Below are 144,179 nucleotides of genomic sequence, written 5' to 3'. Positions count from 1 at the left end.
TGCTTCTTTGACATTCTACATAATGCTGGATTGAGTGCAATTTGTAATCCTTTTAGGATTTCTCTTAGCTTTGTGATACTCTATTATTAGCTTTGAAATCTTTGCTATTTCTCTCTCTTTAACAAATGTTCTAATTAACAATTCTTCAACTCGAATATTTGTTACCCTTTTAATAAATATGTACTATTTTAAGAAGTACTTAAACATTCAGATATTTGTTAACCTTAACCTTGTTAACCTTGTAAGAAACCTTGTCAGAAATACTAATTATTTAAACAATTTTAAAAGTATTTTAATACATTTTCCGTTTGACAATCCATTAACTGGAATATTTGTTATTAAGTAATAAATGAGAGACTTCACACAACAAGATTATTACAGTGCCACACATGAAAGAGAATTCTGAGAGTACATGATGGACATATGAACTAACTACACACCAAGCACATCAGATTGAGGGCTGTTGTAAAAACATAATGGAAACTACGTCTGTAGTAGTAACACCATAGCAGCATATCTCAGCTGTATTGACATATCTCCTGGTTTGAAACCACAAGAGTGAGGACAAACCGCAGTATTTTCTTTGTAGTGTGAAATGCCAAGGAGTTTATGCTGGGATGATGTGATCTGACAGTGATCTTTCTCCCATGGCACATCACATCTGCACACTTCCAGAACATAAAGCACCCCACTGGCAATTTCTCTGACTTCCCACATCTCCCTCCTTCCTCCTGGCTCTGTTACCATATCTGAATTGCTTTGATTGGGGATTATGGTAGGAAAGGATCCTGACTTTTCTGTAGAGTTCCTGATTGTTGATAAGGCATTCTGTTTTGCTGGCAGCTTGAATATAGATATGAATGTACTACAGGCAATGATTTGTATGATATCTTAAAACAAAAAGGACTTATAAACAACTCACTAAGAAATAGCTTGATAAATGTTAAAATGTAATTAAATATTCACTAAAATGGCAGGAACACAAGCAGGCTCCTCAACATCAGGCACTATAAAAGAGGGTTTTTGCATTGGGAGGACGGTGCATGATGCCATCAGAGGTGTTGTATTTTTTTCATTATGCAGGGTCCTCCCCAATCTTTTTGCCTCCTGCCTCCTATTGTTTTTGATCTGTTGTCATTGGCTTTTGAACTCTGAGCACTTAACCACTGCTAACCAGTACTAAAGTGCATATGCTCTCTGTGTAAATTGTAATGTTAATTGGATTTCCGTGATTGGCACATTTGAATCACTGGTAAGTCCCTAATACAGTGCACTGGAGGTGCCCAGGGCCTGTAAATCAAATGCTACTAATGGGCCTGCAGCACTGGTTTTGACACCCACATTAGTAGCCCTGTAAACATGGCTCAGACCTGCCACTGCAGTGTCTGTGTGTGCAGTTTTAAACTGCCAATTCGACTTGGCAAGTGTACCCACTTGCCAGGCCTAAACCTTCACTTTTCATACATGTAAGACACTCCTAAGGTAGGCCCTAGGTAGCCCCATGGGCAGGGTGCAATGTATGTTTAAGGTACGACATATACTAATGTGTTTTATATGTCCTAACAGTGAAATACTTCTAAATTTGGTTTTCACTGTTCCTCTCATAGGTTAACATGGGGGCTGCCTTCAAATATGATTAAAGCGTAAATTCCCTTTGGGAGTGAATAGACATATGGACTTAGGGTCTCTGAGCTCACAATTTAAAAATACATCTTTTAGTAAAGTTGATTTTAAGATTGTGTGTTTGAAATGCCACTTTTAGAAAGTGGGCATTTTCTTGCTTAAACCATTCTGTGACTCTGCCTGTTTGTGGCTTCCCTGTCTGGGTCAGTTTGACAGTTGGGCTGTTTGCACCTCTCTCTAGACAGTGACACAAAGGGAGCTAGGGTGTAGCCTGCATATCCTGATGAGCCATCTGTGCTAGGAGGGAGGGGAGGAGTGGCCACTTACACCTGGGCCTGCCCTCACCCAATGCAGTCTCCAACCCCCTGGTGTTTGTCTGGGGCCTGGCCTGGGCAAGGCAGAATTTCACAAACAAGAGAGACTTTCATTTGAAGTAAGCCTACTTCAAAGGGCAAAATGGGTATAAGAAGGGCACCCAAAACCACAGACTTTAGATCACTTCTGTACATCAAGAGGGACCTCTGCCTGGAGAAGAGCTGAAGAGCTGAGGAGGATTGCTGCCCTGCCTGTGACTGTGCTTTGTAGAGCTATCCTGCAGTTGCTGCTTCTGCCTTGTGGAAGGGGACAAAGACTGGACTTTGTTGTGCATTCCTGCTTGTGAAGAAATCTCCAAGGGCTTGTCCTGAGCTTGCCTCCTATTGTTGAAGTCTCAGGGCCATCAAAGACTTCCCCTGCCAGCACCTGGACTCTTTGCTGAGACTCCTATCCTGCCAAGTGGTGCCCTGTCCAGTTCCTGGGGCCTTGACAGGTGAAGCTGGCACACCAAGCTTGAAAATCCACTCACAGACCGCCATGCAGGGAAATTTCCGATGCAACCTCCGAGATGCGGCTAAAGAAACGGCGTGCCTCCGGCTCTGCAGCTGAAATCGACGCAGCGCTTGCAACGCGGCTGGGAGATCGACGCTTGCGGCTGAAGAGACGATGCACCACATCGCTAACGGAGGCTGGTAACATCGCAACCCACACAGCGCGGTTTTGCTAACGCAGTGCAGCAGGATTTTGAACGCAAACCCTGCTGGGTGCGGAGAAACCACGCAACACCTGCCTGGACCTGAGTGCTGCCCGGATCGATGCATCGCTCCCTTGCAGGGAGGAAAAACGATGCACGACGATCTGACCGGAGAAGGAGTAACGACGCATGGTCTCACTTGCGGGTGAGAAATTGATGCACTGCTTACCTTTTTCAACGCACACTAGCCTGTGTGTGTTATTTTGACGCTTCCCAGGTACTCTTCAAAGCTAACAGTGTTTGATCTGTTTACAAAAGGATTTAAGACTCTTTTGATTTTAAAATTAATATCTTGACTTTTGTATGTTGGATTTTTGTCGTTTTGGTCTTGTTTTGTTTAGATAAATATTTCCTACGTTGAGTCATTTTGTAGTGTTTTCATTAAGTTACTGAGTGTGTTGGTACAAATACTTTACACCTAGAACTCTGAAATTAAGCCTGCTTGCTTGTGCCAATCTACCAAGGGGGTGAGCGGGGGTGAGCTGAGGGCGTTTCTCCTTTACCCGGACTAGAGTGAGGGTCCTTGCTTTGATAGGGGGTAACCTGACTGCCAACCAAATACCCCGTTTCTAGCAAGGGGCAACACTGAGGATCCAACTTCTGCTGTCTTTAAGGTCCCAGGGATGTCACTGACCCTTATCAGTACAGTGAGCCCCACCTAAAATGTTTGGCAGCAATCCCCACTTCTTGTAGTCTTTTCGGCTCACTGCTGAAAGCACTCATTAGCAAACCAAGTTCAGGAGGCTATGAGGTGAGCCCTCCCACTTATTCATGATCAAATTCTTTGATTGTCAATTTGTGAAGGTTCATAACTCAATTTCAGTTTATGTCTGGTTTTTAATCACACACTGTCTTTCTAGCTTTGATTGTTCAAGCCCTGTAGATTGAAACACAACAGAGGATCTGAAAAAGAATGAGTTCTCCCTACGTCGAGTGTTCTGACATCATCCAAACCACTGTCTGCTCCTTCTGGAACAGAGGAACGCATGCAGATAGGAAGTATTGTCACAGACCTTGTGTAGAAGAAGCAAGAGAGACGAAAAAAGCCACACATTCTTTGTGCTACAGTTAGACTTACAATTAGCCAGCTGTACTAAACATTATTACAGTCGCAAACAGTCTGTACTAAACATTTTTATGTTCGCAAACTGCTGTTTGTGCCTGAAAAAACACTTTTTTCAATGTACTAAAGTCATTTTAGGAGTCTGTAAAATATTACTGGCTTTGCAACTCCATACTGAATCGCTATTTGTGTCTTATACATATCCCTTCTAAGTAGGAATTCGTTATGAGATGTATCAATGTTTTGCAACGAAAATCTGGTTGCAAAAAAATGAAAAATTATTGACTCCCAAGTTGAGGTGCTAAAGAAAGCACAAAAGGGAATGGGTCCTTTTAGGACCCCTTTCCCTTTGTGAATGTAAAAAAGTGTGTTCTGGAGTAAACAGTGATCCAGGGGACCACAGCCAACTCAACTCTCAATTAAACTTAAAAAGAGTAAACATCTGTTTAAAAGCAGCACTTTATTCTTTAAGAGCAATGGTTGCACAAAAAAAGGTTTATTTAGAGGCAATCATTACAGAAATGGTGGTCTGGTGACCCTAGTGCTGCCACAATCCCTGAGATGGCCACAAATCAGAGTGAGTTGCAGTTTATGACTTAAGGCATTAATATTCACAAGGTAGGCCAGATTGTGACCCCCTTGAATCAGAATTTTACAAACTGACTTACTAGTACATAAGTTGGTTTCTAAAATACTTTCCTGGTAGCAAATATAATGATCTGAAGTTTAACCAGGCTTTTGCGACCAGTTTTTAGTACATAAGTCCTAATATGTCTTGGAGAAAGCACATTAACCTCTAAAAGTAGTTGTATCAACAAACAAAGGACCCACCCTTTTTTTAATCCTTAATCAATTCCAGGGCATCTTGATTTTTTCTGAATCAGGCTTTTCAAAAGTCCATTGACTTTCTGATCCAAAGAAAGACTAAGGGGATGATTTAAAGTTTGGAGGGTGGTCTTAAGCCCGTCGGTATAGTGGTGTACTTAACTCCTGCCAAACCAAGGGTCCTCTACCAACCAAATGTAGAGCTGTCTACCACTGCTACAGCTTCGCCAACACTAACACTGGCAGGAACCACTGTCATGGTGGTTGCTGTAACTGTTATAAAACTTTGACAGACAGCTCCATCAAACATGGCATCTGCCAGTCTAACTTTTGCATTGCTTTACTTTTTCAAAACCAAACTCCCAAAGTTTGAGTTTTTATTTTTTGGAAAAAGCTAAATTAATGGCCCCCACACATAGGAGTTGTTATATTTCCCTTTTGAGCTTAACATGGGGGATAATAATATGGGTGTCTCTCTGGAGTAATGAAATGACACCTTCATAATCAAAAAGGTGGCAGGAATAGAAGTTAGGTGAGGTCTAGTGAAACTACTTTTCCCAATTATCTACTTCAGCATGATGGCACTGGCCGACATTTTGCTTTGCTGGAACCTATCAAAAAGAATCGAATAGGATAATAAAATTTCTCTATTAGCATCTTCCCGCATACATGTCACACATCCAGTGACTCGTACACTAACGTCACTCATCTGGTAACACAATGCAAATAAAAGTTATACATAGAGGAAGAATACATCAAAAAAGGACACCATATGAGGTCTTTCTCCTCATCACAGAGGAGTGCAGGGAAGCAGTGCTATCTGATCACAGGCATGTCTCTTGACCGCTTACTTTTAGAGGGACTTTTTAACACAGTTAATACATAGATTCAGAGTATATTATTCAGTAGGTAGCTAATCTGAATGGAGACCAACACAAAATAATCATCTGCCCCTGACCTGTAAAGACTGATGACATTAAGAAATTAGAGAAGTAACGCACAATATAGACATGACACGGGCAGTTGCATGTGACAACTCACGTGAGGCATTGAAGTGCATTCATCTGTTTGCTATGTAATGAGTAACTCACTAGGATGGAACAATATATCTGAATGTCTGTTGCTGAGAGTTGGAAAGACGTTCCAAGGAGAATAAAGTCCCATGTCACTAGAGCTTTAAAGGAGGTGTGCCTGCTGGATTTATGGGACTAACACACTGTTATGTTTTTCACTAGTTCAGGAGCATAATCAGTATATGTTAAAAACCTGCAGATAAGTCTTACCATTTTACCTTTTACACTATCACCACACTACATGACACTCAATAGACAGGGATAGTGATAGGTAGATTAGCTAGACCACTTAGGTCCTGAAGAATGCCTCAGGATCAGTAGACTGGGAAGATGTGGGCAGTAACATGTTGCCCAGTATAACCGATGAGGACGGTTTCATAATTCACCTCACACTGAACACACATGTTTTTAATCTTGTAAATGTGAATTATAATAGCAATAAAATTGGAAGATAGGCTCACCATATATATTTCTATTTGAAAGTTGGTAACAGAAGGATACACAGACTTAAAAAATAATTGAAAGACTTCTGGATGAGCCCGCCAGGCAATGTGGTTGCTATTAAAAAGTGAGCTCTGTGAAGTAGTATATCATCTAGTGTGGGTGTGGGGCCTGTGCCCTTTAAAAAAATTCTTGCAGATGATAATATGGTCCTACAATTCAGCATGTAGTGCATGATGCCAGTCTTGTAGAGGAGTAGTACAGATAATAATTTAGTTATTTTGAAGTAAGGTAGTGGCAGTCAATATGAATATGCTACAATTCACATTGTTATGCACAAGTGACTGGCAAACACAATGTAGGTAATTCACTCTAAAATTTACATCTAAGCATTATGACTATACCCTACTGCAAATTTAAATGCAGCGGGATCATTGAAAAAAGGGATTGCAATATAGGATGTTAAATACTCATTAATATATTTAAGGAAAATGTAGACTAGAAATTTGAGTCCAGCACCTTGATATCCTTGGGGGTGACAAGAAGCCCTCTACATATCTACTGATTGATTGGAAGGGGTGCATAAATCTGAACAATGTGAATCAAATTACTATATGGGTCAGGGATTAACCTAAATATGAGTCTAAATCTATTCAAAGGCTAAATGATAAAGGTACATTTTGGGCATCAAAATCTGAGTAAATAACAATTTAGTAGTATAACTATTAAGAAGATGTTGTTTAATTGCGGCATATAATATAAAGCTAAAGCATGAGTTAATATAATTCCTGTAGGCATATCACCTACCGGTAGAAGAAAATTGTATATATACCATATTGTGCTGCTGTATGTGGAATGCATGCAAATAAATATGTAGCACTATTGTGGAACCACATACTACAGTGCTAAAAATATTTTGGGCTCAATCTAAATGTTGATGGATACGGAGCTCTGGTGCAATGTGGTCCACCTGCCTGATTTAGATTCTGACAGACTATAAGTTTGACGGCAGAGGAGACCAATTTGTCTCCACTGTGGTCAAACCCCTCTGATGGCCCAAACGACTGCCACTAGAGGTATGTCTGTGGGTCCGTCTACCTAATTTAGATGGACAGACATGCAGTCTATTGTCAATGACTGTTACTGCCAGGAAAAACCTGGTGGTAAGGGGCATTTAAAAGTGCCCAATGCTCCCCTTGCCATGGAAGGAATCTCCTGTGATGAAGGGGGCATTGTTTCTTTTATTTTTCCGCTTTGGCATTTTCTTTTGAGAATGAAAAAACATTGTAAGTTTGCCATATGGCTCTGTCATGTTGGTGGAGCTGTCCATCAAGCCATGACAGCAGTTCTGATTAATGCCAGAAAAGTTAGCTGGTCCAGCAGACATTTATAACTTTGGCAGGTGGCACCTTCGTCAGGGTGATGGATTAACTTACTCAGCCGCAATGGCAGAGAAATGGACTGCCCACCAACATATGAATTGGGTCCTTTGTTCTAATCACCCCCAATCCATTAGGACCAACAGTGAGTTGGTGTATTTTTCTGAAGGAGATTTTTTAAACAATTTTGTTTCATTTGTATTGACAGTGTACGCATTTAATCACACAAAGTTTGTTATCCTTTAGATGGGTATTTGAACATTGAGTCGATTACTTGTCACATACTTGTTGTGAACACCGAGGAAAATTTTGAAGAAACTAACAAGCATTGCTGGGCAGAGCAAATGTACTGTTGGAAGATAGATTGAATAATACATCCTAGCATTGCAAAGATTAATGAAGCAGGCTATGCATGGAGGGGATAATGGTTTCAGAATACTGTTTCAGTTACAGGATTCATCCTGTTCAGGAGGTATAGAAACCAAATAGTATTTTTGTAGGATAATGACATGGCTGCAGTTTTCAAGTTAACAAAATTGCATGGCATTCCCTTGAAATTATGGGTGGCCATATGATTTCCCAGTAAAACAATATCAGTGACAGATCTAAAGAATATTAAAGAAGTCACATGCGCGGAACAAAGACACAAAAATTCTTATACTTTGACAAATTGGATTTCCCTTCCCTTGTAAATTTACATTGAACATCTGAGCAGATATTGTCCATTTCTTTTGAGGTACAAAGTCAGGCAAGATGACAGTTGTTGGAAAATGGGTTATTGGTAAGGGCAGGTAAGTACCTACACTTAGCAATAGGCCACTAACCTCCACTTAGGTCCAGTTAGGTCTCAGTAAATTAAACCCAGCTCAACTCTTGATAGCTTGGCAATGAGCGACAAGGATTAACTTAGGAGACAGAGTGTAAAGCATTCAAATATCACAAAACAGTAATTAAATAAAACACAGGAAACAGTTTAAAAATCCAAAACCAATTTATAAAAATAGAGTATATTTTTATATTTAAAATGACACAAAAACGAATAAACTCAGATAAGGGGAACCGGAGATATGATTTTTTAAATAATTATTGTTTTTTTAGCGCCTAGAAACAAAAAGCGCTAATCGGGTCATCTGGTTGCACCTCGACCGGGGCAAAGTCAAAGTTTAAGGCCGACCGCGATGGAGCACGGCTCGGCTACAGCCCGCGGGAGGACTCGGTTAAAAGTTTACCTTCGCACTTAGTAGTTTTTCTGAAGATTTTCTTCAGCGGGACGAACCTGCCAGTCCAATCTGACCTCCTGGAAACCTTCTCCGGATACGCGTCACGGGAGCCCTCGGTGGAGATTTTTACCTTCGTACTTAGTCGTTTTTTCGAGGTGAAAATCCTTCGATCAGGGCAAACCTGGATCTTGATCCGACGTCCTTGGAGCCCTCCACGGATACGCTGGCTGGGAGGTCCCGGTCAACTTCCTACGTTCGGACTTAGAGGGTCATTCTGAACCGCCAAATGGCCACTCCGCGGTCAGAAGACCGCGGATGCCATTCTGGCTTTCCCGCTGGGCCGGCAGGCGACCGCCAAAAGAGCGCCCGCCGGCCCAGCGGGAAAGGCCCTGCAACAAGGAAGCTGGCTCCGAATGGAGCCGGCGGGGTTGCAGGGGTGCGACGGGTGCAGTTGAAAGTGCAGTGCAGTGAAAATCTTTATGGGGCCCTGTTAGGGGGCCCCTGCACTGCCCATGCCAGTGGCATGGGCAGTGCAGGGGCCCCCAGGGGCCCCACGACACCCGTTCCCGCCATCCTGTTCCTGGCGGTAAAAAACCGCCAGAAACAGGATGGCGGGAAGGGGGTCGGAATCTCCATGGCGACGCTCAGCCCATGCAGGGGAAATCCGGCGGGAAACCGCCGGATCCCCTTTTCTGACCGCAGCTTTACCGCCACGGTCAGAAGGGGCTGGGAAGCACCGCCAGCCTGTTGGCGGTGCTTCCGTGGTCCCCGGCCCTGGTGGTCTTGGACCGCCAGGGTCGGAATGACCCCCTTAGTCTCTTTTTTGGGAGATTTTCGTCACCGGGATGAACCTGCAAGTCAGGCCGGGTTGCGGTTGAGGCAAGCCGGCTAGAGTTGCCGCGGCGGGTCAGTCCCTATATGGAGCTTTTTTTAAAAAGTTCTCCAAACTTCTCCAAACTTTTAGATCTTCTCCCAGATGTTCCTTTAAGGTTCTTTTGGGGTCCACAGCTCACCCCAAGGATCCAGAATCTCTGAGATGATCCTTGGGGGTATGTACTACAACTCCCAGAATGCACCTGGCGCAAACTCCTTTTTGGCCACTGGACAGTGGTCAGCTGGTTGATTTCTTCAGGACCTGGTGCAGGGGACTCTGGTTAGCAATTTTTCACCTGTAGCAAACAGGGAGTCCCTCCTTGAAGCAGTTGAAGCCAGGCAAAGTCCTTCTTATGGTGAAGCCCAAGTGTGCAGCTGGTGCAGTCCTTCAGAGTGCAGGGTCCAGGTGCAGGCCAGGGGTCCAGCAGAGCAGTCCTTCTTCTCCTTTGGTTCTTCCTTGTTGGAATCTGATGGGGATCTGATCTGTGGGTGCAGGTCTGCCAGTTTTATCCTTGCTCCTGGGTGAAAAGCAGGGGGGTCCTGGTTATCCAGTCAGGTGCAGGGTCCTTCCCCCTGTGATGACCACTTCCTGGGAAGTGTGGCAAAAATCAATCCCAGGAGGCAACATTCCTCAAAGATCCATCATGGCTGAAAATTATTTTTGGAGGTTACATCTGGCTGAGCCCACCCACTGGTGTGGCTAAAAATCATAAACACATCCCTCTCCTGCCCTCCCCTAATCTAATCAAGGGGGCACCTAGTTGTCTTGGGTTGCAGGATGTGGGGGTGTTGCTGGGTTGCTCCAAATGTCCTTCTCTGCCTTTGAAGACCAGTTTGGCAGCCCTCCCCTTCCTGCCTCACCATCTGCTGAGGGGAGTTCTCCTCCCACAGGCACATCTCTTTGTGTGAAGCCAGGCCACTTCACATCTCATCAAGGCAGCCTGGCCAGGCTGCCAGAGGCTGTCCAATCAGAGCACAGCAGCAAACACACTGCAGGGCTGAAGTTGGCAACTTTTTAGGTAAAGTTTAAAACTTTTTACCTGAACAAGTTATAATAAATCCAACAACTGGAAATTGTGGGATTTATTATAACAATTAATTTGATACCAAACTCTTCGTATCTGTCACTTAAGGGGGCCTATAAAAATTAAAATAAAGTCTCCCCATTCTAGCCTATGAAGGCCATTCACTACAATGAGGGAAAAACGAATTTGGCTGTTTTTACCTCACCAGGGCTTATAAAACTATGTTTAAAAGGTCCCTGCTTATAGTTACATGGCACCCAGACCCAGGGGCACTTAGGAAACACCTTAGGGGTGACTTATATGTAAAAGTAAGGTAGTTTAAGACTTTGGAACTACTTTTAATTCCAAAGTCGAATTTGCAAATAACTTTAATTTAAAAGCAGCCAGCAAGGCAGGCCTGCCTTTAAAATGACACTGGGCACCTCAGCAGTGCACCTATGGGTGCACTACCTATGCTGTGGTCCCTAAACCTACATGCCCTACCATATACTAGGGACTTATAGGTAGGTTAACTTAGCCAATTATAATTAGCCTAATTTGCATATCCACTTTACACAGAGCACTGGCCCTGGGACTGGTAAGCAGTACCCAGGGCACAGCCAAGAGTCAGTAACCACCAGTACCTGTCCAAAAAGTGTGGGGGTGACCAGGGCAAAAAGAAGGACTTTCCTACAACAGTCAGCCAGGGAAACCTACAATGAAAGTTCCAATGTCCAAACCACAACCACAGAATTACTAGTTCTATGGAGTAGGGTGGCTATTATTTTTCTGACTTAACTTTACTGACATGAGGATTAAATCTGACTAACCTTATAGAGGTCAATGTATTGAACATGCCATGTCAGTGGAGTTGCCTGTTTTTTCTAACTGGAAAGATGATAAGAATTGGACCAGAGTGCATTGAATAAGAGTCAACCAAGCTTGGAAAATAAATAATAACACCACAAATGTTGCAACAGGCATGGCTTGCAGATGTAGCTTCATCCTTGGGTTAGTATGCATACCTTGTCAATACTGGTATCTGAGTATATCCTTTGCTAAATGAGCACACTGTCAAAACTATTCTTATCCCCCAAGCAATCCAAAATGATCCAGCATACTATGTTCTCAGTCAAGGATTTGTAAGACTTAGCAAGATGAGGGGTACTTTAGTGCTGAAGAACTACTGCACACCTACCAGGCTCTTATATTCTCCATAGATACATTTCCCTGCCATGATATAATTCTGGGGGCAATATGACGTTTTAGGACAGGCTGCTGCTTTAATTGGCTTTCACAGTGTTTTAACTCTCCTTGTTGAATATAGGCAAATTCCTGCTAATCCAGATCAGGGCTTCAGAAACCTGTTGCTGCAGAGAGCCAATGCCATCAAAAGTTCTTGCTAGATCCATTTTAGCCAGACTGATTGCATCAACAGAATTACAACTAGGTGCTCCTCATGTCATCAAGAAATATGAACCATGTGTTAAATGAATAGTATGATATGATATCATTCAAGCAATGATCTCTTCAAAGGCTGTATATGATCTTGGAGACACTGTGGATGGTCAGGAGAAAGTTCTAGATAATAGCAGCCCCATTCATGAGGCTGCAGGACTGCATTCAGGTAATTATTAAGTAAAATACTAAAACCTGGCTTTGCTCACATATCCTGTCTTACACTTATTTATAACTAATTTAGTGCCTGAGTTCTCCACGTTTGGACACCTATTTTGTATTTACTAAGCAAAGTTCGTACAATACGACCATTTATTTGGTGTGCCCAACAAGGGAAAGTCCTCCTGTTTTGGTAGATCCCTCTTTGTTAGAAAGATGTAGGCATCCTGAGTGAATTATTTTAGATTGAAACCAGAACTCCTCTCCTAAGGTTTACTGAAGGAGACTGTGATGCTGCAAATGCTATATGAGAAAGTATTTGGAAAAAGACAATAAAATCAGCAAGATGTTAGGATGGGCAGTTAAATCTCTGGGGTGCTGATTGGAAAACCAAGTTATTAAAATTGTTGTCCTGGATATCAGCATAGTGGTGAAGGAATCAAGGTGACGTATGCTTTTCGTTTTCTGAATAAGTGCCTCCCTTGCATTTCATTTGTTCATGTATTCATGTACAGAGTTTTCATTTATTGTACATGTTCACCATATTATGTTCTGCTTTACTATAGGTTGATAGCACCAAAATCACTCACATACATGTATACTGTGATTCATAATGTGTAATATATTTTAGAGAATGTACAACAGAATTTGCATGATAAGTCTTGCATTTTAAATCTTTCATCACAAGTTTTAGTATTTTCATATTAAACAGAAACAGGTATTTAAGTCTAGTACAGACACATATTTGGGGAGAGCCATCTCTAGCTTTTTTGGGAGCTTCATTCGAGCTGTGTACTACAAACATTTCCTGTGTAGGCAATGGACTCTCAAAGCTAGGCTATATCCCCATATTTCTCAGCACTGCAACACAATAATAGAGACAAAGATCTACCTTCTCAAAACACAGTAGCTGATTGAAAATAGCGCTGTTGTTCAGTGAAAGTATTCTAGTTAAAGGCCACCTAAGAAACTGAGATGGGCACTTTGGTGCTAAGAAGGTTAACTAGGGGGTGGCAAAGGAGGGTGTATTTTAACTAAAGATAGGTTTACTCATTCACTGATTTACATAATACTTTTAAAATGTTGCAATTCTTTTTAATATATTGATTCATAACTTGTTCTATTGCCATGTTATGTTTATTTTCATGATGACATCTATTCATATCTTAGGCACTAGGCCTTGACATTTATTTTTAATAAAGCCTTTAAAATATATAGTACACATTTCTTGTTTGTGTCCAGCCATTGTAAAAGAAGATTTGGAACTCACAATACAAATAGACAATAAAATCAGAAAGATGCGAGGATGGACAGATAAAAAACAGGGGTGATTAATGGAAGACCAGATTATAAAAATCACTGTCCCAGATATCAGCATAGTGGTGGTGGAACCAAAGTGACACATACTTTGCATTTTCTGCATCACTGCCCCCATTACATTTAATTTGTTCATGTCTGAAATCTTGGGTTTCACTTTAAAAGCTGGAAGAGGCAGTCCCTTCTCTGGGGTACTTTGTTACAGATCCTCAGGACTATCAGGCTCTGTCCTTAACCCCTGATCGAGATATTTTCCAAAATGGCTTTGGCGTATGCTGCAGAAAGGCTCTTGTACAAGCCCCGGCATTATATCACAATCATGTAGATTATGCAATTTTGTTGGTGTACAATGTATCCTAGTGTCCATTTTGTAGGCGTGAAGTCCTGTCAGTACATTATGCTTAATTTTGCATAATCTTTCAAGGAATTTTGCCACATTCCCTAACAAAATATGTGAATTGTGCATACCTCTAATTCATAAATCTTTAGCAACATGCAGGTCACTGGGATGAATTATGATCATGGCAAACTATTCCTTTAAGATTGATAAGAGATTGGAATTTAGGTGGCTATTACAAACATTTACTATTCACAGTGTTTCACAGTAGTGGTGGATGCTACAAGACCCCAAAATATTTGTAAGCCCCTAATTTATAGAGATTTTCCATGCATGAGTCTGATTTACACGTTTACACATTATGATGATTTATTGTTGCATGTGATGATGTTATATTGCATGTGAATAAATCACACTCCAGGGTCCAGAGTGAGCTTTCCAAAAAGACATGCCCTAGAAAGATTGTGGACATGGGTGTTACTATTCACACAGCAGTTGCAGTGGTACAGAGGCACAGAGGGGCCAATTGAGTCCCGACAATGCTGTATTTTACTACCAAGTCAGTGAGGCATTTTCTTCCCTTGCACCAGGACACCTGGCATCTCTGCTACACTACTGATTGTTCTAAGCAAAACATTGCTACAAAAATGTCTGAATTACATTTTAGAAGCCTTGATAGTCGTATCATCAGCAGCTATTTTGTGCCCACTTATATTGTCACATATATAAAATTAAGCATTAGGTAAAGGATTAGGACTACAATTAGGGTTACTGTTACTCTTCAGACAGGGCTAAATTTATGGCTTAGGTGAGGGTTGAGGTTAGGGGTAGGGCTAGGGCTAGGTTTATGGCTAGGGTTAGGGCTCAGTGTTAGAGTTAAGGTTAAGAGTAGGACGATGGCTAGGTTTATGGCTAGGGTCAGTGTTAGATTTGGGTTAGACCTATATTTAGGGCTAGTGCCGGGTGTGTACTTTTTATTGTATGCACTTACATTATCTACATTTGTATGGTTCATAAGTGCATTACAAAATATATAACGTATTCCTATGTAGATGTAGAGTGGTGAAATACATAGTACACACTAAAAAAACATGTAACTGATTGCAGTGTTTGTGATGTCATATAATACAGTACTAGTATTTACTGTCCTAAAACCTTCCCACAGACTCAGGACTCTATTGTTAGCCAAAACTCCTTTCTGATCCTTTCTCACCCTGAAAATTGGTGGAGATTTACTCCTGAAAATGGTAAAAAGTAAAGAAAGTAAATTATGTTCAATACTGATAAGGGGAGTGGGGTTTCTCTAATTACCGAAATTCCTAAAGTACACATTTTTGGGGTTTAAACCATAGTCCTTGTGGAGTCAGAATTGTTTTGGTGGTAGTCAAATTCATTTATGGGGATTAATGATTTCCTTTGGTCAGGGTTAATTGCAATTTTCATAGATGGCACAAAAACAATCTTGCTTTTAGGAAATACAAGGAGCTAAATATCTCATGCCCTACTTGGAATACAATAAGTCCACATTAAAAATATATCTCTTTTTAACTCCATCTTAATGGGAGATTTGTGTGTAAATAGTAATGTGTGTAGCATCTTTCAGTATTTGACTTATACATAGCAACTTTGACATTGCTGTACATTTATGTAACTTGTCTACATGGTCTGGTAAACCTTCTCTCTGCCATACAGAAAGACGCCCCCAGAGCTGAGAAAGGATGTTAGACAATTAAATGGACTATTGCACTTTATAGAGGTTATTGGGAAGGAGTTCAGAAACCAGGTCTGTTACTGACTTCAGCTAATTTATGGTTCAACATTATTCAACAGCACACACAAAAGAGGAGCTTAAGACTTTCTATCATAACTATCGGAAACACAAATAAATTAGTTTTTTCTGCAAACCTTACATCATTATGAATACAGTATGATCCAATTCTTTTTACCACAATTGACTAGAAAAATGTATATTGCAGTTTTCTAATATTAGAATATCGCCGCATAGTATGCAGTTTGTCAATCATTTGTTATGTTATGTAGTGTGGATTTTGTATTATGCACTATCACCCATAAGGGTTTCCTGGTCCTTTGCAGGTTAGTGAAGGTTGCCTTCCTAGGGACTTACTCGAAGATCCTTTCATTTCTTGCAGCACTGAAGAAGAGATGAGGAGGCTCTCATGTAGTCTGAGAAGTTGTCCCATGCTTTAGGAGCAAAGCATGAGAAGGCTCGGTCTCCTGATCTGTTTTTGTGTAAATTTGGTGACCTGGAGTTTGGCTGATAGAGGTGCCTAGATCGTTGGTGTAGATGTATGTATCTGTTCCGGTGCACTTGTCCTGTGTTGTGTAATGTTGATGTGTGGATGAGAAGCATGATCTGTGTACACATGGCAATCTGGAGTCAGTGGAGGCCCCTCAGGTGTTGTGTATAATAAGACCAGCGTGGGCAGTTGTAGATCAGTCTGACTGTTGTGTTCTGTATGGTCTGAAGCCTTTTTGTGATAATGGCTGTATGGTCTGTGCCCCATATGCAATAATTACCCCTAGAATGCTAGTACCAGGATTTTACCATCGCATTATGCCAAGAATTACTTCAAGTGCCAGTACTTTGTCACAGATGTCTGCAATGTTAAGAATTGCCTCCAGTATACCAGTACCAATATTTTGTCATGGGTGTTTCTATAAGACTAAAATTACTTTCAGTATGCCAGGGCCAATGACAGACTCAGAAGCATGACACCACAACCTCACGCACTCACATTCACTCACTCATACTCTCTAACACTCTCACAGTCCTTCTTGTTCTTTCTCACACATTCTCGCTCACTACCTCTCATTGACTCGCACTCAAGTACATACACTCTCTATCATATAACTACACTCTCACCTGGAAGCACATACACAACGTTCTTTTAAAAGTTACCTACCTTCACCTTTCACCAAAGGTCCTGTTCCAGCTAACTGCACTTCATTTTTTATTACATCAATAGTGAATGATATAATATTATTCACTATTTGTATAGTAGAAAATTAACAGAAAACAAGGAGTGCAGAGCTACAGTGTTTTGGCACTAATTTGGCCACCTGTGAGGCCAGGGGGCGCAAAGGCATTGCTAGGGATTGCAAGGGACAGGCCAGGGTCTCAGCTATGACTACTGGAGACCCCTAAATGACACCCAAGGGAACTCCACAAATGCATTTCTGAGCTTCTGAGGAGTACAACAGCATGTCCATTGATTATGTTCTTTTAGTGAGTAAGGTGAAGATCCATTGGACAGTAGGTCCTGGATGCAAGACTCTTGATGTCGTCTATTCAGGATGGGATGGGAGGCTGGGTGTCAAAGGCTACAGAGAGATCTAGTAGGATGAGGTCTGCAGTTTCTCCAAAGTCAAGGATCATTCCATATCTCATCTGTAGCTGTGATAAGGGGAATCTCTGTACTTTGATTTGGTCTGAATCCTATTTGTGTGGAGTTGAAGAGATGGTGGTTGGTTAGATGATTGGTGAGGTGTCTGTTAATGGCTTTTTCAGGATCTTGGCTGGATTTGGTAGGAGGGAGATCAGTCAGTAGTTTTCAAGCATGGCCGGGTCTTCTGGGGTTTTGCTTAGGAACGTTTTGATGACTGCATGCTGCCAAGCTCGTATTTTCAGGGCACAAAATAGTATATCAATCCCTAAACCATTCTTTTAATGCAGTTAAAAGAGCCACCAAGGGCAAGATAGTGTAAACCATTTTATCATAGGCAACATTATTGTCTGAATACAACTCTTCATTTAGATTAGGTATTTTACAGCTGACTTGTGAATCTAATCAATTTATCAATCAAAGCTGCCTATTAAAGTTCACGTCCCCCTTATGTACTGCTCTTCTGAAAACAAAACCTTTCTGTCAACTCTTCAGGACGTTTCTCCCATTTGCCTGTTATACATATGTGCACATACCTATGTTTTCTCAAGTGTAATCCTGTTTCATCTGGGTGCACATATCTTTGTACTGCTACCCTTCAATCAATGTCCACCTCTTCTCTTTTACGTGATCTGCCCATTACTTAATATGCTAATGTACTGTACTAATTGCTATGTAATGCCTTTCTTGTAGCTTAACTCTTCTATAGTCGCTCAGTGACACCAAGACTGGTAGAAAAAAATGATCTGCGCAAAAATGTGTGAATAATCTACCCTAGAACAGCAATAGATTCTGATAAAAAAAGCCACATGAACAGAATAGAAGGAAGGCTATATATGACTAAGCAGCACAACAGATGACATTTTAATGATTTGCATTTCTATTAAAAAAAATTCAAATGTTATTTTAAGTATTTACACAGCATTAGGCTTCAATGAAAACAAAACAAATAAATCGTATAAATTATTAAATGTAAGATCACCATTTTTCTCTTTTATAGCATTGACTTTTCAGTCTTGGCTACAGACAGTATTAGATGTCTGGTGGCAAGACCTCTTGTCTCCTATACATTACATATGCTGAGAGTGGGCTTTGGGTCAATCAGCCTTGTACATGATCGGATGACTTTGTTGTCTATATCACTTTCCTGCTTCTGATTCAATGGTCTTCCTCCTTCTTCTTCTGCTTGTCCCTCCAAAAGCATTTCAAACTTGCACTGCACTGCCCTGACTTGATATTATTTCCTTCCACTGCCTAAGTCAAACCTCACCCTGGTCCCCATCTTCTGCTTTTCCTCCCATCTCCCCCCTTGGTTCCCCAATGGCTTTATTTATTATTAACATATTTGCATCCATTGCATTATTGGTGGGTGACCATCTTAAAATGTTTTTACATTGCAAGATGGCTGTCTACAAGGGTGGATGTGCCTGCAATGAGTTTATTTTAACAAATCCCATTCAAATATGACCACAGCGAATGCTTGCACATCTGTGGTAGATGCGTTCAGCTAATTAAAGGTAGACGGACAATGGACAGAAGATGCACCATAACTTTTTTACCTGCCGTTGTGAACCATGTAAGCAATGCCATCACAGCTTTCTCATACCACGTTAACACACTCAGGTGTTGCGAGAGCACATAAATCAGTCTTCTGACCACAACAAAGTTCAGTAACTGGTAGAAGCATTACAATAGAAAGGCATCTTACATGCACCATGACAACTCCACATCAGGCTACTTCCCAAATGAAAATAACTGAGATTTTGAGAAGTTCCAATTACAGGGTTTACATGGAACTTCTGAGGATGAAACACCCCCTTCAGTGGGCAGGGCCACTAGAGTTATGTCAGTATGAGACTGCTCTGTTTTTGCATACCTTTAGATTTTAGCAAACACAAAATGTGCTTCTCGCTGGAACGGTTCACGTGGTGCCACCCAGTGGAAGGCCTCAAAAGTTTCTGTTGCTTATTGTTATATCTAGGTGTTAGATTTCTACCAATGGGGTGCAACTAATGACTAGACAATGTTAACAAATGCAAAAGTGATGAAAAAATGAAGTAATACTATCAGAAAATGTACTGCTTTACACAACGTAATTTGCCTTTTCTTGCTGCATACTTTTCTGCAGCATAATCTGTCTCTCCCCTGCCTTATTATTCCAGTAGTCCTGGATAAGGGAGACTATCCCTGTCCTGAGACCCCAATAAATCGGATGGATTGAAAAGCATAAACACCATCTTTACAAGGATTAGGACCCCAAAAGATTACCTACCACAGGCCCTCTAAACGTCCCAAGTGAACAGTGGTGGCCTGAAGGACCCACTGCTCACTTTTTCTTTCAATTGGAGAGACGTCAAGAAAGAAACAAGATAAGAGGTTGTTTGAGGTAGTGGCAAGTTGGTTTCTTGTGAAGATCTTGAACTCCTGAATACTGGATATTTAATTTGGACTGATAGGTTGACTCGTCCAGAAGGACCCTTGAGTAAAAAGACATTAAGGGGGTCATTACAACATTGGCAGTGAAAGCCGCTTCCCGCCGTGCAGAAGACCGCCAACACACCGCCGTGGAATTCCGCCACGTTCATTATGACCCACAGCTCGGAATCCGCCAAAATTTAGACACCCACACAAGTCCGCCACACCAAAGGTCAGTGATAAACTGACGAAAACAAAACCTCCACCATCACGCCAACAGGAATACGCCCACACTATCACGACCCATGAATCCACACACAGCCGCGCACAAAATACACACACATTTACAGAACACTACCACATTGGACAAATCGAAATACACACACCTGATACACACACCACTCCCACACACCCAATACAATATAAAACACACACCCACATCACCCACAAACCCCTACTACCAAAAATTTGAAAGAAGGCCAGAGACAGACACCACAATTTACAAACAAGCATCCACAGGCACTCAACACCATCACTCACACAACATCCACGCACCTCACACAACACACCACTAAATATCACCCCACACATCACAACACACACCAACCCACACATCACCCACACCACCCCATGGTACGGCAAAGACACCCCAGGTTCTCTGAGGCGGAGCTCAGGGTCATTGTAGAGGAAATCATCCGGGTAGAGCCACAGCTATTCGGATCACAGGTGCAGCACACCTCAATAGCTAGGAAGATGGAGCTATGGCGAAGAGTAATGGACAGGTCAACGCAGTGGGACAACACCCAAGAAATAGGGATGACATCAGGAAGAGGTGGAACGACCTACGGAGGAAGGTGCGTTCCGTGGTCTCAAGAAACCACCTTGCAGTTCAGAGGACTGGCGGTGGACCCCCACCTCCTCCCCCACAACTAACAACATGGGAGGAGCAAGTCTTGGCTATTCTGCATTCTGAGGGCCTCACAGGAGTAGCTGGAGGAATGGACTCTCGTAAGTCAAATCTTAACTATTACATCCCCCACCCTACCTGCATGCTATCACATATCCCCACCCTCGCCCTCACCCCCATCACTCCAACTCCTCACAAATATCCCAATATCACAAACCACCCATCCCAACACCAAGCCCTGCATGCAACACCAAAGCATGGACACCCATCACCAAAGCATGGCCACTGCACATACCCATACACCCCCTAAACCATCATCACACAAGGTCCCACACAAGAATGCAAGCACTGGGGTACACGGTCACCCACCCATTGCACACCATGGCACACACAGATGCAATAATCATGCTTTGACACCCCTGCAGTACCCCTACCCAACGTCACCAGACAGGAGGGTCCAAACATGTCCACACCACCAAACAGAAGAGGCCCACAGTGATGACAGCAGCTCTGTCCAACTGGATCTAGACGACCAGCCCGGCCCAACTGGGACCTCGGGACAGTCGGTTCCCCTCACACTGGCACAGGCCACCACAGAGCTTGCCCCCTCTGGAAACACCAGCACAGCACCCACCCAGCGGGCCCTTACCTCTGTCCCCAGGACACGTCAATCAGCTGTGTGTCCACCACTACAGGGAACCCAGGCGAACCCACCACCCCAACAACAACAGGGACCTGGGGGCAGTGGCAGTGGGCACACAGTTCAGGGGACAGAGGCCCAGGGAAACAGGGGAACTGGGAGTGCTGCTGTGCGACAGGGGGAGGACAGGCCCAGGGAACTCACTCTCCACGAGGCTCTCTCCAGCATCATGGGAGCCTACCATCATTCCCAGGAGACGATGGCAACGGTACTGGCCAAGTTTCAGGAGACCCAGTGGCTGCAGGAGGAACAGTATTTGGGGTTCAGGGAGGAACTCAAATCCATTAATTCCACCCTGGGCACCATCGTAGGGGTGCTGAAGGAAGTCCTCAACACCAGGAGGGACACTGTGGAACAACAAGGGGCCCCTGACACTAGCCTGGATGATGAACTTCCCACCACCTCCGCTGGCGCTAGTGGACAGGAGGCACCACCACACCAGCACCCCACCCCCTGCAGATGGAGAACCACCCTGCAAATGGTCCCTGAGATCCAGGACAAAGACGGAGAATGATGCCAAGACCCCGCCAAGAAATGAGACCACCCTGATTGTCATCCTTTTGTCCCACCTTGTCACCCTGTCCATCCTCAAACTGCCCCAGCTCCACTTCCTATGCCGCACCTGTGAGACTAATACACTGGACTCTGCCATGGACATTCCTCCACCATCACCCCTCACCATTTTACAACCCCCTCCAATATTGAGCACTAAAATAAACACCCTTAAAGCACAAAACTCTCTGGAGTCTGTCTGTGATTTCGAATTAGTGTATTAGCAATTACAGTGGCAAAATGCTCTTTCAAATGTAATGTCAACATACCTGTGTCACACAGCTCTAGTCCATGAGGAAACAAAGCAGATGTCACACAGTGGGACCCACATCTGTGAAATGGTAAGGGAAAGTACAACTCAGTGACCATACACTGGGTGAAAAGGACAGACAATAGAGAGGTAGTAGTAGTGTTAAAGTACATGTAGCAGGCAGGTTTGTCTTCTTACCTGTGTCTCACTGGAAGTATTGCAGGATCACCGAGTTCCTGTTGTCGATGTCCTCTTCTTCTGCTTCCTCGTCTTCACTGTCCACAGGCTCCACAGCTGCCACAACACCTCCATCTGGATCATCCTCCTGCAGAAAAGGCACCTGTCCTCGCAAAGTCAAGTTGTGAAGCATACAGCAGGCCACGATGATCTGGCACACCTTTGGTGAGTAGAATAGCGAACCACCTGTCATATGTAGGCACCGGAACCTGGCCTTCTGGAGGCCGAAGGTACACTCTATAATCCTCCTAGTTCGCCCATGGGCCTCATTGTAGCATTCCTCTGCCCTTGTCCGGGGATTCCTCACTGGGGTCAGTAGCCATGACAGGGTGGGGTAACCAGAATCACCTGCAAATGGCGAGGGACAACTGTTAGACACACACTAACTCTTAGGGATATCCCCAGACCCAGACAACTATTCCCACTGATTTGGTTCCAGGTGCTCACCTGATAGCCACACACGGTGCCTCTGGAGTTGCCCCATCACATAAGGGATTCTGCTATTCCTCAGAATGTAAGCGTCATGCACTGAGCCAGGGAATTTGGCATTAACATGGGAGATGTACTGGTCTGCCAAACACACCATCTGCACATTCATTGAATGGTAACTCTTCCGGTTTCTGTACACCTGTTCACTCCTGCGGGGGGGACCAAGACCACATGGGTCCCATCAATGGCACCTATAATGTTGGGGATATGTCCCACGGCATAGAAGTCACCTTTCACTGTAGGCAAATCCTCCACCTGAGGGAAAACGATGTAGCTCCGCATGTGTTTCAGCAGGGCAGACAGCACTCTGGACAACACGTTAGAAAACATAGGCTGGGACATCCCTGATGCTATGGCCACTGTTGTTTGAAATGACCCACTTGCAAGGAAATGGAGTACTGACAGCACCTGCACTTGAGGGTGGATTCCTGTGGGATGGCAGATGGCTGACATCAGGTCTGGCTCCAACTGGGCACACAGTTCCAGGATTGTGGCACGATCAAGCCTGTAGGTGATGATCACATGTCTTCCCTCCATTGTCGACAGGTCCACCAGCGATCTGTACACTGGAGGATGCCGCCATCTCCTCACATGTCCCAGCGGACGGTGCCTATGGAGGAGAACACCCAGCACAGAGTCAACCAACTCTGAGGTACGTACACACAGCTCACTCAGAAAACTATACATAACCCAAAATTTGCCTGTATGAGTGTTGAGCCAAGGCCTAGGTATCTGTGACGCAGTAAAAAATAAAGCCATGTGGGCCCCTGAAATGGCGGCTGCCTGACCTGTAAAGTGGGACAATGGGATATAAGGTAACTGCGCTGGCGTTGTACACCGTCGCGGTAGGCGGTCGAAGACCGCAGCGCATTTCTGCATTGGTTAACATTGGACCCTATGGGTCCCAGGAGCCAGTGACGATGTACACCGGCGGTGAAGGTACGCACCGCCGCAGACCTGACCGCCATTTTCTATCTGTTCAATCACTCGATACCTGATCTTCGACAGGAGAGGACCTACACTACAAGTGGTGCTGTGACTTCAGTCTGGAAGAGACAATGGCTCGTGCGTCTGGGGAAAGGGCCCCTGCCTTTACTTCGGAGGAGTTGGAGAAGTTAGTGGATGGGGTCCTCCTCAGTACACGCTACTCTACGGTCCTCCAGACAAGCAGGTAAGTACACTGAGAGCATGCTGTATGGGCAATGCCTGTGTGGAGTGGGGTGGATGAAAGATGGGGGGGGGGAGAAGGAGGCGTGCATGAAACAACGGTGAGTGCATGTGCCACATGGCAAGGGTAGGGATGCGGGCCAATGACTATGACGGTGCAGTTGGTAATAACTTCTCTTTTTCCCCTGTGCAATTCCTGTAGGTCAGCGCCCACCAGAAGAAGGATATTTGGCGTGCCATCGCCAAGGACGTCCGAACCCTGGGGTTCTACCACAGACGGAGCACCCACTGCCGGAAAAGATGGGAGGACATTCGCCGCTGGAGCAAGAAGACAGCAGAGGCCCAGCTGGGGATGGACTCCCAACGTGGTAGGGGTGCCCGTTGCACCATGATCCCCCTGATGTTCAGGATCCTCGCGGTGGCGTACCCAGAGTTGGATGGGCGCTTGAGGGCAGCACAGCAGCAACAAGGGGGTGAGTATAGTCTCATTCAGCTGATTCAGTGCGCATTATAGGTGTCTGGGATGGGGAGGTGGGCTGTGGGTTCCCCCAGGCCACAGCGAGTTTGCTAATGAAGTCCCCTTTTTCAGGCAGACCCTGTATCACCCCACCTGGGTACAGTGCCAACTACACCTAGTCAGGCTCCTGTGACATCCATGTGTGCAGAAATCGGCCATAGCCTTGTAAGCCATGTACCAGGGATTGAGTAGTGGACCCCAAGTGCACGGTGTAGTGCAGGGGGCTTCTGTGTCTGGCGTGTCTGCCAATGGTAGCGGTATTGCATGCACTCAACATGTCTTTCTTCTGTCTCCCCCCCTTTTTGTGGTCTCCCTGTACTTGTGTGCATTAGCATCATCAGGCGGAGGAGCAGTGGCACCGGAGCAGGAGGGAGCTGCATCCCACATGGCCCTGGAGGGCGAGACTACGGACTCCGAATTCACCAGTGGGACGGAGGGCGAGGGGAGCTCCACGGCAGGGACAGGAGCTGACACCAGCGATACGGACTCCTCCTCTGATGGGAGCTCCCTTGCGGTGGCGGGCCCATCTGTGCCCCCACACCTACAGGTACAGCCGCCACCCCCTCTCCAGCACCGCCCTCCCAGCAGCCCCTCAGCCTTTGCCCCGTGCCTGCTCACCCAGGAGGGTGGGCATCACCTTCGCCCCAGGCACCACAGGCCCTGCCCCTGTCACCCCTGCTGCCCTCAGAGAGGAGACCATTGACCTCCTCAGGTCCCTCACTGTTGGGCAGTCTACCATTTTGAATGCCAGCCAGGATGTAGAGAGGCAGTTGCAACAAACCAATGCATTCCTGGAGGGCATTCATTCTGGTCAAACAGCCCTTCAGCAAGCTTTTCAGACTCTGGCTTCAGCACTGATGGCAGCCATTGTCCCTGTCTCTAGCCTCCCCCTCCAACTTCCTCCACCCAGACCCACACCCCTGTACCTCAGCCTATCCCAAGCACACCATCAGACCATCATGTACACACCTCAACACACAAAGGAAGCTCAGGCAAACATAAGCACCACACATGCCACAGGCACTCACGCAAGCATCAGACACATGCAGACATTCCAACATCCACTGCCTCCACTGTGTCCCCCTCCTCCTCGTCTCCCTCCTCCCTCCCAGTCTTGTCTCCACTCACACCTGCATGCACTACATCTTCAGCCACTACGTCCATCACCAGCACACCCACCACCACACCCCGCTCACGTGCGGTCACCACCCCCACTACCATTAACACATCCCGTGTCCTGTACTAGTGGGGCTGTGAGCCCACCGCCCAAGGTACACAAACGCAGCCACACACCCACCCAACAGCCATCCACCTCATGGCAGCCTCCAGCCCATGCACCTTCACCCAAAGTCATCAAACGTACACCTCCTACGACCACTATCTCTTCCTCCACTCCCAAACCCCCTCCATCTACCCGTCCCAGTGTTCCTAAGAAACTTTTCCTGTCCACCCTTGACCTCTTTTCCTCACCTCCCCCACCCTGTCAGTCTCCTAGGGCCCGACTCTCCAGGTCCCAACCTAGCACCTCAGCCACAACATCGGCGGGACCAGTGGTGCCAGTAGTCACCGGATTCTGGAGTGCAGCAGGGCAGCCAGTGTGGCAAGGAGCCACAATATGGACAGTCCTCCACCTGTCAAGCATCAAAAGTTGGCCAGTGCCCAGCGGGAGAGGGGGAAGACACCAGCCACCAAAGCCGCTCCCAGGGGTACAGTTGGGATTGTGGAGTCAGCTGCGACACCTTCCAAGGTGGGGAAGGGGCACAAGAAAACCGGCAAGTCAGGGAAGATCGGCACGGCGGAGAAGACCACCATCAGCCCCGCTTCCCAGGAGGCGACCGCCAGCAGCCCGAGGCCCCAGACAGGACCACCAGCAGCAGCCCCGCTGCCCAGGAGGCAACCGCCAGCAGCCCCGCTGCCCCAGACAAGACCGCCAGCAGCAGCCCCGCTGCCCAGGAGGCGACCGCCAGAAGCTCCGCTGCCCCAGACAGGACCACCAGCAGCAACCCCGCTGCCCAGGAGGCGACCGCCAGCAGCCCTGCTGCCCCAGACAGGACCGCCAGCAGCAACCCCGCTGCTTAGGAGGCGACCGCCAGCAGCCCCACTGCCACAGACAGGACCGCCAGCAGCTGAACCGCTGCCATAGACACTGCCGCCACAAGCACCGCTGCCAAGGACACCGCCGCCACAAGCACCGCTGCCAAGGACACCGCTGCCACAAGCACCGCAGGACCATGAGCGCCAAAAGCTCTGACTCTACTGAGGCCGGCACGAGCAGGATGAAGCACTCTGGGCACAAAGCCCCCTCCAGAACCAGTGGAGACTGTTATCCACTACCTCAGTCCTTGGCAGGATGAAGCACTCTGGGCACAAAGCCCCCTCCAGAACCAGTGGAGTATCACTCAGTCCTTGGCAGGATGAAGCACTCTGGGCACAAAGCCCCCTCCAGAACCAGTGGAGACTGTTATCCACTACCTCAGTCCTTGGCAGGATGAAGCACTCTGGGCACAAAGCCCCCTCCAGAACCAGTGGAGAAAAGCATCCACTACCTCAGTCCTTGGCAGGATGAAGCACTCTGGGCACAAAGCCCCCTCCAGAACCAGTGGAGACCGTTATCCACTACCTCAGTCATTGGCAGGATGAAGCACTCTGGGCACAAAGCCCCCTCCAGAACCAGTGGAGTATCACATCCACTACCTCAGTCCTTGGCAGGATGAAGCACTCTGGGCACAAAGCCCCCTCCAGAACCAGTGGAGACTGTTATCCACTTGAGAGACTGTGGCTTTGCACTCCCCAGGATTGAACAGTGGGCAAACCACCCACTGTAGAGACTTGTGAGACTGTGGCTTTGCACTCCCCAGGATTGAACAGTGGGCAAACCACCCACTGTAGAGACTTGAGAGACTGTGGCTTTGCACTCCCCAGGATATAGCAGTGGGCAAACCACCCACTGTAGAGACTTAAGAGACTGTGGCTTTGCACTCCCCAGGATTGAACAGTGGGGATGGGGACCCCTCGTGGATTTTGCATCGTCCACTCAACCGGTTGAGGTGCCCCCCTTCCCTTCCCCCTGAGGTGCCTGTTTTGTTTCTATCTGATGCCCCTGCAGTGTTCTCTCCGTCTTGTTCGGGTATCTTGTGTGGGCCTTGCCAATGCCTTTTGGGCCAAGTAATCCACGGACTACGATGGTGGAATACCTTGGACTTGTGTTCTTGGTGTATTTAATTGTATATAGTATAAATGTATATATTTATAAATATTTTTGAATCATGTTTTTGAATTTACCACAATAATTCGACTCATTTCCTTTTGTCCTTGCATTCTTCCAGGAGGGGTTGGGGGGTGTAACTGTGATGTATCATGATGTATTGGTGTGTGTGTTGTCGTGGGTGAGGGTGGGGTGGGGGTGTTGCGTATTGCGTGTGTGTATGTCACTGTTTTTTCCCTTCCCCCTCCCTTGTGTCGTAGGTGCAGTACTCACTGTGGTCTTCGCCGCCGGCGTTCGTGCTCCTGGTAGAGGAGCAGGAAGATAAAGGCTGGGAAAATCTGTAGCTCTGGTTCCATGGCATCCTGGTTCCTCGGGGGTGTGTAGAGGTGAGCGTTTTCCCTTCGAAGTCCTGTTTCCGCCGTGTTTTTGTTTGCGGTGAATCTGCCCAGGAAAAGGTGGTGGATTGGTGGGTTCTAATTCTGTGGGTGGTACATTGTCCTCCGCCTGTCTGTTGGCGGTGACCGCCAAGCTGTTTGTTTGTACCGACGTGGCGATCGGAATGTTAAAGTGGCTGTCTGTGTTGGTGGTTTCTGCCATGGTCGTAATTTCATTATTTTTACCGCCGGCCTGTTGGCGGTCTAACCGCCGCTTTAACACCGACCGCCAGGGTTGTAATGACCACCTAAGTGCTTCATTTGAGGGCCAATTCTGATTTTAAAATGAAGAGTTCTAATAAACCTGGAATGTGCTACTTTCTAATGGAACTGTGATTTGAACATTCTGTCAAATTGTTTTTAAATATAATGAAGTATTAGGAGCTTTACTGCCCTTGGGATATCACCATTTGATGTTTCATGAGCATTTGTGGGAAATAACAATATTTGTGTTATCCTGAAGAAGAATGTATTTCATCTACATAGCCACCAAAACATGTTGACGTATTTTTATGCAGAATTTGCAATACACTGGGAGACATCATGGCCCTCATTTCAACCCTGGGGGTAAATGCCGCCAACCGCCGTGCTGACGGCCGCCAACATACCGTGTCCGCAGCGGTATACTGTTACTGGTATTATGACCCACACATAGGAATCCACCACTATACAGACACCCACACAAGTCTGCCAGACCAAAGGTCAGTGATAAACTAGCAGTACCAAACCCCACACAGTTACGCCAACAGAAATACTCCCACAGCATCAGGACCCACCAATCACCGCAGCGGTCATTCAACCGCGGTAAACCACTGGCGGTACAGACCGCTGCGCTCAAAATACAAACACACTAACAAAACTACACCACATTGGACAATTCAAACTACACACACCTGGCACACATACACCCACCACACTGACACACCCAATCCAATATAAAACACACACCCACATTACCCACAACCCTTCATGACGAAAACAATATATTGCCACCTGAGAGAGAGACAAGCCAGAAGCACCCACTTAATCTGAGCCACATAACACCAGTACCCATACACCATCCACGCACCTCACAGCACACACCCCAACGCATCACCCCACACACCCTCACACATAACACTCACACTACACCCATGGCACCAGAAAGACACCCCAGGTTCTCAGAGGAGGAGCTAAGGGTAATGGTGGAGGAAATTATCCGGGTAGAGCCACAGCTATTTGGATCACAGGTGCAGCAGACGTCCATTGCAAGGAAGATGGAGCTATGGCAGAGAGTCGTAGACAGGGTCAACGCTGTGGGACAGCACCCAAGAACAAGGGATGACATCAGGAAGAGGTGGAACGACCTACGGGGAAATTACGTTCCATGGTTGCAAGACACCAGGTAGCCGTACAGAGGACTGGCGGTGGACCCCTACCTCCTCCCCCACAACTAACAACATGGGAGTAGCAAGTCTTGGCGATCATGCATCCTGAGGGCCTCGCAGGAGTAGCAGGAGGACTGGACTCTGGTAAGTCAAATCTTTACTACTATATCCCCAACTCTACCTGCATGCCATCACAAACTCCTACCCCTACCCTCACCCCTATCACTCCACCACCTCACACATACCCCCCTATCACAACCCACCAATCCCAATACCAAGTCCTGTATGCAACAACAATGCATGGACACCCATCACAGACCTGCATGGACACCCATCACCACAGAATGCACACTAGTGACCATCACTTAGCCAACCGAATCACAACTCACATAAGCCAATGCTGCCTTGCTAATAACAACCATAGAGGGAAGCATACCCATGCACAAGATGGCACACGCAGATACAATAACACTGCATTTCATCCCCAGAGGACTCCCACTCAACATCCCCGGAGAGGAGGTGCCACCAACATCCAGTCCCCCCACAGAAAAGGCCAACAGTGATGACAGTAGCTCTGCACGCCTGAATCACGATAACCAACCTTGCCCATCAGGGACCTCTGGACAGTCGGTTACCTGGGGATCAGGGAGGACCTCAAACACATCCACACCACCCTGGTCACCACTGCAGGGGTGTTGGCAGACATGGCCAACACCATGAGAGAGGCAGTGGCACACCAACAGGCTCCTGACACTAGCCAAACCGAAGAACAGCCCTCCACTGGTGCTAGTGGACAGATGGCCCCGCCACAGGACCAACAGACCACCAGCACCCCACCCCCTGCAGAAGGAGAACCACCACGCAAATGGTCCCAGAGATCCAGGCAGAAGCCAGACATTATTGCCAAGACCCCCACCAGGAAATAAGACTCTCCTGATTGTCACCCTTCTGTTCTACTCTGTTACCCTGTCCACCTTGAACTGCTAATGCTCCACTTCCTATGCCCCCTTGGACAATGCACCTGTGATAGCAATAGACTGGACTCTACCCTGGACATTCCTCCATCAGCAACCCAGCCCATTGCAATACCCCTTCCACTTATTAGCACACAAATAAATACCCTTGGAACAAATACAAGTATGGAGTCTGTCAATTGATTCAAATATGTATCCATTTAACAAGCTGTAAACATTGCGATCAAATGACAGTCATGTATACGTAGGTATGACCTGTAGTGGGCAGCAGTAAACACAGCAGGAGCCAGAGTGGGGCACAGAGATCTGAAAACAGAGATGCCAAAGGGTACAGTAAGTGGCCATTAATTATGGAAAATCAGGCTGCCATGTACAATGTACAACATAAAACTGCAATGGAAAGTGAAGTTCCAGTGTCTTACCTGTGTGTCACTGGAAGTACTGTTGAATGAGTGAACTTCTGTTGTCCACATCTTCTTCCTCTGCCTTCTCTTCCTCACTGTCCACAAGCTCCACCGCTGCCACAAGACCATCTCCAGGCTCATCTTCCTGCAGAAAAGGCACCTGGCATCTCAAGGCCAGGTTGTGCAACATGCAAAATGCAAGGATGATCTGGCACACCTTCTTGGGTGAGTAGTACAGGGATCCACCTGTCAGATGGAGGCACTGGAATATGGCCTTCAGGAGGCCAAAGGTTCTTTCAATTATCCTCCTTTTTCACCCATGCGCCTCATTGTAATGTTCCTCTGCCCTTGTCCTGGCATTCCTCACTGGGGTCAGTAGCCATCAGAGCTTGGGGTAACCAGAGTCACCTGCAAATATTCAAGGGATACCTGTTAGACAGACACTGACCCTTAGGGACATCCCCACACCCATATACCTACATCAACTGTGTGGGGACCATGGGCTCACCTATTAGCCACACCCGGTGTCTCTGGAGTTGAGTCATCACATATGGAATGCTGCTATTCCTCAAGATAAAGGCATCATGCATAGAGCCAGGATACTTGGGATTCACATGGGAGATCTATGGTCCGCCAAACACACCATATTCACATTCAGAGAGTGAAAGCTTTTCCTATTCCTGAACACTTGTTCATTCCTCTGGGTGGGGGTGGGGCAAATGCTATATGTGTACCATCAATAGCACAAATGATGTTGGGGATATGTCCCAGGGCATAGAAGTCAGCTTTCACTGTGGCCAAATCCTCCACCTGGGGAAATACGATGTAGCTGCACATGTGTTTCAGCAGGGCAGACAACACTCTGGTCAACACGTTTGAGAACATAGACTGTGACATCCCTGATGACATGGCCACTGTTGCTTGGAAGGAACCACTTGCCAGGAAATGGAGCACTGACAGGACCTGCACAAGATGGGGGATACCTATGAGCTGGCGGATAGCTGAAATCAGGTCTGGCTCCAATTGGGCACACAGTTCTTGGATTGTGGCCCTATCAAGTCTGTAGGTCAGGATAATGTGTCTGTCCTCCATTGTCGCCAGGTCCACAATGGGTCTGTACACGGGGGGATGTCTCCATCTCCTATTCATTCTCAGCGGTTGAAATCTAGGGAGAAAAACAGTGAGCAGAGGATCATATTCACACATATGTTGTAATAGAAATGCATTTCTTCCTCTACAGAAACAGTATGTGAATTCGAGAGTCAGTTGATGTGCCAATGTCTGCTGTGACGCAGTTAGGTGCCTTGGCCTGTGCCCCCCTGAAATGGCGGCCGCCTGACCTCTGAGGAGAGACAAGTGGAAATGAGGTAATTCCGCTGGCGTTGTGCGCCGTAGCCGTCGGCGGTTGATGACCGCAGCACAACTTCACATTGGTTATCATTGGGCCTTATGGGTTCCAGGAGCCAATGGCGATGTACGCCGGCGGTGACGGTACGCACAGCAGCGGACGTGACCACAATTTTCTATCTGTTCACTCACTTGCTACCTAACCTTCAACAGGAGAGGACATACACTGCAAGTGCTGCTGTGACCTGTGTCTGGAAGCGACAATGGCTCAAGTGTCTGGGGAAAGGGCCCCTGCCTTCACTTTGGGGGAGTTGGAGAGACTGGTGGATGGGGTCCTACCCCAGTACACTTTACTCTATGGTCCTCCAGACAAACAGGTGAGTACAATGTGAGCATGATGAGTGGGGCATGAATGTATGGAGTGCTGTGTGTGTAAGCCTGTGTAAGTGTGTGGGGGGGCTGAGGGGTCCTGGGCAGAGTGCTGCATGTATGGTGGTCAATGTATGTGCGTAAGGGGATGGGAGGGATATGGTGGGCCATGAGTATGACAGTCTGGACGGTATGATTAATCCCTTTTCTGCTGTATTTTTCCTGCAGGTCCGCGCCCATCAGAAAAAGGGTATTGGGTGTGCCATCACCAAGGAGGTGCGGACCATGGGGGTCTTTGACAGGCGGAGCACCCACTGCCGCAAACGGTGGGAGGACCTGCGCTGCTGGGCAAGGAAGACAGCGGAGGACCAGATGGGGCTGGCCTCCCAACGAGGAAGGGGTGCCCATCGTATCCTGACCCCTCTGATGTTCCACATCCTGGCGGTGGCCTATCCGGAGTTGGATGGCCGCTTGAAGGCATCACAGCAGCCACAAGGGGGTGAGTACAGATTCTGTTAAGGTATTACCTGGGTGGGGGATGTGGGCTGTGGGTGCCCCTAGGCCAGGTAAAACATGGCAGGGTAGGTCCCTTGTTGGGCAGGCTCTGAAGCACTCCAACCCCAATAGTGTTAGTGGGCATCTACTACTGGGCAGGGTCCTGTTGGTTTCAGGTGTGCAGCTGATGGCGTTAGGCAATGTACCCCATGGGCTGGTTACTAGCTGTGTGACTGGTAGTGCATGGCCTAGTGCATAGGGCTGATCTCTGTGTGTTGTGTACGCCAATGGTAGGGTTGTTGCTGGCATTGACCAAGTGTATCCTCTGTCTCTCCCCCCCTTCTTGTTTTGTCACCCTGTCTTTGTGTGTATTAGCATCATCTGGTGGAGGAGTAGAGGCACCGGTGATGGAGGGAGCTGCATCTCACATGGGCCTGGAAGCCGAATCCACCGACGGTGAGGGCACCAGTGGGACGGAGGGAGAGGGGAGCACCACGACGGAGACAGGAGGGGACACTACCGACAGCGACGCCTCGTCCGATGGAAGCTCACTGGCTGTGGCGGACCCTTCTGTGCCCACCCCAACTACAGGTACAGCCACCACCCCCGTACCAGCACCGCCCTCCCAGCAGCTCCTCAGCATGTTTCCTGTGCCCGCTCACCCAGGAGGGTGGGCATCTCTTTCACCCCAGGCACCTCAGGCCCTGCCCCAGTGAGCCCTGCTGCCCTCAGTAAGGAAGCTATTGACCTCCTGAGATCCCTCACTGTTGGGCAGTTAACCATACTGAATGCCATCCAGGGTGTCGAAAGGCATTTGCAACAAACAAATGCATACCTGGAGGGGATTCACTCTGGTGTGGCAGCCCAACAGAGAGCATTTCAGGCTCTGGCCTCCGCACTGACGGCAGCCATTGTCCCTGTCTCCAGCCTCCCCCCTCCAACTTCCTCTACCCAGTCCCAACCCCCTCAACCCCAAACTATCCCAAACACACGTCAGACCAGCATTCACCCAAATCAACACACAGAAGAGGCACTGGCAAACACAAGCACCACACTTCATCTCAAAGGCACTCACACAAGCCCCATCCACATGCAGACACACCACCATCCACTGCCTCAACTGTGTCACCCTCCTCCTCCTCACCCACCCCCCTCCCAGTTGCATCTCCAATCACACCTGCATGCACTACATCCTCAGCCACTACCTCCATCACCAGCACGCTTATCACCACACGCCCCAAACTGGCAGTCACCACCCCCACATCCATGCACACATCCCCTGTGTCCTCTCCCACTGTGTCTGTGACCCCTCCTCCCAAAGTACACAAACGCAAGCACACACCCACCCAACAGCCATCCACCTCACAACAGCATCCAGCTCATGCACCTGCACCCAAACACAGCAGACTGACTCCTCCTACAACCTCTTCCTCTTCCTCCACTCCCTAACCTTCACCCTCTTCCCTCCCCAATGTCCCTAAGAAGCTTTTCCTAGCCAAAATTGACTTCTTCCCTGCCCCTCCTCCCCGTCCTTCACCTCGGGCCAGGGTGCCCAGAACCCAGCCCTGCACCTCTGCCACCAAGTCCACGTCCGCTGTGGTTTCTGCAGCTGTCAGAGGCGCTAAGGAGGCACCCGTCACCCCAGCCAGTATGCCACCAACACCTGCCAAGGCAAAGAAGGTTCCGCCACCTGGCAAGGGCAAGAAGGGGACAGAATCCAGCAAAGAGGAAGACCCACAACCACTCAGCAAGGCCATGTCAAAGACTCCAGCTGGCAGACCCAAGGAGGCACCACCATCTGCCAAGGGCAGGAAGGGGCACAGAACACCAGCCAGGGCACTTCAGCCTTCCGAGGCTGCAGGTAAAGGTCTGGTGGCTACCAGCACAACAGCCAGCACCGGCACCTGCACCGCGGGCAGCACCGCCGCACGCACCGCATCCTGCACCGCTGCAAGGAGCACCACCACCAGCAGCAGCCCCAGTGGGCAGCCGTTTGAGGCTTTAGGGGAAGGGCTGGAGCCTCCCCCCACCACTGCAGCACTGGCACCTGCACCACCGCAAGCACTGCAGCAAGTACCGCCACCTGCATCGCCGCAAGTAGCACCACTGCCAGCAGCAGCAGCCCCAGTGGACAGCCATCCAAGGCTGCAGGGGAAGGGCTGGAGCCTCCCCCACCACTGGCAGCACCGGCACCAACACCGGCACTACCACCACTGTGCAGCCGTAGCAGCAGGCGGATGGACTGCAAATCTAGTGGGTCTAACCCCCAGGTGAGGGACTGTGAACTGGCACTCCCCAAGTGCTGCATCACTGGGCACAAAGCCCCCTCCAGAACCAGTGTAAGAAGGCATCCACTCACCCTATCCTTGGCAGGATGAAGCACACTGGGCACAAAGCCCCCTCTAGAACCAGTGTAAGAAGGCATCCACTCATCCTATCCTTGGCAGGATAAAGCACACTGGGCACAAAGCCCCTTCCAGAACCAGTGTAAGAAGGCATCCACTCACCCTATCCTTGGCAAGATGAAGCACACTGGGCACAAAGCCCCCTCCAGAACCAGTTGAAGAAGGCATCCACTCACCCTATCCTTGGCAGGATGAAGCACACTGGGCACAAAGCCCCCTCCAGAACCAGTTGTAGAAGGCATCCACTCACCCTATCCTTGGCAGGATGAAGCACACTGGGCACAAAGCCCCCTCCAGAACCAGTGGAAGAAGGCATCCACTCAGACCCTCCTTGGCAGGATGAAGCACACTGGGCACAAAGCTACCTCCAGAACCAGTAGAAGAAGGCATCAACTCACCCTATCCTTGGCAGGATGAAGCACACTGGGCACAAAGCCCTCTCTAGAACCAGTTGAAGAAGGCATCCACTCAGCCCCTCTTTGCCAGGATGAAGCACACTGGGCACAAAGCCCCCTCCAGGACCAGTGGAAGAAGGCATCCACTTAAGAGACTGTGGCTTTGCATTGCCCAGGAGCAAGCAGTGGGCAAACCACCCACTTCAGAGACTTTGGCTTTGCACTCCCCAGGACCAAGCAGTGGGCAAACCACCCACTTGAGAAACTGTGGCTTTGCACTCCCCAGGACCAAGCAGTGGGCAAACCACCCACTTGAAAGACTGTGGCTTTGCACTCCCCAGGACCAAGCAATGGGCATGTAGCCCCCTCCAGGAGCAGTGGCATTGTCCTATCTTCCGGCTGAGGTGCCCCCCCTTCCCTGTCCCTCTGTGGTGCCTGTGTGTTTTTGACCGTATGACCATGCAGTGTTCTCTCCGTATTGAGGCAGGAGTCAAGTGTGGGCTTGGCCAATGTGTTTTGGCCCAGTGGGCCATGGACAATTTTTGTGTGGACAGTGTCCCGCCTTCTGTATATATTGTATATATTGTACAGCCTGTTTTTGCTTTCTACACGTATTTCTAAGTATTTGTAATATTACACTCATTTGACTCCATTCCTTTTGTCCTTGCGTTATTCCTGAGGGGAAGTGGGTGAATATGTAATGTTGCATGTGTTTGTGTGTATGGTGTTGGGGGTGAGGGTGGGGGTGTTGCGTGGGGGTGTCACTCTCTTTTTCCTCCCCCCTCCCTTGTGTGCTAGGTGCAGTACTCACTGTGGTCGTCGGCGGCGGCGTTGGTGCTCCTGGTATATGAGCAGATACACCAGCATAGGGAAGACCTGCAGCTCGGGTTCCATGGCGTCGTGGTTCTTTCTTGAGTGTCGAGAGGTGAGTGGTTTCCCTTCAGAGTGCTGTTTCCGCCGTGCTTTTTCTGGCGTTGGTACCGCCACGGAAAAGCTGGCGTATGGGCGGGTTGTAATGGGATGGGTGGTACATTGTCTTCCGCCTGGCTGTTGGCGGTTACCGCTGCGGTGTTTGTTGCTACCGCCGTGGCAGTCGGAGTGTTAAAGTGGCTGTCTGTGTTGGCGGTTTCCGCCATGGTCATGATTCAATTTTTCTTACCGCCGGCCTGTTGGCGGTGTTACCGCCGCTTCAACGCCGACCGCCAGGGTTGTAATGAGGGCCTATATGAGAAATTGATACAATCATGGATCCTTGCTGATACCGTTAACAGGCCTGCAGATCTTTAATCGACCAACTGTTGTGTCTTAATTGCTCTCCCTTGAGGTGTTGTTTTGTTTGAAAAGAAGGCGGTCAAACTTTTATGTCTTTGAGTATTGTTTTTTATCATTCTTTGTGGGGTATTTATTTTCATCTTATCAATGACGTTTGGATGCTGAGCACATGGAAAAAGAAAATATATATTTTTATACTGTTTATATATTTATTTTTCTCAATCCTTGGGGTACTAATTAAGGTGAGTAAGTGGCTTTGAATGTAGCTTGGATGTGTGGTAAGATTTCAGTTTTGAGTGTTCACCCTCAGGGGAATCTTGTTAAAATTACCACAGTCCAGGAACCACATCCAATTTGGGGACATTTTAGAGAGCACTGTTTAGTAACAAGCTAGTCCCCACTACTAAAGTTTTGGACTGGTGTTACAACCTGTGCTTTGGTCACCAAGTATTCTAAAAAAGATGCAATCACTCTTGTGGCCCTCAAGAGAAACAAATGAACTTCCCTCAATATTGTATTGTTTTGCTTCTCTGACTTTCTTTGGTATTCTGTCCTTCACACTGGTAATGGTTTCTCACATTCTCTCCTTGGTTTAACAGTTTTTATAAAATGTACATTTTCCCTAACATGCTCATCAAAAACTGAAAAGGTGATAACAGAAGAAATGTACTGTAAAAAATATGATGATTGTAAATATGGTACTTGCACATTTGTATGCACCTAATTGGACAAAAGCATTTGCGCACCAACTGTACAGTTAACTGTTTTCAGTACTTCCATTCATACAAAGCATACAATGCAGTACCATAATAATTTCTGAGATACTGCCCTTTATGTGTAGTGCTGCATTGCTCTTCAGGTTATGCCATGACTTGCAGCTGTAGATTACTACTTGATAAGCATTTGAGAAGGAAAGCCTATGCGGGATGTTGATGAGACAGTGTTCGGATGTGTTGTACTGTCTATGAAATGAGACATAGCTCACACCTGGCCAAGTGTGTTTCAGCGAATGAGGGTCGAGAAGCTGTTTGAGTAGACAAATTATGCCATATCAAACAAAAGGTAACCAAAATGGAAACTTGTTCATGATCACAACGGGACAATATTAAAACTTTCAGTGGAAGAAGGGGATGATCTGATCAAATTCCTTATTGAATGGATACAGAAACTTCTTTTGATTGACTTCCAACCACCATTAGAATTCCAGACGGTCCACAATGCCAGCACTGCCAGCTCCATCATAATACCCCTACCCAATTAACACCTGTCTGTTGAGGCACCACCATACTTTCACAATACTTCAAATGTTGCAGAAACACAGACTGTAACTTAACAATGGGCATAAAATGTCCTTTGCTGCAATCCTCTCCAGTCTATTGGTAGTTGAAGGAAGTTCCTGTCTCTCCGCCCTTCCTTAAGGACAGAAGACTCTGCATCTGTGAGTATAACTGTAGACGATATCAGTAAAGACTTTTCTGACCCAGACAAGTTAGAGAAATACCTAGACAACTGCTCGGATAACAGGATGGAGACATGACCATCCTGGGCTGAAGATATATATACTTCTCATAAAGCATCCAGTGACACAATGCTCATGCCCATTGATAACACATCCAGATCCCAGGGTCGACACACAGATTTAGATAGATTCCACAATCTTGAAGACCCCTATCCCCCTCAAACCAGGGAATGAGACAAATCAAGGTCCAGTCATAAGGTCACAGACTGAAACCACTTTCAATGGCATATATGACACAGGGCCTCTGTACTCTGGCTCACAAGCACCCCATCACAACCACAAACATTTATATCTCTTCAGATAGACCAGTTGGATTTTTTCACGTAGGGAGACTTTCATGGTGAACACTACCTGAATCTCCAGTGTAAAGTTCTTTTTTCCCAAGTCTGCCCTGAAAAAGACCCAGTCCATTTAGCACATTACACCCGTTGCTTCATTTATTGTACCAGACAAAACTAGGCGTAATGATGTCTTCAGGATTAGAAAAGGAATATCAGATTCTCTTAAACATTTCCACTGATGGTGACTACTTGTGAAACTGCCTCTTCATGGTGACTGTCTGAAGTACAGGCTCACAACATTTGGCTTAATAATAACAACGCAGTTTGAATTTGAAGACTGGTAATGAAGTGAAAAATAAAATGTGATCCAAAAATTGAAGCCAGTAAATTAGCTCCATTGTGATTTGGAACGACTTCAGGCTCATGTGACAGATAGCACCATGAGCTGAGGGGAAAAGGGGAATGTCTGACGTTTCTTAAACATTCTAGCAAACAGTATAAACATGCCAACAAGGTGAGGTTCTTATCACCACATCTTGGGAAGGTTAGCAACTGAACTCTGAGCTGGTTGCCATCAGGGACTGCAAGGAGAAGAAACAAGAGGTGACCTAACCAATGAAAAGTGAGTCACTGGACAGAAGTTATTGTCTCATTTCTTTTTGATGCGGAAGTAAATTTATACTTTTAAATAGGACAAAGGTCAATAGAAAGCCTTGATCATGGTGAAGGGAACTATTTATACTTCTTGGTTGCAGTAGGCATGAGAAGCTTCTAATAATCACTAAAACAACTTCATTTACAAGAGGATGGCAAACTGATGAAGTGCAATTTCACTCCGATAGCAGAAAGCGGAGTTTCCAGTAGATTTTCAATTATTAGACAGAAACCTGTACCACCCTAGCTTTCTGTCTATCCCTTTTCAGATGTGTAATAAACCTGGCCTTTATTACGGCCTTACTTAATAGTAAGTCATGCCTGATCCACCTGTCAGTTGGAGGGTTAATACGTTTGCATGAATTTTCGCAAAACATTCTTCAAAATGTTGTTTTCTAACTCAATTATTGTTCTATTAGACAACATTGATATGAATTTTGTATGATTAACAATCACTGAGTGGGATGCTTGTGTAGTCCAATTCTTCAGGCTGCTATGTTTGAAATACCTACAGCAGCAAAACTGTCAAAAGTAAAACACTTTTAGTCCCCTTTAATATCAGGTCTTGTAGCAAACGTTAAATTTCACATATAACTAAAGTATTTGTTGCCATTAGACTCCAAAAGAGTCTTGCCATTTCCCAATTTTGCCCATACAAATTTTGGGCCTTAAAAGCATTACTGTGTTATGTTTTTATTGACATTTACTCATGACATGAGGTCATAGTGGCTATAATGTTATGGGGTTCTAGGAGGAATGATGGGATAGGGGAAAATTACAGTTGAGGGTGGATGAAGTTTTAGAAGGTGTTTGGTGTTATTCCTGTAATATGCCATCAAAAAACAAGTTACTTACCTTTGGTAGCGAATTATCTGGAAGAGACTCTATCTAGCTTCAGATTCCTTACCTTAGAATTCCCTGGTGTCAGCTTCGAATCCGGACTTTTTCTGCTGAGCAGTACCCTGCGTGCGCCGTCGGGTGGCGTCTTTCAGATCCGCGTGCGTCGCACCGGCTCCACGTGGCGTTGTCAGCGTCGTTGGAGCCATCTGTGACGTCACGGCCTTCTATATAGGCACGTCAGTTCTTTTCCACAACTTTCCATGCCAGAAGCGCAGAGTCAAGGAAGAACCAACAATTATTTACTTTTCTTTCTTGATTGCTTGAGTGCAAAGACATGCCATTTAGAAAGGGAAAAATCATGAAACACATAATGTATATATCTGCAAAGTGGGGAGGCCTGGGTGAGTGTAAGGAATCTGCAGCTAGATAGAGTCTTTACCAACTAATTTGTTACTGAAGGTAAGTAACTTGTTCATCTGATAGATACTTCTAGCTGCAGATTCCTTACCTTAGAATAGATACCCAAGCTATAACTCCTGGTGGTGGGTTGCGAGAATATACTTTACACCAGGAAGTCCTGTATGACTGAGCAGGCAAAATGCCCCTCTCTCCTCACCTGGCTATCCAGGCAGTAGTGTCTTGCAAACGTGTGCAAGGAAGCCCACTTTGCCGCTTGGCAGATATCAAGTACCAACACACCTCGAGCCAACGCAGTGGTAGCAGCTCTCCCTCTGGTAGAGTGAGCCCTCAAGGCCTCTGGAGGCTGCTTCTTAGCCAAAGCGTAGCAGATTTTTATACATAGAATGACCCCGCGCAAAATGGATCGTTTCTGGACTGCCCGACCCTTCTTTGCACCAACGTACCCCACAAAGAGTTGGTCGTCCACCTGGAACTCTTTTGTGCGGTCAAGGTAGAACGATAACACTCTTTTTGGGTCCAGCCAATGGAGGCTCTCCTCTTCCTTAGAGGGATGCAGTGGTGCAAAGAAGGTGGGCAGGGTGATATTTTGACCAAGATGGAAAGGGGTCACCTCCTTGGGGAGGAACTGTGATCCACACCAAGAAGGCTGTTTTGATAGTCAGCAGCCGGAGAGGACAGTTCTATAAAGGCTCAAAAGGAGTACACTTTAGAAAAGTGAGTACTAGATTAAGGTCCCACTGGTGCATAACAAAAGGCATAGGAGAAAACGAATGTACAAGCCCTTTTAAGAATCTCAGTAGAATGGAAGACTTAAACAAAGATGGTTGATCGGGCAATCGAAGAAAAGCCGATAAGGCAGAAAGATAGACTCAAGAGTCCCTAAGGAGGAACCCTGTTGAGCGAGTTATAGAATGAACAAAAGAACATTAGATAGAGAAGAAGAAGGAGGATCAATAGATCTTTCTGTACAATATGAAACAAAATGTTTCCACCGGCAGGCGTGAATTGACTTAGTAGAGAGACGCCTGGCTGCCAGAATGACATCATAGACTTTGGGAGGGAGGTCATAAACCATCAACTGTCTCCGCTCAACCTCCGCGCATGAAGCCGCAAAGTTGCCAGGTTCGGGGGGGGGGGGGGGGGAGGAAAGGGGGAGAACCTTCCCCTGCTGCTGCGGCAAAAGATCCTCCCGAAGAGGCAACCTGATTGGAGGACTGATGCTCGTTTTGAGAAGCTCTGGACACCAGACTCTTCGTATCCAATCCAGAGCCCGCTCGTTTTTGATTTTCTTGAGAACTCTGGGCAGAAGCGGTATGGGCGAAAAGGCGTACAGGAGGCCTGAGCTCCACTTGCAATAAAAAGAATTGCCTAGCAATAGCCCCCTTGGAAGCCCTAATGCGTAAAACTGCTGACATTGCGCGTTCTCTGCGGAGGCGAACAGATCTAACCAAGGCTCTCCCCACTGCTGAAAAAGTCCTTGCGCCACCTCCGGATGGAGATACCATTCATGATCCGCTAAGCATCGCCAGCTGAGTTTGTCCGCCCTGGCGTTCAGAGACCCTGCCAGGTGTTGAACCACCAGCATTCTGCCCTGCTGTTCCAGCCATGTCCAGATACGAAGAGCCTCTTGACAAAGGGCCCACGACCCCACGCCGCCATGCTTGTTGCAGTACCACATCACGGTAGTGTTATCCGTGAACACCTGCACTACCTTCCCTTTCACAACAAGAAGAAATGCTTTAATGCTAGTCGGATCGCCCGAATCTCCAACAAGTTGATATGGAGCCCGAATTCCGCCGGAGACCAGAGACCCCCGATCTGCACCTTTCCCAGATGGCCGCCCCATGCCAGAAGTGATGCGTCTGTCACTACTGTAAGATCTGGTTGGGGAAGAGAGAGGAGTCTGCCTTTGACCCAATCGCAGTTCACTAACTACCACTGCAGATCCTTCGCAGTTTCCTCCGAGATCTGAACCACATCGATAAGATTTCCTTGATACTGTGCCCATTGGAACTTCAGGCCCCACTGCAGAGCCCTCATATGCTATCTGGCATGTTTGACTAACAAGATGCAGGAAGCCATGAGTCCCAACAGCCTCAGAGTCTATCTCACCGAAATCCAGGACAGAGGCCGAAACATCGGTATCATAACCTGAATATCCTGAGCTCGCTGCTCGGGAGGATAGGCCCAATACTGCACTGTGTCCAGAACAGCTCCGATGAAAGTGAGCTTCTGAGAGGGAGTCAGGTGTGACTTCGGCACATTTATAGTGAATCCCAGCGAATGCAGGAAGATTGTTTTGTCTGGAGGTGGGTGACCAGAGCCTGGGGCGTCGGAGCCTTCAACTGCCAATCGTCTAGGTAGGGGAAGACTGAAATCCCCTGACCTGCACAGATGAGCTGCCACCACCGCCATCACCTCCGTGAACACCCGAGGGGCATTGGTGAGACTAAAAGGGAGCACGATAAACTGAAAATGCTTGTGGCTCACCTTGAACCGCAAGTAACGCCTGTGGGCGGGCAGGATGGGGATATGAAAATACGCATCCTGCAAGTCCAAAGCTACCATCCAGTCTCCTTGGTCTAGGGCAGACAAGACTTGAGCAAGAATGAGCATCTTGAATTTCTTCTTCTTGAGAAAGAGATTGACGTCCCTTAAATCCAAGATAGGGTGAAGGCCCTTGTTCTTTTTGGGAATCAGAAAGTAGCAGGAATAACAACCACTGCCTACTTCTGACATCTGGACACTTTCTATTGCTCCCTTGGCCAACAGAGACGTAACTTCCTCGCGGCGCAAAACCAAATGATCCTCCATTAGCCGTTCCTTTATCGGAGGGATAAAAGGAGGGAAAGACTGGAAGGGGAGGGAATAGCCCTTCCATATGATCTTCAAGACCCATTTGTCCGAAGTGATGGATTGCCAGTGAGGGAGATGACAATGAATCCTCCCTCCAACTGGATGGACATGGTCTTGCAAAACCACACTAGGAGGGCTTGGGCACAGTGGAGGGGGGCTGTGTGGTGGCCGACCTCTGGCCAGACCCTCTGGGTCTGACGGTACCAAGACCACGTCCTCGCAAGGGATGTTGTGAAGCCGGAGGACGGTGGCTAAGCGTCTGGCGTGGTACCGCACCCCTTACGAAGCCTCGAAAGGGACGGAGGACAGAATGCTGGCGAGCTGCCGTTGAGAGGCCCAAGGATCTGGCCATAGCTCGAGAATCCTTGAACCTCTCAAGCGCTGAGTCTGCCTTCTCAACAGAAAGGCGAGAGCAATCAAAAGGCATGTCCATCAAACTTGACTGGACATCCCCTGAAAAGCCAGTAGAAAGTAGCCAGGCATGGCGACGTAGGGCCACTGTGGACGCAATCGATCTACCCAGTGAGTCGGTCGTATCCAATCCACACCTGATTGTAAACTTGGCTGCATCACTCCCATCCTTGACAGCCTGGGTGAGAGTGTCCCGTACGCCCTCCGGGATCTGGGGCAGCACCTGTGCCACCGTATCCCATAAAGTATGGGAAAAATGGCCCAATAGGCAAGAGGTGTTTACTGACCTCAATGCCAGGCTGGGGGAAGAAGACAACCTCTTTCCAAGTTGGGCCAGTCTCTTGGATTCCCTATCCTGAGGAGCATAAGGGAAGGCACCACGGGAAGTGGATGCTTGGACCACCAAGCTCTCTGGGTGGGGTGCTGTGTGAGGAAACTAGGGACATTTGGAGCAGTTCTATTGCGGCGGCCGACTGTCCTATTCACAGGAGCCCCTGTGAAAGGTTTGGACCATGTTCCCAAAAGGACGTCCGTAAGGGCCTCATTGAAGGGAAACATTGGCTCCAATGTAGTTACTCCCGGCTGAAGCACCTCTGTCAGGAGATTCATCCAGACTGGCACCATGGGAAACTCTAGGTCCAAGACCTCAGCTGCCTTACGCACCACCATACCATAAGAAGCCCCCTCCTACGTAGCCATATTGGGAGGAGAGAGCATGCCAGTATCTGGAGAAGTATCCAGTCGACTGGCTTCTCCTAGATCCTCTAAAGGGTCCTCTGACCCCTCCCACTCCTCTCCTGTGCCTGGCTGTCCAAAATAAGGCTCAGGTAATGTTCTGGGCCTAATCGGCGCCATCGGAGTCGTAGTCAGCGTCAATCGACGTCACTCCGGATCATCTGGGATGAGGATGGTGCTACCACCTGTGGGCGCCAGTGGTGGAGGAAGCGTCGACATTGGATCTGACACTGGAAGAGGTCGACTGTGTGGGACCGGCGCCGATGTCGAATCCGATGGGGCCCCTGCTGACCATGTGGGGCCCAAAGACCCACCGAGGGTGCAGCCCGCTCAAAAACAAGGCGCATAGTCTTGTAAACTTCTTTAATTTGAGCGGGGGTCGCTCCGATCCCCGAAAAGGGGGGAAGACGCAGAGTTGGCCCTGTCGATGGCTCCGCAGAACCGCACTCGGAACGTCTACGTTCTCTGGACACCAAGTTCGCTGACGGGCATGGCGAAGTCAAAGTCCGCTTGGACTTCTTATTCTTTTTGTGCCTCTTATCTGAGTGCCCCGATGACCTCGAATACGAGGAAGAGGACTTGGGGCTCCGGGAGCGGTGCCGCAACCTCCTCCTACTGCGGGACCGTGACCTCCTTGGAGTCTCGATGACCAAAGACGGCTGTTGGGCCGCCAGATGTTTGAGGGATCTCTCCCTCAAGGCCTTCAGAGCCATGGCCTGACAGTCGGAACACAATGTGGAATCGTGGTCCTTTCCGAGACACCAGAGACACACTCTGTGCGGATCCGTGACCGACATGGTGCAATGACATGCACCACACAGCTTGAATCACGTCTTTCTCGAAGACATCTCAAGCAATCAAGGAAAAAAGCCTTGATGAACGTAAAAGAAAAAGTGCAGCTCTTTCCAGATCTGCTCTTAACCACCGCAGAAGGAAGAGAACTGACGTACGCACGCAGGCGTGGTGCCTATATAGAAGACCGTGACGTCCCAGATAGCCCCAACGATGCTGACGACGCCACATGGAGCCGGACAACGCATGCGGATCTGAACGACGCCACCCGACAGCCGCCCAGGGTACTGCTCAATAGAAAAATTCCTGATTCGAAGCTGACGACAGGGAATTCTATGGTAAGGAATCTGCAGCTAGAAGTCTCTATCAGATCACATTTTAGCCAATGGATTGAGCCCTGGTGCATCCGTTGTAGAATGTAGCATAAGAAAATTGGTGACGACTTGGGGAGCCTGTGGAGGGGACAGGGTTTTACAACACCAACCTCTCTGATGTTTTAAAGACGGTTGCTGCTTCTTCAGCCACAAGAAATTACATGCTCAAAGGTATAAAGCATAAACCGGATTTGGCTAAGTCAGTGGTTGATGCTCTGGAGCCCACCAACAAGGGCGAGGTGCGTTTGTTTCTCGGATTAGCAGAATACTACCATAGGCTTATTCATAACTTTGCGAGTGTAGTACAGCCTATAAGGTTACTTTTGAAAAAGAGAGAGGAATTTGTGTGGTAGGATGACTGCAGTAAGGTGTTTGGAACTGTCAACAAACATATTCGTGACTTGCCCACGCTTGGGCATTTTGATGTATTAAAGAAAAGCATTCTGACCACAGATGCCAGTTTAAAACACCTGTGCGCAGTTCTATCTCAGGTCATTGGCGGAGAAGAGAAAGTGGTGGTTTTTGCCTCTAGATCTTTGAAGGGTGCAGAAATGTACTATTGAGTAGTTGAAAGGAAAGCTCTAGAGTGTACATGGGGCATTTTGCAATTTAAATTCTATTTGTGGGATTTACCATTTGTAGTGAGGTCGGACCATTAACTCCTAGTGATTCTGTTCACTTGTAAAGGTAGCGAGAAAGCTACATCTTATATCAACAGGTGAATTGAAGAAGTGAGACATAATTTTCAGGTGGAATATTTTTGTGGGTCTCGCAACAAGACAGCTGACTGCCTATCATGATTACATTTGGTTGGAAGTAGTGATTAATGTGAAGAAGTCAGCATTTCATGGCTACAAGAAAAAGCTTTATCAAAGTCAGAGTGGAGTAAGGCAGCTAAAAAGATGAAGTGATGGTCTGGATTAAAGAATATGTTGTGAGAAGTAGCTATTTTGTGTGTCAATATAGAGGATTATTGGATGGTGCGAGATGAATAGACGATTGTAGAAGATTTCTTGCTTAGAGGTGAAAGATTGGTGCCACCAGAAGGCTTGCGGGACAAAATTGTGAACTTGCACATGAGGGTCATCAGGGTAGGAACAAGACCAAACTAAGGTAAAAGAAACTAATTTGTGGCCGCGTATGGATCACATGGTGGAAATAATGGTTAAGAACTGTGTTCAGTGTGCATATTGATACAAGGGTATAGTAACCAGAATCATCCCTCTATCACCAGTTGAAGTGCCCTAGAAACCGTGGAGCAAAGTGGCTGTGGACATTGTAGGGCTTTTAATTCACTTATTCAAGCAGAAACAATTGTGATAGTCTTGGTAGACTACACTTCAAAGTGGGTTTCTGCAGGGTGTGTAAGAGAGGTCAACACTCTAATTGTGATTTAATTTTTGAAGAATGAATTTGTGAGGGAGGGTGTGCCTGAGTGATTAGTCACTGATAATGGAGTGCAATTTGTCTATACCCAGATGGTGGCATTCTTCAAAGATATGGTCATTAAACATTAAAGGACTGCACTTTACTCACCCCAGGCTAGTGGACTAGAACAGAGTATGAACCAATTGATAAAGGCATGCAGTCAACAAGCGGTGAGTGGTGGTTTATCACTGAATAATGTACTGAGAGAGACGTTGTGGGGACACAGAACCACACCGAATGCTATTACTAATTTGACTCCATTCAGTGTATTGAGAGGAAGAAGAACCGCCACTAAGATGAATTCTTAATAATTTAAGGGGGAGAGGTAGAAGGTAGAGTGTGGAATGAGAAAGTAAAAGAAAACATTGTTGAGTACGAAGAGAAGTATAAAGAGCGTTTTGATCAAAGTCACAGAGTGAAGAAAATAGTATGGGGTGTAGGAGATGAAGTGTGGATCAAAAAAATCACTTTTCCATGCCGAAGAGAAAAGTGGATTTTTTGGACCTTCCCGAATTACTGAAGTGAAACACAATGTTGTCCGAATGGATAAAGGGGAATGGTGGAGCATGTCAAGTTTAGTTAGGAAGGAAGAAAGAGAATGTTGGAGGGGAGTATGAGAAGGGCATGGTTGAGAACAATTGGTGGAAGTTTACAAACAAGTTGTTAGAAGCCACACATATTTTGGAAGAGACAGTCATCCAAAAAGGAGGGTGGGAGCTCCAGCGTGGATGGAAGATTACTGCAAAAAATAAAAGAATCATTTGTCCCATAAAGGAAAGAAAAATGTGTGTTTGGCATATGGTTTTACAAGTGGATGCTATGACAGGTTCTGGAAAGTGAATGGCATTTAATTAATTATTCTTTATAGAATGTTTTGTTCTCTGTGTTCATGAGGGGGGGATGTGTTATGTTTTGATTGACATTTAATCCTGCTGTGAGTTCATAGTGGCTATCATATCATGGGTTCTGGGTGGAATGTTGGGAGAGGGGAAACGGCAATTGAGGGTGGTTGAGGTTTTGGCAGGATCTGTTTGGTGTTGTTCCTGTATTATGTCATTAAATGCATTTTCGGCCATATGGAAGGAGTCCTGGTGCATCTGTTGTAGAACTTAGCATACTGCTAGGTTCAAAGCTGGATGCTGAGTGAGCTTTTGAAGCTGGAACCTGGATTGTCTGCGGTATGGGTGACTACTTCCTGAAGTCACAATGAGATCACACAAGTTGAACGTGTGATAAACAGGTACCCAAGGAAAGCTTGTAACAGTCTCAGGAGCGAAAAAGCCATAGGCACAGAAACATCTTCTTAAACGATGAGGAACTTCGATGCACAAATAAAGGATTCCAGAGAGCAGGAAAGATTTCCAGAAGAATCACCTCCTTACACAAGAAACAGGAATCAGCGGTTGGTAATAATGAAAAACTGCAGAAGGAACAAGATTGCTTTGTGACACTCTCCAACCAAACTGTAACCCTTACATATGGAGAAAACAGAAACAGGAAATTATGGAAGACCCATATGACAATCCCTATGATGGACTGGGAAACCCAATAGAAACTACAGAAAGAATTGAAAAGTAAAGAAACATGAAAAGAAACCCCAGGGCCAGACCACTAGCAAAGCCCCTTAACCAGTTCTGTGACGCGGACGTAATGGTTACGTCCTGCGGCACAGTGCTGCTGTGCCCAGGACTTAAACATTACGTCCTGGGCACCTAGCCCAGAGGGAGCGCTAGCGCTCCCTCTGAGGGGTTCCCCCCCAACCCCCCAAGTCAGGGATGGAAGGGGAAGCCCTTCCCCTTCCACCCCGACCCCCCCACCCCCCCTGTGACGTCAGCGTGCGAGCGCGCGCTGACAATCACAGAGCCTCCCCCATCGCGCTGGAAGCTTGTGGGGGAGGCCGAGAGAGGCTTCAAAGGGAAGGAAATGTATTTCCTTCCCTTTGAAGTCTCTCTCTGCGTTTTGGCAGCCGGATTGAAAGCAATCCGGCTGTCAAAACGCCCACTAGACACCAGGGATGTCTTTTTGGAAACTGAAATTGTCATAAGGGAGCGACCCCTGCAAGGGTTGCTCCGGGGGGGGGGGCATTTTTTTTAAGGCCTTTTCTGCCCCCCCTGGGGGCAGATCGGCCTATTATTAGGCCGATCTGCCCCCGGGGAGGGGGGCAGAAACCTCGAGGCACCAGGGCTAATTATTTTTTTCTTTTGTTTTTGTTTATTTTTTTGTTAGGCAAGGGTCGCTCCTATAGGGGGCAAATTATGTTTAGGCCATTTCTGCCACCCTTGGGGGCAGATTGGCCTATTTTTATGAGGCCAATCTGCCCCCAAGGGGGGCAGAAACCACTAGACACCAGGGAGGTTTTTTTTTTGTTTGTGAATTTCACGTAAGGCACTTAGGCAAGGGTCGTTCCCCTGGGGGGGAAATTTATTTTAGGTCATTTCTGCCCCCCAGGGGGGCAGATCAGCCTATTTTAATTAGGCCGATCTGCCCCCAAGGGGGGCAGAAACCACTAGGCACCGGGGATTTTTGTTGTTGTTTTACAGATGGGGAGCGACCCCTTAGGGAAGGGTCGCTCCCATGGAGGGGCAAATTGTATTTAGGCCATTTCTGCCCGCTTTGGCGGCAGATTGGCCGATTTTAGGTCAATCTGCCCCAAAGGGGGGCAGAAACCACTAGGCACCAGGGATCTTTTTTTTTGCGCCGTCAGGCAAGGGGAGCGACCCCGTAGGCAAGGGTCGTTCCCTGGGGGGGGGGGTGGGGGGGGGCACATATATTTTAGGCCATTTCTGCCCTCCTTGGGGGCAGATTGGCCTCTTGTTATTAGGCCGATCTGCCCCCGGGGGCAGAACCTCTAGGCGCCAGGGCAAATTATTATTATTATTTTATTTATTTTTTGTTCGTTTTTTTAGAGATGGGGAGCGACCCCTTAGGCAAGGGTCGCTCCCCTGGAGGGGCAAATTGTATTTAGGCCATTTCTGCCCGCTTTGGGGGCAGATCGGCCGATTTTAGGTTAATCTGCCCCCAAGGGGGGCAGAAAACACTAGGCACCAGGGATCTTTTTTTTTGCGCCGTCACGCAAGGGGAGCGACCCCGTAGGCAAGGGTCGCTCCCCAAGGGGGGTGGGGGGAGCACATTTATTTTAGACCATTTCTGCCCCCCCTGGGGGCAGATCAGCCTATTGTTATTATTGTTATTAGGCGATCTGCCCCTGGCTGGGCAGAAACCTCTAGGCGCCAGGGCTAACTTTTTTTGTGTGTTTTTTTTGTTTGTTTGTTTTTTTAGAGATGGGGAGCGACCCCTTAGGCAAGGGTCGCTCCCCTGGATGGGCAAATTGTATTTAGACCATTTCTGCCCCCCTTGGGGGCAAATCGGACGCTTTAGGTGAATCTGCCCCCAAGGGGGGCAGAAACCACTAGGCACTGGGGATCTTTTTTTTTTGCGCCATCACGCAAGGGGAGCGACCCCGTAGGTAAGGGTCGCTCCCCGGGGGGTGGAGGTGTGGGGGGTCAAATTTATTTTAGGCCATTTATGCCCCCCTGGGGCCGGCTGAGCTAGAGGCCAAAATCCACAGGTAGGCACTTTGCAAAAAACACCTCTGTTTTCTGTGAAAAAATGTGATGTGTCCACGTTGTGTTTTGGGCCATTTCCTTTCGTGGGCGCTAGGCCCACCCACACAAGTGAGGTAACATTTTTATCGGGAGACTTGGGGAAACACTGGGTGGAAGGACATTTGTGGCTCCTCTCAGATTCCAGAAATTTCTGTCACCGAAATGAGAGGAAAACGTGTTTTTTTGGCCAGATTTTGAGGTTTGCAAAGGATTCTGGGTAACAGAACCTGGTCAGAGCCCCACAAGTCACCCCATCTTGGATTCCCCTAGGTGTCTAGTTTTCAGAAATGTGCTGGTTTGCTAGGTTTCCCCAGGTGCCGGCTGAGCTAGAGGCCAGAATCCACAGGTAGGCACTGTTTTCTGTGAAAAAATGTGATGTGTCCACGTTGTGTTTTGCGCCATTTCCTTTCGTGGGCGCTAGGCCTACCCACACAAGTGAGGTACCATTTTTATCAGGAGACTTGGGAGATGCCCGTAGAGCACGCACTGTCCTGGTGTTGACATAAAAAAACACATTTTCCTCACATTTCTGTGACAGAAAGTTTTGGAATCTGAGAGGAGCCACAAATTTCCTTCCACCCAGCATTCTCCCAAGTCTCCCGATAAAAATGGTACCTCACATCTCAGACAAATGGACAATCACCTGGGGTTAATATATGGTTCTGAATATGATAAATCTATATGTAGACAATGTGGCCGTGTATAGCTTGTTGGGATGGCTCTCAGTGATTCTCTGACCCCTCCGATTTGCGATTCCCCCACTTCATTTAGAAGTGTGGCACTGCTGATTAACAACTGGTGGAGCTTCAGCCAGCCTCACCAACAATCAATCACAGGTGATATCACATCCACCATAGGGTTGACAACTTTCATTCATCAGGAGGACCACCCTATTTAAGGTAATCCTTCTAATGCATATATTCACTTCACTAGTGCCATGTTAGGCAGAAAAAGGGCCAAAGGCTCAACTGTAGAAAATGTTCTGCTTGTCAGTGCCATTACTGCTTTAGTTTTCACAAACATTTGGGTGTTTGTTTTTGAAAAACAAAATAGAATGACGAGAGATCCAAAAAACATATCACCCATGTTTGTTGGAGCACTTTTATCAGAAATAGACCATTGCTGATTGTTAGATACTGGAATGTGGTGACATGTTTGTTGCCTAGTGATATGGGGAAGAAGCTGGAATGTTAAAGCTGCGTGTTGGCAGTTGGGACTAAGAACCTGCCAGGGTTGGTTGTATCTTCGAAGCTGAAATAAACTAAGGCGATGTTACCCAGAAAACGACGTTGGAGTATCTTTTCAGTGGCGACGAGGATGGGATGCCATGGTGTATACAGTGTACCAACCCTGGCAGTGTAAAGAACAGTGTGGAAGGTTATTGAAATCAAGCACAGCAGTGCTGAAGTATCGAAGAGGTCTGTGGCACGTTTTTGGAGGCGTGTAGAATCGAGCGCTAACTGGGACTGACACGAGTTATCGCGGATACATTCAGAAAATCAAGCACGGCAGCACTGAAGTGCCGAAGAAGTCTGTGGCACATTCTTGGAGGCGTGTAGGATCGAGCGCGGGAGCACAGAAGAGCCGAAGAGGAGTGCAGGCATATTTGTGCATACAAAGTCGTACCCGGTGTGCGAGGAAGAAACATATTAGGTAAATATTGTTTATTTACCTTCAGCGGCCGTTGAGTCGCGCGGATAAGCTGCGTGTGAGCGAGCGGATGATGTCCTGTCTATAACGTGCACTGACGTAGGCACGTGGACATTTGGCGTCAAGCGTCTCCCTGGCCACGTGTAAACTGAACTGGGAGCGCGTAGCGCAGAAGATCGGATCCATGCACAGCGGATCCATGTGTCAACGCGCACATGTCTAAAGGAGGTGAAAATACAATATAAAATCCACGCGTCTGAGGATTGCCTGGTTCAAAGCCATTGTGAATGAGTGAGTGCCTTTGGACAATATTTCAATTTTATTTTGGACAATATTTCGATATTCACTTTGGAAAATTTTCACTTTGGACAAAGTTTTGTTTTGTTGGATACAACGTTGTCAACAGGATGTCAACAGGATTAAAATAAAAAGGGAAAATTGTACATTTGAAGCAAAGGGGGTAGCAACAAGAAAAGAAAAAAAGAAACACAAGAATACTGTAAGTTAATTGTTGAAAGAACTAGGAAACATGCAATCAATAGTACCACCTCCGGTATTTTTAGGTATGCCAGGTGAACCATGCATGCCTTGGGAGGATTGGCGTGAGGCATTCGAGACATATCTGGAGGCTTTAGGTGGGGCTATATTTACGGAAAAAGGAAATTGACCTTGCTCAAACATAATTTAGGTGTTGAAGGGAGGAAAGTATTGAAAGCATTACCCAGTAATGAGGAATCAGTAGCTAATAGGGATGTTTCGGACGAAGAAGATGAGAATAACGATGTGTATGCAAGAACTATGACAGCTCTTGAAGAACACTATTGTAGGAAATTTAGTATTGTTGTGGAACAACATAAGTTTTTTTCAAGAATCCAATTCCCAAACGAATCGGTGGATCAGTATGTGTGTGCATTACGAGCGTTAGCCAACACATGTAAATTTAAAGATTTACATGAAGAAATAATACAGGATCAATTAATATGCCATACCAAGGACAGGAAAATTCAAGAAAAATTGTTATCTCTTAGGGGCCCATCGCTAGATGAAGCATTGTCAGCAGCGAGGCGCATAGAAGCGACATCCAAATATATCAAGGAATTAGAAAAAAATGGCGTGGATGAAAATGGTATGAATGTTCAAGAGGTAGATAAGATTAAGTGTGGAAGTGATAAATTGAAGGATGGAAAAAAATGTTACAGGTGTGGCAGTGGAAAACATTTGGCGTTCTCGATGAATTGTCCAGCCAAGAACAGCAAGTGTTTCAAATGTAATAGAATAGGACATTTTTCTAAAGTTTGTACCCAGAAGAAAGTAGGTAACAAGAAAAATGTGAACTATTTATGTGATGAAAGTTCTTCAGATGTTGGTGAGTGTTGTGAACAAGTTGATGTGCTGATGCTTCCAGATGTAGTATCGGAAGACACATCTGAATTTAGTGATGTGTGGATGATTGGAAACGACGATTATAAACCTCCAAAATGTGTGGTGGGATTGAATGGAATACCCGTGAAGATGTGGGCGGATTCATGTTCCCCACATACCTTGGTTGATAAAGAAGCGTGGACAAGAATGGGTGAGGTGGAGTTGTCTAAATCCAAAGTAAGTCTGATAGGTTATGGAGGAAACAGAATACCGGTATTAGGTTGTTTCAGAGGAGAAATTAAGTTCAAGCAAAAAAAGATCTCTAGCGACATTTATGTGGTGGAAAGTGGAAGATGTTTGTTGGGCTGGAGTGAACAGAGAACTCTAGGGGTTATACTGAATCCAAACACAGAAGAACAGGTGTTGCTGGTGGAGGGTGAAGATAAGAAGTCAGTTAGATGGAAGTCAGAATTTCCTAAGTTATTCAGCGAGAAACTGGGGTGTTTGAAAAGATTCCAACATAAAATCATATTGAAGGAAGGGGCTGTACCTAAGGTGCACAAGGTGAGAAGTGTTCCGGTAGTATTAAAGGAAGCTTTGAAAAGTGAGCTGAAAAGATTGTTGGAGATGGAGGTGATAGAGGAGGTGGAGTCCTCAGAATGGCTGAGTCCAGTGGTTTTGGCGCGCAAACCTAATGGTAAAATCCGTATGTATGTGGATTTGAGAGACCTAAATGAAAATATCTGGATAGATAGACACCCGATACCAAACATAAACGAGCTGTTGGCAAGTATTCAGGGTGGTGAGGTTTTTTCTACTATTGATTTGTCCAATGCGTACCATCAGATCATGTTACATCCTGATTCGAAACATCTAACGTCTTTCATAACTCCGGAAGGGGTGTTTAGGTATTTACGCATGCCTTTTGGTTTGGCATCCGCTTCAGCGGTATTCCAAAGAGTCATGCAAGGTTTGTTGGGTGAAATTAAAAATGTAAAATTCTTCCAAGATGATGTGTTGGTATGGGCAAATAATGTAGAGGAACATGATATGTTAATGAGGAAGGTATGTTCTATATTAGAGGAAGCTGGACTAACGGTGGAAATGAAGAAGTGTAAATTTGAATGTAAAACTGTCGAATATTTGGGTCACACGGTATCGGGAGGAGGTATAAAGCCGAAAATGAATTTACTGGAAGCAATTGAAAAAGCACCAATTCCTTCAAATAAGGACCAACTGAGATCTTTTTTGGGTCTAGCGGAATATTACGCTAAATTTGTGAAATATTTTGCTGATGTGGCCCAACCATTGCTTTCTATAATGAAAAATAATCAGAAATTTGAATGGTCGAAGGAATGCCAACAAGCGTTTTCTACTTTAAAACAGTGCATTATTAGCGCGGTGGAACTAAAACCTTTTGTAGCAGAAGATCATACCATTGTGTCTACCGATGCGAGTATGCATGGACTTGGAGCAGTATTAATGCAATCACACAAAGGAAAAGAACATGTGATAGCGTTTGCTTCTAGAACACTGAAGGGAGCTGAAGTAACATACTCTGCCATCGAAAAGGAGGCTCTTGCTTGTTGGTGGGGTGTCAAGTACTTTAAAAACTATGTGTGGGGGAGGAAGTTTGAACTGCGGACGGATCATAAACCACTAACTGGTGTTTTTACAACAAAGGATGCAAATCGAGCATCTTCCAGAATAGCAAGACGGATATACAGTTTACAGGAATACCATTTTGTTATTAGATATGTACCAAGGGTGAAGAACGTGAATGCGGATTGCTTATCCAGATTGCCTATTGAGAGTCAAGTTGATGAGGAGGAAGAAGAGTGGATGGTTGCAAATGTCCAAGATGTAGGGACCGATACAATTAGTGAGGAACTTTGGCGTAAGTCAGTGAATGGAGATAGGGAGTTACAATTGCTGAAGGAATATTTGGGAATGCATTGGTCCAAATTAGGAGACCGTGCTAATCAGGTGATAAATTTTAAGAGTGTATGGTCGGAATTATCTAATCAAGATGGTTTGTTGAGACGGGGTGACAGGTTAATTGTTCCATGTAAATTGAGGGGAAGGATATTGGAAGTATTACATGAAGGTCATGGAGGTATGTCGGGAATGAAGAGGAAAGCAAGGGAAGACTTTTGGTGGCCGGGGATGGACCGCGATGTGGAGAGGTTTGTAAGGAACTGTGTGGAGTGTGCATGTAGCGATAAATCCCATGTGGGAGTGAAGACACCCCCATTTCCGGATAAACCTTGGCAGAAGGTAGGAATGGACATATGTGGTCCTTTTTTACTGGACGCTAATGACAAGGTTTTTATTATGGTAATGATAGATTATCATTCCAAGTGGCCTGAAGTGAGTGTAGTAAAGGATGTTAGGTCAAGCGCAGTGATAGAATTTTGCGAAGAGGTATGGAGGAGAGAAGGTTATCCAGAAGCGGTGGTGACGGACAATGGTCCACAATTTACATCTGAAGAGTTTGGTGATTATATGAAAAGATGTGGGGTAAAACACATTAGGACTGCTGTAGCCCATCCTAGGAAAAATGGTCTAGTGGAGAGGTTCAACAGGGTAATAAGTGAAAATATACAATTGTCTGTGCAAAATGGTCTGAACTGGAAAAAGGAAATAAAGAATCTGTTGTGGAATTATCGAACTACACCACATTCTCTCACGTTGGAGACCCCGTTTGTATTGTTAAAAGGTAGAAAGCCATGAACTAAGGCTGTACCAGGGTGGATGGGCAAGGCAGGAAGGGAGAAGGTAAACGAGGAGGATGTGTTGAAGCGAGTAAGGGAGAGGCAAGAAGCGTATGATGGAAGGAATAAGGAGGGTTGGAGGATGGGAAGGTTGGAAATTGGTGATTGGGTAAGAACTAGGGTATGGAATAAAAAAAAAGTGTGTCTAAATGGTCTATACCTAAACGAGTGGTGAAAGTAAATGAACATAGTGTGGAGTTGGAGGATGGTAAGAGGTGGAATGTGAGCAAAACAACAAAGTGTAATGAAGCAGAGTTGCGAAAGTGGAAGGTGATGAGGGATGATGGCAAGGGGAGAGAGGTGAGCAAAGAGGTATGCAAGGGAAGGAGACTGGTGAATAGACCTCTGTATTTGAAAGATTACATAACATAAAAATGTTTTTTTTGTATACATGTTAGATAGTGAAGTTATTTTGTTAGGGATGAATTTTGCATGTTAGTTATTTAGTGTAAAGTAGGCTATATATGTATATATATGTATGTTGACTATAATTGTTTTCTTTTGTAGAGTAAAAGGGGGAGATGTGTTAGATACTGGAATGTGGTGACATGTTTGTTGCCTAGTGATGTGGGGAAGAAGCTGGAATGTTAAAGCTGCTTGTTGGCAGTTGGGACTTAAGAACCTGCCAGGGTTGGTTGTATCTTTGAAGCTGAAATAAACTAAGGGGATGTTACCCAGAAAACGACGTTGGAGTATCTTTTTACTGATAAACACCTAGCAATAGTGCAGGTTGTTTGCCATCGGGTGGACATACAAAAAGGATTCCACCACCTGAAAACAACAGCTGACAGTCCTGGGTGATTTTCAGAATACAAAACTAAAGTCCATGCAACTCATCTATACAAAACATAGATAACATAGCAGAGACAATGAGCAGATAGCATGAGTGACAGACCTTTCACTGGCAAGGTGCAGCTCCTATGTTAGAGTGGGCAGTAGAATATAAGGCTAGCAAGGTGAGGACACCAGATGTGTTGTCAGCTTTCATCAGAGCCACTATTGTTACAAATGACTACATGGACTTGTCATTGGTGTATTATCATAGAGGGGTCAACACAATAATGTAGTCTTAAAAGAGGAAAATAAATACAAAAATACATCTTATGCAATGCCATTGTCTAAGAAAACAAGTGACCTAAGGTATTTAAATGAAGAATGTAAAATGAAGTGTTAAAAAAATGCTATTTAATGTAATTAATCAGCTAACAGGACTGCCATCTCTGCCTGAACAGGGCGAAGTATGAAATCCTCAAAGTTTAACAACACTCCAAAAGTAATATAAGCAGAAGAATTAGGCGTAAGCCCCAAGCCCATCTTAACAAGTAAAGGACCTTGGAGCGTAGTTCAGCATGAAACTATTATTTATTAACCATCAAATCACAAGAGTGCTTACAAATACGAGTTTCTCCCTCATGTTGCTGAGAAGAATCTTTCCGTTGCTCCAAGTACTTCATCACAGGACCATGGTGGTGTTTAGAATGAATTATGGCAACACTGCCTGCACCAGAGCAACACCAGGTCAACTTCTTTTGTCTCAGTCCACAGAAACCCCTGTGCACGGGGCACGTCGACTGACGTCCGGTGGTGCAAATAATGTTAAGACGTCTCAAAAAATGAGGCTGGTGTGCACAGCCTAAAGCACGTTATCTTTATGAAGTGTAGACCAAGTCGTTTCCTGAAATCCAGCAATTCCAAAACCGGTCACCCCAGTGCAATTCAATCACAAACCACATGGAGTCAAATTGATGTGGGCGAACGGAGAGCAGCTCAGGGAGGGAGCGGTCCCAGATGTTAGGAGCCAACCAAAGGCGACGGCTTTCAAGAAACATCTGAAAAGAAGAGTCCTAAAAGAGACCTATCGTTATACCTGGTTATGACAGGGGCTACTGCCTGCATCTCCCAGGATAACAGGAGCCCACTGAATGCAGCACAAACCCCACGGGTTCTGGGCACTGAATATCCTGGCTACCTTGTGACACATTTTCTTAGCTTGTGCTAGGGATTTCCTCAAATGTGTTCTTGTGCAGACTTGCCTAGAGCGTTATAAAGTAGTCATTTCACCAGCTAGTGCTTTGCAAAAAATAAACAAAGAAATTGATAGTAAAATAAAATGGAAAATGTAATATAAGGTATTTCTAATTCTAGTGTGGTAGATATTCATGCACTCTCTTAAGTTAGCCATTGCACTGCATTTTACAATGTACCTATTTTGTGTAAAAAAATACAAAAAACTCAACATTTCACAGTGAAACTTCCAATTATTGTAATGAAGTGCTGTGTAAGCAATCGGGAATTCAAGCCCTTTTTGCCTTCAGCTTCTTGCCAGGATATATGGTTTCAACAAACCAACAAATTATCTTTCCTTTTCAAACTGATTTAATAACAATTACGTTGCTGTTGCTCCTGAGGAGGGTGGGCCATTCATTGTCACAAGGTCACTTTGCAAGTTTTAATTGCCGCGTGCTGCTCTGTCCTTTCATGGCTCTCCAAGTGATAAATGACTCATCGGTTCAAAAGCTAGTCTATATAAACAAGCTTATCTCTGCCCATAGTCTTTAATGAAAAATGAGTTGTGAGTATCATTGTTAATCATGGTAATTGTTAATGTTTAGAAGGCTGGTATTATGAGTTTTCCTATTAGGCTTTGCATTCGTTATATGAAACGAGCAATCTAGCAGCCATCTGTAGCATTCCCAATTTTAATTATCAGTCACATTTTAGGGCATCTCCCCTTCAGGAAGATGAACAAAGCCTCTTAACACAGTAACCAGTGTCTCCTGATAAGGCCAGGTTAATTACTGGAGCTGCGTGATACCCTGATTCCACGCAGGATCCAATGCATGAAAGTCAAATGTGTGTGTGAGCATCTTTTCAGTGTATTAGACCAGTGACCTCCATGGAGTGAAAAAGTTGAATATACAAACAATCAGAGACAAGTCAGATAGGGGCGTGTGGACTCGGCAGACAAGAGTTACTGTATTCATCAGATCCTGCACGTCAACACTAAGGTCTAGAAACAGATTCCTACCATAACAAACACGAACCTTGGTGTACTTATCAAGGTTTGCTCAGTTTAGTGCTAGACACAAAATGCAAGTTTCTCTTTATTTGTCAAGCAGAAATGCATTCTTGTAATGCAGTCCCAGTATGACACTATTTTGTAGCATGCAATAAAACGATAATCTAGTCAAAGTCAATAGGTGTTGCCTTTTTAGGATTCGCCTACAGACACATACCTTATGTTACCAGTGCACATACACATACGTGCATGCATACATACAGCACAGAGGAGAGGGCTTTTGATCATGCCCTTTTGGCCATTGGTTGTTGGCATTTTGTGGAAGTTGCCAGTGGGCGAGTGGACTGCTTTAAAGCAATGTCATACATGAGATTTTAATTATTCCTGTGTGTTTCTGCTACCCCAGCATGCTGCCTCTTCGCCCCTCTGCTTGCCTGTAGTGCAGGATATACCCTCGCCACCATTTGCTGGCTCTTTCTGTCTTGCAGAGGCTTGCTCGTACTTTAGGCTTTACCAATGCTTGCTGAACTGCTTCAGAAGGTATGGCTTAGCTAAACCATTCCAAAATGGCCGCAATGTACACTTCACTTGTGTTGTGTTCCGTTCTCTGCTCTCTCACATATAAAGCTTCTCACGACGTCTTGGTTGCAGACTCTTTATTTATACTTCAAAGGTAAAAGGAAACAGGCACCAACGGTAACCCACAGTTCTCTCTCCGTCCTCCTCCCACTCCGCTCGCTCACACTTCCCCACATCACAGAACTATTCCGTTACCTCATTCTACATTCCATTACAGCACAACACATCCTCCCTTTCACATCCCTGAATAACATAGCCTAGACTTAACAACCAAATATTATCTTCCTACTTGAATATATCTACACCTAAACCTAACAAAAAAAAAACTTATGTAACATAGGCCCTCATTACAACCCTGGTGGTCGGTGATAAAGCGGCAGTAACACCGCCAACAGTAAAAAAAATCGGAATCATGACCACGGCGGAAACCACCAACACAAACAGCCACTTTAACACATCAACCACCACGGCGGTAGCAACAAACACCGCGGCAGTAACCGCCAACAGCCAGGTGGAAGACAATGTACCGCCCACTGCATCACAACACGCCTATGCGCCAGCTTTTCCGGGGCTGTACCAACGCCATCAAAAGCACAGCAGAAACACTACTCACGACTCACCTCTCGACACTCAAGGAAGAACCACGACGCCATGGAGCCCAAGCTGCATGTATTCCCAATGCTGGTGTACCTTCTCATACACCAGGAACATGAGCGCCGGCAAAGACAACCACGGTGAGTACTGCACCTAGCACACAAGAGAGGGGTGAAGGTAAAAGAGAGTGACAAACACACGCAACATGCAACACCCCCAACACCATACACACAAACAGATGCAACAACATGACATATACACCCTGTAACCCTCAGGAATAACGCAAGGACAAAAGGAATGGAGTAAAATGAGTGTAATAGTAAAGTCTTAGAAAAATATGTACTTAAATCAAGAAACAGTATGCATAATATATACAATATATACAAAAGGAGGGACAATGCCCACTCTAAAATGTCCATGGCCCACTGGCCCAAAACACATAGGCCAAGGCCACACTTGACTCTTGCCTCAATACAGAGAGAACACTGCAGGGGCATCAGGTCAAAAACACACAGGCACCTCAGGGGGACGGGCAATGGGGGGGCACCTCAGCCGGAAGATGGTACAATGCCACTGGCCTGGAAGGGACTCCATGCCCACTGCTTGGTCCTGGGGAGTGCAAGGCCACAGTCTCTCAAGTGGGTGGTTTGCCCACTGCTTGGTCCTGGGAGTGCAAGGCCACAGTCTCTCAAGTGGGTGGCTTACCCACTGCTTGGTCCTGAGGAGTGCAAAGCCACAGTCTCTCAAGTGGTTGGTTTGCCCACTGCTTGGTTCTGGGGAGTGCAAGGCCACAGTCTCTCAAGTGGGTGGTTTGCCCACTGCTTGGTTCTGGGGAGTGCAAGGCCACAGTCTCTCAAGTGGGTGGTTTGCCCACTGCTTGGTCCTGGGGAGTGGCTTCTCCACTGGTTCTGGAGGGGGCCTTGTGCCCAGTGTGCTTCATCCTGGCAAAATGGGGCTAAGTGGATGCCTTCTTCCACTGGTTCTGGAAGGGGCCTTGTGCCTAGTGTGCTTCATCCTGGCGAGGAGGGGCTGAGTGGATGCCTTCTTGAACTGGTTCTGGAGGGGGCCTTGTGCCCAGTTTGCTTCATCCTGCCAAGGAGGGGCTGAGTGGATGCCTTCTTTCACTGGTTCTGGAGGGGGCCTTGTGCCCAGTGTGCTTCATCCTGGCAAAGAGGGGCTGAGTGGATGCCTTCTTCCACTGGTTCTGGAGGGGGCCCTGTGCCCAGGCTCTGGAGGGGGCTTTGGGCCCAGTGTGCTTCATCCTGGCAAGGAGTGGATGACTTCTTCCACTGGTTCTGGAGGGGGCCTTGTGCGCAGTGTGCTTCATTCTGGATGGAGCAAGGTCACAGTCTCTTACCTGTGTGTCACACCGACAGGTGTTGCAGGTGCCAGGATGCACTGCAGCCCATGTAGTCACCACTACACACTGCTCGCTGGCGGTGATGGCTGCTCAGTGGATGCCAGTTGCGCTGCAGGTGGCGGTGTGTTCAGTGGTAGTGGTTGCCTCCAGGCCTTCACCTGCAGCCTCGGACGGCTGCCCACTGGGGCTGCTGGCAGTGGTGCTGCTGGTGGCGGTGCATGTGGCGGTGCTGGTGGCGGTGCTGGCCACAGTGCAGGTGGCAGTGCTGGCAGTGGTGGTGGTAACCACCAGGCATTCACCTGCAGCCTTGGAGGGCTGCCCACTGGGGCTGCCACTGCTGGCAGTGGTGCTGCTGGTGGTGCATGTGGCAGTGCTGGCCGCGGTGCAGGTGGCGGTGCTGGCCACGGTGCAAGTGGCTGTGCTGGCAGTGGTGGTAGCCTCCAGGCCTTCACCTGCAGCCTCGGACGGCTGAAGTGCCATGGCTGGTGTTGTGTGCCCCTTCCTGCCCCTGGCATATGGTGGTGCCTCCTTGCTTCTGCCAGCAGATGTCTTTTTCTTGCTGGCTGGTGGTGCCTCCTTCTCCTTGCTGGCTGGTGTCCCCTTCATGCCCTTGCTAGGTGGCGGACCCTTCTTGGCCTTGGCAGGTGGTGCTGGCACACTGGCTGGGCTGACGGGTGCCTCCTTGGAGCCTCTCACACCTGCAGTAGCTGCAGAAACCACAGTGGCTGAGGACTGGGTGGCTGAGGTGCTGGGCTGGGTTCTGGCCACCCTGGCCCGAGGTGAAGGATGGGGCAGGGGGAGGGGTAGGGAATAGGTCAATGTTGGTGAGGAAAAACTTCTTAGGGACACGGGGGAAGAGAATGAAGGTTTGGTAGTGGAGGAAGAGGGAGTCGTTGTAGGACGTGTCTGTCTGCTGTGTTTGGGTGCAGGTGCATGGGCTGGATGCTGTTGTGAGATGGATGGCTGTCGGGTGTCTGTGTGCTTGCGTTTGTGTACTTTGGGAGGAGGGGGCACAGAAACAGTGGGAGAGGACACAGGGGACGTGTGCATGGATGTACGGGTGGTGACTGTCAGTGAGGGGTGTGTAGTCATAGGTGTGCTGGTGATGGAGGTAGTGGATGAGGATGTAGTGCATGCAGGCATGAGTGGAGATGCTACTGGGAGGGAGGTGGACGACAAGGAGGAGGGTGACACAGTGGAGGCAGTGGATGTTGGTGTATCTGCATGTGGATGGTGCTTGTATGAGTTCTTGTGAGATGAAGTGTGGTGCTTGTGTTTGCCTGAAACACTTCTGTTTGTTGATTTGGGTGATTGCTGGTCTGAATGTGTGCTTGAGATGAGCTGGGATTGAGGGGATTGGGACTGGGTAGAGGAAGTTGGAGGGGGGAGGCTGGAGACAGGGACAATGGCTGCAATCAGTGCGTTGGCCAGAGCCAGTAATGCTCTCTGTTGGGCCACCACGCCAGAGTGAATACCCTCCATGTATGCATTTGTTTGTTGCAAATGCCCTGCTACACCGTGGATGGCATTCAGTATGGTTGACTGCCCAACAGAGAGGGATCTCAGGAGGTCAATAGCCTCCTCACTGAGGTCAGCCGCGCTCACTGGGGCAGGGCCTGAGGTGCCTGGGACAAAGGAGATGCCCACCCTCCTGGGTGAGCGGGCATGTGAAACTTGCTGAGGGGCTGCTGGGACGGCGGTGCTGGTATGGGGTGGCGGCTATACCTGTAGTTGGGGTGGTCACAGAGGTGTCCGCCACCACCAGGGAGCATCCATCGGAGGAGGTATCACTTTCAGAACTGTCCCCTCCTGTCTCCGTCGTGGTGCTCCCCTCGCCCTCTGTCCCACTGGTGCCCTCACCGTCGGTGGATTCGGCCTCCAGGCCCATGTGGGATGCAGCTCCCTCCATTGCCGGTGCCTCTGCTCCTCCAACAGATGATGCTAATGCACACAAGGACAGGATGACAAAACAAAAAGGGGGGGAGAGACAGAGGATACACTTGGTCAATGCCAGCAACAACATTACCGTTGGCGTACACAACTCACAGGGAACAGCCCTATGCACTAGGCCATGCACTACCAGTTACAATGCAAGTCACCAGCCAATGGGGTACAGTGCCTAACGCCATTAGCTGCACGCCTGAAACCCACAGGACCTTGCCCAGTAGTAGATGCCCACTATCATTATTGGGGTTGGAGTGCATCTGAGCTTGCCCATCATTGAACATACCCTGCCATGTTTGCCCTGGCCTAGGGGCACCCACAACCCACATCCCCCACCCAGGTAACACCTTAACGCATCTAAATATGTACTCACCCACATGTGGCTGCTGTGATGCCTTCAAGCGCTCATCCAACTCCAGATAGGCCACCGCCAGGATGCAGAACATCAGTGGGGTCAGAGTACGACAGGCACCCCTTCCTCGTTGGGAGGCCTCCGCCGTCTTCCTTGCCAAGCGGCGCAGGTCCTCCCACTGTTTGCAGCAGTGGGTTCTCCACCTGTCAAAGACAGGTGATGGCACGCCAAATACCCTTTTTCTGATGGGTGCTGACCTGCAGAAAAAAGACAGCAGAAAAGGTATTAGTCATACTGTCTGGACTGTTATACTCATGGTCCACCATATCGCTCCCAACCCCTTTACGCACATACATTGACCACCATACTTGCAACACTCTGCCCAGGACCCCTCAGACCCCTCCTACACGAGGCTTACACACACAGCAATCCATACATTCATGGCCCATGCATCATGCTCACAGTGTTCTCACCTGTTTGTCTGTAGGACCATAGAGTAAAGTGTACTGGGGTATGACCTCATCCAACAGGCTCTCCAACTCCTCTGAAGTGAAGGCAGGGGCCCTTTCCCCAGACACTCGAGCCATTGTCACTTCCAGACACAGATCACAGCAGCACTTGCAGTGTAGGTCCTCTCCTGTTGAAGGTCAGGTAGCAAGTGAGTGCACAGATTGAAAATGGTGGTCACGTCCGCGGCGGTGCGTACCGTCACCACCGGCGTACATCGCCATTGGCTCCTGGAACCCATAGGGCCCAATGATAACCAATGCTGTGTTGAGCGGCAGTCATTGACTGCTGAACGCAATGGAGCACAATGCCAGTGGAATTACCTCATTTCCACTTGTCCCTCTTCACAGGTCAGGCAGACGCCATTTCAGGGGGGCACAGGCCATGGCACGTAACTGTGTCACAGCAAACATTGGCATATCAACTGACTTTAGGGTTCACATACTTTTTCTGTGAAGGAAAAAAAGCATATTACGGTTGAAATATGTTTGAATATGACCATCTGCTCACCATTTTTCACCCTAGAGTTCAACCACTGAGGATGAATAGGAAATGGCGACATCCCCCGTGTACAGTCCCCTGGTGGACCTTGAGACAATGGAGGACAGGCACATTATCCTGACCTACAGACTTGATAGGGCACAATCCAAGAACTGTGTGCCCAATTGGAGCCAGACCTGATCTCAGCTATCTGCCACCCCACAGGTATACCCCCTCTAGTGCAGGTCCTGTTTGTGCTCCATTTCTTGGCAAGTGGTTCCTTCCAAGAGACAGTGGCCATCAGGGATGTCACAGCCTATGTACTCCAACGTGCTGACCAGAGTGTTGACTGCCCTGCTGAAACACATGCGCAACTACATCGTATTCCCCCAGGTGGGGTATTTGGCCACAGTGAAGGCTGACTTCTATGCACTGGGACATATCCCCAACATCATTGGTGCCATTGATGGTACACATATTGCATTTGTCCCCCCCCCGGCGAAATGAACAAGTGTTCAGAAATAGAAAAAGCTTTCACTTTCTGAATGTGCAGATGGTGTGTATGGCGGACCAGTACATCTCCCATGTCAATGCCAAGTATCCTGGCTCTGTGCATGATGCCTTTATCTTGAGGAATAGCAGCATCCCATATGTGATGGCTCAACTCCAGAGGCACCGTGTGGCTAATAGGTGAGCCCATGATCCCCAGTTGATGTAGGTATATGGGTGTGGGGTTGGCCCTAAGGGTGAGTGTGCAGCTAACAGTTATCCCTCAATTTTGCAGGTGAATCTGGTTACCCCAACCACTCATGGCTACTGACCCCAGGGCAGAGGAATGTTACAACGTGGCACATGGGCAAACAAGGAGGATCATTGAGCGCACCTTTGGCCTCCTCAAGGCCAGATCCCGGTGCCTAAATCTGACTGGTGGATCCCTGTACCTCTCACCCAAGAAGGTGTGCCAGATCATTGTTGCATGTTGCATGTTGCAAAACCTGGCCTTGAGACCCCAAGTGCCTTTTCTGCAGGAGGATGAGCCTGGGGATGGTCATGTGGCAGCGATAGAGCGAGTGGACAGTGATGAAGAGAAGGCAGAGGAAGAAGATGTGGACAACAGAACCACACTAATTTAGCAGTACTTCCAATGACACACAGGTAAGACACAGTAACTTCACCTTCCATTGCAGTTTTGTGTTGGACATTGAACACAGCAGCCCGAATTCCCTATTTCTATGGCCACTTACTGTACCCTTTGGCATCTGTATTTTCAGATCTCTGTGCCCCACTCTGGCTCCTGGTGTGTTTGCTGCTGGCCACTATGGGTCATGCCTATGTAAATATTACAGTACATTTGAATGGCAATGTTTACAGTTTGTGAAACTAATACATTTGTGACACAATTGACAGACTTTGATTTTGTTCCAAGGGTGTTTATTTAGGTGCTGATAAGTGGAGGGGGCATTGCAATGGGCTGGGTTGATGATGGAAGAAAGTCCAGGGTAGAGTCCAGTCTATTTGTATCACAGGTGCATTGTCCAAGGGGGCATAAGAAGGGGAGCAATGGCAGTTCAAGGTGGACAGGGTGACAGAGTGGGACACAAGGGTGACAAACAGGAGAGTCTTATTTCCCAGCGTGGGTCTTGGCAATGTTCTCTGGCTTCTGCCTGGATTGCAGAGACCATTTGCGTGGTGGTTCTCCATCTGCAGGGGGTGGGGTGCTGGTGGCCTGATGTTCCAGTGGCGGGGCCTCCTGTCCACTAGCATTGGCGGAGGATGAGGGCTGTTTTTCGGTGTGGCTAGTGTCCGGGGCCCGTTGGTGTACCACTGCCTCCCTCATGGTGTTGACCATGTCTGCCAGCACCCCTGCAATGGTGACCAGGATGGTGTGGATGTCCCTCAGGTCCTCTCTGATCTCCAGGTACTGTCCCTCCTGCAGCCACTGGGTCTCCTGCAACTTGGCCAGTATCTGGCCCATGGTCTCCTGGGAATGGTGGTATGCTCCCAGGATGTTGGTGAGTGCCTTGTGGAGAGTCGGTTCCCTGGGCCTGTCCTCACCCTGTTGCACAGCAGTCCAGGGGACAGAGGGATGGGCCTGCTGGATGGGTGCTGGTGTTTTCTGAGAGGGGAGGCTCTGTGGTGGTTTGTGACTGTGGCTCGGTCACCAACTGTCCAGCGGTCCCTGATGGGCCACGTTAATCATCGTGATCCAGGCGTGCAGAGCTGCTGTCATCACTGTGGGCCTCTTCTGGAGGGGGGGGGCTGGATGTGGCTGGCACCTCCTCTCCGGTGACGTTGAGTGGGGGTCCTGTGGAGATGTAAATGCAGTGTTATTGTTTCTGCATGTGCCATCTTTTGCATGGATATGTTTCCATCTATGGTTGGTATTAGCAAGGTACCTTTGGGTTGTGTGAGATGTTATTGGTTTGGCTAAGTGATTGTCACTAGTGTACATGCTGTGTTGATGGGTGTCCATGCAGGTCTGTGATGGAGGTCCATGCATTGTTGTTGCATGCAGGGCTTGGTATTGGGATGGGTGGGTTGTGATGGTGGGGTATATGTGAGGTGGTGGAGTGATGGGGTCATGGTAGGGGTAGGATGATGTTTGGATTGGTATTGGGATGGGTTTGTGATGGCATGCAGGTGGGGGGTGTTAGTAATAAATATTTGATTTACCAGAGTCAAGTCCTCCTGCTACTCCTGCGAGGCCCTCGGGATGCATGATCACTAAGACTTGCTCCTCTCATGTTGTTAGTTGTAGGGGAGGAGGTGGAGGTCCACCACCAGTCCTCTGTACAGCTATTATATATATATATATATATATATATATATATATATATATATATATATATATATATATAGGCGGCAGTCAGCATGGCAGTAAGCGGCACTTACCACGAATGTCGTAATGAGGGCCATAATCTTTTAACCATGCTGGAAGGACTCTTTTCCTCTTAAAATCCACCTCAACACTCCACCACTCATTATTTCCTCACCTTCCATTCTTTCTTCACATTCCCCCACCCTCTCCTCTTCAACACCCTGTCTGACATCATTCCCATACCCATTATCTAGTTCCACCTCTTGCACCATTCCACTACCCGTACCATCCAAGCTGTCTTTCATCCACATATAAGTCTTCCGTTCCATTCCACATCCTTTATTCTCTTCCATACTGTCCCCCAACAAAACCACCCTTTTCAGATTCCATACTTTGCCATCCTTAAGTCGGACGGCATTTCTTAAAACTTCAATCACTTCTTGTGCTTCAAAAAAATGACTTTCTCCCTTAGTTACCCATCATGGTTTTTTGATCCTCACCCAATCCCCAACTTTTACATCATAAGCACCCCTACTTCTATTGTAGTATAGCTTACCCTGTTCATGTCCACTCTGCAACCTCTCATGTACAAACTTTGAGGACCAAGTTCCACCTTAATATCACTTAACCAGGCAGGATTGAATTTGCATCTGTCAAAATGGGGAGCACCCTGTCTTCCATTCCAGCATTTGTGACCCCAAGGCATCATGGTAAATGCAGTCATTAGCACGAATTTGAATAGAGTTTTGAATGTTTTTCACCATAAGTTGGTGCGGCGAGTGCCGTATCTTCGGACACGTGTTTCTGGCTATTTGGCCGTCATCAGCGAAGAGCAACGTGTAGCTGGCGGGGTTGCTTGAAATGCCGCCTTGAAAGTATTCACAGGTTTAAGTACCACTCAAGAAGGCGCACAGGTGCTTCACCCGAGCTCGTCAGCTCAGAGGCTCACGGGAGCCTTAATTACAACAGTCAAAATGGGGAGCACCCTGTCTTCCATTCCAGCATTTGTGACCCCAAGGCATCATGGTAAATGCAGTCATTAGCACGAATTTGAATAGAGTTTTTAATGTTTTTCACCATAAGTTGGTGCGCCGAGTGCCGTATCTTCGGACACGTGTTTCTGGCTATTTGGCCGTCATCAGCGAAGAGCAACGTGTAGCTGGCGGGGTTGCTTGAAATGCCGCCTTGAATTTGCATCTGTCCTTTCTTCCCCTCATCATTACGAACGGAGATAAACCAGTAATAACACTATTTGTGATCCTGTAAGCCCATATTGATTTATGTAATTCCAAATGCCAATCACACTGTTTATGCACTGCCGCTTGAATCATGCCTTTCCTACCCAGTTAAACCTTTCCACAGTTCCATTTCCACTCGGATTATAAAGTGAAGTGGTTTTATGTCGCACCCCAACTCACTCAAAATAACTCTTCACCATATTTGAAGTAAATTACACCCCATTATCACTCAAAATTAAAGCCGGAATGCCTTCTGAAAAAAAATTTCATCCAAAAATGTTAATACCATTGCCGCGTCTATTTTGTTCTACAATTTCTATCACCAGCCACTTAGTAAATAAATCTATCAACACAATAACATACTCTTGCAACTCACAGACCGGACCCAGAATATTTATTGCCACACATTCCCATGGTTGTTCCGGAATCAAACCCTTGCTCATAGTAGGTTGCAAAGTATGTAGGGATTTATCAGCTCTAGAACACAGTTCACACGACTCCACAAATCTCTCCACTGCCTTGTCCATCCCTGGCCACCAAAACACACCTTTAACCCCTTCGCTGCCAGGCCTTTTCCCCCTCAGGTGCCAAGCCTTTTTTTTTAGCTGTTTGGGGCATTTCGCTCTTAGGCCCTCATAACATTTTGTCCACATAAGCTACCCACGCCAAATTTGCGCCCTTTTTTTCCAACATCCTAGGGATTCTAGAGGTACCCAGACTCTGCGGGTTCCCCTGAAGGAGACCAAGATGTTAGCCAAAATACAGCAAAAATTTCGTTTAAAAAAAAAAATGAAATGGGGAAAAAGGGCTGCAGGAGAAGGCTTGTGTTTTTTCCCCTGAAAATGGCATCAACAAAGGGTTTGCAATGCTAAAATCAACATCATCTCAGCTTTCAGGATCAGTCAGACTTGAATCAGAAAACCCCATTTTTCAACACAATTTTGGCATTATACTGGGGCATATCCCATTTTTTAAAAATTTTTGTGCTTCCAGCCTCCTTTCAGTTAGTGACAGAAATGGTTGTGAAACCAATGCTGGATCCCAGAAAGTTGTGTAGATCTTACAGGGTTTTCCTACCGAAAATAACAGCTGAAATAAAAAAAATACTGAAATTGAGGTGAAAAAAACAGCCATTTTCTCTACATTTTACTCTGTAACTTGTTCCTGCGATGTCAGGTTTTTGAAAACAATATACCGTTACATCTACTGGACTCTTCTGGATGCGGGGATATATAGGGTTTGTAGGTTCATCAAGAACCCTAGGTACCCAGAGCCAATAAATGAGCTGCACCTTGCAATGGATTTTCATTCTATACCGGGTATACAGCAATTTTTTTGCTGAAATATAAAGAGTGAAAATAGGTATCAAGAAAGCCTTTGTATTTTTAAAATGGGCACAAGACAAGATGTTGAGAAGCAGTTGTTATTAGCACATCTCTGAATTCCATGGTGCCCATACAAGCAAGTGAATGACACTGTCTTACATTTGGAAGGAAAAAATGTAGAGAAAGACAAGGGGCAATAACGTTTGATTTACTATTCTGTGATCACCCAAGTCTCCTGATAAAAATGGTACCTCACTTGCGTGGGTAGGCCTAATGCTCGCGACTGGAAATGCAACATGGACACATCCCAATTTTACATTGAAATCTGACGTGTTTTTCTCAAAGTCCCAAGCTGTAGATTTTGGCCTCTATCTCAGCCGGCACCTAGGGAAACCAACCAAACCTGTGCATTTCTGAAAACTAGACCCCTAGGGAAATCCAAGATGGGGTGACTTTTTGGACTCTCACCAGGTTCTGTTACCCAGAATCCTTTGCAAACCTCAAAATTTGGCCAAAAAACACTTTTTCCTCACATTTTGGTGACAGAAAGTTCTGGAATCTGAAAAGAGACACAAATTTCCTTCCACCCAACGTTCCCCCCAAGTCTCCCGATAAAATGGTACCTCACTTGTGTGGGTAGGCCTCGTGCCCGCGAACGGAAATGCCCCAAAACACTATCTGGACACATCAAAATTATCAAATACAAAACTACCTGTTTTTGCGGGGGGCATCTGCATTTTTGACCCTGGGCTCAGCAGCTATACAGGGAAACCTACCAAACCCGGATATTTCTGAAAACTAGACACCTGAGGGAGTCCAGGGAGGTGTGACTTGCGTCGATACCCCAGTCTTTTCTTACCCAGAATCCTCAGCAAAGCTCAAATTTAGCTAAAAAATCAAATTTTTCCACATTTCTGTGTGGGATCACCGCACTGGGACAAATTTCCTACCACCCAACATTCCCATAAAAATGATACCTCACTTGTGTAGGTGGGCCAAGTGCCTGTGACAGGGAAGAGCCAAAAACATGTTGAAACTGAGAGGGAACCAAAGCGGGTCCAAAAGGACAGTTGGAAAAAAAACATTTTAGGCTGACAAGTGGGGCAGAATTTTTATCGGTATAGATGAGACAATGCTGAGTGGTAGGACTTTTGTGGATTCCTGCAGTTTCCAGAAGGTTCCATCACAAAAATGGGCAAAGCTGGAGGTGTGCAGGGCATTCACCCAGATGTTTAGTTTTCAGATGTGTCTAGGTCTTCTGGATTTTTTTACATGGAAGCGTCCCAAAGTCCAAAAAGTGCAACCCTCACCATTCCAAGTGGGACGATTATGAGAGTTAGCCAAGCTCTCATGGCCCAAATGTAAAACCAAAACCCAAAATAATCAAATGTCCTCTTGTTTGCCGTGGGATAAGATGTTTTAGTGTGCGGGGGAGAGCTGAAAGACTGTTACCCCCTTCAGTTGGGGTGGGGGCATAACCAGGCCCACACTGGTTGGTAGCCACCACCCCACTATTTTTTTTTTGTTCTATGGCATCTAGTAGACTTTCTGACCCCCCCCCCCCAGGGTGTGGATCGGGGTAATTGCCCTATTTGCCTACTGGTGGGCAGAACAACTTTGGCAACATTTATTTGGGGTGGGGGTATGGCCAAACCTCCACCCTCTTATTTTGGAAAAAAATCTTCCCTGGTCTCTGGTGGGCTTTCTGTCCCCCTTGGGGGCAGATAGGCCTTCTAAAAATAGGCTGATCTGCCCCAAGGGGGGCAGATCGGCTTATTTTTATTAGGCCGATCTTCCAAGGGGGGCAGATATGGCCAAAGAGTAATGTGCCACCATGGGGAGCGACCCTTGCCCAAGGGGCCGCCCCCCCAAACCAAACACACACACACCAATCCCTGGTGCCTAAGTGGTTTCTGCCCCCCCTCCAGCTCCCCAGGGGCAGATAGGCCTAATAGAAATAGGCTGATCTGCCCCAAGGGGCAGCAGAAATGACCTAAAATAAATTTGACCCCCCCCCCGGAGAGTGACCCTTGTCTAAGGGGTTGCTCCCCTTGCGTGAAATTGGCGCAAAAAAATATCCCTGGAGCCTAGTGGTTTCTGCCCCCCTTTGGGAAGATCGGCCTAATAAAAATAAGCCGATCTGCCCCCAAGGGTAGCAGAAATGGCCTAAAATAAATTTGTCCCTCATAGGAACGACCCTTGCCTAAGGGGTCGCTCCTCTTGCGTGAAATTGACACAAAAAAATAAAAATCCCTGCTGTCTAGTGGTTTCTGCCCCCATGGGGGCAGATTGGCCTAATAAAGATAGGTCGATCTGCCCCCAAGGGGGGCAGAAATGGCCTAAATACAATTTGCCCCTCCAGGGGATTGACCTTTGCCCAAGGGGCCGTTCCCCATATATAAAAAAATAAAGTAAACAAAAATAAATATCCCTGGAGTCTAGGGGTTTCTGCCCCCCTGGGGGCAGATCAGCCTAATTATAATAGGCCGATCTGCCCCTGGGGGGGCAGAAAAGGCCCAAAAATATTTTGCCCCCCTGGGAGCGGCCCTTGGTCAAGGGGCCGCATCCCTCATTCGATAATATAAAAAAAAAATCCCTGGTGTCTAGTGGTTTCTGCCCCCCTTGGGGGCAGATTGGCCTAAGAAAAATAGGCCGATCTGACCCTAAGGGGGGCAGAAATTGGCTAAAAGTAATTTTACCCCCTGTGGGAGCGACCCTTGCCTTTAGGGGTCGCTCCCTACACATATTAAAAAAAAAAAAAAAAAATTATCCCTGGGGACTAGCAGTTTCAGATCGGCCTAATTCTAATAGGCCGATCTGTCTCCAGGGGGGCAGAAATGGACAAAAAATAATTTCCCCCCTGGGGAGTGGCCCTTGCCCAGGGGGCCGCTCCCCTTATGACAGTAACATTAAAAAAAAAAAACTCCCTGGTGTCTAGTGGGCATTTCTGCTGCTCGATCGCATCGCAATCGGGCAGCAGACATGCTGAGAAAGACATCAAAGGAAAGGAAAGGCCTTTCCTTTCCTTTGATGCCTCTCTCGGCCCCTCCACATGATTGGAGGAGAAATGCAAAAGCATTTCTCCTCCGATTGGCGCTGGAAGCTGAGCTTCCAGCGCAGAGGGGCAGTCCTCTGATGAGGTCAGCGTGCGATTGCGCGCTGAGGTCAGCGTGCGATTGCGCGCTGAGGTCAGCGTGCGATTGCGCGCTGATGTCATGATGCCACGAGAAGGGCAGAGGGGGGATGGGGGTGGAAGGGGAAGCGATTCCTCTTCCATCCCTCCACTGGGGCACCGAGGCGAGGCTCATGGGGGGAGCGCTAATGGTTACATCCTTGGCGCCTAAGGGCTGCAGCCAAGGACGTAACTGTTACGTCCTTGGCTGCGAAGGGGTTAACTATTGCTCTAGTCCTTAGAATGCCAAAATGTCCCTCATGACACAAACACAAAATCTTACTCTTTAGTCCCTGTGACGGAACTACCCTACCGCTTCTTAACACTACTCCATTATCACTGGACAACTCTGATCTAACTTCCCAAATGGTATTAATTTTCCGAAATGTTTTCTCTTTTGGGCCAGCCTTTAAACAAATACCTTATTAGTCCTTGTAACACACCATCCTTTTCTTGTTCCATTCCCCACTCCTTAATATTAATCGCTGGCTCCCCAGAATCATGAATTAAAGCAACCTTAAAATCATTCCATGGGTCATCCTCATACACTTCTAATGGCATAGGAAAACGGGATAAGCAATCTGCCAAAACATTCCGGCTTATACACCATGTTGTATGTATAGTCTTTCATTCTTATGGACAAATGCACTAACCTTGGTGAGGCATTCACACATCCTTCTGTAGTCAATAATTTAACTAATGGCTTGTGGTCACATATCACAGTAACAGATTTTCCCCAAATAAACGCACGGAAATGATCCAATGCCTATGCACATGCCAACGCTTCCTTTTCAATAATGGAATATTTAGTCTCAGTCGGTGTCAAAGTACGTGATGCAAAAAGGACAATCCTCTAATCTCCCCATGGCTCTTCCTGCGACAGTACTGCACCTAAACCCTTATTACTTGTGTCTGTTGTAACTGTACATTTCCTATTGGGATCAAACCCACCCAAGTCAGGTACTTTGGTCAGCAAATCTTTAACATGTTTGAATTCTGTTTCACATTTCATGTCCCATTCAAATCTCACATTCTTCTTTAACAATTGACGAATATTACATGTCCTGTCTGAAAATTAAGGAATATATTTTGCACAATACTCCACCATCCCCAAAAATTGTCTCACCTCATCTTTATCCACATGTGTTGAGGTGCCCATAATCGTTTTCACAAAAGAAGGTTTAGGTCTAATTCCTTCTTCGCTAGTTACGTGACCCAAATAACACACACTTCTCTCAGCAAATTTACATTTGCTCAATTCAATGGTCAACCCTGCACTCTCCAACATGCTCAACATCGTTCTCAACCTTCCATCATGCACCTCTTTGTCACTGCCAAACACGAGTATATCATCTTGGGAAAATCTCACACCAATTTGTTTTCCAAATAAATTGTTCATCAATCATTGAAACACCGCGGCTGCGGTTGCCAGTCCAAACGGCGTTCGTTTGGATTGATAGCAACCAAATGGTGTATTAAACGCTGTGAGACTTCTAGATTCTGGCATAAGAACTATTTGGTAATTTGCCACTGATAGATCCAAAGTTGAAAACCACTTAGCTCCTTTAAGTGACGCCACCATCTCCGTGATGTTTAGAAGAGGAAATTGATCTATGACGATGTTATTGTTCACATGGAATAAGTCAACACAAAGGCGAATGTTCCCATTACTCTTATGCGCAATCACTATAGGTGAAATCCATTCTGATCTTTCAATTGGTTCAATCACATCATGTTCCACCAGTTTCTCCAACTCCTTTATCACATCTTCCCTGATTGTCATAGGAATCATCCTCGCTTTATGTATCTTAGGTAGTGCATCACCCTTTAGTGCAATACGGTGCTCATAATTTTTAAGAAGACCCAAAGTTTTCGCAAATACTTTCGGAAACTCAGTCATCACATCCTTGGCTAGCATATGCGCATCGTCAAGTATCAAAACCTTTTCTGAACTGTTAGGATCTAAGATGATATGTAAGTTGCCTTGATCCACCCATCCAAGAAGGGACGGTCCATCTTTTGCTACATATAGTTTCCCCTTAGTCTTCCTGTCCTTGAAAGAGAAATCTAACCATCTGTACCCTAAGATATCAATCAGTTTCCCAGTAAACCTTTCTGGAGATATAGCTGACTGTGTCAAATATGATCCGATTTTCCCTTCGAAAACTTTGTTCCAAACATCCTCGCACACAATCGTGAATGGCGATCCAGAATCAGCATACAACTTAATAGCCACTCCTCCAATTGACATATCACACAATGGCTTATTTGTGGATTTTTCATCCCTTATGTTCAATACAAATGTACTCTGCACACTGTTGACGTAATCTCCTTTCAAACTTCCTGCTTCAGTTTCACTTATATCCGGACTGCTACCCTCCAAAATGCTACTAACTTTGTTCTTTTTTCCTCCTACATACTTTAGTGAAATACCCGATGATTCCACAATTACTACATCTTTGCTTTATTGCAGGACAACCTTTACTGTATGCCAGATGCTCCTTGCTGTCACACCTATAACATCTCTTGTCTTCTCCTGTTCTCTTTTCCTTTAATACGAATTGTTGCTCCTCTTTTTGTACCCTGTATTTTCCACTTTGTACTTTACAAACACTTTCTGGCTCTTTATCCACATGTTTGTATTCTGACTATTTCAACTCCGAGGCACACCTTCCTAATATTTTTGCCTTACAAATGATCGCTAAAACCTCCTCCAATGAAGCATCCCCATTGATTCATAACTTTTCTTGGATAGTGACATTACTTGTGTGAATGACTAATTGGTCTCTCAGCAGTTCCTCACGTAAATTCCAAATTCGCAATCAATGGCCAACTTTTTAAATTCTGCTACATAGTCATCCACAGCTTCATCCTTATTTTGCTTGCGTTGGAAAAATGTATATCTTGAAATACCCATGTACACCTTGGGTGTAAAGTAATTGTCTAAATCTTTCAAAGCAGCTTCAAATACATTCACATCTCAAACTATTGCTACTTTGGACATCCTATTAAAAGTTTTAAGTCCTAACGGCCCGAGAGAATGCAGTGATATCCTTTTCTTCTTTTCGGCTTTCATGTCACCACTTTCATCCACTGCTTCAATATAGTAAATGATAGAGCGTTCCGTCCTAATAAATTACCTGTATTCGGACGCTCTTGGGTCGATGAATCTTTTGACCAAGTGGGGCTCTCTTCACCCGAGATTAGTCAATTTAATCAAATCAATAATCAATAACGAACATAAGCAATGCCCTGATCAACATAACACTTCACAATTAATCCAGAAAACATTTCGGCGAACCATGACCTTTCGGCCATGAATAACCACACCAGTTCATTCAAAGTTAATGAATTTATTTCCCTATATTAACAAAGCTAGCACGATATAAATGTGTCTCAACACCAAATGATATATGTAAATGAACATTAATAGCTGTCCATAACGGCGAAAAAGATGCAATCTATGCAGCATTTGAATAACAATGCATTCGATAATAGCAACGCAAACCACTAAAACTATAATCTGTAATGGGCTAATTGCATACATTAGTCAGCATAACAAGGTCTCAAATTGCATCGTGCAACAAATGAATCCTCATCTAACCTCAAATTAGCATCTGCATGTGGGACTTCATGCAAAAAACAATTTAGCAACATTGATTTGGAAAACTCCTAACTAGGGCTCTTATCAAAAATCAGCAGTTGGTTACCTAAAAAGAAACACAATGCAATTGTACATTTTCCTTTCATATTTACCAAATTCAATCAGCATTCAAGGAAGTCTTCGTCTCACAGGTACCGGTTTCGATCAGCATGGGACGGGGGCAAAGGGGCAGGGTGGACGGGGCAATTGCCTCACAGCGGCAAGATAAAAGGACAAAACTACTACTTCATGCAAAGGGACGAATCAAAGTTAAAGTCTCTAGGGCGAGAATTTCTTAAAGTCTCTTTCTCTCGATTAGAGAAAGCATCAAAGTCTCATTCAAAATGGCGTCGAACATCAATTGGCATTGTAGAAGATGGCAAAATGACGAAGTCGGCAAGATGGGCCATAATGTCTGCAATGGGCAATGTCTAATGTCCTCAATGGGTGCAATGGGTAATGGCGCCGCTTTCTTCTTGTGCACCAGGTTTAAATAAACAACAGTTCAAATCCAGTAGGGTCTTCCATTGGAGGGTTCATAGGTTGGCTTCAAATTGTCCAATCAAAAACAACAATTTACAAGCTTCTACCTAGGCATACATTATCCTTGGAGTCGGGAACGTAAGTTGCAACATATTTTACCAATTAACTCACTTTCAGAGCTTCCATTGTCTGCACCTGCAGATTGACCCTTGGAGCAAAGAAGAAGATGCCAGGCTGGCACGAAACCTTAAAGATAAGCATGTGAACCGATCTCACTGGAAAAGTACAGCTTCAAGCAAGAATACACGTTTTATTAGCACATTAGAAAAACATGAGCATCTAAACCGTGAGACAAGGCAACTAGGCCGAAGCCTCCACTAAAGTTATGCTAAGGTAAAACATTTCAAACAAGCAAATGATGGCACACGTTTACGGTTATGTCAGATTAGTACAATTCTAATACATCACGTTATATAAAGCACGCTTATAAATGTTGGCGAACTACTCTGAGGGCACATTTGTCCCCGTACAATCTTTATTAATTCGGTTAAAGTCACACTTGATTATTGTGGCACTACGTTTATGCACTAATAAATGTAAAACCTTCGTTTCTGCGTCATCAATCCCTCCTCTGATGACTATTTGTCATCACACAAAACTATTCCCACAAATTTTATTCCATTAAAATTCTGTCAGTTCTCTTTGCCTTTTAGTTCCCCTTGTTCTTGCCTTGTATTCTTCTGCCATTCTTTTCATCATTTTCTCTTCCTTCCTTCTCTTAATTCTTGCCATCATCATTAGTATTCCCCTCTTTATTCCCCAAATCCCAAAGATGCAAATTAGTACTATTAGTATTCCCTGTATTATTTTTAGTAATATTCCATTCCAAATGCCACCAAGCCAATTTCCCACTGAAGCAACTCCCTTTCCAACCTTCTCCCAAACTCCTGGTTCTTTCAATTCCTTCAAGTCTGCACTCTCTTTTGTTAGATTTGCAAGCATTGTTTTAATCTTCACACTGTTGTCTGGTATATACGTGCAACAGTGACGCGCACCAAGCATTTTGCAAACGCCGCCATCCTTTGCTAAAAGAATGTCTAGGGCAAGCCTGTTTTGAAGAGTCATAGCTCTTTCTGCTGCAAGTTCAGCATCCATCAGGATTATAGCACCTGAAAACTTTGTCAACATGTTATCCACTATAGTAGACAACTTTCTTATTTTGATGGAATTCAACACAACTCCCAATGAAGGAATCATGGCTCCAAATATATCTCCTACCACAGCAGCTGCGGTCTCTCTTTTCTGGATACGATGAGATCCAGACGTCTTTGGAATCACCGATAGGTCATCCAGTTGATAAACCTTTGGGAACACTATACCCAAATAACATCTCCCCCACCATCCCTTTGGAAGACGATAATAGGCATTATGCCCACAAATGTAATATACACCAGGTATGACAGGGTCAAGTCCGTTCAGCATTAATGTCCATTTGGCCTTAAAGATAAACGTATGTTTACATTCACTCGCTCCCACAAAAATGTTATCATAATAAGATTCACCACGATATATACAAAATTTCCCTACATGCCAAGCGTCTAAAGCTATTTTCCCTTGTGTTTTTATTGCGGCAAAAGCATAATTATCTACTGAAGTCCTCTTACTTAGCTCTTTTTCTAATTTCGCATTCATTTGTGCCCTTCTATCATCTGTGCGATCTAAAAAGCTTATTTCTACTGCTGAGAGCGAGCAGGTAAGGTTTTCCCTATGAGCGTGAGCTGTTTCAAAAGGTTGCATTGGCTCGAAAAATTCCCTCATTATTTTAGCATCCCAATCTTTAGCAATCTGGCTTAGTTGCGTTATTATAGGAACATATGCAAAGGTAACATCATAATTTGAATAAAAATACTGTATGTTAGTTTGACCATAAAATCTAGAAGTTACTAAACTACATGTAATCCCATATGTAAGGGGCATGTGGTGATAAGTCACCCCTTCCGTTACCGATGTCGGTATCTGTGTACACACATAACAATCTTTCGCATCCATAGTCTCAACATATTCTGTTAGTAGGCGATAGAAAACATTATACGAAAGTTCCTTCTTATCATGCAAGTGTCTCTCATCTAATTCTAGTCTTTTCAATGCGGTTAGTTCAGTGACAGTAACAGGAGCAGAAGTAGAAGCATCAATTTTCTCATTCTCACCCTTACCACGCGTTGCAAGCAGTATTGCCATTATTATTAGTACACATGCAGTTATCAAGCCTACACACGCATATTTACAATATTTCACTCTACTGTTTTGTGTAGCGTACTTAGTCATGATCTGTATAGAATCAGAGAGCTAGAAGCACCTATAAAGAAACAATTTAGCAATTGGTTACAAAGCTGAACGAGCGCAATGTTCACACAGTTTTCTTCAGGAGCCCAGTCACTTATCGGTTAGCAGCATTTGTCTCAATTCGGCAATAACTCAGTCTTTTATCAGTTAGCAACGTTGTCTCAAATCGGGTTTAAGAGTCAATCAGGTTATCAAAGTCTTATCAAGTTAGCAAATGTCTCATCCGGTTTAGCAATGTCTCAGCTGGTTGTATCACGTTAGATTATAGCAAGCAATGTCATTTATCACCCTTTCAATCAATAGTGTCCATAAAACTTTTCTTTTCTATTGGTATCTCTTCTTCTTCGTTCTCGAGGCTAAGAGATACAAATTCGTCGGTCCAATCGTCATTGACTACATATGCCCATTCTGGACCGGAATATCTCCTGTTTGGTATCCTTTTCCTTTTCAATTTTGCATCTCTCTTCGATTCTGCCTCACTGGTACTTTCCTCTTTGGCCAAGTCTTTTTCTTCACCTGATGTTGGTACCACGACAGACACTTCCTTTCTTTTCTCTTTCACTCTTGGCCCTTCACTGTCGTTCAACGTTTCTCTAGTTCTTAGTTTTACTGGTGATATACTTGGTCTTCTCTTTGCACTGTGTCCACTTGATGGACCTGCGATCTCTTCTGAGGAAGTTTGAACAGTTTCGTTCTGTTCTGCCTTGTCCCCTCCTTCTGGGGAGTCAATCAGGTTTTCCTTTTCTTTTTCTGTACCGTCTACTTCTGGGAAAGCCCTCCTCTGATCAGGCTCTCCTGCTTCTTCACCTCTTTCGAGCCCTTTGTCACCGTTACTTTCTTCAGGCTCTTTGTCACTTTCAGCTGCTTCAGGCTCTTTGTTACCTTCAGCTGCTTCAGGCTCTTTTTTACCTTCAGCTGCTTCAGGCTCTTTGTTACCTTCAGCTGCTTCGTCGCTGTCTGAGGTTTCTCCTTGGTCTTCCCCAAGTGAATCGGTTGTTTCGTCCTCAGAGAATATTTCTCTCTCTTCTATTTCTGCCTGTTCGCTCTTAGTTCTGTTTTGCTCTGTCTCAGCGCTCGGCACTTTGTTATCAGGTACTGGCAGTTTCAGCGCTTCAACTTCCTCATCTGTGGGACACAACACTTTCTTTGTATGACTGGCGTGAATCCAGTTGGGAACTCCCGCACACTTCACAGCGGTAGTGGTCGTCAGGATCACTTGGAAAGGGCCTTTCCAACGGGGTTCCAGACACGACTTCCTCACGTGCTTCTTTATCACGACCCAGTCACCTGCTTTCAGTGTGTGTCCTGGACCTTGGATCGGTGACAAGGTGGTTGCTTCCACCTGGTGAGAGAAAGAGCGAACCACGTCAGCCAGACCTTTGCAGTAGTCTAACACCATATCATCTGTAATATTCAAAAGCGCGTTTGCGGAAACTGCAGGAAGTCTCATGGCCCTGCCCATGAGAATTTCGTGCGGGGACAATCCAGTCTTTCTGTCAGGGGTGTTTCTCATTGACATTAACACCAAAGGCAATGCGTCAGGCCATTTCAAATTTGTCGATGCACATATTTTCGCCATTCTTGATTTCAGTGTACCATTCATCTGTTCCACCAGTCCTGAGGCTTCAGGGCGATAGCTACAATGCAGTTTTTGCTCAATGTTCAGCGCTGCGCAAAGTAACTTTATCACCTCGTTATTGAAGTGACTTCCTCTATCTGATTCTAAAGAGATCAGGAATCCGAAACGTGGTATCAACTCCCTCAACAATAGTTTTGCAACTGTAAGGCTGTCATTTCTACGTGTGGGGTATGCTTCAATCCAGTGACTAAAAATGCACACAATCACCAACACATACTTCAGACCTCCATCTCAATAAAGTCCATCTGCATTCTGCTGAACGGGCCACCCGCCCTACCAATGTGGCTCACGTTCACAACCGTTCCCTTTCCTGGGTTCATCTGCTGACAAATGACACAACGATGGCAAACTGCTTCTGCAACTTGACGGAATCTGGGGTTAAACCAATCAGTTTTGAACAATCCTATCATGGCATCTCTCCCTAGGTGAGCCTGCCCATGATAGAACCGCGCTAGCTGCGATAAGAGACTATTTGGTAAAACAAATTTTCCCTCATTTGAAACCCATAACACATCTGGTCTCCTTGTACATTGTGACTTAATCCAGGAAACTCTTTCATCCTCCCTGACGCTATTCTGTAATGCTTTTAGTTCATCCATTGTATCCACGACCTTCAAGGCAAATGCTTCAGCTGGTTCGAGTTCTGGTTCACTTATCAAATTCCATTCATCCCTGAGCAATATACAGTTCAAGGCACAAAATCTTGCGACTTGATCCGCATATGCATTTCCCAGGGAAACATAGTCCTGTCCTTTTGTATGAGCACTACACTTTACCACTGCAATTTCGGCTGGCATCTGAATGGCGTGTAACAATTCCCTTATTCTCTCCCCGTTTTTCACTGGGGACCCTGAAGAGGTCAGGAAACCTCTCTGTGACCATAATTGCCCAAAGTCGTGCACAATTCCAAACCCGTACTGACTGTCAGTGTAAATGGTAACCTTCATCAATGTAGACAGTTGGCATGCTCTTGTAAGGGCTACAAGCTCTGCTACTTGTGCAGAATAGACTCCTTGGAGCCAGGATGCTTCCAAGATACCTGTTACAGTACATACAGCATATCCTGCTTTCAAAATTCCCAATGCATCTCTTAAACATGACCCATCAACAAAAACAATTTGGTCATTTTCATCAAGCTTAGTATCCTTAATGTCAGGTCGGGGTTTTGTGCAAAATTCAGTCACCTGAAGGCAGTCGTGCTCGACGTCTTCAGCGTTCTCAATTTCAGCATTTTCACCGGGAAGCAAGGTTGCTGGATTCAACGTAGTGCACCTTTTCAGCTGCACATTCGGTGAGCCCAGAATTATTGTTTCATACCTTGTGAGTCTTGCTCCAGTCATGTGTTGCGTTCGGGAGCGGGTCAAAAGTATCTCAACTGAGTGAGGGACCATGACTGTTAATGGGTGTCCCATCACTATTCCGTCACTCTGAGTGAGGCTGATACCAACTGCTGCTACGGCGCGCAAACACCCTGGCAGTGCTGCTGCAACCGGATCCAAAGTAGCTGAAAAATACGCTACTGGTCTGTTTATGCCACCATGGGCTTGGGTCAAGACAGACAAAGAACATGCATCACGTTCATGACAAAACAATGTGAAAGGCTTTGTGTAATCAGGCATACCTAAAGCTGGAGCCCTGCACATGCATTCTTTCAATTCAATATAAGCATCCATCTCATCTCCTTTCAGCTCAATTTCATCCAAGGCATCCTTCTGGGTCAGTTTCAGTAAAGGCTTTGCTAGAGTTGAGAAGTTGGGAATCCACTGGCGACAGTAGCTCACCATCCCCAAAAACTTCCTCACCTCCCTCCTCGTCTTTGGTGGACTCATTTGAAGTACACTTGTTATTCTTTCCTTCATTATTCTCCGTGACCCTTTCTCTATTTGATGACCCAAGTATTTTACTTTCTTCTGACAGAACTGCAACTTTGAAGGAGACACCTTGTGTCCATTCCTTCCCAAATGGTTCAGTAGAGCAATGGTGTCGGCTGTGCAGCCACTTTCTGTCTTAGATGCAATCAGTAAGTCATCGATGTACTGTACTAGGGTTGACTCGAATGGCAATTCTAACGCTTCCAAGTTTTTCTTTAGAATCTGATTGAAAATTGACGGTGACTCCCAAAACCCTTGAGGAATTCGACACCAACTGTAAACTCTGTCTAAGAATTTGAAACAAAAGAGAAATTGGCTGTCCTCATGAAGAGGCACCGAAAAGAATGCTTGTGACAAGTCAATGACTGAGAACCACTCGGCATCGCAAGGGACTTGAAACATTATCACAGCTGGATTCGGTACTACAGGGCAGCATTTAATTATGATGTCATTTATTTTCCTCAAGTCCTGCACAATTCGGACCTTTCCACTCGGCTTTATTAGTCCCATGATTGGTGAATTACATGGACTGCTTAACACTTCTTTCAGTACTCCCTGTTTTACAAACTCGTCAATGAGTTGGGCGACTTTCATGAGGGTGTCTTGTGCCATGTGGTATTGTGGGGTCTGGGGGAAGGTTACATTGGGTTTTACGGTCACTTTCACTGGTTCCACTCCTTTCACCAATCCCACCTCTTTTCCTGTCATATCCCACACTTCCTTTCCGACTGTTTCCCGTAATTCAGCTGGAATATCTTCTTCAGTTATCATCGGAAAAAGGTTAATCAGAGGATATTCTTCATCGACAGTTTCCATCTCATCACCTTCTACACTGTCCTCTTCTTCCCCATCACTGCTCGTCTGAATTCTAATTCCATTGTGCGAACACATAATCGAACATCCCAATTTGCACAATAGGTCTCTCCCTAACAGTGCTATCGGGCTTGAGTCACATACCACAAAATTATGTGACCCTTGATAGTTACCAATTCTGACTTGTACTGGATCTGTGATTGGGTTCGTCAGGTGCCTGTTTGCTACTCCCACTACTTGAACTGTTCTCCCTGAGAGTGGCAAATTTGGTACTTCAATGCTCCTAACAGTTGAACGTGTGGCTCCTGTGTCAACCAAGAATGAAACACGATGACCCATAACTCTTCCCTCCACATATGGACCCTTTTGATCAACTTCCAAGGATGCTGCAAGCACACAATTTCCCTCCTCATCTGAACTTTCACTCTCCCATACATTGTTTATTCCATTCTCACTGTGTAATGGGAACTGTTGTACGGTGCCATTTGTATTCATCACCTGACCCGAGACCTGTGGAGGAACCATCACTTGCTGCTGACTCACTGGTGCCAAAGGTATTTGCATTTGCTGATTAGGTACCATGGGAAACTGCTGTTGCATTGGCTGCATTTGCGTCATCTGCATACGGGGCATCTGCATCTGCTGCGGCTGCATGGGCTGTAATCCCTGCAGCTGATTTATGGTCTGAAAATTTGGGTTTGGACCTCTCATTTTTGGTCCCCTCATTGTCTGGAATGCATTGACATCATTGTTTTGCTGACCAACACCTGCACCTTTCTGCATCACCATCGGGCACTCGCGTTTCCAATGTCCGACGATTCCGCACACGTGACACGGCATCACCCTTTTCATTGCCTGCACACCATTCGGAATCGCAACAGTGTTCAATTCCGGACCATTACTCCCAAAGCCTCCTCTGCCTCTGCCTCTCGCCTGTGGCTGAAACACCATATTTCCCTGTGGCTGCGGCTGCGGTATCTGCTGTTGGAACCCTTGCAACCCTTGCAGACCTGTCTGAGCTGCTTTAAGTTGCATCACCATCACTTTCTCTTTCAACCTTTTCTGTCTCACTTCAATTTCGTCGCTACAGTATTTCGCATAATTCAACACCTCATCAATAGGTTTCGACTGCCAACAAATCAAATGCGTCTTTATCATCTGACTTATCTCTGGTCTCAGCCCTTCCACAAATCTAAACACAAAATGAAGCATGTCCTTCGCCTCTATTGTTTCCGTGCCACTGTAGTTCTTGAACGCCTTCAACAACCTCTCATAGTAACCATGAATCGACTCTTTAGCCTCTTGGGCAGTTCGATCAATCTTCTGCCAATCCACATTTTTCGCGGCAACCTTCGTCTTCAAATGCTCAATCACCTTATAGTACAAGCTCATTACCATAGGTGATGGTGCACCCGTATCCCTGTCTCTCTCTGGTTCACTTGTCGGCCAACCTACAGCCCTTTTGCAGTCTTCCCACAAATCTGCCGGAACCACAATCTCAAAGAGGGTGTTCAGGTCTTCCCAAAGACATTTTGCAAGCTTCACAAACCTATCAGTCTGTTGATACCATTCAATCGGTTTCTCTCTCAGTTTGGGAAAATCATCCGTAAAAGACTGAATGTCGCTTCTGTGCCACGGTACATGTATTAATTTTCCTCCTGCTGTCTCCCTCATTGGTAACATGGTTATTGCATCACTACTCTGTGATCTTTTCTCGTTGTGCTCTGGGACATTGTCTTTCCACTTTTCCTTTTTCTTTGCCCATCTGCTTTCCCATTTGTCTAAGCACCTCCACACTTGTGCACTCTGCAGCAATTCTCTAAGGTGCGTTTTCATGCCTGCTGACCTCATGTGTTCAAAGTCTGTGGTCCCGAAATCCAATCTATAGCTCCTGCTCAAGTGTTTTGTCTTGTCTATCTCAACCCCGTTTTTGTCAGCTATTTCTTGCAACCTTCTATGTACCTTGTTCACTTCTCTCGTAATCCTAGGACATAGATACCTCAGCTCTTCTTCCGAGTAGGACTCTAACCTATTCAAACCCATAGTCCCTTCCACCAATTCTTCTGCTTCCATGTTCAACCTGACCCTATTCAGATAGTCTTCTCCCTTCCCACTGGCTGAGCTTTGTGTGGAATTCAGACTGTTGAACCACTGTGTCAGCTGTTGCGCATTCAACCCCATCAGTGTAGCATTCACATCGACTGCCATTGATGGTTGCGGCAACTTTTCAGTGTTCGATGATAGCGGTATCATCAGTGGGGGACTCGACCTCACCACTGTTGACTGAGCACATATGGGACTAAACTCCATCAAGGACCCAGATCCAGTTGGCAGAGCCGCTATCGGAGTTGTCTCTGGAGTGTTTTCTATGCACCTCCTTTCCGTCCCACTTTGCACCATTGATCCTTGACCGCTCATACCTGAGTTAGGCTGAATGTACAAAGGTACCGGTGGACCTACAGTAATGGGTAGGGATATCGCATCTGGGTTCTGTCCATTCCCCAGGTTCTGAGGCATGTTCATTCCCACACTATGGGTCATCATTGCCGGCATGCCCGTCTGACTCCCCGTCATCTGAGCACGTGCGGTTCCCCCCTGCATCTGCTTTTGAGGCATCAAAAACTGGGTTGATTCAGCTTGTGCCAATGTTGGGTTGCGACCATTCTGTACTCCCATTACGGTTGGATCTAGAATCATTCCCGTACTGTTGTCACTGCTGTAGTACCTTGGGACCTGCGGCTGATAATTTTCTGCTGTTTTCAATATAGGCACATCTGGATATATCCTCCTAACCTGCGGTATCTGCGGGGTGAACAGTAAACTCGGGTCCTTAGATCCCGATGGCGTTTCTGAACTCGGAGTTTCATTATTCTGTACCGGTGCCGGAGGGGCAGAACTGGTACTTGGACCTTGTTCACTCTCTGCATAAGGTGGTGGACGGTCGTTCAGCAATTGCATGATGAACTCCTCATCCTCTGACTCGTCTTCTCTCCTTAACTTTTCCTCGTCCTCTCTATCTTTGGAACACCTCCTGTTTGTCTTACAGGTAGCTTTCTTGCCTGTCGCCTCTTCTTCCTTAGCAATTGCGGGAAACAATTTTATCCCCTGCAATACATCTGACCACCACACCTTCTGTGCATTATCCCACCTAGCGTCCGCTAGTGTCTTTTCTACCTTTCTTATCCTGGCCTCGAACTTCTTTTGCTGTTGCTGTCTAGCCATTAGTTCCCAAATCGCTAGAGCCTCAAACTGTGCTGGCCTTGGAGGTACCTTCATGTCGTACATCGCGAATCTCAAATTCTCTAGGATCCTTATATTGAATGTCCCATGGATCGGGAACGCTACGCTCCCATGTCTCTCTGTCAGCTTGTGCCATTGCTTTAGCCAAAGGCACGGAGCTACCCCCTTTTCCTCCATTACAATGTAAGCTGGTGTACCTTCGGGTGGCGTCTCCTCTCCTACGCTCGCTTTAATGTAAGACTCCCCCTTCATCGCACTCTTTAATGCTTTAAAAAATTTCATTTTCTCGTCTTTTATTTCACAAAGTTTGTAATCAATAAGTTACTTTAATTCCCGGAATACTCTTCGCTTGCCTTTCCCCTTCCAATCGAGCCCCACGGACTGCGTCCAATCCGTGCGCGGCCCTTCTTTGCAACCAACCTATCCCAGCGCGGCTCCTAGTGACGTCACACTCACACACACTGCGGCTGACAAAGCCTCGCGGCTTGTCCTCCTTCACTCAGCTCCTCTCGTAACAACTTCTGGCATGTATCGCGAGCAACCAAATAATAATAAAACAGATCTGTCGGTTTACTACAGGAAGGGTAACACAATCGCTTCAGGACCTTAGGGATTTTTCACTAGCCTCGGCAGTTATTCCATCTTTCTCGGTCCCCACTTTCGCAAGCAAATCCTGACCCGCAGACTCTGCTCTCAACTTGTCAATGATCTATTCTAGTGCACTTAGAATTTGTCATAGCCCGAAGTCGAAGTTTTCTTTCACTCCCTTCACACACGTACCGACTCGTTGACCACGCCCGGTCAACCTATTAAACCGACCAGACCACAACATAAAACAAGTGTCTCATACACTTTTCAACATACTCCGGAGTCTCTTGACCTCGCAGGGCCCGTCTCAACAACAACAACCACGTGGACCTTTTTCTGCACAAAGCGCCACATGCACATGAAGTTCGACGACTTCCCTACTCTCACACTCGGAGTCGCACCTCCGCTATTCTCTAAAATCCTCGCAACCTTTTCAAACAATCTGCGGCAATAAGCTGTGCAAGCGCAAAACCCTGACTTCACTCATATCGTCACTAGTACCGCCAACGCCGATTTCACACCTCCATTCTCTCCATTCGCAAGCTCCGAGATCCCGGGAAAGTCGCGGGGGACTTAGGGCATCATCATTCTCTCAATCTGTTTTACCCAAGAAAAATCTAATTCAACACCATATACCTCTCGAGTGGGGTCTCAAAGGGCGTAATCCGTTACCTCTCGAGTGGGGTCCCAAAGGGCGAAACCGTTACCTCTCGAGTGGGGTCCCAAAGGGCGAAACCATCTCGAGTGGGGTCCCAAAGGGCGAAACGGTTCTCTCGAGTGGAGTCCCAAAGGGCGAAACCGTTACCTCTCGAGTGGGGTCCCAAAGGGCGAAACCATTCCCTCGAGTGGGGTCCCAAAGGGCGTAACCGTCCTCTGCTACCATCTACTGATAGAGCGTTCCGTCCTAATAAATTACCTGTATTCGGACGCTCTTGGGTCGATGAATCTTTTGACCAAGTGGGGCTCTCTTCACCCGAGATTAGTCAATTTAATCAAATCAATAATCAATAACGAACATAAGCAATGCCCTGATCAACATAACACTTCACAATTAATCCAGAAAACATTTCGGCGAACCATGACCTTTCGGCCATGAATAACCACACCAGTTCATTCAAAGTTAATGAATTTATTTCCCTATATTAACAAAGCTAGCACAATATAAATGTGTCTCAACACCAAATGATATATGTAAATGAACATTAATAGCTGTCCATAACGGCGAAAAAGATGCAATCTATGCAGCATTTGAATAACAATGCATTCGATAATAGCAACGCAAACCACTAAAACTATAATCTGTAATGGGCTAATTGCATACATTAGTCAGCATAACAAGGTCTCAAATTGCATTGTGCAACAAATGAATCCTCATCCAACCTCAAATTAGCATCTGCATGTGGGACTTCATGCAAAAAACCATTTAGCAACATTGATTTGGAAAACTCTTAACTAGGGCTCTTATCAAAAATCAGCAGTTGGTTACCTAAAAAGAAACACAATGCAATTGTACATTTTCCTTTCATATTTACCAAATTCAATCAGCATTCAAGGAAGTCTTCGTCTCACAGGTACCGGTTTCGATCAGCATGGGACGGGGGCAAAGGGGCAGGGTGGACGGGGCAATTGCCTCACAGCGGCAAGATAAAAGGACAAAACTACTACTTCATGCAAAGGGACGAATCAAAGTTAAAGTCTCTAGGGCGAGAATTTCTTAAAGTCTCTTTCTCTCGATTAGAGAAAGCATCAAAGTCTCATTCAAAATGGCGTTGAACATCAATTGGCATCGTAGAAGATGGCAAAATGACGAAGTCGGCAAGATGGGCCATAATGTCTGCAATGGGCAATGTCTAATGTCCTCAATGGGTGCAATGGGTAATGGCGCCGCTTTCTTCTTGTGCACCAGGTTTAAATAAACAACAGTTCAAATCCAGTAGGGTCTTCCATTGGAGGGTTCATAGGTTGGCTTCAAATTGTCCAATCAAAAACAACAATTTACAAGCTTCTACCTAGGCATACATTATCCTTGGAGTCGGGAACGTAAGTTGCAACATATTTTACCAATTAACTCAGTTTCAGAGCTTCCATTGTCTGCACCTGCAGATTGACCTTGGAGCAAAGAAGAAGATGCCAGGCTGGCACGAAACCTTAAAGATAAGCATGTGAACCGATCTCACTGGAAAAGTACAGCTTCAAGCAAGAATACACGTTTTATTAGCACATTAGAAAAACACGAGCATCTAAACCGTGAGACAAGGCAACTAGGCCGAAGCCTCCACTAAAGTTATGCTAAGTTAAAACATTTCAAACAAGCAAATCATGGCACACGTTTACGGTTATGTCAGATTAGTACAATTCTAATACATCACGTTATATAAAGCACGCTTATAAATGTTGGCGAACTACTCTGAGGGCACATTTGTCCCCGTACAATCTTTATTAATTCGGTTAAAGTCACACTTGATTATTGCGGCACTACGTTTATGCGCTAATAAATGTAAAACCTTCGTTTCTGCGTCATCATAAATGAAATACTCTTTCCATTCTGCCCAAATAATTTGTGGTTCCGATCCTGCCACCCAAAATGGCTGTGGAGGATTAATTGAAAAATTTTGTTGTGCCACGCCGTCCTCCTTTTTTCAATACAATTGCTCCTTTAACATATGTGAAAATGTTTTTTTTCCCAATGAAGTACCTGTTTCCTGTTACAAATTCTGAATTTCCATTAAATTGCCTTTCCACTGTTATAGGCCGAGTACACTCAACATGGCCTCCAAATAACCACCAGAATACCTCCCACAATGTCGTATAGTCTCCAAGTGTTAAAAACGCTGTGCGCGCGTGTGGGCGAAATGACGTTTTTCTCCAATTGAAAAGTGCGTGCTGTGGAAGGCAACAGTGCACGTTTGTTGTTTCTCGCTCACATGACTGTTGCTTTTCCTTTTAAAGCTGCCAGAAAGTAAATGTCCTTTACACAATTACACAAGGATAATATCAGAAGTGAGATAACTTGAGAGCTGCTTACCCTGCTTCAAAACACAACACATTGTGACCGCTTGCTCCGAAATAGTTTGCTTCTGCGGTTCTTTACCGCTCATCGCCAAATTGTTGTACTCTGTTCTCTACTCTCTCACATATAAAGCTTCTCACGACGTCTTGGTTACAGACTCTTTATTTATACTTCAAAAGTAAAAGGAAACTTGCACCAGCAGTAACCGGCAGTTCTCTCTCCGTCCTCTCTCCGTCCTCCTCGCACTCCGCTCGCTCACTTACCCCCACATCACAGAACTATTCCCTGTCACCTCATTCCACATTCCATTACAACACAACAACATGTATGTGGCAGCCACTTCAAAATGGATTTTCTTACATTTTTGGAAATCCGTTAAAAGATGCATAAGCATCCATTGTGGTCATCTTGTAATTGTTTATAAGATGGCAGCAGTGCATGTGTGCATTTGCATAATTGCTATCTTATAAAAGTTTTCTTATGTTTTTCAGACCCATTACAAGATGATTGCTGGTGGCCGCCGGATGGAAAAAAATAAGTGTAATAGCACTGTCAAAGCCAATAGATCATTGCCCATCAGGAAAAGCAAGATCTATCACCTTTGCAGTACCGTTTTGTAAGTGGAAGTGTTTCTTCATTGACAGGCAGGTTTGTATGGATTTCTGTGGGTGGGTGAACTGGTGAATATGAGAAGTATTCATTCACTTAATAAAAAGGCCAGACCTGTTGAATTTGTCACTACTTGAAAGCTGGGTATTTACTTGTGGGCGTGTTCTGTTTCTGGGTCTCTGAGCTGGTGCTTCCTGTTGGCGGCCACTACATGAAGCAGCCACGTAGATGAGTACAAATTGTCTGCCTCTGTTTAGAGGTCTTCAGCAGCTTTGGTGGTTGCTGTGCACCGCTGTACAGCCACTTCTTCAATTGTCCTGAGACTGACGGAACCCGAGAGAAGTATTCCCCTTCGATTGCCCAGCCTCCTTTAACTATTGCTTTACGGGACTGTGAGGGTGACGGAAGATGGATTTTTCCATTCTCTCTGACACCAGTTGCTTCTGTGACCCTTTATATTACCTGGGAGTCTTTGTGTATGTCTGTGTTCTGGCTCGGTCTATTCTGTCAAAGAGCCCCTATTGAAGTTACAGGAGCTCCTCCTTTCTGACTTTTCTTTCTTGCTGAGGTGTCTTGTTCTTTGCCTGAAAATTGTGTTTTTCTGTTCAGGCATCTAGTTGCCTATTTCCTTAGGACCCCTAGGGTATTTAGAGCTGCCTCTTGCTGATTTGCAAACTCTGCTTTGAGTTGTGCTACTTTACCATGGGCAAGCACTCTCAGAAGTCTCAGCATCTCTTTGCTGATAAGCACCTCCATGGGTTACTGGAGATAATATTGGTCATCTTTCTCCTTTCTTTTGTGCATCTTCATGATATGGTAATGAAATTGCCAGATGCTTTCAACAGACAGCATGATAAAGCCACCTGTCCTTTTTCTCACCATGCCTCTGAGGACTCCCATTGGTCAGTCTCCTCTCCTTCATCTTTTTTGTCTTGGGCTTCTCCTAATTATGATGAAGATTATGTTGTTTTACCCTCAGATTCCTCTTTGAAAGGGAAATTTATTCGGAAAAAGGATTTGCAACCTGAAAATTCTTACCAATATTTATGTGGCTCCTTTGACCAGACTGATCTGTTCTTTTGACTTTGCCCCAGTGACCTATGCGGATGTTATGTAATACATTTTAGTGAAGTGCTACTAATACCCAAGGGTGTCTAGGAGCTAGGCTGAAAGACTACATAGTACTACCAAGCAGGGTGTCTAGGGGCAGATAAATCCAGGGTCTCCTTGACAAGCCAGGTTTTGATGGCTTTGCTGAAGGCTAGTAGGGTGGGAGCTGATTTAATAGTAATGGGCAAAGCATTTAATGCCTTGGAAGCTCCGCAAAAGAAACTTCTGCCTTCCCAAGTAGGTCTCTTGTATCTAGGTACTGAAGAGAACATACAAGATGCAGACCTGAGAGATCTGCCCAGTTTATACCAATTAATGTCTGATTGTTCAGTGCTTCATATGTAACACATAGAGCCTTAAAAACAATTTTCTGACTTGCAGAAAGCCAATGCAATTTTCTGATATGATCAGAGCCCAGAAAATATTTGGGAATGTTGAGGAATAAACGAGCTGTGGTGTTTTGCAGAGATTGAAGTTTGTTTAAGACTGACTGTTTAGCACAGAGTAATAGACCATTGTAATAGTTTAACTTAGTCATTGCCAAGGAGATAACGGCTAGTTTCTGTAGGTGACCTGGGATAAATGGCAGATTTGTTAGGATCCTGAGCATAAAGAAAGCGTGGTTACTGATTTTACATGGTCGGCAAAAGACAGTTTATTGTCGAGCAAGATTCCTAGATTGCATGTCTTAGAAACTGGGACTGGCAGGGAGCCTAGTTCCTGTGGCCAGCAGGAGCCTTTCCAGAATGAAGGATCTGTGCCAAAAAGTAGCACTTCTGTTTTGTTGGAGTTTAGTCTCAAGCTATTTTTTGAAATCCATGTGTCGATGGCACGCATACAGTTGCAAAATCTGGTTCCAGTAGTACGGTCTGTGCTGAAATAGAGTTGACAATTTGTGTGTCGTTGGCATAGGAAGCAAGTGAGAAGCAATAGGATCTGATTAAAGAAGTCGGAAACCTAACATATACGTTAAAAAGGGTGAGACTCAGGGAAGAACCCTGCAGAACCCTCCAGGGGATAGAAAATGATGGAGAAAAACATTTGCCGAGACACACCTCTTATTGGACGATTGGGGAGGAACGACTGTAGCACGATCCAGGCTGCCCTCGTAATCCCAATGTCAGCAAGGCATTCCAACAACAGTCCATGGTTTATATGTCGAAGGCAGCTGACAAATCAAGCAGGATAAGAGCAGCCCAAGAGACCTTCTGATTTCCTCTGTAGCCTTCATAAGGGCTGTCTCTGTGCTGTGATTACTTCGAAACCAAAACTGGGTTTCATCAAGGATATTATTGGTATTAATGTACTCCATCAGCTACCTATTTACAATCTGTTACACAATTTTAGCTGGAAATGGGAGGTGGGAAATCGGATGATAATTGGATCAGTCATTTGGGTCCAGGTTGGGTTTCTTTATCAGAGGAAGCAGAGAGGATTTTTTCCAAGAATCTGGATAAGTGCCAAGTTTGAAAATGGCCTGATATATGTTAAGAAGGGTGGGGGCAATAATCTTGGCTGCTAACTTTGTCACTTTAGAGGGGGTAGGGTCAAGTGGCAATCCAGAATTGGTGAAAAGAATAACATCTTTCACTTCCTCTTTTGTAGGGGGCCTAAATCCCACAAGACGAGGTCCATTGGCTAGGGAAGATGATGTATCTGGGGATGAATTTAGTGAGTTTATGGTGACAGAGTTACTGTATACATCAGCCACTTTCTTTTGGAAGAAGTTAACCAGCCTGTTACAAAAAGATTGTCTGGAACTGATTGTCACATCAGTGGGAACTGTGGTCGGTTCGGTGCTCGTGTTGAATAGTGCCTTGGTGAAATTGGCAGAGACTTCAATTTTATTAGTATAAGATGCCATCTTTTCCATGGCAATCAAGGCTTTGTATTTTGCCGAGCAGTTTTTGTACTTGGTCTTCTCCGTCTCACTATAACTTTTGCTTTGGAGGTTGAGATGAAAGGCCTGTTAAAGATCGGTCTTTTGATGTCAGTGTCTCATTCCCCACAGCTTTCCAGGAGGCCTTCCATCCATAAAGCGTACAAACACTATTGGAAATCTTTTGACCACTGATGTAGTAAAACATATCTTTACCCCTGTTTCCACTCTGAATGAGATTATTTTTCAGTTTCTCCAAGTGGGTTTTGACAGGGGAATTTCAGCCTCTACACTCAAGCTCCAATGATTTTCAATTAAGACTTTCAGGTCCCTTTGGGAAAATGTATCCTCTATTGAAATCCTGCTCTCTGAACTGCTTGCAGGTTTTCAAGTTTTGTGACCTAGGGTTTGTTCTATTTTTTTCTTCCTGGGACCTACCTTTTGTTCTTTTTCATTTCCAGGGCCTTATGAGGCTGTGCAGTAGGTGTTCCTCAGGTTTCTCACTTTTAACGTGTTCTTCTTGGTGACCAGCACCTCCGCAAGAAGACTGAGGGAACTCAGTCATATGGTCTGCTGTTCCCCTTAATTGAGAGTTTTTTGATGACAGGATTGTGTTATCTCTTGATCCGAGGTTTGTTCACAGGGTCATTTCTGCTTTCCATTGTGACCAGGTAATTTTGTTGCCAACTCTCCCATAGAAGAATCCACCTTCAGATTCTTTGTTCTTACTCCTTGGTGTGTCTAGGGTCCTTATGATTCATTGTTCCCGCTCAGCAGAATTCTGCCATTCTGAGAGTTTGTGTGTCAACTTTGGTCCTATAAAAAAGGGCGAGAAACCATCTTCCTCTACTTTGGCCAGATGGGTCAAGAATGTTATTTTTTCGGCATATGCCTATGGAGATATGCCGGGAGGGATCAAGGCTCACTCTTCCCAGGATATGGCGGCCTCTTGGGCTGAGTGGTCTGGAGTCTAAAATTAAGGATTTTTGTAGAGATGCTACATAGTTTTCCCTCAACCCCTTTATTTCTTATTATAGACTGAATGTTGCTCAGGGATCTGACCTCTCATTTGCTTCACATGTTTTACAGGTTCCTATGAATGAAAAGTGTGATGTTAGTTTACACATTCATATCCCGTGTTTTCTTCTATGTCTCTGCATTGTCACAAAATAGTTGGATTTAATAACAATAAAACCTCTTCCTACTGTTTCTCTGTATACTGCTGTTCTGTTGCTCTGCTGTTTATAGATGATGCTGAAAGGTTGACTGCTTGGACATCACTCCATCAGTAAGGAATGGAATGAGGGTAGGAAGATTAGGAGGTAATGCCTGGATTACTTACGAGTGATCTTCATTACTCCAATTCTTCCTTGCTTGTCTTGTTCCTTACACCCCTTTCCACCATTTTCCTTTCAGCAGCCCACCTGGGCTTTTTATTGCACAAGAATTTGTGGGAAACGGAGAGGTTTATGCTGCCTGAGTCTCTCTTTTCATAAAATAGAGAAGCAGCTTTGTAAGAGTCATAGAGAGGAGTGAATGGGCACAATTACTCTATTCGTAAGGAATGTGACGAGTAAGGAAGAATCAGGGTAATGAAGACTACCTGTAAGTAATCTACGCATTTCTTTCTTTCTAACTAATTGAGGATAAAGTACACAAAATAGCAACACTGCTTTTAATAGGAAAGACACAAAATAGCACCAAAAATGCCATTCTATAATGTACATTACAAAAAATACCTACGGGTGGATGTATGTTTAAATCAACAATGTTTATGGAGGTCCAATAGAACAAGGTATAAAAATGTTGAGTAGTGGCTGACAGTGGGATCGAGAGGTGCCTTGAGGGCATGGTGCAGCAATCTGGAAAAAGGCCAAAGGCGGGCAGGTATTATCAACAGGCTTTGAATGGCATATAACTTGCATGTCGCATATGGGGACAGTGAGTTAACTGTAATGTTAGGGTTCCGGAAAGGCAGCCATGCAGGACAGAAGTTGACAGCCCATAGCTTGTCAGGGTGAAATGTGGCATAGCAACTGATAGGACTCACTGATAAGCACATCAGATAAGCCCATAGATGCCTTACATTCTCTGGAGACATCCCAAGCTACATTACTGAATCCTGTAACCAGGGACTGGGTAGTGTAATGCTAAGCTTTAAGCAGAAAATTATGATGCACCATCAACTGTAAGGTCCCCTTGTGAGTCATTTTGTAATAAGAGCTACTGTGTCACTTTCACCATATACGTCACCTTAACGGAAAACCTCACCTTCACACAGAGAACAAAATGTAATAAACTGTCAGTTTTTTAAGCACAGCAAAGTTTTTAAGCACTGACAAGCAACGTTATCTCTCAGTGCATGTACACTGTGAGCGCACAGGTGTGTGATTTACAATCTGGTCTCTGATGTATCTTTTTAAGTTTATTGAGATGCTGAGGGAGCTAGAAATAATAAAACAGTTCAATTTTCATGAAGCCCATTTGGCCACACAATACGGACTGAGAATCGATGATTGAGGTTAAGTAATTTTATTTCCAATTAATAATTAGTCCAATTTATATGCATATCAGGAGAATAATAAAAAGATACAAGATTACAGTCGGCAATCTGAAATATCACAATTGATTCAGTCTCAATAAAATCAGGTACAACGCAATAGCAGTCATTGCAATACAGAAACTTAGAATTAGAAATAGGTGTCCCATAAAGAAACTTCTGTTCTCCCTCCTAAACATGAAATGATTCTAAAGTCAACTAATCAGATTGCTAATTAAGGAAAGAAAATATCTTGAATGAAGTCTTAGGGACATTTGGAAATGTGAGAAGGAGTCAGCACAGCGAAAGCTTCAATAGAAGTCTTTAAAAAAAGGAATAAGGCCCATATTTATACTTTTTTTAGCATCACATTTGCGCTCAAAATATGGCGCAAATGCAGCGCTAAAAAAGTATAAATATGGCTATAATTGTTTAGCATGAAGCTTCACACTTGGAAGAATAAAGGAAGCAGAGGTCAATTTCCCTGAGAGGCAAAGAGAACCTGCTCTAACTTCTGACAGCATAAAAATTAATTAAAAAAAACAGAACCTTCAGTAACAGTTGTACCACTTCCTGCCTCACTAGGATCCAATCATTTCTCCTCTCATGGTGTGCATTTGCAACATTATCTGAATTTCCATCCCACAGACTTGGACAGTTACTGCAACCTTGGGCATCCCCCGTTCCTGATTCAAGATGAATAGAAGGCTTCGTCTGCTCATTAGTTCTTCATGTTTCTTGCCAAGATTTTTCTTCTCTGGCCTTGCTATATGTACACTAATATATACGACAATACTCCTTTCTCTAGCTAATACAAACTGGAGAATGCATCTGAAAAAGAAAAAAACATGCTAACCAAGCGAAATACATTTCAAAATTAGGGCCTTTAGTCAGGCTAATTATAATTAAACATGCAATGTGTATTTTGAAATATGATTATACATGCACACAAAACTTTCAAAATAAATTCGAAACATGAACAAGTAAATTCATGTTATTTCTACAAATACAACACAAAGGATAAATATGAACATGAATAATAAGAACATGAGAGCATTAGTGTTCACATTTATAAAGCTTCAGTTAATCTGTGGTTACATTTTATTAATGCATTTAAATGTTCATGTTAATAATATTTAAGGCACACAGTAAATATGATGTAAAATATAAATGCGTATTTGCGCAGTGATGGTGTGTAGCAATGGAGTATGCATGACACAGCTCTAATCCCCACCGATGGCTATGTTAGCCATCACAATAACACACATGTATGAATGCTTAACCATGAAGTTCTCAACAACTTTTGTCTAGCAATCCCCAGGTGTTTCATGTCATCATAAAATCTACACTGATACTTCTCCATTTCCATTTGCCTTCTAGTTCTTTTCAATCACTTCCCCTGTTATCCTTCCTTCCTTGCTTTTATACTGCTGTATCATTTAAAGATAATGAACAGACATATTGCACAGATGCCAACAACAATAAAAGGTTAGAAGATAGAACCTGCTATCCCACTAGGTTTCCAAACCATTTGCTAATCCTAGAAAACACATCTCAATTCCTTTTCAAACAACTGTAGCTTCTAATTCCCTCAAGTCTACTTTTAAATCAGTAATGTTCTGAATGTATTTTCTTAAGTCATCATATTTGTCAATGATATAGGTACAGCACTGCTGGACCTTTAACATTTTGCAGACTCTACCCTCTTTTGCATGGAGGATGTCTAACTCAAGACGATGCTGTAAAACCATGGATCTTTAGCAATCATTTCAGTGTCTACAGCCAATAAGGAACTTATTACAGTTTATCCACTTTAATGGGCAAGCTTCTAATCTTGAGAACATTCAAGATTACACCTACAGATGGAACCACTGCGCCAAAAATGTCTCCCACAATTTCAGCACCCTACTACCAAGTTTAGTTCTAGTTTTTGTTTCCCACACAGGATCATTCAAATGTTCCACACAATAAATCTTTGGGGAAACTACAATTAAATAACATATACCATACCATCCTCTGGGCAATTTGAAAAATGTACGCTTCCCACAATCAAAATAAACTCCATGAATAACATGATCTTCTCCTTCCAAGAACAGAAACCAAAATCCTACATATTAAAAAATATGATCACAATCACTTTTACCCGCGTACTAGGGGCCTCACTTACAAGAATCTGACGCATCGACTCCGATGCGTCAGATTTATTGCGCTGCCCTACGAACCACTGATGAGGCCACGGATGCTGTGTATTTACAATACAGAGTTCCATGGCCCACATTTTCACAGATGGGTCTGATTTTGACACATCTGTGGTGCTAAACTCACGCATTTCTGGACCTGCATAAAAAAATAATGCTGCTCCAGCAATGCCAGGAGACCTCCATTGAGAAAAGCCGTGCATCAGTTTTACGTCTGCTCTGAGCAGGTGGTACAATTCTGATGCAGTCAGTCTCTGAATGACGTAGTGAAATGTTGTAAATTTCACTGCATCAGTTGTGCATGGCTTTTCCCGTTGGAATGCCTACCTGGAATACTTTATACCTGGTGCAGGTATAATGTGACGCAAGGCTTTACAACCTGACGCATTGGGCCCAACATGTCAGTTTGTAAATGAGGAGCAGAGTAGAGAACTGCTTGCTCCACCGGTAGTGCACAGGCTTTGTAAATGAGGCCCCTAGTGTGAAGGGAAGATTTATCTCTTCTCACACATAAGTTCTCTTTGTGTTGCCAATCTAGAAGTAGTGCAGGCATAACTCCAGACAATGTTTTGCTTCTTCCTCATCCCACTGTCCTTTATATCTCTGATCCCATCCTGCTTGCCCCTTTCATCTATTGCTCTCTTCCTGTCTTCTAATAAATCCAAACATTTTTTTCAACCTCAGTTAAAGAACATGTCAAATTGTTTCTATGAGCATAAGCTGTTTCCAATGTTATATTCGGTTTAAAGATTAAAGAAACAGTTAACTGTATCTGTTGTCTTAAAAATTATGATTCAAATACTTGGACAAAGGAATTTCAGAAAGTATCAAATCATAATTTGAGTAGTAATATTGGAAATGTCCCTTTCCATAAAATATATTTAACAGAAGGCTACACGTAACACCATGCTTAAGAGGACTGTTATGATAGGTAATTCCCTCTGCCACTGACGTTCGTAACTGCAAACAGATATAACAGTCCTTTGCATCCATAGTCCAACGTACTCATAAAGCAATTTAAAACAGGCGTTTGAAGAATAATCTCCTCAAGATGAATCTACATGCAAGGCTTTATAATCTAGTGCATGCTAACTATTATCTGTAGGACTCATGGCCTTAGGAGTAGCATAGGCTTAAGTTTGGATACTGCAGAAAATGTAGGTGAAGATAATCCGATAGGGAGCACATTTAGTACTGCAAGAATAACAAACAACACCCCTACTATGATATATCTACGTCTATTTGTGTTATTAGTTTCCATGACTTCTCTAGAATCAGACTATTGAGTAGAGATTAGCAGCAACAGGGTCTTCTCTGTTTGTCTCCAGTTGTGGAAATGGCAAAACAAGATTAAGACAATGTGGAATTAAATTATTTACAGAATCTTCATGAGACATCCCTAGCTCTACTCCGCTTTCTTCTAGATGACACCTTTAAGCTTTGCTGCTACCTCAGGCCTCGGGAACTTTCTTAATTCCTTCTATACAATGTCTATTTTATTTTTTACAAATCAAAGTTCAGTTCAAATGATCATCGTTTTTTTCAATGAGAGTGCAGGTTCAAACTCAATTCAGGTTGCAACTGGTTCAGGAAGGCTCAACTGGAATCTCATTCTTGCCTTCCAAATCACAGGTTTCCCCTTCATGATCATCATCAGCAAAATAGGTCCATTCAGGGGATGAGTACTTACAACATGGTTCTTTTCGACCTCCTGAGTACAGATTGTTTACTTTCACCCTCACTCAGGCTAGAATCCTCAGAATCCTCCGGAACAATATTCAGTCCTCATTCCACAGGCAAGCTTAATCTCTCTCTTTCTTCAAGAGTCTGCAACTGTCAGTTCATGAAGAATCCCCCTCATGCTGAGGATGTGCTGTCACAGGCTCTTGCCGAGTCTCAGTACTCTCTACACCCTCTTCTTGCTGTCTGTCAGTTGTGAGTTGCACTTCAGGAAGAGGTACTGTCACTTCATCAAGAGGACACTCCATTCTATGAGTGTGGGCTGCACAAATCTAGTTGGGTAGATCACCACACTTAACACCAGTATTCGTCACTGGATGACCTGGTAGGGTCCACCCCACCTAGGTTCCAGACACATTTTCCAAATGTATTTCTTCACGAAGACTCAGTCCCCAGGACTGAGGGCATGGCACTACTCCCAACATGGAGAGGCTGCAGCAGCTTCAACCTTGCGGGACACGGAATGGACCAGATCAGCTAGTCCCTTGCAATAGTCAATAACTATGTCATCTGTAATGTGCATAAGTGCATTTGCAAGCACTACAGGCAGTCTCATTGCTCTACCCATGATTATCTAATGAGGGGACAATCCTTTCTTTGTGTCAGGAATACTAAAAAAGACTCATCTTCACAAGAGGCAAAGCGTCTGGCCACTTCAGAAATGTAGAGGCACACACTTTGGTCAAACATTTTCGGCCTTATTATTGAAATGAGCCCCTTGGTCTGACTCCAGTGAAGTCAGGAAACCAAACCTATGTCTCAACTCCCTCAACAACAACTTGGCTACTGTGAGATTGTCATTTCTCCTAGTTGGGTACCCCTCCACCTAATGTGAGAAGATGCACACAATCACTAGGACATATCTCAGCCCATTGCACATAGGCATTTCAATGAACTCCATGTGCATTCTGTTGAATGGCCGGCTTGAGCTTTCTGTATGACTCAATGTCACTGGAGTTCTTTTCTCTACATTCAACTCTTGACACACAACATATCTGTGGCACAGTTCCTCAGTCACCAATCTAAATTGTGGGTTAAACCAATGTTATTTGAATAACCTAACATCAAAGTATCAGAATTCAAAGCAGCACATCTTTTAAGGGTCACATTTTCAACCACAAGTATAATTTGTTCATATTTTGTCAAGCGATTATTTGTGAAATGCTGTGTATTGGAATTTGGCAACAAAATCTCAACCGAATGTGGCACAAGAATTGTTAAAGGATGTTCCATCACAATACTTTCACACCATTTTATGCTGACACTAACTACTGCTATGGCTTTAAGGCATATAGGCTGTACTGCAGTTACTGTATCAAGAGTAGCAGAAAAGTAATCCAAAGGTAATCTTGCATTTCTGTGCATCTGTGTAAGCACTGAGAGAGTGTACCACTAGGACACCCGCTCACTGCAGAAAAGAGTAAAAGCTTTATTGTAATCAGACATTCTTAGTAACGGGGCACAACAGAGACTTGCTCTCATCTCTAGGAAAGCAATTAAGCAGCCATTATCCCATGCTATCTGATCAGAAACATCCTTGTGTGTCAACCTCTGTAAATGCTTGGCCACTAGGGAAAGGTTGGGTATCCACTGGTGGCAGCAGTCCACCATCCCCAAAAGCATCCTGATTTCTCTCTGGGTGGTTGGCGGATTCATTTTCAGAATAGCTGAGATTCTTTCTTGTGACATCTTCCTTGCTCTTTTTTCAATGTGATGTATGAGATACAAAACTTCCTTCTGACAATACTGCAACTCATTCGGGTATACTTTATGTACATTCTCATCTAAGTGGTTCAACAATGTAATGATGTCTCATTTGCAAGCTTCTTGATTATCAGATGCCATTAAAAGGCTGTCACTGTACTGAATTAGGACAGAGTTACAGGGCATGATTAGAGTCTCAAGATTCTTTTTGAGGATCTGATTAAAGATTGAGGGACTTTCCTTCATACCCTTGTGGGACTTGGCACCATGCCAAATCATGGTTCTGGAACCGGAAAGCAAAGAGGTACTGGCTGTCCTCATGAAAGGGAACAGAGAATATTGCCTGACACAAATCGAAGACAGTGAACCATTCAGCCTCACATAGAATTTGAAACAAAGTCAGAGCTGGATTCGGTACTATGAGACAACAGGAAACAACTATACTGTTAATCTTTCTCAGGTCCTGCAGTATGCAGTATTTACCGCCAGGCTTCTTCAATCCCATAATAAGTGAATTACATCGACTTCCCATTATCTCCTTCAAAATGCCTTGTTGTACCATTGACTTATTCACAGGAGTTCTCTTAGTAATTGTTTCAGGGGTCAGATTATACTGTTGGGGTCTTGAATGCTCAACATTGGGTTTTACTTTTATACAAACAGGCTCACTTCCTATTATGAGACCAATATATTTTCCTGAAAAGTGTCAGACCACAGGCTTCACTGTATCCTTAAGTTCTGGTAATAAATCATTACGGAATACAATACTTTCTCTCACTCTTGACTCATGAGTCTAATACTTACATTTTCATCATAGGTTTGGAAACTCCACTCCTTTTGGGGTACAATAGAGCACTAATGCAGCTTAATTTGCACAATAGATCATGTCCTAGTAAGATCACCAGACTTGAATCATACACCACAAACTGGTGATTTAATGCAAAGGACCCTATTTTAACAAGTACGTCTTTTATTAAGGGCTCGCTATTTGCTTAGTTGTGACTCTCACAACTTGCATTCTTTTTCCTGGGAGGGGTAGATTTGGAACTTCCACTGAACAGTATAGCAAGTATCGAGCAATAATGATATGAGGTGGCCATTCACCTCACAATCCACAAACGGACCACTCTGGTCTATCTCTAAGAGTGCACCAAAGTACCCTATCTTCCTTCCCCTCACACACTGTCATTGTGTGCATCCAACATAGAAAATAGCTGAAACGCATTCTGATTTTGGAAGGGATTCTGATATAAATTTGAAACTTGAATTGAAAATAAATTGGGAACCATTTGAATGTTGCTGCAACATCGGGGTTTGTGGAACCTGCATCACTGGAGCATTAGAAATTTGCATTTCGGGTCTCTGTATATTCTGTAGCTATACAGGGTTATTACTCTTGGGCTGTGTAAATCCTGAATTCTGAACTTGGTTCTCATTCCTCACTCTGTTGGGATTAAGATGACATTCTCACTTCCAGTGGCTTAACCTATTACACTAATGACAAGGATTTGATCCCTTCAAACTTGCCCCATCAATCCAAGTACTCTGGTCAAATGGAACTCCAGGACCTCTACTTTTTCACCTTGTATCGTAGGAGCTCCCTGCTGATACACTTCTTGAATAGAACCAACATTCCCTACAAAAGGTTGACTCTGACTTCCTCTCTGTGCTGCTTTCATCTGTGTCAACATCAATTTCTCCTTCAATCGCTTCTGCTTCCTTTTCGATTCATCACTACAATATTTTGCATATGCCAAGATCTCATCAACCGATTTATTCTGCCAACAGATCAAATGCTGTTGAATCATCAAGCTAATCTCACAACACAAAATTTCCCATATCTTTAGCTTCGAGAGTCTCCATTCTACTGTGATGCTTAAACTCCTGCAACAATCTCTCATAAAAGGCATGCACTGACTCTTTGGGATCTTGAGTTGTCCTGCCAATCTTAACGCAATCAATGTCTTTAGTTGGTATTTTTTCTTTCAAAGAGGTTATCATCTGTTGATAATGTTTCATCACCAATGGTGTTGGGGTATGGATATCAGATTTCTCTGAGGTTCCTTCTCTGGCTACTCTACAGCCACTTTACATTCTTCCCACAAATCACTCGGTACCACAATGTTGAAAAAGGTATTCAAATCCACCCACAAGACTTATGAAATCTTCACAAATCGTTCAACCTATGTATATCGTTCCACTGGCTTTTCTCTAAAGTTTGGGAAATCAGTGCTGAATGAAACAACATAAATCCTATTCCAAGGCACATCGACATTACCTCCACCATGCACTTCCTTCAGTGGAAAATCTGAAGCTCACTCTTCATCTATGAAAGATGGAGCCAGCTCTTCCTTTGGCTTCTTTTGATCTCCCTTCTTTGCCCATCCACCTTCCCAGTTATCTAGCTCACTCCATTCTCAAATGCTACTAATCAATTCCTTAATTAGCATTTTTATGCCTGATATTCTCATACTGCAAATGTCATTCTCATCAAAGCATATACTATAGCTTGTCTGCAATAACTTGGTTTGGCTTAATCTACATCATAAGTTTGGGCTACTTCAAACAATTTATCATGAGATTGTCCTGCATGCTTAATGATGTCTTTACATATGCTTACAAGTGTGTTCTCTTTGTAAGGTAGGCTCTCATTATCCTAATGAGACTACTGGATTTTTGGGCGGCAAGATCGTTCACAGTGTGGGGGACTAAGTCTGACCCACGGCGAAGGACCCTTGTCACCCCAAATCCGGGTTGAGCTCCGGCTAACTAGCAGTGCCTTATCTCTCCCAAAGGGAAGAGACAATTGGGCAGCCGAGCGCATGACATCTTAGTGCTTCCCAGGGAAGTCGTGGTCACTCAGGTCCCAACCAATTCTCTCATACACAGTGTGGTCTCATATATAAATGACAAAGGTGTCAGGAGGTCCAAGTTCTCGGGATCTGCACGATGCTGAACAGGGTCCCACTTCCAGGCAACACCAAAGTCAGATGCTGTAATAGCGCTGAACTTTCGAGTGGCCCAGCTGGGGGAAGGGTTAATCGGGAAGGAACAGCAAGGAGGGAGATCTGAAAAGGAATGGGTTAATTTTAGTATATACAAAATAACATTCACTATTCCTCAGAGAGTATTTGTTTTCAGAAGTGACATCAGCAGCACACCTTGTACCAAAAACTAAGCATTAAACATTTAACTGAATATTTCACCCAAATAACTTCTTGCATGGACTTGAAATTCAGTACCAAGAAATTCCTCAAATTATTCTCTACTACAAGAAAACTCAAATATTAATCTCTTTCCTTTAAGAGACAAGTTCCTGTTTTAAAAGGAAATACACCATGTCATCTTTAAAACATGATATAAATGAAAAAAACAACACTTTTAGAATTCTTTGAACATGAAAATAAAGAAACGATTATTGGCATTAGCTTTCTTTCAAAAAAATGTGTCCAAAGAATATTTGCTGTCGTTGAGTTCCCAGAGAAAATCAATATTCAAGGACACATTGTTGCACACCACCGTAGCGTAGCGTTTCCTATTTTTAAAACAAAGAATAAACGCTGGATTTCCAAAGTGCCAAAGTATCAAAGAAATTCCTCTCCGTCGCGTGCTGAACACGCGCTAAACAGATCTCTGGTAATTATTCTCAGCTGTCACTCTAGAGTAAAAAAAAAAGAAATTCCTTACCGTCGCGAGAAGTCCGCTCGCTAAATAAACAGCTTCCTGGCAATTAGGTTCAGCCGTCTTTGAAAAGGGAATTCCTTACCGCCGCGAGCCGTCCGCTCGTCAAACCAAAATATCTCTGGCAATTAGATTCAGCTGACTCCAAAAAGGGAACGCACCACCGCCGCGAGCCGATTGCTCGCAAATACCAGAACCCAGTCAGCTGTTCACCAGGAACACAGCTGCTCCGTAGACGCTCAGAATAGGAAGCGTCAGTTGAACGGTGTGGCAGGTATTTATAGCCTGACCACACCCAAACATGATTGGATTAAAGGGAAGTCTGGGACTTGGAGTTTCCACTGTATTCTAGAGTCTTCCATGATGCTGATCCTCAATACCTTTTCTTGTTTTGAGCACAATGATACCACCAATGACCTGTTCTGCTAAAGTACTGTCTTTTACCATATACAATGTGTGTTTTCATTACTACATTAGCACAATAGTGCCCACATGCTCTCGTGGTCCTGACAGTACATCCCCTCCCCGAACGTGGGCGCGGACCTGGTTTATTGGGGTAACGGAGATGAAATTGACGTATTAAACGTGGAGCATGAATTTGTGAAGCAGGTTCCCATGAGTCCTCCTCAGAACCATATCCTTTCCAGGATATTAAATACCACAAGGAATTACCCTTAAATTTGGAATCCCTAATGGCTTGTACTTCATATTCCCATTGGTCTTGAACAAGAATTGGAGGTGGACGTGTTCTATGTTGAGTAATGGCAGGTTTCAGTAAAGAGGTGTGGAACACAGGATGAATTCGCAAAGATGGGGGTAATTTTAATTTGTATGTCACTGGATTAATACGTTGAAGAATTACATACGGCCCAATGAATTTTGGATGAAATGCTTTCTTGTCTTTAAAATTTAAATTCTTTGTAGATAACCAGACCATATCTTTTCTTTTGTATTCAGGACCAGATTGATGTTTCTTGTCATATTGTTGTTTATATTTTATTTTGGCTTGTTGAAGATTTTCTTGAAGTTGCAAATGAATCTTTTTTAACTGGGATATCATTCCTTGTACTGCTGGCATCGTGTCAGTAGAACTTGGAAAATCAACTGGTAGAATACGAAGGTGTTGACCGTAGAGGCCATAGAATGGAGTGTTTTTTGTTGAGGAATGACAAGAATTATTGTATGCCAATTCTGCAAGCCATAGAAGCGAAGGCCAAGAAGAGGGATCTTCTTCTGCGTAACATCGCAGATATTGTTTTAATGTTTAATTTAACCTTTCAGTCTGGCCGTCAGTTTGTGGATGATAACTTGTAGATAGATTGGATTTAATATGTAAAGCCTGACACCATTTCTGCCAGAAATGAGCCGAAAACTGCGAGCCTCTGTCAGATAGTACTGTATAACTTTTGGGAGACCATGAAGCCGCACAATATTTTGTAGAATAAGATCAACCAGGATACTTGATGTGGGAATTCCTTTGCACGCAATAAAATGTGCATATTTAGTTAAACTGTCTATAACTACTAATATTGTGTTTACCTGGTTAATTTCGGGGAGACCTGTGATAAAGTCCATTGAAATATGTTCCCACGGCGAATTAGGAGTTGGCAGAGGTATTAATAATCCCTTAGGTTTCACATGAGAACCTTTGCAACGGGCACAAATATCACATGACTCTATCATTTGCTTGACATCTTTAATCAAAGTGGGCCACCAAAAATATCTTTTCAGAAGTTCAAGCGTTTTTTGGGGTCTGGGATGGCCTGCTACTGGATGAGTATGCAACCATTGAAAAGCTGTGTTTTGTAACTCCTTTGTGGGTAAAAAAATGGTTGCCTTATAGAATGGTAAACCTTGTCGTATTGAATAGTCAGTGCCTTTTTCCAACCAGATTGACCATTCCATACTGTTGAAATGTGCACGAACAGAATCCAGAAATTCATCAGCAGCTATTAAACATAAAACCTTAGAAGGATTAATGATTGACATTGGTTGAGACTTTTCATGTACTAAAGTTGAGTCTCGTCTGGTTAAAGCATCCGCCTTTCTATTATCACTACCTGGTCTGAAGGTAACAACAAAGTCGAATTCAGCAAAAAATAACATCCACCGCAGTTGTCTAGGGGTCAATACTCGAGCTGAACTCATGAATTGTAAATTCCGATGATCGGTATAGACTGTGATTCGATGGATTGTTCCAGAAAGATAGTGTCTCCATTCTTTGAATGCTGCACGTATTGCCAATAGTTCTTTTTCTGCAATAGTATAATTTTGTTCCGCTGTATTAAGTTTTTTAGACATGTAAGCTACAGGATGTAATTGTCCTGTAGTAGGATGTCTTTGTGAAAGAATGGCTCCAATGGCTACGTCCGAAGCATCTGCTTCCACTATAAATGGATCTGAACTTCGTGGATGAGCTAGAATAGGGGCTGTGGTAAAAGCTTGTTTTAACATCGGGAATGCTTCTTCCGTTTGTGATGACCAATGAAAAGAGGTATTTTTGCGAAGTAGTCTTGTAATGGGGGCTACCTTCTGGGAAAAATGATCAATAAAACGCCGATAAAAATTGGCAAATCCCAGAAAACACTGAACATCTCTGACAGATTTAGGTGTGGGCCAATCTTTCACAGCTTGAATTTTTCGGTCGGTCATTTGCATACCTTTAGGTGTTAAAGTAACACCCAAAAATTCTACTTCTTCTGTATGAAATTCGCATTTGCTGAGTTTACAATAAAGATTATGTTTTCGTAAAGTTTGTAATACCTTCCGCACATGTTCTTCATGATCTTCTTTTGCACTGGAATAGATTAAAATATCATCTATGTAAACTATGACAAATAAATCTAGATATTCTCTTAAGACATCATTAAGGAAATATTGAAAGGCAGCAGGAGCATTGCAAAGACCGAAGGGCATAACTTGATATTCAAACAAGCCATAGCGAGTTTTGAATGCCGTTTTCCATTCATCTCCTTCTCGTATGCGAACCAAATGATAAGCCCCCCGAAGGTCAAGTTTCGTATATATGACAGCTTCCTTGACTTGATCCAATAACACGGGAATTAGGGGCAAAGGATATTTATTTTTTATAGTAATCTTGTTCAAAGCTCTATAATCAATGCACAGTCTTAAATCTCCATTATCTTTTGGAACGAAGAACAGAGGAGAAGCTGCTGGAGAACGTGAGGGTCGAATCAACTTATTTGCTAAACATTGATCAAGATATTCCCGTAAATGTTGATTTTCTTTTTCGGATAGAGCATATATTCTACAATTAGGGATTGCAGATCCGGGCATCAAATCAATTTGGCAATCATACGGTCGATGGGGTGGTAGTGTACCAGCTGCTTGTTCGCTAAAAACATCTGCAAATGTGGCATATCGAGATGGTAAATCTATTACTTTTTCTGCTGCCGTAGCAATCTGTTGAATACAAGATTGATTAGAAAGACAAACTCTTGAACAGAGAGATGATGAGAATGTCACTGTGTTTTCTTTCCAATCTATAAGAGGGTTATGTAACCTTAGCCAAGGCATTCCTAAAATAAAGCCATATTGTGGGGCTTTAATGACATCGAACTGTATTTGTTCAAAATGGTGTTTACCATTAGAATTGGAACATCTCATTTGAATTGGAGAGTATTGATTGGACCCCCAGCGAGTTCACTGCCATCCACCGCTTGTACACTTTCAGGTATTGTCTTCTTTTGACATGTAAGAAGTAGACGATTTGCAGTTTGAGAGTCCACAAAATTTCCTGTAGCTCCTGAATCTATCAATGCAAAAGTTTCTTGCCATTTATCCTTTATCAAGAGCTGTATTGAAATACGGAAATGTCTATTTTGTTGACTTGAATGAGAATGTACAGAAGGGATTGTAAGAATACCCAAGGGATTCCCTTCTCCATCTCTTGTTTTTTTTAGTTTTCCTTGATATTTTCTATAGAGGCCACTTGACTCTTAATGTTTACAAAAGAATCAGTTTTGTTTTTTGGCTTTGCCAAACAATCCCTTACGAAATGTCCCTTCTTTCCACAATATAAACACAAACCTCGACGTCGTCTTTGTTCTTTTTCTTCTTTCGTTAAAGGTTGTCTAAGTGTTCCAATTTCCATTGGTTCATTAGTAACATCTGAGGAAATAGAGGAAGTAACAGGACGATATTTATCTTGACGCCAAGAGTTGCGATCTGGTCTTTTTTTATCTCCCTTTCTTTCAGAAAGTCTATGATCAAGTCTCAAAGTTAGATTTATTAAATCTGTACATGATTTAGGTTGAGGATCGATTTGAGCAAGCACATCCTTTAATTCTTCCTTAAGACCTTGGTAATAAAGTGCAGCTCTCTTTTCTTCTGGCCAAGCTGTTTCAACCACCAAACGATTAAATTGAGAGAGATAGGAAATAAGATCCTTGTTTCCTTGTTTTAGTTCCAATAATTCTTTATCAGCAGACATAGTAACTGCTCGTCGATCGAACACCTTTTCAAATTCGTCCACAAATCGACGCCAATTATACAATAGAGGACTATCTTGTCGTACCAGGGGAACCGCCCAATTAGCTGCATCTCCTGACAAGTATGAAATCAAAAAGGCAATCCTAGACTGTGGATCTGGGAAGGCAGCTGGACGACAAGTGAAATGTAACTCCACTTGAGTAAGGAATATTTGAACCTTGTTAACATCCCCAGAAAATCTTTCAGGAGCAGCCAACGGTATTTGCGTAGGGACATTTACCAATACATTGGTGGGAGATCGAGGTAACCGCGGTAAAGGTGTCCCTCCAGGACCATCTACCTTAGCTTGTAATTGAGTGACTTTGTTAACTAAGGCTGCAGTATCATTCCTAGATTCCTGTAACTCTTTCTGTAATTGTGTTAATGCCTGCATTATTGAATCTAAATTAGCCATCTTTTCAGCAGTCGTGCAGATCAGGAGAAGAGAAAACTCGTGGGCTTCCTATTCTGTCAGGAGGTCCAAGTTCTCGGGATCTGCACGATGCTGAACAGGGTCCCACTTCCAGGCAACACCAAAGTCAGATGCTGTAATAGCGCTGAACTTTTGAGTGGCCCAGCCGGGGGAAGGGTTAATCGGGAAGGAACAGCAAGGAGGGAGATCTGAAAAGGAATGGGTTAATTTTAGTATATACAAAATAACATTCACTATTCCTCAGAGAGTATTTGTTTTCAGAAGTGACTGCACACCTTGTACCAAAAACTAAGCATTAAACATTTAACTGAATATTTCACCCAAATAACTTCTTGCATGGACTTGAAATTCAGTACCAAGAAATTCCTCAAATTATTCTCTACTACAAGAAAACTCAAATATGAATCTCTTTCCTTTAAGAGACGAGTTCCTGTTTTAAAAGGAAATACACCATGTCATCTTTAAAACATGATATAAATGAAAAAACCAACACTTTTAGAATTCTTTGAACATGAAAATAAAGAAACGATTATTGGCATTAGCTTTCTTTAAAAAAAATGTGTCCAAAGAATATTTGCCTGGTTGAGTTCCCAGAGAAAATCAATATTCAAGGACACATTGTTGCACACCACCGTAGCGTAGCGTTTCCTATTTTTAAAACAAAGAATAAACGCTGGATTTCCAAAGTGCCAAAGTATCAAAGAAATTCCTCTCCGTCGCGTGCTGAACACGCGCTAAACAGATCTCTGGTAATTATTCTCAGCTGTCACTCTAGAGTAAAAAAAAAAGAAATTCCTTACCGTCGCGAGAAGTCCGCTCGCTAAATAAACAGCTTCCTGGCAATTAGGTTCAGCCGTCTTTGAAAAGGGAATTCCTTACCGCCGCGAGCCGTCCGCTCGTCAAACCAAAAGATCTCTGGCAATTAGATTCAGCTGACTCCAAAAAGGGAACGCACCACCGCCGCGAGCCGATTGCTCGCAAATACCAGAACCCAGTCAGCTGTTCACCAGGAACACAGCCGCTCCGTAGACGCTCAGAATAGGAAGCGTCAGTTGAACGGTGTGGCAGGTATTTATAGCCTGACCACACCCAAACATGATTGGATTAAAGGGAAGTCTGGGACTTGGAGTTTCCACTGTATTCTAGAGTCTTCCATGATGCTGATCCTCAATACCTTTTCTTGTTTTGAGCACAATGATACCACCAATGACCTGTTCTGCTAAAGTACTGTCTTTTACCATATACAATGTGTGTTTTCATTACTACATTAGCACAATAGCGCCCACATGCTGTCGTGGTCCTGACAAAAGGTAGTTTGAGTTTTAAAGATTGGTTTAATAAAACAACTGCATTTTAGATAACAAGGCGTGAGCCGCAATAACCAGAACAATACAACACAGTAGGATTGAAATAGTAACGAGAAGAGTGAAACATAAGAATAATGCTATCATAGTGCAACTAGATTACGTTCTCTCTCTAAGTTATATTTTGAGCACAGCATGTTAAGCTCTAAGCCTGCCTTTCAGGTTCCCCCGGGAGGACATCGACCCTCATACCTGAGCAAAGGCCTGTGATCGGGATCAGCATTTGCAACAGGGCAGTCAGCATCTAGTTGTGGGTTCCTGGTCGGAATCTCCCTCTTACGTGTACCAGGAGTAGGAAGTGTTTTTATGACTAACACGCCAGTGTTCTAAGAAATGCCCCTACGTAAGAATGTGTACTTTCTACGAACCCTAAAGACTAAACTTCTACCACGTCTATCGGCAATGTACCAGACTGTATCCTTGACTGAAGCACAGAGCGAGCAAGAATGTATTGTTTGAGAACTTCAGTGCTGAAGTAAGCTAAACAGTGTGATAGAAGAAAATAAAACAAGACCGTGAAACTGGTTATTGTAAAATAGCAGTGCGAGGCTAAATAAAATGCATCAAGGGCAAAGTGCACCGAGGCCTAATACATTAAGCAAACGCGCAGAAAGCTACATTAAAAATGGCTACACTACACCCTCCCCTTGTCGGTAGAAAGTGGTTTAAGCCGAAGCTAAAAATGCCCTAAGCTAAAAGATAATCAAAACCCTACAGAATTTCAACAAGTCAAGAGGACACCAAAGCACATTAACCCTCAATTTAAAAATAAGCATGCGGCTAAGAGCCAAATTTGTGTAACAGTGTTAATTGAGACCAGATCCAATTTAAACAGTGGTCATGGAAAGCAGGAGGTTCTCCACTTCGGCAGATAACAAAACCTGAAAATCCACGCCAAAGACTACCAAGGAGCAGGTGTGTTCCAAAGCCCCAGTGTCAACCAAGGCGGCATCCCATACAGAGCCTGTGAACAAGTTAATATCAACTTCCTCCAGGAAAGGTATCTCGTAATCAGCCTCACGAAGCAAATGCAGCCGCAGTGCGCATGTCTGGGAATGAGCCCTTATCAGGAACATCAACAGCTCAGCATCAACCACTCAGGGGCGTTGCTGTGAGAGACAGACGTCCAGTGCATATTCCAAATCGCACCAACGGCACCGAAACACGGGCTGCACACAATCCATAACCGGTCTGAATGACAGAGACCAGTCACACCCCAAATGTTCCAGGAGTGTTGCTCCAAAGTGCTGCATCATGCGTTCACGACACAGCTGCGCTGATGGGAGCGCCCACATTCGTCCTTGTTGCGGTGGGGCAGCCATTGCGGAAAAACAACAGCAACAGCAAAATGCCGACTAATAAAGCCAAAGTTATCGGAAATCCCCCAAAAATGCTTCCTAAAATTGAATGAATAGCCGAAGGTATTGAACCGAATATGAAAGAGAAGGTGTGAACGAAACCAACACCAATGGCTTTGAAAAAATGTGCTAATCCAGCCGTGCTGGACGCATTAAATATACGTCCCACAAGTTCACCAAAGTGGCTTGGAAAGTTGGTATTTAACAGGGACTGTATTTCTGCTGATGACCTTGCCACCTGAAGTGCGTAGGTCTCGCGTCCAGATGTAAGGGCCACATGCTTCTGAAACAATAAAGCCTTTAGTCTACTTAACTTGTCGAAATTCAACTTGGAAGTAGCAATGTGAGGCCAGATATCTGCTACCTCCCTTAATTTAGTGGGGGGAAACAACACACTCCCGCAGCAAGTAACGACCTTAGTGACCGAAACAACGTAAACTATTCCGTCCCGCATGCCACAACAGTCTTCACTATTGAGCTGCCGTTTGAAAGCACCTGGAATGTGCGTTTAATAAAGGGGACTGAAACTCCCTTCAGATAGCAAGCCAAGTTCGCAACTGAGGCATTACATGCCCCATGCAAGGACAGCTGCTTACAAATCATCGAATGGCTGACTGAAGTCTCACATTCACTACCACTAAGAAAGACCTCTTTCATGCCATTGAGACATTTGAACAAGAAGGGAAGCTCCCACACCTCATGGATATAACTATCCCCCAACTTCTCATATCTGCCTACCAGAACATGTTTCAAACAAGAAGTGAATTGTAATGTAGAAATAGGCAGATTAATAACCCAGTGTATCCACCACTCTGCAGACGGGATTTCGGCCACGGTAAAAGGCAATCTTTCAAATTTTTCAATGTTGAGCATGACATAAGTCGCCTCCTTTTTAGCCATTAGTTGTTGTTGTCGCGGTAAATTAAAGGAAACCAATATCTCCCTGGCTTTGATGTGCTGCCAAGGAACGCAACCCACCTTCAATGTCTAAAGTGTCCAACCCAACTGCATAATAGACCGGGTCTGACTTTGTCCATGAGATAAAGAAGACATATCAGATCGTATAATGTCTATAGCAGAAGAAACAATGTTGTTAATCGTATATATTTGGTCGGACAAGGTGTGAATTCCATTATCCACAACAGCTAATGCCTTTTTCAAATTTTCCTGATCTATCTGCCTTAACCGGGCTGCAGCCTCCTGCTGGGAAAGTTTCCATATTTCATTGTACACTTTGTACAAGAAACGCTTCCTACGCGGTGTCTTCGGGCCTGACAACAAATCTTGCAAGTCAGTGTTATTAGACAGGAGAGTGAGATGTGTCTTGACTTCATCTAGTGAGGATGATTTTAACCATTGTTGGCACAATTTTCCCACACTATATGTAGTAATTATTTCAGCATGTTCTGGTGATATATAGCGAGGGTCTGCCCGACTCGTCCTGAACCCCCCCGAGGAGGTGACAAAACGTCGTCCTCAATGACAACCGTTGGTGTCTATAGGCCACAATAACCACCCACCCGGATGTATCAATGAAGTGTTAAACGTACCATTCTGGACCCAGTCTGTAAGCTCACTAAAAGTGGCATTTATGTATTTCTGCCAGTTATTAATTTTTGCAGGGACAGGTATAGTAGGCATGTTCAGTTCTCTAATCGTTGCTAAGCCCAAACAGCTAGTCTGTTGTACTGTTTCATTTCAAAAGATCATTTGGACGGGAATGAGACATGCTCTAAACAATGTTTCTCTACCCTTTGTCTGCCAATGTTTTGTTCCCCAAACACTTTTCAAATCAACATTATTTGACCAATATTCATAACCTTCAATCGACAGTCGGGAAACAAAAGAATCTGAGTATATGAATTTCGTATTAGTCAACAACATTTGCTTATCTTTAGACGGAGTTAACTTAAAATAATATGACTTAGCATTCATTTGATGATGCCCAGAAAAATACGTAAATTTGTCAGAATACGTTTTGGAACTCCCTTGCGGGGGAGTTGGGCAATGCTCCCATTGCGTATAGCCAAAAATAGTTTTTGGACTACTTGCTTTGTCTATAAAATGGTGCCCATAATAATTATAGCAAAACATGTCACCATAATTGTCTTTAAACTGGTAAACATCTTCATTTTCATAGACAGTATAATATTGTAATTCAGTCATCATGGAATCAACTGTCTTTACATCCCAATCATCAGATACAATGCCTGGTATTACTATATCATTCATAGATAACTTTAGGACATATGGTATTTGAATTATCTCGGTGGGACCGTATATACCAAACATCACTTTATCCCACACAATCCCATCTGGAATTGGTACTGCAGAAATGTTCACAAAGGACAAGTCTCTTCGAACCTTATGTGATGAAAAATGTGGCTTCAACACCTCTTCCACCTGTTCAACCGCTGATCTCTCAGGAAGAAAATGACCATGTATTAACCGAAAAAAGGTATTGACAAACCCTATCCAGAGAAAAAATGCTGACATAGTCTGTAAGAGCCACAGATAGTTCTAAGGAAAAACAAAATACGTATCTTTAAGCCAACACATAAGCTTACGTGGACCTGACAGGTCAGTAGTTGAAGAGGCAAACGAGTCCGATAGACCATCGTTGTTGGCAAAGTAGCCAGATGCAGTTCGTGCAAAAGGTTTCGTCGTGTTCAATGTAGGAGTTGGTGTGTCTCGCGGTGGTACACTGTAGATAGCACCATCCGTCACGTCAGTAGTCATGGTGACTCGATCAAATGTTTCTAAGTTATTTGTTGTCAGTGGAACTAATGCGAGATCATCATCCACCCTCCCCAAGCTCGGAGAGGCAACAGTGTTGGTATAGATAACTTGAAGCGGAACATCTTCCCCAGTAGTGAGAGGGATTCAGGAACTACTGGACGTTCCTCTTGGTCTGCGGTGCAGAATCGGCCACATGTTGTAACTTGACATTGTCAATAGAAACAAAGCGATTTTCTTTGGCACCTGGCAACGGTGGTAAAATAACAGTTCCAACACAGGGACAGGTGCTCGATAAGAAGGGCCAAATCTTTTTCACTGCGACCTTTTCACGCACAAGATACCCAAATCTGGGAATCAAACCAGTAGGTGTCACTGGCACATCCTTAATTCCTGTGGAGGCAGCACTTTTAGAAGAGTTATCTTCACTGAACTTTTGTAATACCTGCAAAACAGTGACACGATCATTTATGTCAAAAGGCGTATCCGCCGCCTCCACACCAGGACCATAAAGATCCGGAACATACATTTGTGTTCTGAACAGGCACTCATATGAAGTACGACATCCCTGGGACCTTCTAGGCAGATTATTTAATGCTCTCTGAACTCCATACAGGTGGGTTAGCGAACTCCGACCCGTACCTAAGACTCTGGCTGTCAAGGATTGCTTTAAATCGCGGTTTAATCGCTCCACAACAGAATTTCCCTCGGGATGAAATGGAGACGAGTACTGGAGCTGGACCCCCAACGAAGCCATGGTGTCCCTGAATACCCTTGAGGCAAAAGCAGGGCCCTGGTCCGAATGGAATGCCGCAACTGCATATGTACCGAAAAAGACACGCATATCTTTAATAACAGTTCGAGCATCAGCCGAGCGCTGTGGCCACACCCACACAAATCTGGAGCAAGAATCAACAGCGACTAGTATATATTTGTATGCACTATCCGGTGTGAGTAGACCGCAATGATCCAAGTACACACATTGTAATGGTCTGTTGGATATTAAGAGGGTTGTCTGCGGCGGGAGCTTAGCTGTTGAAACTTTAATCTGCTGACAGATGTCACAACAAAGGACATACTGCTTAGTTTCTTTATAGAGACCAGGCCACCAGTAACGGGCCTGTAATATCGAAATTGTGGCGGCCACGCCAGCATGTGCAGATGCCACTCCCTCATGCGCTGCATTAATCAATTGTGGTCTTACAACTTTATTGGGGTTCTCACATATGCCTACACTAGGTATCTTAACCTCAGCGTTAATCATACTTCCCATGAAGTAATGATATTTTTTAGGAAATCATTTAGGATAGGGCGTGCCATCAAACGTAGTTTTTATGGCAGCCAAAATCTCTGTGTCTGGTTTGGAACTCGAACGAGTCACTGCGGCCACAGTGGCAACTGCCACTGCCGACTTTGTGGCTTCATCAGCCAAAGTATTCCCAGCAACGTGTATTCCAACGCGCTGGTGTCCAAGAGTATGTACAACATGGACTTTGGGTAGCGTCTCCTTCAGGTCTGCTACCTTCCCCCACAGTAGTCTATGTTTTATGGTGTTGCCTTTTGAATCTCTGAAGCCACTCAAGCGCCAGTAATGTAGATATTCATTAAAAGACTGGACACAATAATACGAATCACAAACAATCAGTGTGAACTGTGTCGGATCTGTATGTTCTCATGCCATCAATAGAGCTTTCAGCTCAGCCAATTGTGCCGTGCAGTCCCCTAAGGTTTGTGTATAAGTAGGTTGGGGGCAGAATTGATCCCCCTCCATACGGCCGCTCACCACCGCACATGCAGCAGAATATTGGTGTTTTGTTCCTACCGCCGGTTGCGCAGAGCCATCGGTGTACATGACTACTTGATATTGATCAATAGGCAACGTGTCAGAGGGAACAGGGTATTCAACTTCATATTGCAGAAATTCTTGAGTTTGTAATTTTGGGTCAAAAATGTAATCTACATCAGTGGCTGTTATAGACGTAGCCCATTGTATCCATCGCGGGTGCAGTGCTTTTAAGTTAGGAACGCTAGCTGTTGTAACAGCCTCCGGGGCCGGAATAGGGGAAACAACAATAATGCGTTTACCCTGGGCAAGAGGTTGTTCTTTGATAACAGCCATCTGTACAGCAGTGAGAATTGTCTCTGTGGGTGCAAATCGTTGTTCAGCAGCCGAATACAAGTGGGACTTGTATCCAATCGGGACTGTCTCACCTTCATTAAATGTGACATATGTAAAACCAATGGCCCCAGCTATCACCCTGATGACCAAATGCGTCTTATTGTCCTGTGTATGTAAATGTTTTGCAGCTAGGAGATCTGCTTGTAACTCCCGAAGAGTATGTGTATGTTCAATTGTTCAGAATTTGCTCGAAAAATCAGGACGTATTAATTCGTATAAAGGTTTTATGCGGGTAGCATAATCAGGAATGTATGTTCTGCCAAAATTTAGAAAGCCCAGCAATGATTGCAGTTTCATAATTGTATTAGGTGGTTGCAATTGTGCACACTTTTCTAAAAATTGTGGCGCTAGGCTCTTACCTTCATGCGACGGCTCATATCCCAGGAATATGACGCTGAGGAAGGCAATTTTAGATTTTTTGAAGTTAAATTTGTAGCCAATTTTGGCAAATCCTACAACAATGCGGGCTACCCGTCTCAAATGTTGTAGTAACTTGTCATCCGTGAGATATATATCATCTACATATGACAATGCTTCAGGGTGCAACTCGTGTGAAATTGCAGTCACACGAGCCGCAAACAGTCCTGGGCTATTCTTATACCCCTGAGGCAAACAACAGAATTTTTGCTGGGAGCCTAACGCGCTAAAGCTTGTTAAATCCCTGCTTTCTGGTGCTATATTCTGGCAGAAGAATCCATTCGAGATGTCTAAAGTTGTTTTATATTTTTTCCGCACAATGTTATTCATCAGTGCGCCGCTATGTGAATTTTGTATAGCGTATGTACGTGTATGTCCGTTCAAATGTCTGTAGTCTAAGACTATTCTATATGAATGGTCTGGTTTAGCTACAGGGAATAAGGGATTATTCATCGGTGAGACAGAGAGTTCAATCACCCCCTGGTATTCTAATTGCGTAAGTATTTCTCTCACCGGAGCCCTTGCTTCATGTTTTATGGGATACTGCGGTTGTGGCTGAGGTTCACCTTTAATCGGAATTACATGATATGGAGAATCCCTATCCCACCCTACGTGATTTCTATATAAGGCAGGTGCTTGTGCTAGAGCCCATTTGATGCAATAGGACTCTGCGAGTTCCCCTGGAACAAGTGGTGAGAACAAAGGTTTAATAACCTCCTCCCCTATTGGGCAGGTGCGGACAAAATCAGGCGGCCAATCCTGTTCGGGCAGCAAAATGTCATATATTTTGACTACACGATCCCAAAAGATTGCGTGTATAGTGCGTTCAATGTCTCCTTCCAATTGTAAAGTCACTGTATACACCCTATCGGGTTCAGAGACATGCATATCTGCTGTTTCCACTTGTATGAAGTCATCAGTTGCTTTCACCTCCAGATGCTCTAGAAGATTCCGGCGAACTATTGTGACCTCTGCCGCGCTGTCTAGCAGTGCTAGTGCCCATGTCTTGTTCTTCAAGAGAACTCTCTTCCTGAGTGGCATGTCTAACTGAGACTGCCGCCACCTTTTTCTTTTTAAATTGTTGTTTTTGTTGTATCGAGTTCTCTTCCTTCGTGACAGAAACCTCTGAAGAGCGTTGGGATGCCTGTCTTGGTTTCACGTACTCTGTTCTCCAGTCTGACCACCCACCTCTCTCAGTGGAGAAGTGTGGCTCAATGGTTATAGCGGCAGACCCTGATGCAGAAATCTGGCCTGGGACCAGGGTTCAATTCCTTCCTTGGCAGGTCTTGAGCTCAATTTCCTAGGACCTGATAATTCTCACATCGGTGCCTAATCTAATTCATGGGTCCAACTCTGTAACTCTGGGCAATAGCTTGCTTAATCTCCACAACGGCCCCACCAGTGCTGGGATGCCTGGCTTCACCTTGGAGGTTGCCCAGAAGTGGGCACCTCACAGGGAAACGCCAGGAGGGGTTCCACAGTGGTATGCGTACAGTGCCTTGAGACCCTAATGGGTGAGTAGTGTGCTATACAAGTACAAAGTTTATAGTTTATTTCTCTTTTCCGATGAGTCCAGAAAGGAACGAGATTGGAGTGTATCAGTGAATTGATATCTATCAGGCGTTTTTAGATTATCCCTATTTCTAAGATTATACCTATTCCGTGGGGTCTCCGTACGCGGAGATTCTCCCCTTTCTTTTTTAGGTGTCTGTTGATTTTTCTCCCAGCGCTTCTTATTACCCGCAGGTTGCTGTTTAGCATTTTCTTTAATAATTTTTCCTTGAAACAGAGGTTTTTGCGGTCTAGCCCCTAGGCTATCTCGACCGATACTGGAATATGTTTCCGCTATTATTTTTGGCAGTTCCCACTCCTGATCCAGTTGCGGGACATCACGAAGACGCATACGCACCGCAAGTGCAACTGCCTCCCCTTTAAGATTACTTAGTATTAATGAGGAAACCGTGGCAAAGTTGCCCATCAGTTGCATTCCTAAATCTAAGGCCGGGGCAGCCCCGTATTTATCCTGAATTTGTTCAAGCACTTTCGGTAGGTTGGCCAAGGTCGGTGTACCGTGTGTCGTTGTATAGAGCGCGGCAAACACCGTGCCCCATGTATCACAATGTTCCACTGTGGGAACCATGCCAAATGGTAAACACATAGTTAATATTCTATGTTTGTCCTGAGGTCCCGTATGGGGAAATACCACTTCCAGCGTATTGATTTTCTGTGTAAGCCAAAATGGTGTCTCCTCCCGTTTTGCTGGAACTTTACCCATGATAGAGTATACAGTTACCGGGTTTATACCTGGTGTTACTGCATGTGGTTGTGCTGGAGCAGCACGCACTGGGTTTGTATTTAGTGTCTGCATCACAAATTGTACTAAACATCTATATCTAGCCGTTAAGTCTGTATATGAACGACGAACTTCAGCCACTGGCATATTTGCAACCGCAGGATGTGGTGTATATGTGGCCAATAAAGGCCAGGTCGGACCATCATTACTCAGTGGACCTAACCTTACTGGTAATATTGTATGGGGTAGGGCGCCATCAAGCCAATTATTGTGTTCTTGATAAGATAGAGGTATCTCTAGGTATGCGTACGCCCTGTACTGGCCAGGCACGTTCGCAACCGTATATGTGTGAAATGTATTTGTATTCCCATCAACTGCTGGAAATGTGACCCAGGAGTAAAAAAGTTCTGTTCTATAGGCTGCGTGGGTTGCCACCACAAACGTGACTGGACCACCCAGGATCGTAAGACCATGTGCAAGCAAATGTGCTGTGAGCTGTTGTCTCATATTAAGAGCTATTTGTATTACCTGGGGATTCGCCATTAGAAAAACAGTGAGAGTTCAGAGAAGGCACACCAAGACGGGGTCTTTCCTTTTAAGGTTCAAGCTTGAACAACCATCCGCTATAATTAGGGTTACCTATACCGCGGTGGTGGAAGTCCTCAATGCTACGGCCGTCTCCGTTAAAGGAAATGAGGGATCATTATAGTATATGAGATCGAGATAAACTGGTGGACCCAAAAATTAGAGCCAGACCAATCGTTGGCGGCGCCATGTCGCGTAGGCTCTCATTATCCTAATGAGACTACTGTATTTTTGGGCGGCAAGATCGTTCACAGTGTGGGGGACTAAGTCTGGCCCACGGCAAAGGACCCTTGACACCCCAAATCCGGGTTGAGCTCCGGCTAACTAGCAGTGCCTTATCTCTCCCAAAGGGAAGAGACAATTGGGCAGCCGAGCGCATGACATCTTAGTGCTTCCCAGGGAAGTCGTGGTCACTCAGGTCCCAACCAGTTCTCTCATACACAGTGTGGTCTCATATATAAATGACAAAGGCATTTGAGTTTTAAAGATTGGTTTAAAAAAATGACTGCATTTTAGATAACAAGGCGTGAGCCGCAATAACCAGAACCATACAACACAGTAGGATTGAAATAGTAACGAGGAGAGTGAAACATTAGAATAATGCTATCATAGTGCAACTAGATTACGTTCTCTCTCTAAGTTATATTTTGAGCACAGCATGTAAAGCTCTAAGCCTGCCTTTCAGGTTCCCCGGGGAGGACATCGACCCTCATACCTGATCAAAGGCCTGTGATCGGGATCAGCATCTGCAACAGGGCAGTCAGCATCTAGTTGTGGGTTCCTGATCAGAATCTCCCTCTTACGTGTACCAGGACTAGGAAGTGATTTTATAACTAATATACCGGTGTTCTAAGAAACGTCCCTACGTAAGAATGTGTACTTTCTACGAACCCTAAAGACTAAACGTCTACCACGTCTATCGGCAATGTACCAGACTGTATTCTTGACTGAAGCACAGAGCGAGCAAGAATGTATTGTTTGAGAACTTCAGTGCTGAAGTAAGCTAAACAGTGTGATAGAAGAAAATAAAACAAGACCGTGAAACTGGTTATTGTAAAATAGCAGTGCGAGGCTAAATAAAATGCATCTAGGGCAAAGTGCACAGAGGCCTAATACATTAAGCAAACGCGCAGAAAGCTACATTAAAAATGGCTACACTACATCTTGATAGGTATCTAACTGGGAAAGATCAATGTTTCCTTGTATCACCACAACCAATTCTAACCTTAGTTCAACCACATCCACTGCATTTTCCCTCACCAGAAACTGAATTAGTTCTCTGGCTGATCGTGAACCTTCACTTTCTCTTGGGGATCAATTGAAAAATCATCAAATAAACTAGTTCTCTGGAGTTTAGGTTTAGGTTAGCATTTATAAAGCACATAGAACCCAAAGAGTATCTAAGCACTGAAAGAAGTGAGAAACCAAGCTCCAGACCAAGATTCACAAGATGACACCAACCCCCCCATCCTCCTGAATCAGTCTTAAAAAGCCAGATCTTAACAGCCTTATGAAAACCCATAAGAGAGTCAATACTTCTGATCTCCAGCTGCAGCATATTCCTCATCTTAGCAGCCACTACTGAGAAGGCCCTTCCTCCCCATGTGGTCTTGCTAAATCTAGGGGTGATAAACTTCCTGCTTTCTACAGATCTTAGGACTCTTCCAGGCACATACCAGGAGAAAACTGCCCTCAGGTGCCCTGATAATGCTTGATGTAAAGCCTTATGTACCAGACAGACTGTATTAAAATGTATCCTCTTCCTAACAGGAAGCCACTGTAGGGATTTGAGACCTTCCCTGAGTCCTTTCTCGGAAGTCCAAAGATAAGGCGGGCTACCCCATTTTGGATCATTTGCAGCCTATTCATGTAGTAAGTTGGTGCTTTTAGGTAGAGGGCTTTGCAACAGTCCAGGATGAATATTATTAATACCAGGCCCACTGACACTCTCAGATCAACAGGAATGAACTCAAGGCTTTTCCTGATAATTTTTTTAATCCAGTGGCAAGTCTTCACTGTTTTCCTAACCTGCTCCTCAAAAGTCAAACCAACATCAAACATCAAAGACAACCCCAAGATTTCTTGCTTCCTCAACAGGGTTACGAAGCGGAACCACACCTCTCAGGCCACCAACTTTTGTTCTAGAGGTCACTGGTAGTCCCAAAAAACAGAATCGCTGTCTTATCACCGTTCAGTTTTAACCAATTTTGTTCCATCCTTCTGCTAAATCTCTCTGTCACTACTGTCCAGTCTTTGCCCAGTGGCACCATAATCTGTGTCATCGGTGGATGAAGCCACCTGAAAGGCAAAAGACTTAGGCCCTCATTACAACATTGGCGGTAAGTGCGGCTTACCGTCATGCTGACTGCCGCCAACATACAGTGACCGCGGTGGTATACCGCTACGGGTATTATGAGCCATACATAGAAATCCACCACTATATAGACATACACACAAGTCCGTCAGCCCAAAGGTCAGTGATAAACTGGCAATACCAAAACCCACACCTTAACAGAAATACGCCCACAGCATCATGACCCATGAATCACCACGGCGGACATTCAACTGCGGTAAACCATTGGCGGTACATACCACCACGCTCAAAATACACACACACACACTAACAAAACAGCACTACATTGGACAATTCAAACTACACACACCTGACACACATATACACACCACATCCACACACCCACAACACTATAAAACACCCACCCACAATACCTGCAACCCTTTATGACCCAAAATTTTGGCAAGTGAGAAAGAGACAAGCCAGCAGCACACACTGAATCTGAGGCACAAAACACCATAGAGGGAAACATATCCCTACACAAGATGGCACACACAGATACAATAACACTGCATTTACATAACCACAGGACCCCCACTCAACGTCACTGGAGAGGAGGTGCCAGCCACATCCAGTCCCCCCCGAAAAGGCCCACAGTGATGACAGCAGCTCTGCACACCTGAATCACGATGACCAACCTGGCCTATCAGGTACCTCTGGACAGTGAGTGACCTAGGCACAGTTCCAACCCACCACAGAGCCTCCCCCCTCAGGAAACACCAGCACAGCACCCACCCAGCGGGCCCATCCCCAGGACACGTCAATAGGCAGTGTGTCCACCACTACAGGGACCCCAGGCAACCTCACAAACACAGGACGATCAGGGACCTGGGGTCAGTGGCAGTGGGCACACAATTCAGGGGACAGAGGCACAGGACAACAGGGAAGCCGAGAGGACTGCTGTGTGACAGGGGAAGGACAGGCCAAGGGAACCGACCCTCCACGAGGCACTTGCAGAGATCCTGGGAGCATACCACCATTCCCAGGAGACGATGGGCCCAGATATTGGCCAAGTTGCAGGAGACCCAGCGGCTGCAGGAGGGACAGTACCTGTGGATTAGGGAGGACCTGAGGGACATCCACACCACCCTGGTCACCATTGCAGGGGTGCTGGAAGACATGGCCAACACCATGTGGGAGGCAGTGGCACACCAACAGGCCCCTGACACTAGCCAAACCAAAGAACAGCCCTCCACCTCCGCTGGCGCTAGTGGACAGGAGGCCCCGCCACAGGACCAACAGGCCACCAGTACCCCACCCCCTGCAGAAGGAGAACCACCCCGCAAATGGTACCTGTGATCCAGGCAGAAGCCAGAAAACATTGTCAAGACCCCTGCCAGGAAATAAGACTCTCCTGATTGTCACCCTTCTGTCACACTCTGTCACCCTGTCCACCTTAAACTGCCATTGCTCCACTTCCTATGCCCCCTTGGGCACTGCACCTGTGATACAAATAGACTGGACTGTACCCTGGACTTTCCTCCATCAGCAACCCAGCTCATTGCAATCCCCCCTACACTTATTAGCACATAAAAAACACCCTTGGAACAAATTCAAGTATGGAGTCTGTGAATTCTATGACAAATGTATAAGTTTCACAAACTGTACACAATGAAATTCAAATGTACTGTAATAGTTACATAGGTATGACCTGCAGTGGGCAGTGGTAAACACACCAGGAGCCAGAGAGGAGCACAGAGATCTGAAAATACAGATGCCAAAGGGTACAGTAAGTGGCCATAGAAATAGGGAAATCAGACTGCCATGTTCAATGTCAAACACAAAACTGCAATGGAAGGTGAAGTTACAGTGTCTTACCGTGTGTGTCACTGGAAGTACTGTTGAATTAGTGTACTTATGTTGTCCATGTCTTCTTCCTCTGCCTCCTCTTTGTCACTGTCCACAGACTCCACCGCTGCCACATGACCATCCCCAGGCTCATCCTCCTGCAGAAAAGGCACCTGGCGACTTAAGGCCAGGTTGTGCAACATGCAACATGCAATGATGATCTGGCACACCTTCTTGGGTGAGTAGTATAGGGATCCACCTGTCAGATGGAGGCACCAGAATCTGGCCTTCAGGAGGCCAAAGGTTCTCTCAATGATCCTCCTTGTTCGCCCATGTACCTTATTGTAACGTTCCTCTGCCCTTGTCCTGGCATTACTCACTAGGGTTAGAAGCCATGAGAGGTTGGGGTAACCAGAGTCACCTGCAAATATTCAAGGGATACCTGTTAGCCACACACTCACCCTTAGGGCCAATCCCACACCGAAATACCTGCATCAACTGGGTGGGGACTATGGGCTCACCTATTAGTCACACCCTGTGCCTCTGGAGTTGAGATATCACATATGGAATGCTGCTATTCCTCAAGATAAAGGCATCATGCACAGAGCCAGGATACTTGGCATTGACATGGGAGATGTACTGGTCCGCCAACACACATCTGCACATTCAGAGAGTGAAAGTTTTTCCTATTTCTGAACAGTTGTTCATTTCTCCGGGGGGGACACAAACGCAATATGTGTACCACCAATGGCACCAATGATGTTGGGGATATGGCCCAGTGCATAAAAATTAGCCTTCACTGTGGCCAAATCCTCCACCTGGGGGCATACAATGTGGCTGTGTATGTGTTTCAGCAGGGCAGACAACACTCTGGTCAGCACGTTTGAGAACATTGGCTGAGACATCCCTGATGCCATGGCCACTGTCGCTTAGAAGGAACCACTTGCCAGGAAATGGAGCACAGACAGGACCTGCACTAGAGAGGGGATACCTGTGGGGTGGCGGATAGCTGAAATCAGGTCTGCCTCCAATTGGGCACACAGTCCTTGGATTGTGGCCCTATCAAGTCTATAGGTCAAAATATTGTGCCTGTCCTCCATTGTTGCCAGGTCCACCAGGGGTCTGTACACGGGAGATGCCTCCATCTCCTATTCCTCCTCAGCGGTTGAACTCTAGGGTGAAACACGATGAGCAGAAGGTCATATTGACACATATGTCAATATTAATATGCATTTTTTCCTTTACAGAAACAGGATGTGAACTCATGAGTCAGTTGATGTGCTAATGTCTGCTGTGACGCAGTTAGGTGCCATGGCCTGTGTAACCCTGAAATGGCAGCTGCCTGACCTGGGAGGAGAGACAAGTGGAAATGAGGTAATTCCGCTGGTGTTGTGTGCCGTCATGGTCAGCGGTCGACGACTGCCGCACAAGATCGCATTGGTTATCATTGGGCCCTATGGGTTCCGGGAGCCAATGGCAATGTACACCGGTGGTGAGGGTATGCACCTCCGGAGACGTGACCGCCATTTTCTATCTGTGCATTCACTTGCTACCTGACCTTCAACAGGAGAGAACCTACACTGCAAGTGCTGCTGTGACCTGTGTCTGGAAGCAACAATGGCTCGAGTGTCTGGGGAAAGGGCCCCTGCCTTCACTTCCGAGGAGTTGGAGAGACTAGTGGATGGGGTCTTACTAGTGGATGGTCCTCCAAACAGGTGAGTACACTGTGAGCATGATGCGTGTTCCATGAATGAATGGATTTCTGTGTGTGTAAGCCCCGTGTAGGGAGGAGTCTTAGGGGTCCTGGGCAGAGTGCTGCATGTATAGTGGTCAATGTATGTGCGGAAGGGGATGGGAGGGATATGGTGGGCCATGAGTATAATAGTCCGGACGGTATGACTAATCCCTTTTCTTCTGTATTTTTTCTGCAGGTCAGGGCCCATAAGAAAAAGGGTATTTGGCGTGCCATCACCAGGGAGGTGCGGACCCTGGGGGTCTTTGACAGGCAGAGCACCCACTGCCACAAATGGTGGGAGGACCTGCGCCACTAGGCAAGGAAGACGGCGGAGGCCCAGATGGGGATGGCCTCCCAACGAGGAAGGGGTGCCCATCGTACCCTGACCCCCTTGATGTTCCGCATCCTGGCGGTGGCCTATCCGGAGTTGGATGGGCACTTGAAGGCATCACAGCAGCCACAAGGGGGTGAGTACAGATCATGACTTTGCACGCGTTAAGGTTTTACCTGGGTTGGGGATGTGGGTTGTGGGTGCCCCTAGACCAGGGCGAACATGGCAGGGTATGTTGACTGATTGGCAAGCTCAGATGCACTCCAACCCCAATAGTGTTAGTGGGCATCTACTACTGGGCAGGGTCCTGTGGGTTTCAGGTGTGCAGCTAATGGCGTTAGGCATTGTACCCCATGGGCTGGTGACTAGCATTGTAACTGGTAGTGCATGGCCTAGGGCATAGGGCTGTTCTCTGTGTGTTGTGTACGCCAACGGTAGTGTTGTTGCTAGCATTGACTAAGTGTATCCTCTGTCTCCCCCCCCTCCTTTTTGTTTTGTCACCCTGTCCTTGTGTGCATTAGCATCATCTGGTGGAGGAGCAGAGGCACCGGCATCGGAGGGAGCTGCATGCCACATGGGCCTGGAGGCCAAATCCATCAACAGTGAGGGCACCAGTGGGACGGAAGGCGAGGGGAGCAGCGCGACGTGGACAGGAGGGGACACTACCGACAGCGACTCCTCCTCCAATGGAATCTCCCTGGTGGTGGCAGACACCTCTGTGCCCACCCCAACAACAGGTACAGCCGCCAACCCCGTACCAGCACCGCCCTCCCAGCAGCCCCTCAGCGTGTTTCCTGTGCCCGCACATCCAGGATGGTGGGCATCTCCTTCGCCCTAGGCACCTCAGGCCCTGACCCAGTGAGCCCTGCTGCCCTCAGTGAGGAGGCTATTGAGTTCCTGAGATCACTCTCTGTTGGGCACTCAGCCATACTGAATGCCATCCAGGTTGTAGCAAGGCATTTGCAACAAACAAATGCATACCTGGAGGACATTCACTATGGCGTGGCAGCCCAACAGAGAGCATTCCAAGCTCTGGCCTCCGCACTGATGGCAGCCATTGTCCCTGTCTCCAGCCTCCCCCATCCAACTTGCTCTACCCAGTACCAATCCCTTCAACCCCAGCCTATCCCAAGCACACCTTCAGACCAGCAAAGACCCAAATCAACACACAGAAGTGGTTCAGGCAAATACAAGCACCACTCTTCATCTCACAGGCACTCACACAAGCACCATCCCCATTGAGACACACCAACATCCACTGCCTCCACTCTGTCCCCCTCCTCCTCCTTGCCCACCTCCCTCCCAGTAGCATCTCCACTCACACCTGCATGCACTACATCCTCATCCACTACCTCCATTACCAGCACGCCTATCACTGCATGCCCCTCACTGGCAGTCACCACCCCCACATCCATGCACATGTCCCCTGTGTCCTCTCCCACTGTGTCTGTGACCCCTCCTCCCAAGGTACACAATCGCAAGCACACACACACTCAATAGCCATCCACCTCACAACAGCATTCAGCCCATGCACCTGCACCCAAACACAGCAGACTGACTCCTCCTACAACCACTCCCTCTTCCTCCACTCCCAAACCTTCACCCTCTTCCCACCCCAGTGTCCCTAGGAAACGTTTCCTCGCCAACACTGACCTATTACCTACCCCTCTCCTCCCCCCGTCCTTTACCGCGGGTAAGGGTGGTCAGAGTCCAGCCCAGCACCTCAGCCACCCTGTCCACGACCACTGTAGTTTCTACAGGTGTGAGAGGCTCCAAGGAGGCACCCGTCAGCCCAGCCAGTGTGCCAGCACCACCTGCCACGGCCAAGAAGTGTCCGCCATCTGGCAAGGGCAGGAAGGGGACACCATCCAGCAAGGGGAAGGAAGTACAACCAGCCAGCAAGGGCAAGACAAAGACTCCAGCTGGCAGAAGCAAGGAGGTACCACCATCTGCCAAGGGCAGGAAGGGACACAGAACACCAGTCATGGCACTTCAGCCGTCTGAGGCTGCAGGTGAAGGCCTGAAGGCTACCACCACCACTGCCTGCACTGCGGCCAGCACCGCCACCTGCACCGCTTCCAGCACCGCCACCTGCCCCACCGCCAGCAGCACCACTGCCAGCAGCAGCAGCCCCAGTGGACAGCCGTCCGAGGCTACAGGTGAAGGCCTGGAGGCTACCACCACCACTGCCTGCACTGCCACCTGCACTGCGGCCAGCACCGCACCTGCACCGCAGCCAGCACTGCCACCTGCCCCACCACCAGCAGCACCACTGCCAGCAGCAGCAGCCCCAGTGGGCAGCCATCCGAGGCTGCAGGTGATGACCTGAAGGCTACCACTGCCTGCACTGCCACCTGCAGCGCAACTGGCATCCACTGAGCCTTGCACTCCCCAGGACCATGGTGTGGGCATGGAGCCTCCCAGGCCAGTGGTATTATACCGTCTTCCGGCTGGGGTGTGCCCCCATTTCCGTCCCCCTGAGGTGCCTGTGTGTTTTCGACCTGATGCCCCTGCAGTGTTCTCCCCGTATTGAGGCAGGAGTCAAGTGTGGCCTTGGGCTATGTGTTTTGGCCCAGTGGGCCACGGACATTTTGGAGTCGGCATTGTCCCTCCATTTGTATATATTCTATATATTGTACATACTGTTTATTTCTTTATGAACGTATTTCTCAAAATTACTAATATTACACTCATTTTACTCCATTCCTTTTGTCCTTGCATTATTCCTGAGGGTTACAGGGTGTACTGTATATGTAATGTTGCTACATGTGTTTGTGTGTATGGTGTTGGGGGTGGGGGTGTTGCATGCTGCGTGTGTGTGTGTCACTCTCTTTTTCCTCCCCCCTTCTCCTGTGTGCTAGGTGCAGTACTCAGCGTGGCCGTCTTCGCCGGCGCTCATACTCCTGGTGTATGAGAAGGTAAACCAGCATGGGGAACACCTGCAGTTCGGACTCCATGGCGTCCTGGTTCTTCCTCGAGAGTGAGTTGTTTCCCTTCTGTGTACTGTTTCCGCCGTGCCTTTGATGGCGTTGGTACCGCCCCGGAAAAGCTGATGTCTGGGCGTGCTGTAATGCAGTGGGCAGTACATTGTCTTCCGCTTGGCTGTTGGCGGTTACCGCCGCGGTGTTTGTTGCTACTGCCGTGGTGGTCGGAGTGTTAAAGTGTCTGTTTGTGTTGGCAGTTTCCGCCATGGTCATGATTCAAATTTGTTTACTGCCGGCCTGTTGGCGGTATTACCGGCGCTTTATCACCGACCGCCAGGGTTGTAATGAGGGCCTTAATCATGTGTGTTAATGTTGTCACATACAGATTAAACAGTGTGGGGCTGAGGGAAGAGCCCTGAAGAACACCACACAACAGCTGGTAGGGGGCTGCCCTAAAGTCCCCATAGCTGTCAATAATACTGTGGTCTCTGTTAAATGAATCAACCAGTTGTAATGCTCTACCTGTTACAACAGAGTTAGTTAGTTAGCTATTTAGCTAGTACCAAGTTAGTACCATTCTGTACTACAGAGGTATTGGAAACCATCCTTTCTCTGGGACTACTTTAATGACACTCTCAGGTGAGTTCCAGATAGGCGTGATAGAATTTCACAATCTTAAAGTGGCCTCTCCTACAGGAGTAAATCCCGTTTGATTCATGGTTGATGCTGGAGAGGCAACCTTAAGGGATATTTACCTGAGCTGGGACTAAAGTAGTTCCTTCTGTTCCTGAAACCACAGGAGCATTAGCGGATATATCTACTCCAGTAGGGACTGTCAATGTATTTTTTGTGGTTTGTACTCCCAGTTTGGACCCAGCCACATGCAAATCAGTCTTGACCCTGTTTCCCATGGGAACAGTCCATCCGGAACGGCCAGACCAGGTCCTCTCTGGATCAGAAACAAGCATCCTTGGACCGGTTTCATCAGCCAAGCTAGCTTGAAACCAGTGGCACAGTGAGCACGGGAACAGGGTCAAGACTGATCTGCATATGGCGGGCTCCACATTGGAATGGCATGGCAAGCCAAAAACTGATGGAATAAACTCAAATCTCTGACTGGGGGTGAATGTTTTATTTTGTTCCGCATTCTGTCCACCATCTGTTGTCCTTGCATTTAATCAGGCTCCTAATGCGCATTTCGAATAAATTATTTTACATGTACACATAGAACTTTATAAATAAATGCAATGAATAAGAAAATGCATGTTACTGCTGCAAATACAACTTAAAGGATAACTATGAACATGAATAATAAACACATGAAAGTAATTTAAATGAACATTAGTGTGCAGGTTTTTAAAGCTTCAGTTTCTCAGTGGTTACATTTAATTAATGTGTTTAAATGTTCAACACATGTTAATATTATTTAAGGCACACAGTAAATACAATGTCAATATAAATATGTATTTGCGCAGTGATGATGTGTGAGGATGGAGTCTTATCTGTGCCACTCCAGCACCCAGACCTAATGCCTCACAGTTTACATCATCACAAGGAAAGTAAATTTTTTAGATATTGTTGGACGCTGGTCATTAGTAGAGGTAAGTACACACCTTCCACTAGCAGTAATGGCCCCAAGACAACGCTAGGTCCAGTAAAGGTCTAAAAACTTTAACCTCTGGCTCAACCCCTGCAAGCTTGGCAGCGAGCAGGAAGGCTTAACTTAGGAGACAAGTATAGAAATCATTTAATTACACCAATAAAGTAAATTAGTAAGACACAGCACACAATAAAAGTCCCACACCAATTTATAAATATAGTACATATGTTTAGCTTTAAAATGACACCAAAATGACAAAAAATCAATATAGGGAATTAGAGGTATGATTTTTTTAAAGATTACATTTTTAAAAAGTGCTTTCTAGTGCTTAGAAATCAATAGCACCAACCGGGGATATCTGGTTGCACTTGACTGGGACAAAGTCAAAATTTGAGGCCGACCGCAATGGGGGCCTGGTCGGAAACACTGAGTGGGAGGCCTTGATCAAAATTTTAACTTTGTATTTAGAAACTTTTCTGGAGCTTTTCTCTCTCAATGTTGTGCAGTTCTCTCCAGCAAGTCAATTTCAATTCACCGTAGTGGGACTGCTTTTCTAGGAGGCACCAGTGAAAATTTGGAAGACTGGAGCTCCTGAGCTTTCAGCAGGACAAACCTGAAACCCAGGCCAAGTCGTGGTTGAAGGTAGTTGGTTTGACTCACGATGTCGGGTCGGTCTACTTATGGAGCTTTTTTTCCAAAGTTGCTCCAAACTTCTCCAAACCTCTGGAACTTCTTCTTGAACCTCCTCTTGAGGGTTCAAAGTGTCCAAAACACAAATTCAAGGGACCTGACCAAATCCTTAAAAGTCCACTGGTCACACTCCAGGCTGGGGACTTGCAGTGATATGTGTGTTCTGACCACTGATTTCGTGTTGCACCACTTTTCACCTGGCTTAGCTGTCCACCGACACATTAGTGATTACCAGTTACAGACTCTATTTTGTATTCAGCTTAGCCTTAGCTTCACTGCCACGTTAAAAGCTGCATGTGATTTTCCACATTGTACAATGTGCATTCTGTCTTTTTTTCGTAGTTTTTCCGACCAAGGGCTTTGGCTGATAAAGAATGTACTCAGACGGCAGGGAACGGCCTTGTTTAGGGTTGGCCACCTTGGGATTGTGGCCAAATCCCGACGTGTTATTTTCGAAGCTAGCCGAAAACAATCAGCATTTTTTGAATAAATAAACTTCTGCAGGGAGAGGGAAGTCCGGATTTTTCTTCTCTTGTTTGTTTAAAGTATAAGAAGCCGAGACCAGATGGACCAGAGACAGAGCAGATATCAGGCGCATCCAGGACACTGGAGTGTGTCATCCTTCCTGTGCGGATATTTGATCTCTCTCTCCTCAATCAATTCTGGGATCTGGTGATTTGATGCTGATTAGGAGAGAGATGAAGGAGTGTTGCCCTTGTCTCATGGTGATGCATACTTTTTAATTCGTTATTTGCTTTGCATTATAATATAGATACCTATATTTGCTATGTGTATTGCAGTGGAGAATCATTTGTACATTCTTTTAGTTAATTGATGTGACCATTTTCAAATGTGTGCTTTCAACATGCTAATCTCCTTTTAGGAACCTTGTGTAGTGAAATAATGAATGTCTTCTTTGGTCTAAGAAGTGCATTCCCGAGATTTTTGTCAGTGCATGAGCGTTTCTGCTTGGTCATTAGTGAAAAGCAAAGCAGGACTTTTGTGATAGTTGGTGCAGGAAAGCTCTTTTAACCTGTTGCTTTCAGAGAGTCAGCTCTAGAGTCCTTTTTGAAGCAAGGAAAAGTCCTTAGTGCAGTTGTTCCAGTGTGCAACAGGAGCTGTACTTGAGTGTGCAGTCCTTGGGGTTGCAGACCAGGGTTCCAGCAGGTCAATCCTTCTTCTTCTTGTGATTTCAGCCAGCAGATCTGAGTTGCAATGCAGCACACCCACATTTATTCAATCATCTTGGGGACAGGCAGGGAGGGCACACCTGTCCAATGAGATACAGTGTGTCACCCAAAAGCATGACAGCTTCCTCCAAAGTGTGGCATTTTCTTGTCCCATAAAGCGCTGCACTTTAAAATTCCAAGATGGACATTTTTTCTCGAGAGGAGCAAGTCCTGGTTAAACCAACCTACTGATGTACTCCCCCTCCAGGCATCTACAAATTCCTTTCCTAGGCCTGCTATATCTCTGTGGGGTACAGGATGAAAGGGCAGGCCTGGCTGGCATTCCTTTCTCTCCTGCTTCCTTTGAGGCCCAGTTTGATTTACAAAGCCCCTTGCTGGCTTCTGCAGTTGCAGACCTCTCACATCAGACAACCAGTGCTCAGTGTTATCCTATGGAGCTAAATATTTATAATGAGGAAAAATGAAGGGGGCTCCTTTTCCCTCACCAGGGCATATAAAACAGCTTTTATTATGCCCCTGACTTTAGTTACATGACACCCCATACCTGGGGCATATCGGGGAGGCGTTAGGGGTAACCTATATCTAAAACGAAGGTAGTTTATCACTTTGAAAGAACCTTTAATTCCAAAGTTGAATTTGCACACAGTTTACAGTCTGCAAGACAGGGCTGTCTTTAAAAATGACAGCAGGCAACACACCAGTGCACACTCCAGTGCAGGAAATCTACGGGACCTCTAAACCTCCCAGCCCTATTATATATTAGGGACTTAAAGGTAGTTTGAATCCCCTTTGCCCTATTATCTACAAAGGAATTACAGGAGTCTGTCATTGCCAATTGTAACTGTACCACTTTACCATATAACATTTATTCAGAGCACTGGCTCTGGGAATGGTTAGGAGAGCCCTTGCACAGTCAGGGTCAGTTACCACCAGATTCAGTCAGAATAATTGGGATGAACATGTTAAACGGTTGACTTTCTTACAGATATCCAATATGAACTTTCCTTAGTATTACATCCTACTCCACACCACCACACTACTGGTAAAATCAGCCTCCAACAACATGCCCTCACAAAGAGGTTGGAAGGCCAGACAAACACAAAATGTTTCCTCCTTCCTTTCTGTGCTTAAAGATTGTGCAGCAGGTGGTCGCTGGTCCCAGGCTGAAGGTGAGTAGCATGAGTAAAAACAGCTATAGAGGGGCATACACAATGTTGGCTTCATGTGCTTAGTGGGTGGAGAGGTTGGTGCGATGAGGAAGAAAATAAACTAGCACAATGCACCTCCATTGCAGTGCATAGCTGCACTGTTCTTGCATTGGAATATAAGCACTTCGTAGGTGGAATATCACATCAGAAGATACTTTTTTTTAAATTTAGAAGTGGTGTACTACACCTGCCTACAATCACTAACAACCAATAGCAAAAGACCACTGGTTTTAAGAGTTACAGGTAGTGTTTAAAGGGCAGCATTCTGTATTTAGTTGCTCTGCCTACATGAAGATGAGGAAGTATTTGTTGATACATGTTTTAAACAACTTTAATGTTAGGAGTCTTTATGATGTATTTGCTTTTTATATTGGCCAAATATAACATGGTTTAACATGATATGTAGGAAATGGCTGTTTGTTTTTCATTTGATGTTTAAACACACCTTTTTAGTAGCAGTCAAGTTTCACACATGCTCTTTGAAATGTTCAGCTAGCAATTAATATATTGGCACAAGACTCGTGTATGCCTTTTTTCCCTCCACTGCCAGAATGCTAATGGAACAAAGCAGAAACTGCATAATTTTTTTTATATATTCACAATGAGAAAACAATGAGCCTAACTGGCTGTGCCTTGGTTTCAAATCACAGTTCACATACATTGTGTAATATGCAATTGGAAAATGTAGTTGAAGGGAGATTACAATTAAGATCCACAACTTTAAACCCCTGAAAATCACAGTTACTTTGTTGCGGTATGATAGGCAAAGTAATTCCCACCACCCAATGCACTGCTCACGACATCCCAAATTATATCTTCACTTTCAGATATCCTATGCCCTTACTTCCCAGTTTGGTTGGTCCTGCTGGAGCTCTGAATGTTTGGAGATTTCTTGCTGAAAAAATTCCAAGTCTCAGTGCAGAATGAGGCAACCACTTGTTTTCAAATGTGCTGGGAGCCATGGGCAGAAAAAGCTGAAAATTAAATTGACCCTGTGGAACTGCCAGTCAGTTACTGTTTTCCTCAAGTCCCCTTGAAGCTCCACAGGAAAAGAATTCAATAGTTTTCAAACTTTCTTCTGGTATACAAACAACCACAGACATACTCTTCTACGTCCATCAGGACCTCATGGAAGGGCATTTTGCTACTCACAGGTTGTCAGACAGAGGACAACATCAAAGTCCTGTCTACATCCAGTTGCGCTGGCCAGATGAGTACTTCCAGGAAAAGGCCTTTTGCAGCCTGTTGGTCTCAGTAGCAAGACAGGATGTCTGCCAACTGACCCGTAGAGCCCACTACATTCACCTGGATACAAGAGGGAGTAGGTCCTGTCCTTCAGGGCTCCCCTCAAGTCACAGATAGAATGCCCAGTCATCTTGTGCACGTCCGGAAACCGTTATGAGGATGATTTTGGGGATGCCACATTTATACTTGCCACTAGTTAGTGGGTGTGAAAGAATCATGGGCACTGCCTAGCCGAAGTTCCCAGGGGAATCCTCCCTGTTTTTTTCAGCAGTTCCGGTTTTCACTACTGCAAAAAATCCCACAGTGCCCCTCACTCTCAAAATCTAGGATGGGGAAACCCTTCTCCCCTTGTGCAGACCCTATGTTCTTGCCCATAAATATGACCAAGGTAATGAGCAGTCCTCTATAATAGGACTCAATAATGACAAAAACACACAGGTAGGGAATTTAAGATCTCTTCTTCAATAAGGGGGTTGTACTACTGACTATCAATGCCAAGAATATTGACAAAGAAGAATATCATGGAAAGAATATCGAGGGACAAAATATCAAAAGATAAGTGCATATATGAAAGTATAAATATACTATTCCTAACTCCCACCCATGGACCTTGAAGGTATGCATTTCACTAAGACACAGATACATGGAGTTAGGTAGAGAAAATCTATACTAACATACCTTTCGATATTTTGGATTCAATAGTTTATCCTCGATATTTGCATGCATCGATATTCTGGATTCAGTATTCAGGGTCTACACTAATATGGATAGTAGCCCACACTTACTCATAAGCTGTTCAATGTGAGGAATAGCAAACTATAATACTTTTTCATGTTTAACACATCAGAGATAGAACAGACACATATTTCCTTTTACATTAAATGATCCCTAGAGTACTTCTTGGTGTACGGTGATGAGTTATGGAATGTGCACTCTTTGTATTCCTCCCCTTTCTCCCTTGGTATTTTTCAGTACACATTTAAAACATTTGATAATGTGTGAATCAAATGCAAAAATATAACAGGTGGTAGCTGAAAAGAGACCACCTTATCTGACTCAAAAGGAGGTTGTCCTCCTAGAAAATATAATTTTGTAGAATATTTTAAACAATGTAGTTCTGTATAAAAACATGCAATCAAAAACAAGGATGAAATTAAAATAAAAGAAAAAAGGTTTTTACATTTAAAGTAAATAAACCATTTAATAATATAACCACATTTTTAGTCCATGTTATACATATGTTAACATGTTATTGTTTTTTAAATCACATATACTTTTTTAACATCAATAACATAAAGATTTTAGCAAACACTGTGAATTAAAAAAACTATCTAAAAGAATACACACTAACCACTACTATTGATCTCTAGCCATAGGTGTTGAAAAATGTCTTCTACTCCAGCCACCACATTGGTCTACCTGTTGGATGGCATATTAGCTGCTTGGCGCATGTCTTAAAAGTTGCGTGATGCTTTCCCTCCTCTGCCTCAACTCCTGTCACTAGTCTACCATACCTTCAGCACCTTACAGATGAGGCAGGTAAAGCAGCACTAGCCAAAACACTTACTGCTTACTGTAGTTGGCTTGGCAACTGCTATCCCAGCTCACGCAAGGCATGATTAACATTAATCACCCACAAAAAATACCAAACTACTAAAAAAGAAACAATAAACAGTTCATATACACACACACACATGCACACAAAGTTCTCAATTAAATACTATAGCATTTCCCAAACTGTGGATTGCAACCCTGGATGGGCCACCAGCTGATTTCTAGTGGGTCGCTAAAGACAAATAAGTAAAGATGACTTTACATTTTGCATTCATCTTGCCACTTTTGCTGTGCTTCAAAGACAGAGGTCAATTGTCAGGCTATATCTTACAACAAATTACTACTTATTATTTTATCATGGGGATTGGTGTTTGTAGGAGGCTGGCCTGGCTTGTAGTGGGTACCAGAGGTACTTACACCTTGTGCAAGGTCCAGTTATCCCTTATTAGTGTAGAAGAGGTGTTTCTAGCAGCTTAGACTGATAGAAGGTAGCTATGGCAAAGCAGCTTAGGCTGAACTAGGAGACATGTAAAGCTCCTACTATACCACTGGTGTCATATGCACAATATCATAAGAAAACACAATTCACAGATATACTAAAAATAAAGGTACTTTGGGCCATATTTATACTTTTTGACGCAAAACTGCGCTAACGCAGTTTTGCGTCAAAAAAATTAGCGCCGGCTAACGCCATTCTGAAGCGCCATGCGGGTGCCGTATTTAATCAATGACGTTAGCCGGCGTTAGCCGCCGGCGCTGCCTGGTGTACGTGGAAAAAAACGACGTACACCAGGCAGCGCCGGCGTAGGGGGATATGGGGCTTGGCCGTCAAGAAATGGGGCAAGTCAGGTTGAGGCAATTTTTTCGCCTCAACCAGATTTGCGCCATTTTCTTTCACTCCCAACCCCCATAGAAATTACTCCTGTCTTAGCAAAGACAGGAGTCATGCCCCCTTGCCCAATGGCCATGCTCAGGGGACTTCTGTCCCCTGGGCATGGTCATTGGGCATAGTGGCATGTAGGGGGGCACAAATCAGGCCCCCCTCTGCCACAAAAAAAAATTAAAAAAATACTTTCCTGAACTTACCTTATTGTCCCTGGGGTGGGTCCCTCCATCCTTGAGCGTCCTCCTGGGGTGGGCAAGGGTGGCAGGGGGTGTCCCTGGGGGCATGGGAGTGCACCTCTGGGCTCCTTCCGAGCCCACAGGTCCCTTAACGCCTGCCCTGACCCAGGCGTTAAAAAACGGTGCTAACGCGGGTACACGTCATTTTTTTTGACCCGCCCACTCCTGGGCGTCATTTTTGCCCGGGAGTATAAATACGACGCATATGCATCGGAGCCATTTTTTTAGACGGGAACGCCTACCTTGCATATCATTAACGCAAGGAAGGTGTTCACGCTAAAAAAATGACGCAAACTCCATGAACTTTGACGCTAGACGCGTCTAACGCCAAAGTATAAATATGGAGTTAGTTTTGCGTCGAATTTGCGTCGAAAAAAAAGACGCAAATTCGGCGCAAACGGAGTATAAATATGCCCCTTTATTTTTATGACAATATGCCAAAAGTATATCAGTGAGTACCCTCAGTATAAGGATGAGAAATATACACAAGATATATGTACACAAACCAAAATTATGCAGATAATAGCAAAAGGAAGTAATGCAAGCAATGTAAAATTACAGTAGATTGCAATAGTAGCACATAGGAATAGGGGCAACACAAACCATATACTCCAAAAGTGGAATGCGAACCACGAATGGACCCCAAACCTATGTGAGGTTGTAGAGGGTCGCTGGGACTGTAAGAAAACAGTGAGGGTTATAAAAATAGCCCACCCCAAGACCCTGAAAGGTAGGTGTAAAGTGCACCTACTACCCCCAGAGAGCACAGAAGTCATGATAGGGGGATTCTGCAAGGAGAACAAACACCAGCAATGCAACAACAGTGGATTTCCGGGCCTGAGTACCTGTAAGACAAGGGGACCAAGTCCAAGAGTTGCGACAGTGTCGAGAGTGTGCAGGAGCCCAAGAAATGCCAGCTGAGGGTGCAAGGAAGCTGCCACCTGTTGGAAGAAGCTTGGTGTTCTGCAAGAACGAAAAAGACTAAGAACTTCCCCTTTGGAGGATGGATGTCCCACGTCGTGAAGAAGCTTGCAGTGGTGTTCCCATGCAGAAAGACCGCAAACAAACCTTGCTAGCTGCAAGGGTCATGGTTAGGGTTTTTGGATGCTGATGTAGCCCAGGAGGGACCAGGATGTCGACACTTGGGTGAGGAGACAGAGGGGGTGCCCAGCAACGTAGGGAGCCCTCACAGAAGCAGGCAGCACCCGCAGAAGTACCTGAACAGGCACTTAGGAGAAAAGTGAACCGGAGTCCACCCGAAGTCACAAAAGGGAGTCCCACGATGCCGGAGGACAACTCAGAAGGTTGTGCACTGCAGGTTAGAGTGTCGGGGACCCAGCCTTGGCTGGGCATGAAGGAAATCCTGGAAGAGTGCACAGGAGCCGGAGCAGCTGCAAATCACGCTGTACCCAGCAATGCAGTATAGCGTGGGGAGGCAAGGACTTACCTCCACCAAACTTGGACTGAAGAGTCACTTGGACAGAGTTGCTGAGTTCCAGGGACTACGCTCGTCTTGCTGAGAGGGGACCCAGAGGACCGGTGATGCGGTCTTTTGTTGCCTGCGGTTGCAGGGGGAAGATTCCGTCGACCCACGGGAGATTTCTTCAGAGCTCCTGGTGCAGAGAGGAGGCAGGCTACTCCCAGAGCATGCACCACCTGCAAACAGTCGAGAAAGCCGGCAGGATGAAGCGATACAACGTTGCTAGTAGTCGTCTTGCTACTTTGTTGCAGTTTTGCAAGCGTCCTGAGCAGTCAGCGGTCGATCCTTTGGCAGAAGGTGAAGAGGGAGATGCAGAGGAACTCTGGTGAGCTCTTGCATTCGTTTTCTGAAGAATTCCCCAAAGCAGAGACCCTAAATAGCCAAAAAATGAGGTTTGGCTACCAAGGAAGGAGGATTGGCTACCAAGAGAGGTAAGAGCCTATCAGAAGGAGCCTCTGAAGTCACCTGCTGGCACTGGCCACTCAGAGCAGTCCAGTGTGCCTCAAACACCTCTGTTTCCAAGATGGAAGAGGTCTGGTACACACAGGAGGAGCTCTGGGGACCTCCCCTGGGGGGTGCAGGTCAGGGGAGTGGTCACTCCCCTTTCCTTTGTCCAGTTTCACCCAAGAGCAGGGCTGGGGGATCCCTAAACCGTGTAGACTGGCTTATGCGGAGATGGGCACCATCTGTGCCCATCAAAGCATTTCCAGAGGCTGGGGGAGGCTACTCCTCCCCAGCCTTCACACCTATTTCCAAGGGAGAGGGTGTTACACCCTCTCTCAGAGTAAATCCTTTGTTCTGCCTTCCTGGGCCAGGGCTGCCTGGATGGATCCCAGGAGGGCAGAAACCTGTCTGAGGGGTTGGCAGCAGCAGCAGCTGCAGTGGAGACCCTGGAAAGGCAGTTTGGCAGTACCCGGGTTCTGTGCTAGAGACCCGGGCGATCATGGAACTGTCCCCCCAATACCAGAATGGCATTGGGGTGACAATTCCATGATCTTAGACATATAACCTGGCCATGTTCGGAGTTACCATTGTGACGCTGTACATAGGTAGTGACCTATGTACAGTGCACGCGTGTAATGGTGTCCCCGCACTCACAAAGTCCGGGGAATTTGCCCTGAACGATGTGGGGGCACCTTGGCTAGTGCCAGGGTGCCCACACACTAAGTAACTTTGCACCCAACCTTCACCAGGTGAAGGTTAGACAAATAGGTGACTTATAAGTTACTTAAGTGCAGTGGTAAATGGCTGTGAAATAACGTGGACGTTATTTCACTCAGGCTGCACTGGCAGGCCCGTGTAAGAATTGTCAGAGCTCCCTATGGGGGCAAAAGAAATGCTGCAGCCCATAGGGATCTCCTGGAACCCCAATACCCTGGGTACCTCAGTACCATATACTAGGGAATTATATGGGTGTACCAGTACGCCAATGTAAATTGGTAAATTTAGTCACTAGCCTGTTAGTGACAAATTTGGAAAGCAGAGAGAGCATAACCACTGAGGTTCTGGTTAGCAGAGCCTCAGTGAGACAGTTAGGCATCACACAGGGAACACATACAGGGCACATACTTATGAGCACTGGGGCCCTGCCTGGCAGGGTCCCAGTGACACATAGACTAAAACAACAAATATACAGTGAAATATGGGGGTAACATGTCAGGCAAGATGGTACTTTCCTACACAACCCTCCCCCCCCCCCAAACGAAGAACAATAAGACTAGCCATGACCTGATGAGTCTTCATTGTCTAAGTGGAAATATCTGGAGAGTCCATCTGCA

This window comes from Pleurodeles waltl, chromosome 1_2 (assembly GCF_031143425.1).
Source record: "Pleurodeles waltl isolate 20211129_DDA chromosome 1_2, aPleWal1.hap1.20221129, whole genome shotgun sequence".
NCBI classification, from domain to species: Eukaryota; Metazoa; Chordata; class Amphibia; order Caudata; family Salamandridae; genus Pleurodeles; species Pleurodeles waltl.
This window is presented reverse-complemented; position numbering follows the sequence as displayed.